Source organism: Ranitomeya variabilis, chromosome 4 (assembly GCF_051348905.1).
Source record: "Ranitomeya variabilis isolate aRanVar5 chromosome 4, aRanVar5.hap1, whole genome shotgun sequence".
NCBI lineage: Eukaryota > Metazoa > Chordata > Amphibia > Anura > Dendrobatidae > Ranitomeya > Ranitomeya variabilis.
The window spans coordinates 54,852,675-54,996,853 of record NC_135235.1 but is presented as its reverse complement, the minus strand read 5'-3'; the positions used below and the strand labels follow the sequence as shown (position 1 = coordinate 54,996,853).

Here is a 144,179-nt window from a genome sequence, read left to right as displayed (position 1 = left end):
TCTGATTACTCCTGATTATCTCGTTTTCTGCCTCTTCAGGATAAGCTAAGTTCTGTTTGAATATTTTTTGCTCATCTGCCTGCAATATGATTTCTGTGTATGATGAGTCTAGTCCAGCTTGCTAACATGTGATTTCTTTTTGCTGGTAAGCTCTGGGGTACGGAGTTGCCTCCCCCGCACCGTTAGTTGGTGCGGGGGCTCGAGCAATCTCTGCGTGGATATTTTGAATAGGGTTTTTTATTGACCGCACAGTTTCCTTCCTATTTTCTGCTATCTAGTATTAGCGGGCCTCATTTGCTGAATCTGATTTCATCTCTGCGTTTGTGCTTTCCCCTTAACTCACCGTTAATATTTGTGGGGGGCTATTTTATATCTTTGGGGTCTTCCACTGAGGCAAGTGAAGCCAGGAATAGTCAGTTTCTCAGGCCGTGACGAGACGTCTAGGATTTTTTAGGTAACGTTCCACGGCTGCCTATAGTTGTTTGCGGATAGGATCAGGTTGCGGTCAATCTAGTTACCACTTCCCCAGAGCTAGTAGTCTGTTCAGTTACTTAGCTAGTCCGACCTGCGATCCTTGCCACTAGGATCATAACACAGGGGCCGTCCGAGGGGTGAGTATATCAATATTTTTTATTTGTATTCTTTATTTTATACATGAATATGGATCCCAGGGCCTGAAGGAGAGTTTCCTCTCCTTCAGACCCTGGGAACCATTCCGACATTTGTGTCCCATTGATATGCATTGGTATCGGGTATCGGTATCGGCGATATCCGATATTTTTTGGGTATCGGCCGATCCAATCCGATACCGATACCTTTGCATATCGGAAGGTATCGCTCAACACTATTCATAGCTTTACTAAGATTGGTGCTGTTTTCATATTTTGAGGATAGTTTTGGTGCTGTATTCATATACTAATCGGGGTGTATTCTTGTACTGATAATGGTTTTGTATTCATGTGTTGATGATGGTTCTGATGATGCATTCATGTATTGATTATAGTTTTGGTGATGCATAAATATACATGTACTAGATGGTGGCCCGATTCTAAAGCATCGGGTATTCTAGAATATGCATAGTAGTATATAGCACAGGCCACGTAGTATATAGCACAGCCCACATAGTTTATAACACAGCCCACGTAGTATATAACACAGCCCACATAGTGTACAGCAGAGCCACGTAGTATATAGCACAGCCACGTAGTATATAACACAGCCATGTAGTATATTGCCCAGCCACGCAGTATATTGCACAGCTACGTAGTATATAGCACAGGCCATGTAGTATATAGCACAGAGACGTAGTATATAACACAGCCACGTAGTATATAACACAGGCCATGCAGTATATAACACAGCCCACGTAGTATATAACACAGCCATGTAGTATATAGCACAGGCCACGTAGTATATAGCACAGGCCATGCAGAATATAACACAGGCCATGCAGAATATAACACAGCCCATGCAGTATATAACACAGCCCACGCAGTATATAGCAATGTGGGCACCATATCCCTGTTAAAAAAATAATTAAAATAAAAAACAGATATATACTCACCTTCCGTCGGCCCCCGGATCCAGGCCAGGCGTTTAGCGATGCTCCTTGCGACGCTCCTGTCCCAAGAATGCATTGCGGCAATAACGTGATGATGTAGCGGTCTCGCGAGACTGCTACGTCATCATCTCACGAGACCGCTACGTCACCTCCGGTCATTGCCGAAATGCATTCTTGGGACCGGAGCATCACGAGGGGCGGGAAAGGCGCTGGAAGGTGGGAATATAACGATTTTTGCTTTTTTAATTATTTTTAACATTAGATCTTTTTACTATTGATGCTGCATAGGCAGCATCAATAGTAAAAAGTTGGTCACACAGGGTTAATAGCAGCATTAACAGACTGCGTTACACCGTGCTATGCCGCAGTGTAACGCAGTCCATTTAACAGACTGCTATACCGCTATGGGGGCACTAACTGGGGAGTAGGGAGGGGGCACTGACTGGAGGGGTGTAGGGAGGGGCCAATTTGTGGCCGGACTGTGCCTGTCGCTGATTGGTCACGGCCCTTAGGCAATTATATATATAGATTCTTGCACCAAGTGTGGTTCTGGCGACGTATTCACATACTGATGGTGGTTCTGGTGCTAATTAGTTCTGCTGATGTGCTCATGTACTGATAGGGTTGCTGGGGATGTACTCATGTACTGATGTTGGTTCTGGTGCTGATTATAGTTCTGCTGATGTACTCATGTACTTATAGGGTTGCAGGTGATGTATTCATGTACTGATTATAGTTCTAGTGATATATTCATGTTCTCATGGTTGTTCTGGTGCTGTATTAATGTACTGATTGTATTCTGGTGATGTATTGATGTACTGATGGGGGTTCTACAGATGTATTCATGTCCTGATGAGGGTGCTGGAGATATTCAAGACCCGGTCCTTCTCGGCCCTTATTCACATCGATGTCAATTTGACACATAGTAAGGTTTCAATAATAGAGGTTAGGACCATCCTGATTTGGGTACACTATGACACTGGTGGGATAACATTTCCACTTTTTTATATGCACTATTGCTTTCACTTATATACTTACAGCAGGGCATATGTTTACTTTATTTCTACCTTAGGTTTTGTCTGTTAATTGGCCAGTTTGAACAAGCTTCCATATTCTGCATGCACGCCAACTTAAGGTACCTTCACATTAAGCGACGCTGCAGCGATAGCGACAACTATGCCGATCGCTGCAGCGTCGCTGTTTGATCGCTGGAGAGCTGTCACACAGACCGCTCTCCAGCGACCAACGATGCCGAGGCCCCCGGGTAACCAGGGTAAACATCGGGTTGCTAAGCGCAGGGCCGCGCTTAGTAACTCGATGTTTACCCTGGTTACCAGCGTAAAATGTAAAAAAAACAAACAGTACATACTTACATTCGCGTCCCCCGGCATCCGCTTCCTGCACTGACTGAGCGCCGGCCCTAACAGCGGAGCGGTGACGTCACCGCTGTGCTGTACTTTCACTTTAACTTTACGGCGCTCAGTCAGTGTGGGAAGCGGATGCCGGGGGACGCGAAGGTGAGTATGTACTGTTTGTTTTTTTTACATTTTACACTGGTAACCAGGGTAAACATCGGGTTACTAAGCGCGGCCCCGCGCTTAGTAACCCGATGTTTACCCTGGTTACCAGTGTAAAACATCGCTGGTATCGTTGCTTTTGGTGTCAAACACGACGATACACGCCGGTCTGATGACCAAATAAAGTTCTGAACTTTGTTCAACGACCAGCGATATCACAGCAGGATCCTGATCGCTGCTGCGTGTCAAACTAAACGATATCGCTAGCCAGGATGCTGCAACGTCACGGATCGCTAGCGATATCGTTTAGTGTGAAGGTACCTTTATTCTCCATATCATTTTTTTCAGTTAAGTTTAAGGTTTCTGTAGTCAGTTCAGGTAAGGGGGTGGGCTCTCCTTCTTTAAGCTGTACATTACGATTATATTGCTTACCATTTCTGGGTATCCATATTCGGGACCCAGTCCTGTTAGGCCATTATTCACATTGAAGTCAGTTTGACACTTGACACATTGTAAGGTTTTAATACTAAAGGTTAGTTAGGACCATCCTGATTTGGGTACACTTTGATGCAGTTTTAGCACTAAAAGTTAGGACCATCCTGATTTGGGTACACCTTGATGCGGTTTTAACACTAAAGGTTAGGACCATCCCGATTTGGGTACACCTTGATGCAGGTGGGATAACTTCTACACTTTTTTTTAAATTAAAAATTGTGTTAACCAAGCACTCTACAGTATGTTATTTATATGCACTATTGCTTTTACGTATTTACATATAGCAGGCTATATGTTTATTCTGTTTCTATCTTGGGTTTTATACATTTCTTTTTTTATTGTTCACTGTTTCTAGTGTAATTGAGGCATCTACATATACAGGAAATAAAAGTCACTAGAGAGACAGATGTCTCAGACAGAGCTAATTTTGGTCAGCTAGGACCCAAGAGCTGTACTATACGATCATAGACCTGATAATTATGTAATCAATGACTCCAAAAGAAGCACTAGCATATCCAATGCTTCTATACAGCTCTCAGCTTCGATTCGACTACAACTGACAAAAGTAAAAACAGAAGTTCTAATAAATCATTTTTGACTCTTCTTTGAGGGTCTCAGGTTCTGACAGTCCCAACCTGTTTCTTTTAAATTGCAAGGAGCTCGAATCCTGAACCATAAGTTTACAGTGCGCTTGGTCATTATAAAAGATGGCCTTAAACTTTCAATAACTGATGGTTGAACAACTATTGAATAAGCAACATTTGGTGAAAGATCCTTGCACAGAAGCAGTCATACATATTTTGGTCCATATTGGATGCTACAGTCATTGAGATTGGCCAAACATGTTCAATAACACTGCCGACTAGAGCAAAATGTGTCTGTGATTTTTCCTTCAATAAAAAATCTTTTGTATGACTATTGGAAAATAGTTTGAATTATTGCCTTAAATAGGCATTCAGGATCCAAATTAATTTATATTTTGGACCACCCCATAAATCTCTATAATGTCAGTGTGGAACCAACTTGTCAATAAGGACAGGACATAATCAGAGATTCCTACTAATGCAGCTAAGAAACCTGTACTTCCTCTCCCATGTTTACCGAGATTAGCACTCAAAAACTAAATTTGAACCAAATTATTTTTGTTTTCTTATGCTTATCGGACATAACTCTATTCAAGTTTTGTAGAAGTTTAAGTTGGCCCTAGAGATTATATACCAGTACAGAGCCCATCCCAGGACTGTGACTTGAATAGAAAAAGCATCCACTTAAAGGAAGAGTTTGGCCATCTTCACACTTTGCGGGTTTTACCGTGGACCCGCAGCGTTTCTGCAGCTGCAGGTCCGCTGCAGTTTCCATTGCGTATACATTTACATGTAAACCCTATGGAAACCGCAAACTGCTGTGCACATGCTGCGGGAAAAACCGCGCAGAAACGCAGAGGTTTACAACCCGCAGCATGTCACTTCTTTGTGCAGAATCGCAGCGATTCTGCACACATAGGAATGCATTGATCCGCTTACTTCCCGCATGGGGCTGTGCCCACGATGCGGGAAGTAAGCAGATAATGTGCAGATGGTACCCGGGGTGGAGGAGAGGAGACTCTCCTCCAGGCCCTGGGAAGCATAAATAGTGTAAAAAAAAAAAGAATTAAAATAAAAAATAATGCTATACTCACCTCTCAGCGCTGCACGCGGTCGTCCGGTCTCAGTTGCTGTGCGAGCAGGGCCTGAGATGACATCGCGGTCACATGACCGTGACGTCACGAAGGTCCTTCTCGCACAGCATCTTTGGAACCGGACCGCCGCGTGCAGCGCCGAGGAGATCGGTACGTCAGAGGGTGAGTATAAACCATTTTTTATTATTTTTAACATTACTATTGATGCTGCATATTGCTGCATATGCAGCATCAATAGTATAGGCGTAAACCCGCAGCGGAAACTGCAAGACAAAACGTGATAAATCTGCAGGGATAACCGCAGCGGTTTTGCCCTGCAAATTTATCAAATCCGCTGCGGGAGAACCCGCAGGGACCCGAACCTACATGTGCACATAGCCTTCTTGTCCCAGGACAGCGACTGCAAACTATATATTTATTTTACTTATAAAGTGCCATTATTTCCATACATGATGTATAGATGTACTGATTATAGTTCTAGTGATGTATTCATGTACTAAAGGTTGTTCTTGTGCTGTATGTACTGATTGTGGTTCTGGTGATGTATTCATGTACTCATGGGGGTAAAATAAAATCAGACACAACTTTTGTTGTGGTTCAAATTGTTCATTTTTGGCACCTTACATTTTGGCAGAAGAGTATATTCACATGATGCATTTTTTTGCAGCGTTTGACATGTATATTTGCAGCATTATTACTTGCCTTTTTTCACCCGTTCATTTTAAAGGCTGAAAAACGCTGGAAGAATTAACATGTTGCGACATTGCAAAAAAAGGCAATAGCGTTGAAAATAAGTGAAGATAAAAAAGAACATAGCATGTGCATCAGATTATAGAAATCTCATTGGCTATGGTGGTCAGGGGCAGATATATCACTGGTGGACCTGGGCAGCTGCACAGGGGCTCAAAAGGTAAGTGAGCTCACTACAACCTCCATAAGCAGGTAAAATTGAGCATTATGATAAGCTTTTGGACTGTTGCAAATGGCCTCTATAGAGATCTTGCACTAGGGCCCTTTTCTCCATGTCCACCAGTGATGCTGTTATGTTAACGCCCGGCGTATGTTACATACAAAATATGCTGTGTAAAATAATGCTGCATGTGAACATAGCCCAAGACTGAGTTTTGGGCACCAAAACTGCTGGTTTTATTATCTAATATGGAACAGATTTCCTAAATTGGATAGACATTATGGCCCATTACAGACATTTCTCCGGAGACTCTTTGAAGTCTGTTCACAGTGATTCCAATCTGTAGACTTTCTACCTAATTGTGTTTGGCTCTCACCTTCTTGTATGTACAAGTAAACTTCTATCTATACACTTTATCGACAGCTTGACTTAAATGACTCAATGAGAGAAAAACAGATTATATGTGTTATATAGTAACAGGACTTTATATTTGCTGACATAATAAATGGCGGTGACAGGTGTTTATTCTGGGACAATCAGTGTCCCCTTGTCACATACAGTGGCTTATGTTAATGCCCCTATAATAGACCTACCTCTCTCTGCAGGAGGCTGGAGCCAGTGTTTTTACCATAGCAAGAATGAGACACTAACAACTTCCTATTCTAAACATTTACATCAAAGACATTAAATTGGAATTGCCAAAGTGTTTAGCACCTATAATCCAAACACCAAATCAAAGGAAAGCAATTCTTGGTGGCCACTGTGCAGAAAACCCAGGAATCTGCTGCTGTGGGGCCTTCATAATGTGGATGTGAAAAATAGGGACCCATCAACACTCATAGAAGTTAATCATGATGACCCTTGTTCTTTACAAGGCGGTGAGTATATATCGGAGACCATAAAACTATTCTGCTTGTCATCCCAAGGGCCCTGCTATTCCGTTAACCTTGATTTAATTGCTGCAAAATGAAAAATTCTTTCTCCAGGACTTTTCTGTATAAGGAATGTGAAATGATTGTAATTTATTCCAATTTTAATTAAAGACTAGTGATGTTATCTGAGCATGCTCGAACATATGTTTTGAGCACGCCGAATACAATTGGTTAGCACACGAGCATACATGGATAATGCCTTATAAGGCATTAATTATTATAATAATTATTAATCAGTGTCCTTCTGATGTTGGACTCATGACCATTAACATATGAGAGTGAGAGCCCTTTAGTTGCTTAGCACCTACCTTAGGTTACTTTATGACCTCATGGACTATCCAAGCTCGTTCGCTCATCACTATTAAAGACTCTTTCCTAGTAGCTACATTTAATATATTTTTCAAGAAAGCAGAAAAAAAGTTCCATCGCTCACTTTGTCAAAAAACTTTGGATTCCCAGTTCATTATTGTATTTGCACATTTTTTTTGTGTCTAGTTAAGGTGTTATTCACCTGTTTTCGATTTGAGGGTTATAATTTTGATTTTTAATTTGCATCTTTTTAAAAATCTAATTAATGCGTTTTCCAGTTTTGTTCTTTTACATTCGCAATTGTGGGCAAATTTTAGAGTTTCCAGATGTTTTCACCTGATTCATCATTTGCGACTTTTTTGAACATGTCAAAAGTTTTGTCTCAAATGTACTCCAGTCTTCCCCTTCTGGAATGATTTTACCTCTGTTATTTTACTTCAGTTATTTTGGCGCAGATTTTGCAGCATTTTGTAATATCTGTAACTTTTCAGCAAACAAGTTGCATAAAAGGTTAAAGTAAAAAATAAGAGGTCAATTTCATTACTTTTCATTATTACATCTGCAGATCAAGAAAAAGAGTCCTCCAGCCATGTTTCAAGATAGTAAGCTTTATTCCAACAAGATTGAAAGAAAGACATCCTCAAGCGTATCCAAAATTTTCTTGGAAAATAAAATATAATTTTGTATATACTTGAGGATATCTTTCTTTTAATCTTGATGGAAAAAAGCTTACGGTTATTATCTGGGACACGGCTGGATCTTCATTGTGCCACATCGGGTAAGAGTGGCTCTCTCCGTGCCGAGTATTGCAGCAAAGTGAGCTGGTTATTGTATTAGTGCATCTCTGCCTGTTTTTTTGTTCAGTTTTCAATGTTTTGTGCTTTTTTTTGTTTGCACCATATTAATTATTCCATGTGAGCTTTTTTAAGTCACTTTTTATGTGTTTGTTGTTTTTTTTTTTTATTTTAGAACACCATTAAGGGCAAAGTTTAGGGTTTCCAGATGTTGTCCGTCCATATAATCCCTTAAAACTTCATTTTTATTTCTATTCAATATAAAACCCAGACCCAATATAACACTAGATATGGATACCACAATTATGGACAAAAGGCTTATGCCTTACATCTATGGAGCATTCGGCATCATGAATATCACTTCCTCCTGATGAACCGTGAGAGCGGGGAAACGCGTCGGGAAGATACCGACACACGCTAAGTGACCCTAATTATCTTTTTCTGGCATGTATTAGGCCTTTGTTTGCTGTCTGGTCATTGTTTTCATCTAATTGATTATGTATCGCTGATATTTTGGGACCATGACGGCTATCATCTGATACCTTGTTGATATACTATAGGGCATTACAAGTACATTTTATGCGGTGTGTTCGGAACGTTGCTACATTTTGTGGAGGTACCTATATAGGTCCAATTGATTATATATCTAGTTATTTGATTGTTTTTTTCACCACTGCTCTTTACTATATTGTTTGCCCACCTGTAGTGTGAGGGATACTGCAGGGGAAAAAGGGCTAGCCGACGTTGAGTGGGGGCGCCAAAAAATCGTTTCTTAGGGTGCCAACCCCCACAGTAAGGCAGGCGGCGTGAGTAGTAGGTTTATTTAGGACCATAATAGGTTTATATATTGGTGACCTTTTGTCCATAATTGTGGTATCCATATCTAGTTTTATATTGGGTCTGGGTTTTATATTGAATAGAAATAAAAATGAAGTTTTAAGGGATTATATGTACGCACAATATAGTTTGATTCCTATACATATTGTTTTTTGAGTATTATTTTCCAGATGTTGTCACCTGATTCATCATGTGCGACTTGCCAAAAAAATCACATTTTGAGCAAATGTACCCCAGTCCCTTTCTGTGCACCTGAAATTATTTTCACAATATTTGCATACTTGTAGAGGACTTTTGGCGCTAAAATGTCACAAAACAGGTTAAAGACAGAAATAAAGATCATTTTGGTTTTTCCATAAAATTCATGAACCAAGTGCGTCATTTTGATTCATTTGATAAAAAAAATAAAAATGCAAATGATTAATTGGGTCAAAAGACCATTTTTGACATTGCGTAAAATTCATGGACAACGTTAGCCATTTTGAAGAATTTTGTACTATTCCAATTGAGGCGATCTTATATTTTGGTGGCGGACAGTGATCAGCAAAGTGGTATCACTCCTAAGAATGGAGCAGATGGCAGATGCACAGTGCATAGACCAAAAATCTAAATATCATAATATAGTTTTCTTTCTAAAATTTCTCCCTTTGAGGTCTATTTTGATGGGTCAGTAACTGGGGAAGCTTGGAATCGTCCAATGAACGAGATAATTATGTGATTATTAATCAAGCTTCAAAATAATCGTTTTTGGCAACACATTGCTTGGAGTAAAGAAGTGATGTGCTGCTGATAACATGATACTTTTCCATATGCAGAGAAGGATGGTGTTATTGATAGTTCTGTGAGTGTCGAATTCTGGTGGGCTTGTCCAAACAAGCAATTAAAGCAACCACTGATCGGCTTTCATATATCTACTCAGATTTTGTTTTGTGCCTTGTAAGCCAAGTTTACGTGGTGGCCAAGATTGTCTCTTGTAGACCAAGCATCAGGGTGTGGTCGACTTTGTGATTGCCTCAAAAAGTAAGACATTGCTGAAATGGAGATCAGACAGCATAAAGTAACTCCATCTGCTTCATTAAAGTCAAAGTCCCCACTGGCGGATACATCTGAATCCCATTTTTCAGCTCTTCAGATGGAGGCAAAAACGTGACGTGAACTCGACCCTAGTTGAAGGGTATCCCAAAAGTATCAAGAATTTGGACCATAGAATTGAACAATAGATATTAAGAAATGCAACTATTTTATTACCAAGGAAGTCATTAATTGTGCAGCTGATAGATTTGGTTTAGGAGCCCAGATGGAGGGCTGTGATTTGATATTACAAAGGAGGAGGAGGTGGGCTTTGCTGTTAAGATGCGGCTTTGACTTGGATCATTTAGTTACAGTTTTTTTACTAATCGCTTGATAATATGCTACATTGAAGGACAAAGGAACTTGCTAATTGGCACTCCATTTTCCAGAAGTCTTCCTTTGAAAGAGAAGCTGTGCTTACAATCCAAGATAATCTGCTGTAGTTAATGAGTTATTTAACATCTCGACAGGATGCTGATGAGATGTGAAACCCAAGTCTCTGATCTCTGTTTAGTATTCAATTAGCGAGGCTTTGAAGAGGCTGCACCTTCAGTGACTGGAAGCCTGATGTTCACCCTGACACTCATCTATCCTTTGTCTTCACCGTACACATGAAAGGAGGCAGAATCTCTACTTTGCAGCCACATATTGACCTTAAGTGATACCGCGAGAGCCGTGATTTCGAAGCTCCTCCAAAAAAGGATATAGATATTTGGAGTTAGATTTATCAAAAGTATTGGTAAAAAAAACTTTTTCCTTGTTGACCATAAAAACCAATCACGGCACTGCTTTTGCTTTACCAGAGCACTTTATGTAATGAAAGCTCAGTTCCGATTCATTGGTAAGGAGTGATAAAGACAGGTTTTGCTAAGAAACACTTGATAAAAGATGCCCATTGTTTGTACCATCAACAATATCGTATACTTGCACTGACCCACATGTATTTACTAAGATTTTAATCAGATTCTTAGCTCTGTTTTTCCTCAGCTTTTAAATGTCCATATCAAAAGACATAGATGGATACTTGTGTTAGAATTTACAAGTAAATAATACAAGTAGGGATGAGCAGACCCATAGATGATTGGGTTCATCAAGTTTGACCGAACTTTAGTCCAAAATTCGGATCGGGTAGCAAAACTCTATCCGAGCTTAAACCAGAACCCGAACCCCATAAAAGTGAATAGGGACCCAAACTTTGATGCTGTAAAATGGTCATAGTGAGGGCTAGGGGGTTGCCAAAGGAAGCAGAGTGTCTCTCTCTTCCCCAAACTGTAAAACAGACTTCCGGGAGAAGTCCGTGTTCAGATTTCAGCATCGGACACTAGGTATGAACCCCAAACTTTATAGTCCAGGTTTTCTCATCTCTAAATACATGCAATCAAGTAATTTCAAGTTTAAGTAAAGAAAAAGTTAAAAAAATATATATATTTAACAAAAAATAAAATAAAAATTAAACATATTTAGTATGACCGAGCCTGTAAAAGTCCGGTCCATCATAATATAAAATTAACTGACTCAATCAATAGATGCCGTAAAGGGAAAAAAAATCAAAACAGAATTGCGGGTTTTCGGTCGTCACACCTTTCTAAAAAAAATACAATAAAAAGAAATCAAAACATTCTATGTACCCCAAAATGGTACCAATGAAAACGCCAGCTTGCATGCATAAAAAGAGTCTTCACACAGCTCCAATGATGGAAAAGTAAAAATGTTAAGGATCTTAGGAAATGTGGAAAATGATTACAGAAACCGTATTTTTTTTTACCAACCTCAGAATTATTTTTCACCACTTAAAGAAAAAAAAGATTTTTATTGCAGTAATTGTACGGACCTGAAGAATCAGGTTTCCAATGAACGTCGTAAAAATAAAACCCAAAAAGACAATCACAGAATTACATATTTTTACCATTTCACCACAGTTGGAATTTTTATCTTATTATTCAGTACATTGTATGATAAAATAAACAGCGTAATTCAAAACTATAACTCATCCTTCATAAAAGAAGCCCTCATATAAATATTGTGAGTGAAAAATAAAAAGTTATAACTTGTAAAAAAAAAAAGGGGAGGAAACAAGGAAAGAGGAAAAAAAAAGAAAAATTGCCCAAGATTAAAGGGTAAAATGGAACCTGTCATTAGATTCCTGCTTCCCAAACACTGCAGAGTTTCAGAGAAAACATATTTTCAAAAGCTGGATGGGGTCCATAGTCAGAGATCTGACTAGTCCAGTCATCGTCTACCTGCCCCAGATGATTGTCAGGTTTCTACCATGTGTGCACATAGTAAAACATACCTGGCTACAATTGTGCAGCCAGACTCTGATTTGCGGTAGGTCACATTTACATGTTCAGAAGTAAGAATATTGGTATAACAGAGGGCAGCGTTTTGCCGCCCACCAGGAGTCGAACTCTGTTGGGTCTCCGGGCCGCTCATACACTGACAGCTGGCTTGGAGAACACAGGGAATACAAGTTCCTGCTGTGTGTATTCTATTCTGTTTGCGTCTTGCGGACGTGAGTATGATTGCAAACATGAGGAGACGAGCCCCCTACTATGACATGCAGCAGCAGAGGCACCAAGACAGTGTGATGGTAAGTGCTCCATAGACAGTGAATACATAAAACTTATTGTAGAGAGGGGAGGGCAAAGTGGTGTTAGTATGAGAGGTAGTATGGAGGACGGCACAAGAGGGGAGATAAATGTTAGAGAAAACAAGGTGAACGGGGCAATGTGTGGGGATAGTATGGAGAAGGGGCAGCTTCTGGGGGACAGTATGAAGAGGGGCAGTGTGTGGGATACAGTATGAAGAGGGGCAGCTTGTAGGAGACATTAGGGAGAGGGGTAGCATGAAAGGGTACTGAAGATGATAGCAGTGGGGAAATAGTACAGTGTAAGCCTAAACAGTGGAAAGGGGACAGTGTGTGAAGTGGGGATGGTGTGGAGGCCATAGTTCATAAGGGACCAATAAGGTTGGAAAATCTGGCAGTTATAGCTGATATAAGTGAACAGTGTGGCGATCATATTTCACAAATGAGGATGATGTGGAGGTAATTCTTTTAGGAGAGGACAGTGATGAGAATATATACCTTAAGGGTCACAATGTGGGAGTTATACTGTGTGCATCGAGCATACTGAGGGGAATTACTTAAACAGAGAAGGCAGCATAGGGCAGATATTTTTATTCACGTACATCATAACAACACTGTTATTATTAGGGGCATCATGTCAGATTCCGCTGCAGAAGACCAGAGAAGAGCTCACTGAGGGGCTTCCGTGCTGTTGACTTGATGTCTGTGCTGTAGCCGATTCCAGACACAAGAGCAGCAGCAGAAACTCCCCAGTGGACCCAAGGATGATGAGTAAAGCACCTTTTTGTGGGGGCGTGGGGAGGCAATAACAAACTGCACACAGGGACTAACATTTTCTGAAAAGGGAAAACACACTTAAGCTTGCTGCTGATGTACTGAAGGTGGTTCTGGTGATCCATTCATGAACTGGTGGTGGTTTGGTTCCAGTGCTGTATTCAATGACTGATGATAATTCTGGAGATTACGTCATGTAATGATGGTGCTTCCAGTGATGTATTCATGTGCTGATGATAGTTCTTGAGTAGAGATGAGAAGAAATGTACTCCAGACCACGGAATAGTCTATGGGTGAGCAATATAATAACAATAACATTTTGAACAAGTTTTTTGAGGGTTATATAACGTTATATAACAAGGAAATGTACCCAAGAACACAATACTGTATGCCTGAGAACAGGGCTGCCACTAGAAATTTCAGAGCCCCATACTGGCAACATTTTTGGGCCCCCTTGAGACTCCGCCCAGGCTCCACCCTTGCTCCGCCTCCACACCTCGAACCTTCCACAGTCCCACCATCCACTCTTGGAAAAACTCATCTTCTGCACCACATCCTCGCCAATCTGATATTAACAGTTCCCATCAAACACCAGATCTCATCAAGCCCCCTTCTTCATTTGCAGCCCCCTTCACCACTTGCAGCCCCCTTCACCACTTGCAGCCTCCTTCACTACTTGTGGCCCCCCTCCATCATGTGCAGCCCCTTCATTTGCAGCCCCCTTCACTATTTTCAGCCCCCCTCCATCATGTGCTGCCCCTTCACCATTTGCAGCCCCCTTCACCATTTGCAGCCCCTCAATCATGTGCAGCCCTCCCTTCATCATGTGCAGTGCCCCCTCATCCCCTCCTCACCCATTTCATTCATTTCATAAAGAAAAAAAAAACATTTTACATACTTACCTCATAAGTGATCCCCAGCAGACGCAGCTCCGCATCTGGTCACAGTGTCCTCGTACATGTCATTGCGTATGTGCTGATACTTGACCAAAAGTCCAGGGAGGGCGGAAGGAGTTGTAGCTGCGCAGCCGTCAAGGTAAGATGGCTATGCACAACTCCAAGAAAACTCCCAGGCCCCGACACCGACTTGTGCACCACAGGCCCTGCAGGCCCCCTGTATGCCGCTGCTCATCGCGCCCCATACAGTAGTAAGGGCAATAATGCCCTGATGGCAGCCCTGCCTGACAAATGTAACCCCGAAAAATTCAAATTCAATGCAGAAAAATGTTTCAATGTTTTTCTTCAGTTTTAGAGATCACGGAAATATTAACAACTACATAACACTGTATGTCTGAGAAATGGAAGCTTACAAAATTTTTAAAAGCTTTTTAGCAGTTTTACAGATCACAGAAATGTTCACAGACCATGTAAAACTGTAGGGCTGAGAAATAGTCTATAAAGTCTATGAAGTCTATAAATGTTTAAAAGCTTTTTATCAGTTTTAGAGATTACAGAACTGTACTCCACACTACAGAATAGTGCATGGCTGAGAAATGTAGCCAAGGAAAACGTTTCAATGATTTTTGGGTGTGTTATATAACACAAAAAAGACATCAAACCATGTAATAATTGATGTATCAAAACATAATCATTTTTTTCCACCCCCACAAAAAAGCTGCAGCTATATATTTGCCAATGGACTGCACAACCCTAATCCTTGTCTACAGACTGGATTCTGTCACTCTTCCTGCTCCTGTGACTCTCTCTCTCACCCTTGGCTAAATGCAGATTGCATGTGATAAAAACGGCAAAGCAAACGATCACCCTATAGAAGGGCTGTTAGTATAATGGCTCAGCTTCAGCATCATCACTACAGGCCTCTGATTCGTAATACTGAGCACACAGGACGAGGCAAGCACTCTCTCCCTCCAGTACGAAGTGTCACAGAGCTGTGCAATCCTTTCATCATCCATGTTGATGTCAGATGGCCAGTCAATCACAGTAATGCCACAACAAAGATGGCTACCACATTACAGTGACTCACAGGCATTCCCCGCATGCTTATTTCCTGCATAACAGGCGCCAAAGATGCAGCTCTGTGATTCGAGTTTTACATTGAACACAGCCCATTGCTTGCCGACTAAGGGTACCGTCACACAGTGAAATTTCCATCGCTACGACGGTACGATTCGTGACGTTCTAGCGATATCGTTACGATATCGCAGTGTCTGACACGCAGCAGCGATCAGGGACCCTGCTGAGAATCGTACGTCGTAGCACATCGTTTGGAACTTTCTTTCGTCGCTTGATCACCCGCTGACATCGCTGGATCGTTGTGTGTGACAGCGATCCAGCGATGTGTTCGCTTGTAACCAGGGTAAACATCGGGTAACTAAGCGCAGGGCCGCGCTTAGTAACCCGATGTTTACCCTGGTTACAAGCGTAAACGTAAAAAAAACAAACAGTACATACTCACATTCCGGTGTCTGTCCCCGGCGTTCTGCTTCTCTGCACTGTGTGAGCGCCTGCCGGCCGGAAAGCGAGCCCAGCGGTGACGCGGTGACGTCACCGCTCTGCTTTCCGGCTATGGCGCTTACACAGTGGAGAGAAGCAGAACGCCGGGGACAGACACCGGAATGTGAGTATGTACTGTTTGTTTTTTTACGTTTACGCTTGTAACCAGGGTAAACATCGGGTTACTAAGCGCGGCCCTGCGCTTAGTAACCCGATGTTTACCCTGGTTACCTGGGGACTTCGGCATCGCTCCAGCGCCGTGATTGCAAAGTGTGACCGCAGTCTACGACGCTGGAGCGATATTCATACGACGCTGCGACGTCACGAATCGTGCCGTCGCAGCGATGGAAATTTCACAGTGTGACGGTACCCTAACGAGCACATCTGAGCACCGTGATACTTGAGTGATAACCGAGTATCACCGAGTACCTTCGCTAATCCATATTTTTGAGACATATTCATGTACTGTTTGTAGTTCTGGTAATCTTTTCATGTACTGATGGTGATTTTGGATATACAGTATATTCATGCACTGATGAAGTGATGTATTCATGTATTGATTGATGGTGGTACCAGTGATGTGAAAATTTGTTATCACAGTAATCACACGGACTTTGAGAATCATGGAATTATGCTCACAGGTCACTTTTACCATACAATAAATATTTTAGGAACAAAACCCAAAAAACAATAATGGCATTGTGTTTATTCACTGTAAGATTATATTGCACTGTGAGGAGGGATGCCATCTTCTCTGAAGCCTGTCAACAATACCTCACCCCGCCAAAAAAAAAATCCCCGATACATACAGTACAGACCAAAAGTTTGGACACACCTTCTCATTTAAAGATTTTTCTGTATTTTCATGACTATAAAAATTTGTACATTCACACTGAAGGCATCAAAACTATGAATTAACACGTGGAATTATATACTTAACAAAAAAGTGTGAAATCACTGAAAAAATGTCTTATATTCTTCGTTCTTTAAAGTAGCCACCTTTTGCTTTGATGACTGCTTTGCACACTCTTGGCATTCTCTTGATGAGTTTCAAGAGGTAGTCAACGGAATGGTGTTCACTTCACAGGTGTGCCCTGTCAGGTTTAAAAAGGGGGATTTCTTGCCTTATAAATGGGGTTGGGACCATCAGTTGTGTTGTGCAGAAGTCTAGTGGATATACAGTCTACTGAATAGACTGTTAGAATTTGTATTATGGCAAGAAAAAAGCAGCTAAGTAAAGAAAAACGAGTGGCCATCATTACTTTAAGAAATGACAGTCAGTCAGTCTGAAAAATTTGGAAAACTTTGAAAGTGTCCCCAAGTGCAGTGGCAAAAACCATCAAGTGCTACAAAGAAACTGGCTCACATGAGGACTGCCCCAGGAAAGGAAGACCAAGAGTCACCCCTGCTTCTGAGGATAAGTTTATCCGACTCACCAGCCTCAGAAATCGCAGGTTAACAGCAGCTCAGATTAGAGACCAGGTCAATGCCACACAGAGTTCTAGCAACAGACACATCTCTACAACAACTGTTAAGAGGAGACTTTGTGCAGCAGGCCTTCATGGTAAAATAGCTGCTAGGAAACCACTGCTAAGGACAGGCAACAAGCAGAAGAGACTTGTTTGGGCTAAAGAACACAAGGAATGGACATTCGACCAGTGGAAATCTGAGCTTTGGTCTGATGAGTCCAAATTTGAGATCTTTAGTTCCAACCACCGTGTCTTTGTGCGGCACAGAAAAGGTGAACGGATGGACTCTACATGCCTAGTTCCCACCGTGAAGCATGGAGGAGGAGGTGTGATGGTGTGGGAGTGACTTGTTGGTGACACTGTTGGGGATTTATTCAAAATTGAAGGCATACTGAACCAGCATGGCTACCACAGCATCTTGCAGCGGCATGCTATTCCATCTGGTTTGCGTTTAGTTGGACCATCATTTATTTTTCAATAGGACAATGACCCCAAACACACCTCCAGGCTGTGTAAGGGCTATTTGACTAAGAAGGAGAGTGATGGGGTGCTACGCCAGATGACCTGGCCTCCACAGTCACCAGACCTGAACCCAATCGAGATGGTTTGTGGTGAGCTGGACCGCAGAGTGAAGGCAAAAGGGCCAACAAGTGCTAAGCTTCTCTGGGAACTCCTTCAAGATTGTTGGAATACCATTCCCGGAGACTACGTCTTGAAGCTCATCAAGAGAATGCCAAGAGTGTGCAAAGCAGTCATCAAAGCAAAAGGTGGCTACTTTGAAGAACCTAGAATATAAGACATAATTTCAGATGTTTCACACTTTTTTGTTAAGTATATACTGTAATTCCACATGTGTTAATTCATAGTTTTGATGCCTTCAGTGTGAATGTACAATTTTCATAGTCATGAAAATACAGAAAAATCTTTAAATTAGAAGGTGTGTCCAAACTTTTGGTCTGTACTGTATGCGTGTAGAGCACATGGATGGCTACTCCATGCACCTTTCAACGTGATTGATAGGTCTCTACCTATCAGTTAGTTCAGACTCATTTTATCTCTCTCTGTCGCGCGGCCAGCTTTATTAATTATATTTTCTCTGACACGTTGCAGAAATCATATATTAACCTCTTCCACAAAAGGACCTTACCATATTTTCAGATCAGTTACCACAATACAACAGTTACATCCTGTGGATGGTGCTGGTTCAGAGGTTGAGCCTGTGTCATGTGCAAGTATCAGTTGTAACATGCAGAAATAGATTCCATACCAGGCTTTGCTGCGTGGGAAGAAATTGGAGGAACCTACCTAAACAAAGGTAGAACATGCAAACTCCTTGCAGATGTTGTCCTTGGAACCCAGGACCTCAGTGATGCCAGGTTACAGTGCTAACTACTGAGCTACCGTGCTGCCCCTATCTGATCCAGAAGTATTGCAGTGTGCTATATGAGGGATCAAAGGATCTTGAAGGCCTTGAGCAGCACAAAAAAAAAATCTATTAAAAAAGTTTTCTAAAGCAGCTCCATACCATTATATCTCCACAGTGTCCTTCCCTATTAATAAATAGTGCTTTGAAATCTATATGCTGAGTGGAACCACTCATGAGACATCAGAGCTGTCAATCAACTCGTGGAAGGCGGAGTTAAGCTAAGAATAAAGCAGAGCCCAAGACACTGGAAGTGCATTGTCCAAAACACTGGAAGTGCATTGTCCAAAACACTATGTCTCAATGGGGGAATATCGTTTTGGAGATATAAAGGTATTGAAGGAGTCGTCCACTACTGTGATATCGATGACCTTTCTGTAGGATAGGTCGTGAATATTAGATTGGTGGGAGTCATGCAACCAGCACCCCCACAATCATCTGTTACCAGGTCCGTCAGTGACCAGCTATAGACAGTGTATGGATCATATCACCACAGCATGGCCCAATGTTTAGTGGCCACTCCTGGGTACTGAAAATCAGCTCCTCATTCATTCATTCTTTCATTCGAGGAGCTGATAATAGCTGATCAAAGGGAGGGTCCGATGTCAGGCATCCACCAATCTGATACCGATGACCTATTCATTGGACAGATCATCAATATTATAGTAGTGGACAAGCTTGACTTGATTTTCAGCGGCTACACACACATATAGAGCGCCTGCAGATTTGTGTCCCAAGCTTGGAAAACTCCTTTAACCCAACGCTTCCACAGCAAATTTTTGCTCTTAAAAGGAATGTGCAGTGATTTTTATTTTTGCATTAATAATTATTGCTTATATAATTAATTATTTTTAATACAAAATGAAATGTTGTGTTTAAACTTTTTTTTTGTTTATTATTCTTTTCTGCAGATTTGGGGAGAGGTCAGCCATTTTTACTTGCTGGTATGTAAGTGTCTGACCATGACATTTATGCATCACAAATATGGTAGCTTCTTTACATAGAAGACTGCAGACGGTGTCCGACTGCATCTCCTACACTGTGGCTGCCTCAGGTGTGAACTGAGCTCGCCCCCTGGGCTGCCCAAGTCACAGCTGTGGGGGGATGCTAGGCACCATTTTGTTGTGGCCCTCATCTACGCTATGAGCTACAATTTCTCAGTCAACGATCACAGTGTTCAGTGCGAGCAGTGATAGGAGCGGAGGTCCAGGATCTGGCATCAGGGCGGTGAGCGGTGATCGTCAGCCTGACACTGTACTACTGTCAGGCTATTGTGCTGTTCTTACTGCTGGGGAAGTCCCCGCCGCGGTGCTGCTCTGAGTGGAGAGATCACTGCTTACAGCTTAGGCTACGTTCACATTTGCGTTGTGCGCCGCAGCGTCGGCGCCGCAGCGCACAACGCAAACAAAAACGCGGCAAAACGCACGCTAAAACGCTGCGTTTTGCGCCGCATGCGTCGTTTTTGGCCGAAAGTTGGACGCAAAAAAAATGCAACTTGATGCGTTTCTTGCGTCCAACGCTTGCGGCCATGCGGCGCAAAACGCAGCACAACGCATGTCCATGCGCCCCCATGTTAAATATAGGGGCGCATGACGCATGCGGCGCCGCTGCGGCGCCCGACGCTGCGGCGCTGACCGCAAATGTGAACGTAGCCTTAGACTTTTTCCCACAGTGATAACAGTAAGTTGGGATTAGTAGCGCAATGTCAGGCTGCTTGATCTGCACTCACCACCGCTGTTATCACAGTGTTCAGAGCACAGCCATGTAATCATCACGCTGCTGTGCTCCGAACACTAACTGAACTCTGCTTTGTCAGAGTAATGCCTCATTTATTGGCCCTGTGTTACAGACATCCGAAGGAGGCATTACACAGCCGTGTATTTAATGCCCATCATGTGTGGTACTGTCTGCAGAGATGCATATTGTGAGGCAGTGACTGGTGTTACATGTGAGGGTCACTGTATGTTCCCCCCAGGATGCACACAGAGGCATATTTAGGGCAGTGAGAATCTGGAATTCCTTGCCTGAGGAGGTTGTGATGGCGAACTCAGTTGAGAGGTTCAAGAGAGGCCTAGATGTCTTCCTGGAGCGTAATAATATTGAATCTTACAGTTACTAGGTTCTTCAGAGGGACGTAGATCTGTGGATATATTCTGACCAAAAAAGAAAAGAATGTCCAGCTTCACCGAATCTGTAAAAAAGAGTTTTCTTTATTCACAAACTTTTAATCATGACATGTCATGTCATGATTAAGGGAGCTTAGTCTCCAGAAACGCGTTGAGATTCTTACCCATATGGTCGTGCTGAAGTCAGTATCCTCTATGCTTAAAAGTTTGTGAATAAAGAAAACTCTTTTTTAACGGATTCGGTGAAGCTGGACATTCTTTTCTTTTTTGGACTCTATACGCCTGGACACAGCGGGTCCGTGCTCCCGAGGACGCAATATAGGCTGAACTGGATGAACAAATGTCTTTTTTCAGCCTTGCTAACTATGTATTGAATCCATGAGAGGGCATTGCAGTTCATAGGTGTTGCTGTGGTTGCAATGCAGACTAAAGTGAGTATAGGTCTTGGACACGCTGGTTGTCCAAGGCAGATTTACGGAAAACCTGCTCTGGGCTTTTGTGTTGAAACAGACAACAGGACGGTAGTGGTGCAGTCCATTTCAGTCCGGGTCGGGTTTTCCATGTGGCTGAAGGCCATAGCTTTAAGTTAAAAACCCTGCAGTATAGAGTTTGGGTGTGTCAGGGTCAGTCAGTGTCAGTCTGGTGTATGCTAGAGTAATAACTGGAGGAAAGACTAAAGGTACCGTCACACTAAACGATATCGCTAGCGATCCGTGACGTTGCAGCGTCCTGGATAGCGATATCGTTGTGTTTGACACGCAGCAGCGATCAGGATCCTGCTGTGATATCGCTGGTCGTTGATTAAAGTTCAGAACTTTATTTGGTCGTCAGATCGCCATGTATCGTTGTGTTTGACAGCAAAAGCAACGATACCAGCGATGTTTTACAATGGTAACCAGGGTAAATATCGGGTTACTAAGCGCAGGGCCGCGCTTAGTAACCCGATGTTTACCCTGGTTACCAGTGTAAAATGTAATAAAACAAACAGTACATACTCACCTTCGCGTCCCCCGCCGTCCGCTTCCTGCACTGACTGAGCGCCGGCCGTAAAGTGAAAGCACAGCACAGTGGTGACGTCACCGCTCTGCTGTTAGGGCCGGCACTCAGTCAGTGCAGGAAGCGGACGCCGGGGGACTCAAAGGTGAGTATGTACTGTTTGTTTTTTTACATTTTACACTGGTAACCAGGGTAAACATCGGGTTACTAAGCGCGGCCCTGCGCTTAGCAACCCGATGTTTACCCTGGTTACCCAGGGACCTCGGCATCGTTGGTCGCTGGAGAGCGGTCTGTGTGACAGCTCTCCAGCGACCAAACAGCGACGCTGCAGCGATCGGCATCGTTGTCTGTATCGCTGCAGCGTCGCTTAGTGTGGCGGTACCTTAAGGGTACTGTCTCACAGTGGCACTTTTGTCGCTACGACGGTACGATCTGTGACGTTCCAGCGATATCCATACGATATCGCTGTGTCTGACACGCAGCAGCGATCAGGGAGAATCGTACGTCGTAGCAGATCGTTTGGAACTTTCTTTCGTCGCTGGATCTCCCGCTGTCATCGTTGGATCGGTGTGTGTGACACCGATCCAACGATGCGTTCGCTTGTAATCAGGGTAAACATCGGGTTACTAAGCGCAGGGGCGCGCTTAGTAACCCGATGTTTACCCTGGTTACCATCGTAAAAGTAAAAAAAAAACAAACAGTACATACATTCCGGTGTCCGTCAGGTCCCTCGCAGTCTGCTTCCCGCACTGACTGACTGCCGGCCGTAAAGTGAAAGCAGATCACAGCGGTGACGTCACCGCTGTCCTGTGCTTTCACTTTACGGCGGCACTCAGTCAGAGCGGGAAGCAGACTGCGAGGGACCTGACGGACACCGGAATGTGAGTATGTACTGTTTTTTTATTTTTTATTTTTACGATGGTAACCAGGGTAAACATCGGGTTACTAAGCGCGGCCTTGCGCTTAGTAACCCGATGTTTACCCTGGTTACCCGGGGCCTTCGGCATCGTTGGTCGCTGGAGAGCTGTCTGTGTGACAGCTCCCCAGCGACCACACAACGACTTTCCAACGATCACGGCCAGGTCGTATCGCTGGTCGTGATCGTTGGAAAGTTGCAGAGTGTGACAGTACCCTAATGCGTATGTAGAAAGTGCACACACTAGGTACAAAAAATATCAAAAACTACTTTATTATCACCAAAGCACAAACATGATTAAAAACGACAATTTGTTGTTATGACCTTATGATAACTTTTTGGAGTTTGTTTACATTATTCATGCATATTGCGCTTCCATTATGAGTGCCTATGTTGCTGTGGTATCATGTCCTAGGGTCACATAGATGTATTATTGTACATGGATGGGGGTGTTATCATTGTTGTCTTTAATCATGTTTGTGTTTTGGAAATAATGAAGTAGTTTTTGATATTTTTTGTACCTTGGGTGTGCACTTTCTACATACGCATTAGTCTTTCCTCCAGTTATTGTTCCCCCTTCCTATGCGTTAGTAGCACCCTGTGATTATTATAATTGCATTTGAAATATATACTGTGGTACACCATGCCCTTTGTGGTGTATGCTAGAGGGCAGAGCAGTCTGCTCTGCAGAGCTCCTGTGGAGGAAACACAGGCAAGCGGAGCCAAGCAGCCAGGGGAGATGAGACGTGCACAGCAGTGCGGTTGCCCACGGTAACAGGTCAGAGGAGAACTGGCATGCTTAGTGACTGTAAACTGGAGGATATGGCGCCTGGCTGCGATCCAGAGGATATCGTGTACTGTGTAATGCTGTGAGTAGAACATTAACACGGTGGTGCAGTCGCCAACGGCAACAGGTCAGAGGTGGACTGGCATGTTTAGTGACTGTAAACTGAAGGATATTGTGTACTGTGTAAAGCTGTGAGTAGCACATTAACACAGTGGTGCAGTCGCCTACGACAAGAGGTGGACTGGCGTGTTTAGTGACTGTAATGCAGAGCATATGTGCCCGGAGGATATTGTGTGCTGTTTATATGAGTTGGACATTAATGCTGTGAAGTGAACGCATTAAAGAGACTTTTGTTTGGAACTTTGCTGGGTCACTACTTCATCACGGCATAAGTGTGCTATCGCTGCACTACAATATCTAATCATTGTATGTGATGCACTCACTGTATCTAATCCCAGCGAGTGACGCAGACACATATCCAATAAATTCTCCATACCCAAACCCAGTACATGATACAATCTGGATATCCATTCCCAGCACGATACTCCCTGCACATCCAATCCCAGCGCATTATAAAGTTCATATATCTAATCCCATCCTGTGTGATAAACTCAGCTGAGCCCTGTATCTAATCCCAGCATGTGAAACCTTCAACATATCTTATCCCAACACGTGAGAGTCCCCATATCTAATCCCATCCTGAGTGATACCCTACACTGAGCCATGTATCTAATCCAAGCGCGTGATACACTTCACGTATCTAATCCCAGCACGTGAAACAGTCAGGGTATCTAAACCAGCATGTGATACAGCGAGCAGCAGCAAGTAACAGAATCGGTGCTGCCTGCCGTCCTCGGTGATAGTCTACTTGTCAATATCACTTTTCTGACAACAAAAAAATAGCTCCTCGCTGTGATCCTAAACATTATTCTTCCTTATCCTTTTGCAAACGCCCAGAATGGGAGGAGCCACATCACACACATGATCAGAGCCCGCCCACATTTACTGCAGTCATAAAGTGAGCTAGTATTACACTAGGTTGTTATGGCAAATTTCAGCAGCTGTTCCTCCTAGTGTTTAAAACCTCATTAAATTATTTTTGATATTTTATACCATAATTTTTTTAGTTAAACATTAATAGTTTACATTTTTCAATTGTTAACTTTTTTTATGGCAAACTCCCCTTTAAGCTTGCTTAAAACACTTCACGACTTCCAAGAACTATTAACTTTTTTATTTTTTCCATTGACCTAGATAATGAGAGCTTGTTTTTTGCAGGACAAGTTGTAGTTTTGAATGACACCATTCATATTGCCATATAATATACTGAAAAATGGGAAACATTCCAAAAAGGATAAAATGCTGAAAAAAATACAATACCTCCATTTTTGGTGGGTTTTCTTTTTGCAACAGTATTCATTCATTAGTTTGTAACATTTTCTCAAGGCAATGATATGGTACATGAGTATGGTTAAGGGGGTGGTTTTTTTGTTTTTTTTGCTTGCGCACCATATAGTCTCTTCCTCCTGCTTTTTGGAAAGTTTGGAGGTATGTTACATATAACACTGACAGATTATATTCATGATACAACCCATGTGATCTATGCTCTGGGATTTCTTTAAAAAAAGAAGTGAATTAAGAAAATAACAGTAATTTTCTCAGGGCATTGTGTCCATAACAGGCATGCAGCAATTACTTCATGCTCTCCAGCTGAATGGCGCCACCTACTGGTGAATCATGTCTGGCACTCACATTGGAATACTTTTCCCATCATGGTTCCTGTCATACACAAATATTCACATTAAGGCACTCTATTAACCCCTTCTGGAGTTTACTGCCATTACTACTAGGCTCTGCTTTGGATAATTGGAGCTACTTGTTCTCACATGTGATGACAATGCCACATTTCTGATCCCAATCGGTCACAATGATCTCTCTGGTGGGTCAAATATGAAAAAAAAATTGAAAATAGATTAAATATTTTCCTGCCTTTTATTATTTTATGTCAAGCCACTTTCTTAAAGGGATTATGTCACCAGGTTTTTGCTATTTAATCTGACAGCAGCATATTGGAGACAAGACCCTGATTCCAGCGATGTGTCAGTGATCAGGCTGCTGAGAAGAGTAATGTACTGCAGGAGGGGGTCTCAGGAGCTATAGTATGAAAGAAGGGGCTAAAGAACAATGAACTGCAGGAGGGGGCTGTAATTAGTGGACTGGGAGGAGCGATGAACTGCAGGAGGGGGTTGAAATTAGTGGACTGTGAGGAGCGATGAACTGCAGGAGGGGGCTAGAAAGCAATGTAGTGCTAGTAGAGGGGTGAAGAGGATATATACTGCAGGAGGTGGCTATGTGCAGCGTGCCAAGATTAGCGATGTACTGCAGGAGGGGCTGAGGAGCCATATGAAGTGGGAGGGACCCCGAGCAGCCAGGTGCTGCGGGAAGGGTCCATGGAGCAATGTACTGCGCGAGGGGGCCGAGGAGTCATGTACTGCGCGAGGGGGCCGAGGAGTCATGTACTGCGGTAGGGGGCCGAGGAGCCATGTACTGCGGGATAGGACCGAGGAGCCATGTATTACGGGAGGGGGTCGAGCAGCCATGTACTGTGGGAGGGGACCGAGGAGCCATGTATTACGGGAGGGGGTCGAGCAGCCATGTACTGTGGGAGGGGGCTGAGGAGCCATGTACTGTGGGAGGGGGCTGAGGAGCCATGTACTGTGGGATAGGACCGAGGAGCCATGTATTACGGGAGGGGGTCGAGCAGCTATGTACTGTGGGAGGGGGCTGAGGAGCCATGTACTGTGGGAGGGGGCTGAGGAGCCATGTACTGTGGGAGGGGGCTGAGGAGCCATGTACTGTGGGAGGGGGCTGAGGAGCCATGTACTGTGGGAGGGGGCCGAGGAGCCATGTACTGTGGGAGGGGGCCGAGGAGCCATGTACTGTGGGAGGGGGCCGAGGAGCCATGTACTGTGGGAGGGGGCCGAGGAGCCATGTACTGTGGGAGGGGGCCGAGGAGCCATGTACTGTGGGAGGGGGCCGAGGAGCCATGTACTGTGGGAGGGGGCCGAGGAGCCATGTACTGCAGGAGAGCTGTACGTAGTGGAATGAGAGGTTTGAGGTATGGCACAATAGAAATAGATATACAGGGGTTGAGAAGAGTCATGTACTGCGGGAGGGGGCCGAGCAGCCATGTAGTGCAGGAGAGAGCTGTATGTAGTGGACTGAGAGGTTTTAGGTACTGCACAATAGAAAGTGATATATAGGGGCTGAGAAGAGTCCTGTACTGCAGAAGGGGGCTGTATATGGAGGGGCTGTGAAGAGCGAAGTACTGCAGGATGAGGCTGTACATATAGGGGCCTGAGAAGAATGATGCTGTAAAAAAACACCAAGAAAAAAGGCAGAGACGCTTAGGCTACTTTCACACTAGTCCGTCGGTACGGGCCGTCGCAAACTGTCTGACAGTGTGTTAATTAATCACAAAGTGGGCAGCTGATGCAGTCTTACGACGCATCCGCTGCCCAAGTGTGATGAGCGGGGAGGAGAACCGACGGACCAAAAAAGGTTACATGTAACGTTTTTTTTTGTGCCGACAGTCCGCCAAAACACAACGCATCCGTGCGGGCAACTTTGCAGGATGCATTTTTTCTACATAACGACGCTAGTGTGAAAGTAGCCTTACCTGCCCAGGCCTACACAGGTGCAGTAATACCAGAGAGACAGTCAGCCTACAATCAGGGGATTGGCCGCTTGGAACACCAGTGCAAACAAATATGGGCTGCCCAGTGCTAACTAGAATGCATCCACAAGCTTGTGGCCTCTGTTCACACAGGATGCATTCTAGTTAGCACTGGGCAGCCCGCCTGATCCAAGAGTGTGGGCGTCATTAATAGGCTGTGAGCCAGATGGTCTGCATTTTCTGTGTGAACATTGCCGCATACAGACTGTAATTTTTTGCACTGGTGTTCCAAATGGCCAATCCTCTGATTGTAGGCTGCAGTAGGTATTACTGCACCTGTGTAGCCACCATCTTTAAATGGGTCCACAGCGCCCTGTTAGTGCATTTGTTTTGAGGCCTGGGCAGGTAAGCGTCTCTGCCTTTTTTTCTTGGTGGTTTTTACAGATTTTTGGAAGATTCTCATGTCCTCTTTTTGTGGTTTTGATATAAGAGTGATGCTGTGCAGGGAACTGCAGCTCATCCTGAATGCAGGCAAGGACACACAGCTTTTTTCCCCTCATTATTGTGCATGTCCCAGAAGTTAGCCTTCCACCAATAATTCTAGTGACATTCCGTTACAAGTTGGGAATAAACATGTATACGGCCCATAAAAGACTCTAGTCTGATCCATGTATGTTTCAAATTACAGATTTCTAATTACTATTAGTGATGAGCGAGTATACTCGTTGCTCAGGTTTTTCAGAGCATGCTCGGGTGGTCTCCAAGTATTTATGACTGCTCGGAGATTTAGTTTTCCTTGCCACAGCTGGATGAATTACGGCTGCTAGCCAGCTTGATTACATGTGGGGGTTGCCTCGTTGGTAGGGAATCCCCACATGTAATCAAACTGTCTAGTAGCCGCAAATCATCCAGCTGCGGCAAGGAAAACTAAATCGCCGAGCAGTCATAAAAACTCGGAGACCACCCGAGCGTGCAAGCAACAAGTATACTCGTTCATCACTAATTACTATACTTTACTATACTTTGAATTAGACTGGAATTGGACTGTAAGGTAATGGAATATCAAACCACTACAATGTTTCGGTTTCTTTTTGTTTTCACACCTATACTACTCTATTTTTCCCTACCTCCTGTAATCCCCTCACCTAGTAAGGAACTAGTAATTTCACCCTACATCCTCCCCAGCCATCTCACATCCTCACAGCTGTTCCTCCACATACAATCCTTTTTCTCCAGACACACACGGCCGCATCATGTCCTATCCTATTCCCACCTTCTAACGCTCTGTCTACTACTCCTCATCACTGGTGATGTATGCCCAAATCCTGGCCCTCCTCAACACATCCCCACACTCATTTCTAAACCCCTGCCACAATCCTCTGCACATTTTCCCAACCATGATAACCTCATACCCATTTATCCAGCCCCTACTCCCCCGGTCACCCGACCTGGAGCACTATGGAACGCAGGCTCTGTCTGCAACAAACTGCCATTTATCCATGACCTCCTCATCACCAACAAACTCTACTGAAACCTGGCTCACCTCCTCTGACTCAGCCTCTCCAGCTGCACTTTCCTATGGTGGATTCCACCTCTCTCTCACACCCCCTCGCCCCAGCACCAAATGTGGTGGAGGAATTGGCTTGCTCCTGTCCGACACCTGCTCAGTTACTCCAATCCCACTACCACCCTCCACTACTCTTCCCTCATTTGAGGTGCACTCCGTCCGCATCTACTCCCCCTCCAACCTCCAGCTGGCTGTCTTCTACCACCCCCCAGAACTAGCCATCTCCATCTTCCTCGACCACTTCACCACCTGGCTACTTCATTTCCTCTCTGCTGACATCCCCACTATCATCATGGGTGACTTCAATATCCCCATTGACACTTCCACCTCAGCTGCCTCTAAACTTTTATCACTGACTGCCTCCTTTGGCCTCACTCAATGGTCTTCTGTGGCCATTCACAAAGATGGTCACACACTAGACCTGTACCCGATTCTGTTCCCTTACTAATCTCACCCCTCCCCGTCTGACCACAACCTACTGATATTCTCTTCCCTCTCCTCTCCTAGTGCGCAACCCCCACTCCACAAACTCACTCACCCTCACAGAAATCTCAAACACCTAATTTTACAATCACTCTCTGAGTCCCTTCTCCCTCTTACAGACCTAGCTTTCCTTCATGACATAGATGCTGCTGCCACTTTTTATAACACCATAATAACAGCAACACTCGATTCGGCTGCCCCCTTCATGCATAGCAAAACTCGTACAATCAACAGACAGCCCTGGCTAACTAGCCGGACCAAAGAACTGAAACAGGCTTCCAGGGTCACTGAGTGGAGATGGAAGAGATACCACTCTGCTGAGCACTTCATCGCATACAAGCAGTCCCTCGCCAGCTTCAAGTCCATGCTCACTGCCGCAAAACAAACTTGTTTCTCATATCCTTCCTGTCTCACAACCCTAAACAGCTTTTCAACACTTTCAATTCTCTACTGTCCCCAGCACCTCCTCCCTCCCCTCTAATTTCTGAAGACTTTGACTCTTTCTTTAAACAGAAGATCGATATGATCAGAGAAAGCTTTGGCCCACAGAGTCCAATGCTCCTCTTAGCTGCTCAACCCTGTTCCTCCAAAACCAGCTTCTCCACCATGACAGATCAGCTCTCCACACTCCTGTCTAGATCACATCTCACCACTTGCATGCTTGATCTGCTCCCGTCCCACCTCATCCCTAACCTCACCAGTCTTCATCCCAACCCTAACACACCACTTCAACCTCTCGCTCACAACTGGTTTCTTCCCCTCATCCTTCAAACATGCCAAGATCACACCCATCCTCAAAAAGCCCTCCCTCGACCAATCCTCTGTGTCTAGCTATCGCCCGATCTCTTCTCCCTTATGCCTCAAAACTACGGGAACAGCATGTCCATCTTGAACTGTCCTCCCACCTCTCCTCCTGCTCCCTCTTTGACCTGTTACAATTTGGCTTCCGATCCCATCACTCAACTGAAACTGCCCCAACTAAAGTCATCAATGACCTACTAACCGCCAAGAGCACGCAACACTACTCTGTCCTTCTTTTGGACCTGTCTTTTGCCTTTGACACTGTGGACCATTCCATCCTGCTACAGATTCTATCATCTGTTGGCCTCAAAGACTTGGCCCTATCCTGGATCTTGTCATATCTAACAGACCAAATTTCAGTGTCTTCCTCTCCCACACAAACTCACCTCGCTCCTTGTCTGTCAGTGTCCCTCAAGGCTCAGTTCTGGGACCCCTACTCTTCTCCATCTACACCTTCGGCCTGGGACAGCTCATAGAATCCCACGGTTTGCAGTATCATCTCTACGCCGTTGACACGCAGATCTACCTATCTGGACCTGACCTCACCTCCTTACTCACCAAAATCCCACACTGTCTGCTATCTCGGCCTTCTTTTCAGCTTGCTTTCTAAAACTGAACATGGACAAAACAGAATTCATCATCTTTCCCCCATCTCACTCTACCCCTCCACCAGACCTATCCATCAAGGTCAATGGCTGCTCACTTTCCCCAGTCCCGCATGCTCGGTGCCTCGGGGTGATCCTCTACTCTGCCCTCTTTTTTTAAGCCACATATCCAAGCCCTTGCCCTCTCCTGCAGTCTCAAACTCAAAAATATTTCCCGGATCCGCGCATTCCTCGACAACGAAACCACTAGTGCACGCCCTTATCATCTCCCGCCTTGTCTACTGCAACGTTCTACTCTCTGGCCTCCCCTCTAGCACCACTCCAATCCATCCTACACTCTGCTGCCTGACTAATCTACATGTCTCCCCGCTATTCCCCAGCCTCTCCCCTATGCCAAGCCCTTCACTGGCTTCCTATCGTCCAGAGACTCCAGTTCAGAACCCTTACTATGACATACAAAGCCATCCACAACCAGTCTCCTCCATACATCTGTGACATGGTCTCCCGGTACTTACCTACACGCAACCTTTGATCCTCACAAGATCTCCTTCTCTACTCCCCTCTTATCTCTTCCTATAACCGCATCCAAGACTTCTCCCGTGCTTCCCCGATGCTCTGGAAGTCTCTACCCCAACACATCAGACTCTCGCCTACCATAGAAACCTTGAAGACTCAACTCTTCTGACAAGCCTACAGCCTGCAGTGATCCCCAGTCTACTGAACCGCCGCACAACCAGCTCTACCCTCTCCTAGTGTATCCTCACCCATCCCCTGCAGACTGTGAGCCCTCGCGGGCAGGGTCCTCCCTCCTTCTGTACCTGTTAGTGCTTTTTTGCTCATGTTTATTGTATTTGTCTACACTTGCCCCCTTTTCACATGTAAAGCGCCATGGAATAAATGGCACTATAAAAATGTATAATAATAATAATAATAATAATAAAAGGTGAATGGCGGACCCCTATTTTCTTGGATCCACTTCACAATAGAGATAGAAGTGTAAAGTATGAAAAAAACAATACAAATTTAGATATGCTTTTGTAGATTATCTGTTGTTCCTGTTTACAGTACCAGGCAGATATGTGGGTGAGAAGTTGGGCAGTCCGCTATCAGTCACAATGTTTTATCTTCCAGCACTCATTAAACTCAAGGTTGGAGACATTGCAATGAGATAATCAAGACAGAAGCCTGAAAATGGACTGGCCGGGAGTAACACGAAGTTAACTCTTCAAAGACACATCAGTATTCTGAATAATGTCCCGCAGATCTCCAATATCTGGGGATGTATATATTTGATTTCCCAGAAATAACAATTCTGGATAATAATTCTAGAGCTCCATGTTGTGATGTTCCTTTGCTATTCTTTTTGGAAATTCAAGAAGGATTTGATAACTGGGATTATCATCCTTTATGTCAACGGGACCAGTTGCTACATTGATATTTACAAATCTTTAATAAGACAAACATAAATCCTGATGGAAGATGGTGCAAAAATAAAATAAATAAAATTACAATACTCGCATTCTCTATACTCTGTAATGTTCCCCCCACTGGTCTCCTGAGTTCTTACGGCTCAGAAAAAATTAGTTTCAGGGGGCGTCAGATGCCCCCTTCATAATCTCAAACACTGCAGTCAATCACTTAGACACAGGGAACAGCGAGCGAGACTGCGCTGGATATTTGGAAGCACTAAAAGGGTTATTACTACTCTGCTTGCTTCCATTTCGGGAGGTGAGAGGGGTCGGTGACATTATTTCTACTGATACAATCCCGGATGCAGGAGCGATCGCAGGGGTTCTGCACCTTTTCGATTCCAATATCTACAGGCACCTGCCCATTGCACGCGTGTCCCCGAAGGGAACAGAAGCAGCATCACAGACACGGAAGTGAGCAGACCAGGAATAAGGACTATTTCTCCACTTTAGGAGCACGCTCAGGTAAGAATTGTGCATTCCTGTTGTTCGCGCTCCTCACCTCTCGGTAAAGGGGTGGCTTGAGCGATCAGTGGGGGTCTCAGGACCCAGACCTCCATCAAGTGTAAAAAGGATTAGTTACTCTAAAAATAAACTTAAAAAAAATCCTGAAACTTTGCAGTTTTCACTCAATTGAGCCTCACAATTGACTGACACTTCCTGTTCTGTAGAGATCACTTCTCAGTAGAGCTGAGCAAAAAGATTTGCAGGACTCTGGTCCGGTGGGCCTGTCGGGAGGCCATGAGATAACTGTGAGTCTAGTACCTGCAGCATCTTTGGGGGCCTTGTCTGATTTATTTTCCTTTATTGCAGGTGCCTAGTAATCAGATGAAGGATCAGGCATGCCACATTTAGTAGGAGGTTCGAGGAGCTCTGGTCTGGCAGCCAGACTACTGACATGGCCACCGGACTAGGGTCCTGTGAATGCTTCTGCTTGTCTACTTTTCAATAGTTATTTTATTATCATCACAGACAGGATTTACAATGAACGTTAAAGGAAACCTGTCACATTGTACCTGCAGGATATAAAGCGAGAGGAGCTGAACAGATATATATGCGCGTGGTAACCGACCAACATGGCCAATCAGGCCCCCATATTAAAGTTGTGACTGCGTCCATGTGCTCATCTGCATCGCAACGCGTGTAGTTTTTCAGCTTAGCACATCCACTTCTATGAAGAGATGAAGAGGAATGATGCTCTTCCTCCGAGGAAGCCATAATTATAGTGGGTCCAAGGGTTGCAGTTGGACCTTTGTTCTGGAGCCTACAGAGGCCCAAAAGGTCCAATGGCTCATGCAAAGGGATGAGCGAACGTGCTTGAATTAGGAGTTATCCGAGCATGCTCGTGCGCTAACAGAGTGTCTTCGGTAGGAACCTTTGTTGGTTGAGGTCCCTTTTGGAGGTTTTGCATTTGGACCCATGAGTTTCAAACTATGTCACTGGGGGGAAGGAGAAGCTATGGTTTTGGAATTCTGTAAAGACCCTTTGTGTTTGGGTAGGTGGGTAACCCTAGGTGTGTTAGACCAAAAACACAAAGCAGCAAGAGAGGCATGAAATGCAAACACCGACACCTAACATTACACAAGCGAGGCGCATTTATTGTACAAATACACAGATCAGACACAACAAAGTCAGCGTTACACCAGGGGGAACCAAACGATAACCAAATCCATTGGATGGGAGATTTATTTTCAGTTTTTTTTTTTTTTTGAAACAAAATACTGAGCCAGAGGGATCATACATACAAGAGAAGTACAGACGAGGGGTTAAAAGGGACGGCAACACAAAGACTATAATAAAGCATTCTACACATTACATCTCCTGAATGGGGACATGGAATAACAAAATCATACAAAAATAATAATATAACAATATTATTCATAATTATGGAAGGTACCTGACCCCGGCCAATTACACCGGCCTCACCGCCAGGAGCCATGACACTTTGCATACAAGGCCAATCTCTCGGAGCCATCCTATCACACACAGAAGACTCATCAATATCTTTACACACCTTGGTTCCAGTAAGACAAAAATAGTTCTGAAAGTTACGCATCACCTCATGCTGATATCAGGCAAAAAAAAAAATATTTATTTGACTTTAGTACCAAAATATTAAGAAACATGCTCGTCATCGGCCATCGGTTGGCAAATGTGATTTCACATCCAGATATACTACTCTGGGCCAGTTGTGAATTGTACAAAAAAATAGTTTTATTTGTTATTTTAATTTTTGTTTCAAGTCTTATGTCTTATTACTTTTTTGTTGTTGTCAGGACAAGTATGGCTTTTTCTTCATGGCATATTTTATGTGCAGTATCCAGGAAAAGGGATAATTGGAACGAAACATGCCAATAAGATTCTGCCTTTTACTGTTCTGAAGTCTTAGCACTAGCACTTTGCACTAGCATTTATTTTGTTGTTGCAGAAGTATCGTCGTGTATATTCTTGTCCATATAGTTTAGACATTGAGAAAAAAATCAAGAGTTCTTCTAGACTACATGTTAAAGGGTATAGGAGTAGATACCATAAAGGCTAACCATGCGGCTGCTATGGGGTGTTTAGAGAGAGGAAGCAGAGTCCGGATTATATTATGGTGGCCTTATATTGCTGTTGAGATTGTTGGGCTCACTGGTTGTCCTCCTGACTTTTCAGCAAGTATGTGTTCCCAATAGAAAAGCCACTTACAAAACACCTGTAGTGGCAGCTTCTTTCCCTTGACCAGGCATGTTAAAATCCAAAATGCCCAATCACTCTGCCATCAATATTGGGGGGGGGGTGTAGGTAAACGCATATACACCTAAGATGGTCAGCCGTTTATCTCATATGGCCACCTTTAGCAAATAAAGGGGTGGAAAATTGGTTGCGAAAAGAGTGAGGAACTTGGAAACAAATCCCAAACCCTGTTGTGGATGGCAAAACCAAGTACCGTAGTAGGGAGTAGAGTTGGTGTGAATCGATTTGCACCAGAGCAGTACTTGGTGGCCTCATCCTTCCCAACATTCACAGGATTTGCTGGCCTGGCATGACGTCAGTGTCACGCTGTAACAATGACATTGAGGCTAATCAAGGGAAGTGCCATGGATGCTGAGAGGTAAAAAGTGATTCTTAGGAAGTCCGATGAGCACAGATTACTAACCTGGCCTCTCAACCAGGTTCCGCAAATTAATTTGCACCAACTCTTTTGAAGAGCATTTTGGCCCCCTCTCAAAAATGTATGCCATTGGCCAATGTTCTTTGTAAGATACAGGATATTTTATAAGAATCCCTGAAACATTCACTCATATAACCAGAAGCCAAGTACTGTTGTAAGAAAAGTGACATGAAAACCTTTGACCCAGAGGCTCTCACTACTTAGCAATCCTACACATAATACTATTTAGCTCCTCCCATGAGGAGTCCAGAAGATATAAATTCGTCCTAGAGAATGGGTCATTCTTCTGGTGCTGCCCTGCTTTGTACAGAAGTAGGTTACACTGATTGGTTCCTGTCTCTCTACACCAGAAAAGCTGAAGAGTCTTTATCGTTCAAATTATTATCACGGTGTAAACATGGGAGACAATTGCTTGTAAATGGTTGATGTGAACGCAATATCCTATAGGTTGAAGAACCTGTGCATGGACTAAAAATGTCATCAGTGCAAAAACTGCTGGCGCAACGATGGTCGTCACACATGGATCATCATGAGCAGTAGTGCATAAAATACATCTATGTGGTCAGAATTAGTAATTTACGTCAACGGAAACTGGAAAATTGGACCTACTTGGTGCCCACCGGCTCGGAGGAGATCATGATGCATTAACAATAGTGATGAGCGAACGTGCTCGGATAAGGTGTTAGCCATGCTCGGGTGCTAAACGAGTGACTTCGGCGTGCTCGAAAAAAATGTTCCGTGTCGCCGTTGCTGCATGTCTCGCGGCTGTTTGACAGCTGCAACACATGCCGGGATTGCCCATTTGTTAAGCAAAAATGACAACCGCTAAAACCCCAATTCATGCGCCAAAAATTGGGCAGATGAATGCTTGTACCTGACCGGTGCACGGCCATATTTTGAGCTGTCGCGTGATTACATGCGGCCGTGTAACACACAACAACAATGGTCATAAAAAAATTAGGGAGGGGGTCTGCTTAATATACACAAAATGTTCTCTCCAGTCGTGTGTGATAATAATGGGGGGGCCATAAACATACTCAATGGTGTAAAAATCACAGGAGTCATAAGAAGCAGCTTTATCAAGACTTTTGTGTCTGAGGAGTCCCCTCTGCCACATAGGAGACATCCGTAAATGCTTAAGATGGCCAGGTTTGTGTAAGTGGTTCTTTTTTGTAATGAAAAACTCCTGTTTGAACCGGAAATTACGGTATTGGGCACGGGCCCTGCTCTGCCTATTGGAAAAAGTCTCAAAGGGGGGACCAGCACCACCCATCAGACCCATGTAGCAAGTCTTGTATAAATAGCAAAAAGGACTTAGATGGGACTACCTCTAAGTAAACTTTCCAATCATTTGTTGTAGGTCCTATAATTATGTGCAGATCTGTGGGGTCCGGGTCCTATAGATCATCCAAAAGACCTCAGAAGTGTGCAGCTCAGAGGGCAAGAGCTCAGAAGAAAATCTTTGGACTCCATTGTTCCTTTGTGGCTTTTTTTAATTTATTTATTAGTTATATTGTCTTGCGGTATTAGTTGACGTTTTCTATGCCCCGTTTTTGAAAATATAATTAAGAAAAAAGAAAAGAAAAAGGAATAAGGGGAATATACACATTAAAAGAATAAGGCACAAAAGAAAATAAACAGGCAAAAAAACACAAAAAAGGTGCAAATGCAACAAAGTATAGAGCCACGCGGCTTTCTTTCTGGTAAGTCTATGACTTTCCATTGAGTCTGGACTCTGACTTATCCACTTCTGCGCTTTTCTAAGATCTTTCGAGCGACTGACCCAAACCCCCAGCAATCTGTTAGAAATTAGAGCCCCACGTAACTCAAAAATGTCTTGAAAAAGTTTAATTACTCTTCAAACAACTGAAGATCAGGAGCGAAAAATCGTACCCCCCCATCATTAGTGACCTTTTCAGCTTCTATATTCGGGTCTGTATATTTTTTATTCTGGTTTTCTAGATTTTTTCCCCCATTATTATGAAATATTTTAGTAAATAGCTGTGCAGTAATTACTCCATCATAACTACTTCTGCAGTGAGATTTAGGACAGATCAGAGAACACGGTCAAAAATTACATGTAAAAAGTGTTTGCCGAACTTTGGTGCCCCTTGAGTGCCGCTCAGCCCTCCACCTACTGTAAAATGTAGCGGTTATTGGGAATTAGTCATTCACCTTTCCATAATTCCACCTGGCCACACACAATACTTACACCACACCTAGAGAACAGTCTTAGGTTTGCATAGGATTCCTGTGCCGTCATGAGGATGAACAGTAACAGTGACCACCAACTATATCAAAAAGTCATCATCCAAAAAGTGCAAATTAAGTACCATGGCTACCAATTCAATTCATTTTCCAAACGACCCTCAATGTACCGTTAGATCTTCATAGGAGGTACCATACCACTCCCTTTAAAGCTCCGCCATTTGTGATGCAGACCTTTTTTTTCCTACTTATCACAGTCTGACGTGCATCATTGTCAGGAGTATATGCCAACTGGAGACAGACACTCAGACATATCAGACTGTCTGAGTGTCCAGACACGAGACCCAACGCGACCACTGAACGTGGGCAAGAACGCAATGTGAAAGCACCCCAACATCAGGGAGAAAGTAAAGCACTGCAGTAATTCAAGTATCTGCCTTCTCTGTATCTTAAAGGGAATCTGTCCACCCCCGGGACGTATATGACCTATTAATATGGGCATACAGGCGATAGAAATGTTACACTGGTCCTACCTGTATGCCTCATATTAATGGTCTTGTTGTGGAGAAATATTATATTCTTTATGTTAATGATATCTTCAGAGCCTGGAAGAAATCATTAACATAAAGACATAATATAACATTTCTCAGCAACAAGACCATTAACATGAGGCATACAGGTGGGACCAGTGTAACATTTCTATTACCTGTATGCCCATATTAATAGATCATATACGTCCCGGGGGTGGGGGTGGGTGACAGATTCCCTTTAATTGAACAAATGGAGTGGGCACATGCATAGTGTAAGAGTTTTACATGGATTAAGCTTAAAAATATGAAAGTAAGTGCTTGTCAAGGTCAATCTTTTTATCGTAAGCTAGGTCGACCCAATATACATTTGCCTTAATCTATTACTATGAATCATTATTATCGGAATGAGTCATGTTACAGATAAAGCAGAGATGCAGCCTGGTCTGTACCAACTTGCTCGCTCACGTCACATCCTCTGATACAACACTATGTGCTTGCAGAGGCTGCTGTAATCCCAGGACTTTATTATAACCAGGTTCTATCCATAAGTGCACACCATATCCCTACCTGTCAAGAAATTCAAGTATATAATCTAACTAACAGCAGGGAGGAAGTAAAGCACTGCAGTTATTTCATGTCTCCAAGCATCTTACTGAAACGAATGGAGTGGGCACGGGCAGATTCTGAGAAGTTTCTAAATGGGTCACCGGAGTCACAATTAAAAAACTATAGCAGGCAACCAAGTGCTTGTCATGGTATATATATATATATACACACATGTATATGTGTATGTATGTATGTATGTATGTATGTATGTGTGTATGTATGTATGTATGTATGTATGTATGTATGTATGTATGTATGTATGTATGTGTAATATATATATATATATATATATATATATATATATATATATATACATATATATACACATACATACATACGTACACACAGTACACACACATATATATATATATATTTATACTGTGAGAAAAAAAATAAAATATATAGATATATATATATATTTCTTTTCTAAAGGCAGGTTGACCTATAATTAATTTACCTTATTTCATTAATAAGTTTAGTTAGCCTTGTAGCCAATAACCTTCTAATTCTTGGTTGTGTGCGCAAAATCAAAATCCAACTATTGTTACTTAAAGCCAAGAAACATGGGTAACCCTAAGTGCTACATTTCATCAAACACCAGTCCTTATTTTTTATGCAAAAGTCAAAAATAGGACTGATTGTGATCTGAAAAATGCATACAAAAGAGAAGGAAATAAAAAAAGAAGCTTTCCATGGTTGGTGGATATAGCGACATGGTCACCAGTACAGAGATAGGAACGCATTCGGACCGATTACAGTACGTAACAGAGATCCAATATGAGCAATACATGAGCCCTTTGTGAATACTTGTGTCCCCCCCCAATTTTACTGCTGCCAATCTAAGCTACGAAGACCCCAACAGCCACCGTTTTGCCCTTCCATCAGCTTGGGCAATTCTTCATTTACTCTTTGGTTCTGTTGAAGGGATACAAATGTGCAGGAACGGTTATGTCTATGGCTTTCACTGAAATGTCGCCTTCATCCTTCGCAGTGTGTCCTGTATCTTACGAGAATGTTTCTCGGAGTTCACGTGATGGAAGTTGGCGTTGTTGTCAGCTGCCAGGACGGAGATATCTGCATCGCTGAAATGGGAAATGCGCTGGCGGAGGTAAAACTGCAGGTCTGGATCCGGACTGAAGGAGTACGGGATTTCTTGAAATGCATGAACCTGGCTGACAACTTTTGCAATATTCCTGTGGAGGAAAAAAAAGACGCGAAGAACTGTATTGAAGACATTCACGAGACTCTGGCAGAAAGCCGTGAGAAAGAAGCTTCACAATATAATTTTTCAGATATCAAATGTTGCCAAATATTTTTTCAAGAAACTTTTGCTGTAATCACGAACGCAATTTATGCAACAAAAATTACATTGTATAAGAATCTGCAGAATGTTCGTGACCACAGAGAAAGGCCCTCATACATATCACACTAGTGTGTATGGGGGACCCGGAAAGATAAATCATCTAGAGATACTGATTGGACATGTCCGATTTCAAACTTCTGATCTTTTGGTTCTCCTGGCGATAAGCTGCCGACAGTTCCTTTAAGTGTTTTAGGAATAACTAAACTTATTTTTGCATTTTATTATTCTCCAGGAATTGTAAAGTTATTTTTTTAATACACTTCATTACTCTATTTTGCTTCCTTCTCTCCCAAACGCTATGCTGCATCAATGCTCAATTTATGCTCCTTTAGAAGCTGCTTACAACTGCTGCTTGCACTAGTTTGAAACAGTCTGGGTATGGTACCTTCACTGTCTTAGCCTCTCTGATCCCCCGCTAAGTACTCAGACAGGGAACGTCCTATACTCTGATTATTTGAACGTAATGTTAAGATTTTGCTAAGCAGCAACTAAAAGCAGCTTCTAAAAGAAGCATGAACTGGGCATTGAAACCGCACTACAGCATAGTGTTTGAGAGACAAAAGGTGGTAATGAAATATATTACAAAAATTCATAATTTTGCCATGACTAGAGGATAATTATATGTATAGATGTTTAATTATCCTACAGGCATGGCATTATTATGAATTTTTGTAATATATATTTAATTAACTTCTTTTGCTTCTTTCTTTCTCAAACACTATGTTGCAATGCTGTTTCAATGCCCAGTTCATGTTCCTTTAGAAGCTGCTTTTAACAGCTGCATATACTGTATATGTATGTATATATTTTATGTTACTCTTTAAATGACTGCTGGTTGTATATTTATGGCAGGAAACCTAATAAGTTATCTCCCCTTTACATACATTTGATAAATTAATGATCGCAGAGACTCCCATAGATTGCAAAAAAAGGGTCTCTGGGACCGCTGGAGATAGCGCTACGTTCTACAAAGTCTGGAGTGGATGTGCACGTGTTCCACCACGGCCCCCATTCAGCTCTGCAAACCCAATATCTCAGGATTGTCTAGTGTAGTGTTCCCCAACTCCGGTCCTCAAGAGCCACCAACAGGTCATGTTTTGAGGATTTCCTTAGTATTGCACAGGTGATTGAATGCTTGCCTGTCCAGGTGATGCAATTATCACCTGTGCAATACTAAGGAAATCCTGAAAACATGACCTGTTGGTGGCTCTTGAGGACCGGAGTTGGGGAACACTTGTCTAGTGTAAGGTTCCCACAATAAAAAATAAAATAAAAATTACCAACTTCTGTCCGATAAACTGCCCCCCGTCCCTTAACAATGTACTTTAAGCTGAACACGTGAAATAGTGACATAAAACTACAAAAATGACAAGTAAGAACCAAAAACCATAATAAACAAAAAAAGCATAATATATAAAAAAAAGCATAATAAATAAAAAAAAGCATAATAAATAAAAAAAAGCATAATAAACAAAAAAGTTTAAATCAAGGAAACCTAAAAAAAAAATCGTACTGAGCAAAGCAAGTTAAAGCTTGTGGTCGTGCTGAATTCTGTGCACTTTTGGATGTCATCAATGGGAGTGATCTATCTACAGGTAAACCAGAAGATTACATCCACTATACAAAAAAGACACGTCTGCAGGTTTTTCTCTGACACGAAATCAGAATAAACATTTCCCGTTTTAGGTCAATTAGGATTACCATAATTATTAATATTAGCCAAATGCCGGAATAATGAGAGAGAGAGAGAGAGAGAGAGAGAGAGAGAGAGAGAGAATGCTTTAAGGCATTTTCATTACTTACAGCAAAGTCAAAAGTTTACATACACTCAGATTACTATGCCTTTAACCCCTTAATCCCGTATGACGTACTATCCCGTCAAGGTGACCTGGGACTTAATTCCCGGTGACGGGATAGTACGTCATACGCGATCGACCGCGCTCACGGGGGAGCGCGGCCGATCGCGGCCGGGTGTCAGCTGCCTATCGCAGCTGACATCCGGCACTATGTGCCAGGAGCGGTCACGGACCGCCCCCGGCACATTAACCCCCGGCACACCGCGATCAAACATGATCGCAGTGTACCGGCGGTATAGGGAAGCATCGCGCAGGGAGAGGGCTCCCTGCGGGCTTCCCTGAGACCCCCGAAGCAACGCGATGTGATCGCGTTGCTCCGAGGGTCTCCTACCTCCTTCCTCCCTGCAGGTCCCAGATCCAAGATGGCCGCGGCATCCGGGTCCTGCAGGGAGAAAGGTGGCTTACCGAGAGCCTGCTCAGAGCAGACGCTGGTAAGCCTGCACCGATGTAAGTGAGATCGCTGATCTGACAGAGTGTTGTGCACACTATCAGATGATCGATCTGTGATGTCCCCCCTGGGACAAAGTAAAAAAAAAATTTTTCCACATGTGTAAAAAAAAAATAAAAAAAAAATTCCTAAATAAATAATAATAAAAAAAATATATATTATTCCCATAAATACATTTCTTTATCTAAATAAAAAAACCAAAACAATAAAAGTACACATATTTAGTATCGCCGCGTCCGTAACGACCCAACCTATAAAACTGCCCCACTAGTTAACCCCTTCAGTAAACACCGTAAGAGAAAAAAAAAAAAAACGAGGCAAAAAACAACGCTTTATTACCATACCGCCGAACAAAAAGTGGAATAACACGCGATCAAAAAGACAGATATAAATAACCATGGTACCGCTGAAAACGTCATCTTGTCCCGCAAAAAACAAGCCGCCATACAGCATCATCAGCAAAAAAATAAAAAAGTTATAGTCCTGAGAATAAAGCGATACCAAAATAATTATTTTTTCTATAAAATAGTTTTAATCGTATAAAAGCGCCAAAACATAAAAAAAATGATATAAATGAGATATCGCTGTAATCGTACTGACCCGAAGAATAAAACTGCTTTATCAATTTTACCAAACGCGGAACGGTATAAACGCCTCTCCCAAAAGAAATTCATGAATAGCAGGTTTTTGGTCATTCTGCCTCACAAAAATCGGAATAAAAAGTGATCAAAAACGGTCACGTGTCCGAAAATGTTACCAATAAAAACGTCAACTCGTCCCGCAAAAAACAAGACCTCACATGACTCTGTGGAGCAAAATGTGAAAAATTATAGCACTCAAAATGTGGAGACGCAAAAACTTTTTTGCTATAAAAAGCGTCGCTGGTTTCACACGCGTTTTTTGCACAAAAAAAGCATGCGTTTTTTCCCTATATTTAACATTGAAAATGCATGCGTTTTTTGTACGCGTATGGTCGCGTTTTCAAACGCATGCGTTTTTTTTCTGCATGCGTTCATTTTCAGAAATACAACCTGCAGTATTTTCTTGCGCTTTTAAGCACATGCGTTTGCGTTAAAAACGCATGCGTTTTTATCGAAAAAAAACAGAACACACACTGAAAAGCCACCCACCACCATCAAGGTGATAAAGGGATCCAAACCCTAACCCTAACTCTACCCCTAACCTCACCCCTAACCGTTTAATGAACATTTTCTGACAGTCATAGTGCCACGTATTTCAGTGCCACGTATTTCAGTGCCACGTATTTCAGTGCCACGTATTTCAGTGCCACGTATTTAAGTGCCACGTATTTAAGTGCCACGTATCACGTATTTCAGTGCCACATATTTTAGTGCCACGTATTTCAGTCACGTTTAGGGTTAGGGTTAGGGGTAGGGTTAGGGCTAGGGTTGGAGGTAAAGTTAGGGTTAGGGTTGGGGCTAAAGTTAGGGTTGGGGCTAAAGTTAGGGTTTGGATTACATTTACGGTTTGGATTAGGGTTGGGATTAGAATTATGGGTGTGTCAGGGCTAGGGGTGTGGTTAGGGTTACCGTTGGGATTAGGGTTAGGGGTGTGTTTGGATTAGGGTTTCAGGTAGAATTGGGAAGTTTCCACTGTCCAGGCACATCAGGGGCTCTCCAAACGCGACATGGCGTCCAATCTCAATTCCAGCCAATTCTGCGTTGAAAAAGTAAAACAGTGCTCCTTCCCTTCCGAGCTCTCCCGTGCGCCCAAAAAGGGGTTTACCCCAACATATGGGTTATCAGCGTACTCGGGACAAATTGAACAACAACTTCTGGGGTCCAAGTTCTCTTGTTATCCTTAGGAAAATAAAAATTTGGGGGGCTAAAAATCATTTTTGTGGGAAAAAAAAGATGTTTTATTTTCACGGCTCTGCGTTATAAACTGTAGTGAAACACTTGGGGGTTCAAAGTTCTCACAACACATCTAGATAAGTTCCTTGGGAGGTCTAGTTTCCAATATGGGGTCACTTGTGGGGGGTTTGTACTGTTTGGGTACATCAGGGGCTCTGCAAATGCAACGTGACGCCTGCTGACCAATCCATTTAAGTCTGCATTCCAAATGGCGCTCCTTCCCTTCCGAGCTCTGTCATGCGCCCAAACAGTGGTTCCCCCCCACATATGGGGTATCAGCGTACTCAGGACAAATTGGAAAACAAATTTTGGGGTCCAATTTATTCTGTTACCCTTGTAAAAATACAAGGCTGGGGGCTAAAAAATCATTTTTGAGGAAAAAAAAAAAAATTATTTTCACGGTTCTGCGTTATAATCTGTAGTGAAACACTTGGGGGTTCAAAGCTCTCAAAACACATCTAGATAAGTTCCTTAGGGGGTCTACTTTCCAAATTGGTGTCACTTGTGGGGGGTTTCAATGTTTAGGCACATCAGGGGCTCTCCAAACGCAACATGGCGTCCCATCTCAATTCCAGTCAATTTTGCATTGAAAAGTCAAATGGCGCTCCTTCCCTTCCAAGCTCTGCCATGCGCCCAAACAATGGTTTACACCCACATATGGGGTATCAGCGTACTCAGGACAAATTGCACAACATTTTTTGGGGTCCAATTTCTTCTCTTACCCTTGGGAAAATAAAAAATTGGGGGCGAAAAGATCATTTTTGTGAAAAAATATGATTTTTTATTTTTACGGCTCTGCATTATAAACTTCTGTGAAGCACTTGGTGGGTCAAAGTGCTCACCACACATCTAGATAAGTTCCTTAGGGGGTCTACTTTCCAAAATGGTGTCACTTGTAGGGAGTTTCAGTGTTTAGGCACATCAGGGGCTCTCCAAACGCAACATGGCGTCCCATCTCAATTCCAGTCAATTTTGCATTGAAAAGTCAAATGGAGCTCCTTCCCTTCCAAGCTCTGCCATGCGCCCAAACAATGGTTTACACCCACATATGGGGTATCAGCGTACTCAGGACAAATTGCACAACATTTTTTGGGGTCCAATTTCTTCTCTTACCCTTGGGAAAATAAAAAATTGGGGGCGAAAAGATCATTTTTGTGAAAAAATATGATTTTTTATTTTTACGGCTCTGCATTATAAACTTCTGTGAAGCACTTGGTGGGTCAAAGTGCTCACCACACATCTAGATAAGTTCCTTAGGGGGTCTACTTTCCAAAATGGTGTCACTTGTAGGGAGTTTCAGTGTTTAGGCACATCAGGGGCTCTCCAAACGCAACATGGCGTCCCATCTCAATTCCAGTCAATTTTGCATTGAAAAGTCAAATGGAGCTCCTTCCCTTCCAAGCTCTGCCATGCGCCCAAACAATGGTTTACACCCACATATGGGGTATCAGCGTACTCAGGACAAATTGCACAACATTTTTTGGGGTCCAATTTCTTCTCTTACCCTTGGGAAAATAAAAAATTGGGGGCGAAAAGATCATTTTTGTGAAAAAATATGATTTTTTTATTTTTACGACTCTGCATAATAAACTTCTGTGAAGCACTTGGTGGGTCAAAGTGCTCACCACACATCTAGATAAGTTCCTTAGGGGGTCTACTTTCCAAAATGGTGTCACTTGTAGGGGGTTTCAATGTTTAGGCACATCAGGGGCTCTCCAAACGCAACATAGCGTCCCATCTCAATTCCAGTCAATTTTGCATTGAAAAGTCAAATGGCGCTCCTTTCCTTCCGAGCTCTGCCATGCGCCCAAACAGTGGTTTACCCCCACATATGGGGTATTAGCGTACTCAGGACAAATTGTACAACAACTTTGGGGGTCCATTTTCTCCTGTTACCCTTGGTAAAATAAAACAAATTGGAGCTGAAATAAATTTTGTGTGAAAAAAAGTTAAATGTTCATTTTTATTTAAACATTCCAAAAATTCCTGTGAAACACCTGAAGGGTTAATAAACTTCTTGAATGTGGTTTTGAGCACCTTGAGGGGTGCAGTTTTTAGAATGGTGTCACACTTGGGTATTTTCTATCATATAGACCCCTCAAAATGACTTCAAATGAGATGTGGTCCCTAAAAAAAAATGGTGTTGTAAAAATGAGAAATTGCTGGTCAACTTTTAACCCTTATAACTCCGTCACAAAAAAAAATTTTGGTTCCAAAATTGTACTGATGTAAAGTAGACATGTGGGAAATGTTACTTATTAAGTATTTTGCGTGACATATGTCTGTGATTTAAGGGCATAAAAATTCAAAGTTGGAAAATTGCGAAATTTTCAAAATTTTCGCCAAATTTCAATTTTTTTCACAAATACACGCAAGTTATATCGAATAAATTTTACCACTAACATGAAGTACAATATGTCACGAGAAAACAATGTCAGAATCGCCAAGATCCGTCAAAGCGTTCCAGAGTTATAGCCTCATAAAGGGACAGTGGTCAGAATTGTAAAAATTGGCCCGGTCATTAACGTGCAAACCACCCTCGGGGCTTAAGGGGTTAAACAATTCTGAACGGAGTCTTTTTATACAGTGTATGTAAACTTCTGGTTTCAATTCTATCTGTGTTGATAAATCATCTGTTTCGCACTCACCTCAGCTTATTCCACTTAAATGCTCGATTTGCCATAGTAAAGCCCCCAGTCTCAAGCTGCTGAATGTGCATCGCTAAGAGGTAGGCAGATGGGATGGTGGGTAACGTTCGGAATCTGTCTCCTTTCATCAGACACAAGCTGTCACTTTTTAGGAACACCTGGTGAGAAAGAGGCTTGGTGAAATGTGTCACCGAAGACGGAACATGGACAAAAAATTCAATGTAAATAGACATTGTCCTTTTTTTCCTTTGTCTGTTTAATGGCCAATGTGAACATGCTTCTATTTTGCATCTATACCAACTGATACTCCAGTTACATTTGTTTCGATTTAAATACTAATCTATCTAATAATAAATGATAAAATTACCTCCACGGCTTTGAGTTCCTCCAGGATTTCCGCCACCTTAGTAGGTAAATGTTTCCAAGCCTGAGAGTAATAAAATGCATTGTGTTTTCATACAATGTCAAAACACACACACACATATATATTATAGAATATAAACACACAGTGGGGAAAATAAGTATTGGACACACTGCCAATTTTGCAAGTTTTCCCACCTACAAAGAATGGAGAGGTCTGTAATTTTTATCGTAGGTACACTTCACCTGGGAGAGACAGAATCTAAAAATAAAAAACAGAAAATCACATTATATGATTCTTAAATAATTAATTTGCTTTTTATTGCATAAAATAAGTATTAGATCACCTACCAACCATCAAAAATTCTGGCTCTCACAGACCTCTTAGTTTTTCTATACGAAGCCTCCTACTCTGCACTCATTACATTTATTTATTGCACCTGTTTGAACTCGTTGCCTGTATAAAAGTCGCCTGTCCACTCAACCAATCACACTCCAACCTCTGCACCATGGCCAAGACCAAAGAGAAGTGTAAGGACACCAGGGACAAAATTGTAGACCTGCACAAGGCTGGGATGGGCTACAGGACAATAGGCAGGCAGCTTGGTGAGATGGAAACAGCTGTTGGCACAATTATTAAAAAATGGAAGAAACACAAATGAGTGTCAATCTTCTTCGGTCTGGGGATGCATGCAAGATCTCGCCTCATGGGGTAAGGATGATTCTGAGAAAGGTCAGGAATCAGCCCAGAACTGCATGGGAAGAACTGATCAATGACCTGAAGAAAGCTAGAACCACAGTCTCAAACATTACCGTTAGTAACACACTACGCCATCATGGATTAAAATCCTGCAGGGCACGGAAGGTCCTCCTGCTCACACCAGCAAATGTCCAGACTCGATTAAAGTTCGGCTATGACCATCTGGATGATTCAGAGGAGGCATGGGAGAAGGTCATGTGGTCAAATGAGACTAAAATTTAACTTTTTGGTATAAACTTGGCTCACAATGCTTGGAGAAAGAGGATGAGTACAACCCCAAGAACACTGTCCCACCCATGAAGCATGGAGGGGGAAAAGTCACACTTTGGGGGTGCTTTTCTACAAAGGGTATAGGATGAATGCACAGTATTGAAGGGAGGATGGATGGGGACATGTATCGTGAGATTTTGCCCAACAATCTCCTTCGCTCAGTAAGAGCATTGAAGATGGGTCATGGCTGGGTCTTCCAGCACGACAATGACCTGAAACACACAGCCAGGGCAAATAAGAAGTAGCTCCGTAAGTAGCATTTCCAAGTCCTGGAGTGACCTAGCCAGTCTCCAGACCTGAACCCATTAGAAAATCATTGGAGGGAGCTGAAACTCAATATTGCCCTGTTACAGCCCCGAAACTTGAAAGATCTGGAGAAGATCTGCATGGAGGAGTGGGCCAAAATCCCTGTTGCAGTGTGTGCAAACTTGGTCAAGATCTACAGGAAACGTCCGACCTGTATAATTGCAAACAAAGATTTCTCTACTAAATATTAAATATTAATAAAAAAAAGTTCTGTTTTTCTATTTTAACAAATACTTATTTCAAGCAAAAAAAATCCTACAATGCGATTTTCTGTTTTTATTTTTAGATTCTGTCTCTCACTGGTGAATTGTACCTACGATAAAAATTACAGACCTCTCCATTCTTTGTTGGTGGGAAAACCTGCAAAATAGTTGATCAAATACTTATTTTCCTCTCTTCCTTTGGTGTCAAAGACCTCGCCCTATCTTTGATCTCCTCATACCTTACCAACCGCACATTTAGCGTTTCCTACTCCCATACTACCTCTTCATCTCGCCCCCTCTCTGTTGGAGTCCCCCAAGGCTCTGTCTTAGGACCTCTTCTCTTCTCAATCTATACACTCGGCCTGGGACAACTCATAAAATCCTATGGCTTCCAGTACCACCTCTATGCTGATGACACTCAGATCTACCTCTCTGGCCCAGACGTCACCTCTCTGCTCTCCAGAATCTCAGAGTGTCTATCAGCCATATCCTCCTTCTTCTCCTCTCGCTTCCTCAAACTCAATGTGGACAAATCTGATCTAATTATCTTTCCTCCATCTCACATATCTTCCCTACCTGATTTATCTATCAAAATAAATCAAAACACTTTCCCCTGTCCCGGAAATCCGCTGCCTCAGAGTAACCCTGGACTCTGCCCTGTCCTTCAAACCGCACATCCAAGCTCTCGCCACCTCCTGTCGCCTCCAGCTCAAAAATATTTCCAGAATCCGTCCTTTCCTCAACCCTAACTCTACCAAAATGCTTGTGCATGCCCTCATCATCTCCCACTTCGACTATTGCAACATCCTCCTCTGTGGCCTACCCTATAACACTCTCGCACCCCTCCATCCGTCCTTAACTCTGCTGCCCGACTAATTAATCTCTCTCCTCGCTGAACTCCTGCTTCTCCTCTTTGCAAATCCCTTCACTGGCTCCCAATTTCCCAGTGTATCCAGTTTAAACTACTAACACTGACCTACAAAGCCATCCATAACCTTTCTCCTCCGTATATTTCCAAACTAATCTCTCAATATCTTCCCTCATGTAATCTCCAGTCCTCCCAAGACCTCCTTCTCTCCTCCACGCTTATTCGCCCCTCACAATCGCCTCCAAGACTTATCCCGAATATCCCCCATCCTCTGGAATTCTCTGCCCCAACATGTCAGATTATCCACCACCTTCGGATCCTTCAAAAGAAACCTGAAAAGCCACTTCTTCAAAGAAGCTTATAGCCTGTAATGACCACACGGCCACCTCAACACCATTGGAGCTACTGCAACCCTCAACGTACTGTCTCCTTCCCCACCATCCAGTAGAATGTAAGCCCGCAAGGGCAGGGTCCTCGCCCCTCTGTATCAGTCTGTCATTGTTAGCTTGCTTACTGTAAGTGATATCTGTAACTTGTATGTAACAGCATGGAATCAATGGTGCTATATAAATAAATAATAATAAGAATAATAATAATAATATATACATACACACATAAAAAAGTCTTTACTAGGAACAAGAACAATTAAGATGAATCTCACCGGCAGCTGCCGCACTATCAGGTTTTCGAGTCCCCCGAGTATTTGGACGGCGGTTGCAAAGTCTCGTTGTTCGTAGCATAATTTAGAGACGAGAAGAAATTTTGTCAGGATGCTCGTCTGTAACTAAAGAGTGGAAATACTAAATAAATGGATGACGCACACAGGTCTATCACAGAAATATTACCGCCACCTGGAAGGAGAAGTTTCACTAAAGACTGAATGGTTTTCCTAGACATAATAGTTTATGTGTGCAGTTTTTTCCATACACAGATCACTACAGGCTCATACAGTTAGGTCCATATATATTTGGACAGAGACAACATTTTTCTAATTTTGGTTATAGACATTACCACAATGAATTTTATACAAAACAATTCCGATGCAGTTGAAGTTCAGACTTTCAGCTTTCATTTGAGGGTATCCACATTAAAATTGGATGAAGGGTTTAGGAGTTTCAGCTCCTTAACATGTGCCACCCTTCTTTTAAAGGGACCAAAAGTAATTGGACAGATTCAATAATTTTAAATATAATGTTCATTTTCAGTACTTGGTTGAAAACCCTCTGTTGGCAATGACTGCCTGAAGTCTTGAACTCATGGACATCACCAGTCGCTGTGTTTCCTCCTTTTTGATGCTCTGCCAGGCCTTCACTGCGGTGGTTTTCAGTTGCTGTTTGTTTGTGGGCCTTTCTGTCTGAAGTTTAGTCTTTAACAAGTGAAATGCTGCTCAATTGGGTTGAGATCAGGTGACTGACTTGGCCATTCAAGAATATTCCACTTCTTTGCTTTAATACACTCCTGGGTTGCTTTGGCTTTATGTTTTGGGTCATTGTCCATCTGTAGTATGAAACGACGACCAACCAGTTTGGCGGCATTTGGCTGGATCTGAGCACACAGTATGGCGGCTCTGAAGAACTCAGAATTCATTCGGCTGCTTCTGTCCTGTGTCACATCATCCATAAACACTAGTGACCCAGTGCCACTGGCAGCCATGCATGCCCAAGCCATCACACTGCCTCCGCCGTGTTTTACAGATGATGTGGTATGCTTTGGATCATGAGCTGTACCACGCCTTCGCCATACTTTTCTCTTTCCATCATTCTGGTAGAGGTTGATCTTGGTTTCATCTGTCCATAGAATGTTCTTCCAGAACTGTGCTGGCTTTTTTAGATGTTTTTTAGCACAGTCCAGTCTAGCCTTTTTATTCTTGACACTTATGAGTGGCTGCACCGTGCAGTGAACCCTCTGTATTTACTTTCATGCAGTCTTCTCTTTATGGTAGATTTGGATATTGATGCGCCGACCTCCGGGAGAGTGTTGGTCACTTGGTTGGCTGTTGTGAAGGGGTTTCTCTTCACTATGGAGATTATTCTGCGATCATCCACCACTGTTGTCTTTTGCATTGATGAGTTCACCAGTGCTTTCTTTCTTTCTCAGGATGTACCAAACTGTAGATTTTGCCACTCCTAATATTGTAGCAATTTCTCGGATGGGTTTTATTCTGTTTTCGCAGCTTAAGGATGGCTTGTTTCACCTGCATGGAGAGCTCCTTTGACCGCATGTTTACTTCACAGCAAAACCTTCCAAATGCAAACACCACACCTCAAATCAACTCCAGGCCTTTTATCTGCTTAATTGAGAACGACATAACGAAGGGATTGCCCACACCTGTCCATGAAATAGCCTTGGAGTCAATTGTCCAATTACTTTTGGTCCCTTTAAAAACAGGGTGGCACAGGTTAAGGAGCTGAAACTCCTAAACCCTTCATCCAATTTTAATGTGGATACCCTCAAATGAAAGCTGAAAGTCTGAACTTCAACTGCATCTGAATTGTTTTGTTTAAAATTAAATGTGGTAATGTCTATAACCAAAATTAGAAAAATGTTGTGTCTGTCCAAATATATATGGACCTAACTGTATATATGTGCTACATGCTAAGTCCGTGAAGAATAACGAGCAGCTCTGTAAGTGACACCGCTGGAATCAGGGTCTCTGCTCTCACATCGTGCTAATCTCAGGTGGGGAATAAACAACCTGGTGGCACAGAGGAAGAGGGAGAAAGCGTAAAAAGCATGAGGGGCCGCAGGAGGGGAGAAAGCGACTGGCGAGAGTGGCCGCAGGAGGGGAAAGACAGCGATGAGAGAGAAGAGGAGCAGGAGGGGATAGAGCGACAAGCGAGAAGGGTCGCAGGAGGGGAGAGAGCGACAAGCGAGAAGGGTCTCAGGAGGGGAGAGAGCGACAAGCGAGAAGGGTCGCAGGAGGGGAGAGCGACAAGCGAGAAGGGTCTCAGGAGGGGAGAGAGCGACAAGCGAGAAGGGTCGCAGGAGGGGAGAGAGCGACAAGCGAGAAGGGTCGCAGGTGGGGAGAGAGTGACAAGAGAGGGGCCGCAGGAGGGGAGAGAGCGACAAGCGAGAAGGGCCGAAGGAGGGGAGAGAGCGACAAGCAAGAAGGGTCATAGGAGGGGAGAAAGCGACAAGCGAGAAGGGTCGCAAGAGGGGAGAGAGTACGAGAGAGGGGCGGCAGGAGGAGAGAGAGCGACAAGCGAGAAGGGTCGCAGGAGGGGAGAGACAAGGGGGAGCAGCCGTAAGAGGGGAAAGAACGACAAGTGAGAGGGGCCGCAGTAGGGGAGAGAATGACAAGGGTCGCAGGAGGGGAGAGAGCGACAGGCGAGAGGGGCCACAAAAGGGGAGAGAGCAACAAGCGTAAAGGGCCGAAGGAGGGGAGAGTGCCACAAACGAGAGGGGCCGCAGGAGGGGAGAGAGCAACAAGCGAGAGGGGCCGCAATAGGGGAGAAATCGACAGGCGAGAGGGGCCGCAGAAGGTACAAGAACGGCAAGCGAGAGGGGTGAGCAGTAGAGGGAGAGACAGCAACTAGCAAGAGGCTGCACAGGAGGGAAGAGAAACAGGCTAAGAGGGAGAGACAGCACGACAAAGTGGGTGCAATATGGGGAGAGAGAAAGCAAGAGAGTGAACAAGTAGGAGCTAGAGAGCGTGAGCCATCTCTACCGTTACACGTAGACTTAGATACAGACAGCACCGCGAGGGCGGACGCTCAGACAACATGGGGGGAGCAGACCGACACTGGGAGAGATGCAATCTAACCTTGGCTGTGTGACAGGTCACAATCTCCGCGGCCACCCACATACTGACATTGTCCGCGAATCGTAACATCTGGAGCAGATACTTGTCCTGTGTGCACTTAGGGGAGAAGAGACTGCAAACCTCGGCCGGGAGAGTCTCCACCGAGAACGTTCTATCAAGTCCGAAAAAGAAGAGAAGATGAAGATCACTGAGACTATGACGGCTAAAATGCAAAGTTTATTACAAAGTTACCGAACTTTTCCAAATACAATTATCAGATTTATTTCAATTTACTTGATGCCAAGTTGTGCTTTTTTAGCTTCACTTTTGTCTGATATTACGGATACCCTGGACTTTGGCCAGTATGTCCCTCACCAACCAGTTGTTCGGCAGTTAGTACAATGTATTAAATCTGTTTGCCACCTAATCTGAGAGCAGTATAATATAGAGACAGAGACCCTGATTCCAGCGATGTGTCACTTACAAGGCCGCTTGCTGTAGTTTTATAAAATCAGTGTTTTACTAGTCCTCTAGTGATAATCTCCTGCTAATAAACCTGCTGCCATGTAGTCCTCCACACTCATGAGCCCTGTATAACCATGCCCCACCACTTAATGGCAGCTTTCTGCCTATGCACAGTGTATGCAGAAAGCTGCCAATCAGTGGTGTGGGTGGGGTTATACAGGGAACTGCTAGAGCTGCAGCAGATAAAACAGTAGTTTTATGAAAACTGCAGCAAGCAGCCAAGTGACACATTTCTGGAATCAGGGTCTCCGCCCCTACATCATAAGGGGGAGCAAAAACCTGGTGAGAGATTCCCTTCAAATTCAAGGAATGACTACTACCATAATGAGGAACACTGATGCCCTACAGGACTACGGTTTTGTGCAGAGAACTTCCAATCCAGGTTCAGAACAACGGAGACACATTTATTTGCATAGGAGCTGCATACACAAGGCAGTATAATAAACCCATGCAACATAAATATCAGTTACGAAAGGCAGACATTGCATCTAAAGCGGCTCTGTGCACAGACGTATGGAAAGATGAAGGTCTGTACTACAAGCAGAAAACATGGTTATTTGCCAACAAGATTGATAGAATAGAGCTTCATTCCAGAGACGGGAAGAAGTAGGGGGAGCGATCCCACCATACAGCTGGATCCTTTCATCGCTCCTATTAGTCACATTGATCAACATGCTTGTCTTGTCAGAGTCTGCGCCCCCCACGCTCCCTACAAGGGGGTCAGAGCGTTCCCCTGAGCACTGTGCCCCTTCATCTCACACCTCGAGGTCATTATACCAGGACACCTGCAGCAGCCGGGAAGATCGCACTTGGCCCAGACTTTATTTTCCTCTCCCCCAGCACAAAGGCGCACAAAGGGGCCGAGACTCCACCTGACCTTGGCTCACTATCTCCAGACTTACTTAGGAACATTGCTGGATTTGTCTTTAACTCCTAGCGCCCGAGAGTTCAAGAAGTTGACAGGATGGCACTTCTGAAACATTTCCTAAAAATCACAAATGGAATAAAAAATCACTAGACATTTAGTAATAATGAGGATTAATCTGAAGGTGCAGAAAATAAAATCAGATGTAATAATAGAAGAATAATTAATAGAGTCAGAGACAAGACGTCTCGTGTCATCCGTCTCTCCTTATTCATCACTCGTACAACGCCACTGACATGATTATACGTAATAACCGCAAATGGAAGCGACAGAGGTCGCCATTTACATAATCAATTAGTACATCGGCGGTCTGCAGTCTAGTACAGATGCTGCTGCTGCTGCCGCCGGTCAGGCCGCAGTCTATTACAGACGCCGCCGGACAGCCTGCAAGTCTACTACAGACGCTACTACCGCCGGCGGACGGCCCCACAAGTCTACTACAGACGCTGCTACCGCCAACGGACGGCCCGCAAGTCTACTACAGACGCTACTGCTGCCGCTGGTCGTCCCGCAAGTCTACTACAGACGCTACTATCGCCGCCGGACAGCCCGCAAGTCTACTACACACGCTGCTACCGACGCCGGACAGCCCGCAAGTTTACTACAGACGCTGCTATCGCCGGCGGACGGCCCGCAAGTCTACTACAGATGCTGCTACCGCTGCCGAACGGTCCGCAAGTCTACTCAGACGCTGCTACCGCCGCTGGACAGCCCGCAAGTCTACTACAGATGCTGCTACCGCCGCCGGACGGCCCGCAAGTCTACTACAGACGCTGCTACCGACGCCGGACAACCCGCAAGTCTACTACAGATGCTGCTACCGCCGCCGGACGGCCCGCAAGTCTACTACAGACGCTGCTACCGACGCCGGACAACCCGCAAGTCTACTACAGACGCTGCTACCGACGCCGGACAACCCGCAAGTCTACTACAGACGCTGCTACCGCCGCCGGACAGCCCGCAAGTCTACTACAGACGCTGCTACCGACGCCGGACGGCCCGCAAGTCTACTACAGACGCTGCTACCGCCGCCGGACAGCCCGCAAGTCTACTACAGACGCTGCTACCGCCAACGGACGGCCCGCAAGTCTACTACACACGCTACTGCTGCCGCCGGATGGCCCGCAAGTCTACTACAGACGCTACTGCTGCCGCTGGTCGTCCCGCAAGTCTACTACAGACGCTGCTACCGACGCTGGACAACCCGCAAGTCTACTACAGACGCTGCTACCGCCGCCGGACGGCCCGCAAGTCTACTACAGATGCTGCTACCGCCGCTGGATGGCCCGCAAGTCTATTGCAGATGCTGCAACCGCTGCCGGATGGCCCGCAAGTCTACTACGGACGCTGCTACTGCCACCGGACGGCCCGCAAGTCTACTCAGATGCTGCTACCGCCGCCGGACAGCCTGCTAGTCTACTACAGACGCTACTGCTGCCGCCGGACGGCCCGCAAGTCTACTACAGACGCTGCTACCGCCGCCAGATGGTCTGCAAGTCTACTACAAACACCAGTCAGGCTGCAGTCTACTTCAGACACCAACAGTCTACTTCATACACAGCCAGTCAGGCCGCAGCCTTATATGCCACCAGCTAGGCCGCAGCCTACTACAGACGCCGCCAGCTGGGCCGCAGCCTATTACAGATGCTGCCAGCCGGGCCGCAGCCTATAACAGACACTGCCAGCCGGGCCGCAGCCTATTACAGACACTGCCAGCCGGGCCGCAGGCTACTACAGAAGCTGCCAGTCAGTGCCCCGTACGGCGCACATACAGCTGTCAGTGCCCTGTATGGCGTAATCAAAGCGGTCAGTCCTCTGTATAGCGTAGACGCTGCCGTCAGTCCCCTGTATAGTGTATGTGCTGCGGTCAGTCCCCTGTATAGCATGAGCTGCCTCTGGACAGTCCTAGGTGTCAGTAGTTATAATCACAATTAATGTAGAAACAATAGGAGCAGAGGCGCCTGGCCAACCTCATTGCCCCATCAGCTCGTTAACCTCATCGTGATCCTGCCCCCTTTATTTGGTGATCAGGGGGTCTCCAGAACCAGAACCTCTATCAATCAAAGCTATGATGTGTAAAAAGCTCTCTCTAAACTGCCAGAGACCCGGAGCAGTCACCGCAGAAGCCGGCTGGTAGAAGATCTGCCACCTGCAGCAGCATGGGGAGAGCTTTAGCGCCCTCTAGAGCCGATCGGTTGTCATGTGCCGGTCAGTAAAATAGTACACTAAATACGGTAAGTGCAATTATATAGTAAAATAAAACAGTATTACACTTTAATAATGAAGCAATCTGAGAACAATTAAATGAAGTTCATAAAAAAATAGATAAGATAAAATAAAAAACAAACAAAACTAAATCTAATAAAATTTGCTATTAACAAATACACATATAATGGAAAAAGGACTTTTGGTACTCACCGTAAAATTTCTTGGAGCCTTCATTGGGGACACAGGTAACCATGGGTGTATGATGCTGCTGCCACTAGGCAGAAAAGTTAGCTGCTCCTCAGCAGTATACACTCACCACCGGGCACGAAGCTAATCAGTTCATGAGAAAGCAGTAGGAGAAGCAACAAAGAACTATGCTCTGGCCCAACCGAGGCAGTCAGGCACAAAATGGGCACAAAACAGGGAGGGTGCGGTGTCCTCCAATGAAGGCTCTGAGAAAGGTTTTATGGGGAGCACAAAAACTCCCTCTTTTTTTACCGCTTCATTGGGGACAAAGGTAACCGTGGGACGTCATAAAGCAGTCCCTGGGGAGAGAACAGACTATCGAGCTCAAATCAGGTCAGATGATGGATGACCGCCGCTTGCAGCAACTTTCTACATAGGCCGGATTCAGCTGAGGCGTAGGCATGTACCCTGTAAAATCTCGCGAATGTAGGAAGGGATGACCAGGTAGCGGCCTTGTAAATCTGGGTTGCAGAAGCCTGATGGAGAACGGCCCAGGAGGCCCCCACTGCACGGGTGGAGGGAGCCATCATATAAACCTCCAGTACAGTCGAGCACATACAGCATGTAATAGTAGACTTGGAGGCAGGGAGTCACGATGATCCTCAGGAATGACAAAACGCATCCGAACGTCTGAAGGATGCGGTCCTTGAGACGTAGAAGCATAAGGTTCTGACTAAGTCCAGTTTAGGGAGAGACCATTCCAAGGGTTGGACAGGGGATGGGCAGAAGGAAGGAAGGAACGAAGGAACTGGTAGTAGAACCGCCTTGTCCTGATGGAGGATGAGAAAAGGAGAGAGATGCTAATTCTGAGACCTGTCTGATAGAAGTGATCGCAACCAAAAAGGCCATCTTCCAGGAGAAGTTATTCCACATCTCCTACGTCATGGCCGCATCCACAGGACTCCACATAGATGGCTGCTGTGGAGTGCATAGGCACTGTGTCCTTATGCCTAGCGGCCTCAGCCAGCCGTCATGGGTTGACGCGCACGTGCTTATGACGCCATTGGGTTGTCTATCCTGAACGTGCGCATCGCCATGATGGTGGCGGGAGAGTATATGTAAAGAGAAAGCAGTATGTGAAATGCTCATTGGGCAGTTGTGGTGGGCCCCGCTAATCCTCCCTCACCTATGGGTAAGCAAGACTTCGGATATCAAATAGCACATGTCTTTTCCCTTTGTGTGTATATATGTATATATACAGGTCCTTCTCAAAAAATTAGCATATAGTGTTAAATTTCATTATTTACCATAATGTAATGATTACAATTAAACTTTCATATATTATAGATTCATTATCCACCAACTGAAATTTGTCAGGTCTTTTATTGTTTTAATACTGATGATTTTGGCCTACAACTCCTGATAACCCAAAAAACCTGTCTCAATAAATTAGCATATCAAGAAAAGGTTCTCTAAACGACCTATTCCCCTAATCTTCTGAATCAACTAATTAACTCTAAACACATGCAAAAGATACCTGAGGCTTTTAAAAACTCCCTGCCTGGTTCATTACTCAAAACCCCCATCATGGGTAAGACTAGCGACCTGACAGATGTCAAGAAGGCCATCATTGACACCCTCAAGCAAGAGGGTAAGACCCAGAAAGAAATTTCTCAACAATTAGGCTGTTCCCAGAGTGCTGTATCAAGGCACCTCAATGGTAAGTCTGTTGGAAGGAAACAATGTGGCAGAAAACGCTGTACAACGAGAAGAGGTGACCGGACCCTGAGGAAGATTGTGGAGAAGGACCAATTCCAGACCTTGGGGAACCTGAGGAAGCAGTGGACTGAGTCTGGTGTGGAAACATCCAGAGCCACCGTGCACAGGCGTGTGCAGGAAATGGGCTACAGGTGCCGCATTCCCCAGGTAAAGCCACTTTTGAACCATAAACAGCGGCAGAAGCGCCTGACCTGGGCTACAGAGAAGCAGCACTGGACTGTTGCTAAGTGGTCCCAAGTACTTTTTTCTGATGAAAGCAAATTTTGCATGTCATTCGGAAATCAAGGTGCCAGAGTCTGGAGGAAGACTGGGGAGAAGGAAATGCCAAAATGCCTGAAGTCCAGTGTCAAGTACCCACAGTCAGTGATGGTGTGGGGTGCCATGTCAGCTGCTGGTGTTGGTCCACTGTGTTTCATCAAGGGCAGGGTCAATGCAGCTAGCTATCAGGAGATTTTGGAGCACTTCATGCTTCCATCGGCTGAAATGCTTTATGGAGATGAAGATTTCATTTTTCAGCACGACCTGGCACCTGCTCACAGTGCCAAAACCACTGGTAAATGGTTTACTGACCATGGTATTACTGTGCTCAATTGGCCTGCCAACTCTCCTGACCTGAACCCCATAGAGAATCTGTGGGATATTGTGAAGAGAAAGTTGAGAGACGCAAGACCCAACACTCTGGATGAGCTTAAAGGAAAGGTGCTGCAATTTTGTTTTTGTATTAAAAATGATTGTTTATATAAACAATTATCTTTAATACAAAATTATTTTTTTTAACCTTAATATCTTTTTTATTATTAATAATTTTTGCAGCCACTGGGCGCCGCCATTTTGCTTTGCAGGAGTGTAAGAGTCCCAGCACGACATTTCCACTCTGCATTTACGGCAGCCCTGTGCATAGGACTCAGCAGTCGGGAGCCGACCGCGTTATCTCCTGCTCTGATCTGGCCACGCCCCCTGGGCTGTCTCCACATCACAGCAGAGGCAGGAGGTCGGCGCCATGTTTCTTCAGCCCACAGTGTGTGAGCTCCACTGTGACTGAGAGCTGTGCTGTTGGAGGGGCAGCTCCAGCTGCCTCTTCTTCACACTGTCAGCAGTCGGCCGTTCCCTGTCCTCTGCTGCCTGGTGCCCTGGCTCAATCTCTAGAATCGCTAGAGAGGGTGAAGTGCTGGGGTCTGATGTCCTCTATCAGGAGCTGCAGAGAGGTAACGGGGGGGGGAGGGGGAGAATCTCTGTGCTGCTCCGACCCGACCCTGCCTCTCACTGCAGCCACTGATCAAGGACATCAGACCGTGTATCTATCACTACACTGTGCTGAGCCATGTATCTAATCCTCTCCTGTATGATAGTCTGCTGTGCCATGTACCTAATCCTCTCCTGTATGATACTGTCTGCTGTGCCCTGTACCTAATCCTCTCCTGTGTGATACTATGCTGAGCCGTGTATCTAATCCTATACTGTGTGATACTGTCTGCTGAGCCATGCATCTAATCCTATACTGTGATACTATGCTGAGCCATGTATCTAATCCTATACTGTGTGATACTGTCTGCTGAGCCATGCATCTAATCCTATACTGTGATACTATGCTGAGCCATGTATCTAATCCTATACTGTGTGATACTGTCTGCTGAGCCATGCATCTAATTTTATACTGTGATACTATGCTGAGCCATGCATCTAATTCTATCCTGTGTGATACTGACTGCTGAGCCGTGTATCTAATCCTCTCCTGTGTGATACTGTCTTCTGAGCTGTGTATCTAATCTTATCCTGTGTGATACTGACTACTGAGCCGTGTATCTAATCCTCTCCTGTGTGATACTGACTGCTGAGCCGTGTATCTAATCCTCTCCTGTGTGATACTGACTGCTGAGCCGTGTATCTAATCCTCTCCTGTGTGATACTGACTGCTGAGCCGTGTATCTAATCCTCTCCTGTGTGATACTGACTGCTGAGCCATGTATCTAATCCTATCCTGTGTGATACTGTCTGGTGAACCGTGTATCTAATCCTCTCAGGCACTCCTCTCCCCCCTGCATATCTTTCCCCATTACACACACAACTCAATGCATGCGATAACAGGAGCTGCAGGGGTCATGCTGTATTATGGCATTATGTGAGATCTATATGACGGTATTATGTGATCTGTATGGTGGTGATTATGCTTGATCAGTATTGTGAGAATTATACGGTGGTATTGTGTGTGATCTATATGGTGGTATTATGTGAGAACACTGGCAGTATTATGTGTGATCTATATGGCGGTATGTGAGAACACTGGCGGTATTATGTGTGATCTATATGGTGGTATTATGTGAGAACACTGGCAGTATTGTGTGATCTATATGGCGGTATGTGAGAACACTGGCGGTATTATGTGTGATCTATATGGTGGTATTATGTGAGAACACTGGCAGTATTATGTGTGATCTATATGGTGGTATGTGAGAACTGTATGATGGTATTGTGTGTGATCCATATGGCTGTATTATGTGTGCTCTATATGGTGGTATGTGAGAACTGTATGACAGTATTGTGTGTGATCTATTTGATGGTATTGTGTGTGATCTATATGGCGGTATTATGTGTGAGCTATATGGCAGTATTATGTGAGAACACTATGGCAGTATTATCTTCAGAAAGCGGACCCATTCTATGGTGGTTGTGGCTGAGCACCTTCACGTGGGTCTGGGGTAATAGAGGGGGCAGCATGACCTCCAGTTAGGTGCAGTCAGGGCTGGTCAGGCTGCTGAAGAGAGGGGTCTCATTTTTATTGTTACTATATGGCTAAATTTCCTTCCCAGCGTCACCCCGTACTTCGCCTGTCGTCTCACTTTCACACATCACCAGGACAGGATGGAGAAGACAGGATCTGAGGAGGGGAATGGGGTCTTAGCATGCAAAGTCTGGATCAGAACAGGCCATCAATCCGCAGAAATGTTTCCTGGATTTCTGTGGAGCAGACGGTCCATCCATGTGTATAAAAGACAGTGCTCTATGTACAATCCCTGGCTGCTCCGCGCACCAAACAGGGGGCCCCCATAGACCAGCACACTGCTCTCCTGAAATACTCTGCGCTGCGGTCACCCTGCTCCCTCCACCACATATCTCCCAGAATCCTTGCTGGCTGCCATCCTCGGTGACTGTCTACTTGTCAGTGTAAGGCTGCTTTCACACTAGCGTCAGTACGGGCCCGTCGCAGTGCGTCGGGCCGACGTACCGACGCATGCTGTGAAAGAAATGCCCGACGTGGTAGCGGATGTAGTCTTACGATGCTTCCGCTGCCCCATTGTAAGGTCCGGGGAGGAGGGGGCGGAGTTTCGGCTGCGCATGCACGGTCGAAAATGGCGGACTCGACGCACAAAAAAACCGTTACATGTAATTTTTTTTGTGGCGGTGGTCCGCCAAAACACGACTCAACCGTCGCACGGTGGTTGCGACGTGTGGCAATACGTCGCAATGCGTCGGTAATGTTAGTCTATGGGGAAAAAACACATCCTGCAGACAACTTTGCAGGATGTGTTTTATCTCCTGAACGACGCATTGCGACGTACAGCCAACAACGCTAGTGTGCAAGTAGCCTAAGGCTGCCGTCACACATTCAGTATTTGGTCAGTATTTTACCTCAGTATTTGTAAGCCAAGACCAGGAGTGGCTGATAAATGCAGAAGTGGTGCAGATGTGTCTGTTATACTTCTCCTCTAATTGTTCCACTCCTGGTTTTGGCTACAAATACTGAGGTAAAATACTGACCAAATACTGATAGTGTGACGGCAGCCTTACTCTGCAGTCACCAACAAAATGGCTGCTCACTGGGTTCCTGAATATCATCCTCTTATCCCTTAGCAGACACCCAGAAGGGAAGGAGAGGAGTGACATCACACACGTCAGCAGACTCCGCCCATAATTACTGCAGTGCTGTAATGTGAGCTTGTTGTACACGAGGTTTTTCTGAAATTTCAGCAGCTGCTCCCCCTAGTGTTTAAAAGTGGAAATTCCAAAACTTTTCAAATTATTTTTCATATTTTACTAAATTATAAACAAATGATAATAATTTTTAAGAAAATGTAAACATTAATTCTTTACATTTTTACAATTTCTGTAAAAAAATTTTTTTTGATGGCACCTTCCCTTTAAGGCCGCTATTGAAGCATCCTGGGCCTCCATAACATCTCAGCAGTGTCACAGGCTGATTGCCTCCATGCCACGCCGCATTGAAGCAGTCTTTTCTGCCAAAGGATTCCCGACCAAGTATTGAGTGCATAACTGAACATTATTATTTGATGGTTTTTTTGTTTGTTATTAAAAAACACTTTTATTTGATTGGACGGGTGAAATATGCTAATTTATTGAGACAGGTTTTTGGGGTTTTCAGGAGTTGTAGGCCAAAATCATCAGTATTAAAACAATAAAAGACCTGACAAATTTCAGTTGGTGGATAATGAATCTATAATATATGAAAGTTTAATTGTAATCATTACATTATGGTAAATAATGAAATTTAACACTATATGCTAATTTTTTGAGAAGGACCTGTATATATATGTATGTATGTATGTATGTATGTATGTATGTATGTATGTATGTATGTATGTATGTATGTATGTATATATATATATATATATATATATATATATATATATATATATATTTTTTTTTTTTTTTTTTCTGTTTTTAAAAAACCATTTAAAATAAAAACCTGATTCAAACAGTAAATCATTTATTTTCTTATGACACATTCCCTTTAATCAAAGTGGAAGCACCCCAAACCGGTACTGGATGTCACTCCTCTCCCCTCCACCTCGAAATCCCCTGGTGCCCATTAGGTTAACATGGCTTCTAGAGACAGATTCTTCTCACCTCTTGCAGTAAGGTCAGCTGCGCTGCGATCTGCTGAACGCTGCATTCCTGTATGGAGCTCATTCCGCTCTCCTCTCCCTTCACGTAGTAGGAGGACAGGTCTTCTACCAGTCCGGGGTAACATGGCCGGGGCAGAACTGCAGAGATGGTGTACGTCTTCTCCCTGTGGTGAGGTATGTGGAGGCCATTGCCTTTAGAGAGTCTCCAGTTGAAGCTCTGGAAAACATGGCGGAGCTACAATCACATCTGGGCACTCGCACAATGGACAGAATGGTACCGTATACAAAGCAGCGCATGGCTTCATGGCTGGATGTTCCCATAATCGCAATTATTACATCTGGCCCGCCATTTTCAACCTCAGGTTTGATAGTAAATAATATATATTTATTATATTCACGGCATTTGTTTGTTTGTTAATGCAAAATTAACCATTGTGGCAAATTTGACACACTGGAAGGGGGAGTACGGACCCTAGGCCGCCGGGGAAGGAGGGAACATGGTACACCGGGGGGAGGAGGGATCCTGGTGCGCTGGGGAGGAGGAGGGATCCTGGTGCGCCGGGGGGAGGAGGGATTCCTGGTACGTCGGGGGAAGGAGGGATCCTGGAACGCCGGGGGAGGAGGGATCCTGGTACGCCGGGGGGAGGAGGATTCCTGGTACGCCAGGTGGAGGGGGATTCCTGGTACGCCAGGTGGAGGGGGATTCCTGGTATGCCGGGGGGAGGAGGGATCCTGGAACGCCGGGGGAGGAGGGATCCTGGTACGCCGGGGGGAGGAGGATTCCTGGTACGCCAGGTGGAGGGGGATTCCTGGTACGCCAGGTGGAGGGGGATTCCTGGTATGCCAGGGGGAGGACGGATCCTGGTACGTCGGGAGAAGGAGGGATCCTGGTACACCAGGTGGAGGGAGATTCCTGGTATGCCGGGGGAGGAGGGATCATGGTACGCCGGGGGGGAGGAGGGATACTGGTACGCCGGGGGGGGGAGGAGGGATACTGGTACGCCGGGGGGGGAGGAGGGATACTGGTACGCCGGGGGGGAGGAGGGATACTGGTACGCCGGGGGGGAGGAGGGATCCTGGTACGCCGGGGGGGAGGAGGGATCCTGGTACGCCGGGGGGAGGAGGGATCCTGGTACGCCGGGGGGAGGAGGGATCCTGGTACGCCAGGTGGAGGGGGATTCCTGGTATGCCAGGGGGAGGACGGATCCTGGTACACCGGGGGGGGAGGAGGGATCCTGGTATGAACGTGGGGGAGGACGGATCCTGGAACGCCGGGGAGGACGGATCCTGGTACGCTGGGGGGAGGGGAATTCCTGGTACGCTAGGGGGAGGGGGATTCCTGGTACACCGGGGGAGGGGGATGAAAGGAGGGTGCCTGGCCCACCGGGGGGGGGGCAGAATAACGGCGATCACATGACAGGGGTTCGTAAAAACAGGCCCTGATCATGTTCTCCAGCGTCTCAGCTAGGACCCCAGAGATTTTCCGATACTGGGGGGCGCTATACACTTATTTCTCAGAGCGCTGAGGAATAAGTCCCCTTAACTGCTGCCAGTAAAAGGCGTATCTGCGGTCGTTAAGGGGTTAACACAGATGATTAGTTTTGCATCTATGGTTCCTTTAATGTCAGGCCCAACATAAAAAAATTGGTAACTAGTAAAATATTACAAAGTTCTCCTGAAGGAGCTCAAGGGTCTTCACGTGTAGGGACGGTGGGGTCCTGGAGAGGCGCTATACTGAGGAGACAAACAAGTAACAGATACTGGGGCCGGCATGGAGCAGGAGAGCAGGGAACACACCAACCTTCCTAGAAACATTATCCTCGGAGAACTTGGTGCACAGGGAGTGCAGAGATTTGGTGTCGTCCCTTTTCTCAGACCCCAAAGTAGGAGAAGAGATTGTGCACTTCTTACAGGAGAGCTCCTGCAGCAGTGACAGCAGGTAGTCACCGCGCTCGTCCCTCGGAAGAACCTGGGAGAAAGGAAACATGAAGGTCCAATATTATACGGTTACATGGACTGAGCTCATAGACACAGGGATTGGAATTAAAGGGGTTGTTTGGTTTTAGAAAACCTCTTTCCCCGGCTGCAATCTGTCCTTTACTCCCCCTCACCGGGTCCAGAGTGGAGTCTCCACTATTGTTCCCAATATCTGTTACTATCTGCGCATCCTGGGCTGTGGAGTCGGAGTCATGGTCCATTTTGGTGGAGTCGGAGTCATGGAAATTGAGGAGTCGGAGGTTTGGCTTACCGACTCCACAGCCCCGTGCTCATCAACCAATTAGTGATCGCAGCAGCTCAAGGTGTTAACTCGCCACATCCACATTAGTTTGTGACTGCAGCCTTAAAGGGGTTGTCAACGACTAGGGCGATGCCTCCTCATTCTGAATGTTTTCCCCCCATCAAAATAATAACACTTAAAACTTGCTTCCCGTTCCGGCGCTGTTCCAGCGGAGCCGGCGCTCACGTAAGGAGCTTAAATCACGTGATCCCTGCGCCCAATCACCACTGCTTCTATCTCTACTCCTTTGAACGGTTAAGTAATTGTCAGGAAGTGAGCGGCAGCCCCAGATCTGACTTCCTGGAAATTAATCGTCCGAAGGAGAGAGAGAAGCCGGCAGTGACTGGGCGCAGGGCTCACCTTATGTGAGCGAGTACCAACTATGCTGGAACAGCAGCGGAACGGGGGGGGGAGGGGGGGAGTGTAAGGCTATGTTCACACGTTGCGTTTTTTTATGCAAATTTTCAGCTGCGTTTTACAGTATCAGCAAAGCGTATGAGATTTCAGGACTATCATGCACACAGGTTGTGTTTTTTTTGTCCTCAGTATTTTGTACAATACCATGGGTTTTGCAGAATGGAGAATGTCCCTTATTTCAGGGTTTTTCACCCATTGAAAGCAATGGGTGGTGAAAAAAACGCTGCAGTTTTATTCCGTTTTTGATGCCAAAACTTTATGACGTAGAATCAGATTGTTTTATATAAACTATTCTTCATCAGCATGCACAAAAAACCAATGTACCTCGACAAAAACACAGGAAAAAGACGCAACAAAAACTAAGCAAAACCTTTTTATTTCTAGGTAAGTTTCTTAGGGTTCATGCCCATGATCTGGAATAGCAGCGTTGTGGACACCGCTCACCTGCGCTGCGACCAAACCGCTCTGCTCTAAGTTACAAGCACAGCGGATGGGATTTATAGACATCCCACGCCCACCGTGCTTTCTATTTGACACTGCACAAACTCACCAGCAGTGCGGTTTTACGAAAATGAGAAGGGGTTGTCCTAGTAGTAGACAACCCCTTTAAAGGGAATGTGTCGTGATAAAAATACCTACCGTTTTATTCTGATCATTTTTTTAAATTCCTTTTCATATTATTGTGCAAATGTGTGTATAATATACCGTTGTACTGCTGGGCACATCAACATTAGCAGCAATAACCTGACTTAGACCCTACTGAATTGTATAGAAGTATTATCTGCTCATGCTCTGATTAGGACAAACGTTATTGTGAGGGGAATGGGATAAGGTGAGCTGTGACATGTATTGTGAATGGTGGATTCTGTGTTACTCACTGTATATAAAGGTTTTACCTGTTATTTTACAGAAGGAGGAGGAGGTGAGCTGTGACATCACCTATTGTGACTGGTGGATCCTGTGTTATCTACTGTATACAGAGGTGTTATCAGTCATTGTACAGGAGGAGGTGAGCTGTGACATCACCTGTTGTGAATGGTGGATCCTGTGTTATCTACTGTATACAGAGGTGTTATCAGTCATTGTACAGGAGGAGGAGGTGAGCTTTGACATCACCTATTGTGAATGGTGGATCCTGTGTTATCAATGCTATATAGAGGTGTTATCCGTCATTGTACAGGAGGAGGAGGTGAGCTGTAACATCACCTATTGTGAATGGTGGATCCTGTGTTATCTACTGTATATAGAGGTGTTATCAGTCATTGTTCAGGAGGAGGAGAGCTGTGATATCACCTATTGTGAATGGTGGATCCTGTGTTATCAATGCTATATAGAGGTGTTATCCTTCATTGTACAGGAGGAGGAGGTGAGCTGTGACATCTCCTATTGTGAATGGTGGATCCTGTTTCATCCACTATATATAGAGGTGCTATCAGTCATTGTACAGGAGGAGGAGGAGGTGAGCTGTGACATCATCTATTGCGAATGGTGGATAGTGTGTTATCTACTGTATATAGAGGTGTTATCAGTCATTGTACAGGAGGAGGTGAGCTATGACATCACCTATTGTGAATGGTAGATCCTGTTATCTACTGTATATAGAGGTGTTATCAGTCATTGTACAGGAGAAGGGGGTGATCTGTGACACCACCTACTGTGAATGGTGGATCCTGTTATCTACTGTATATAGAGGTGTTAGCAGTCATTGTACAGGAGGAGGTGAGCTGTGACATCACCTATTGTGAATGGTGGTTTCTGTGTTACCTACTGTATATAGAGGTGTTATCAGTCATTGTACAGGAGGAGGAGGTGAGCTGTGACATCACCTATTGTGAATGGTAGATCCTGTTATCTACTGTATATAGAGGTGTTATCAGCCATTGTACAGGAGGAGGAGGTGAGCTGTGATATCAAGTATTGTGAATGGAGGTTCCTGTGTTAGGTATTGTGAATGGTAGATCCTGTGTTATCTACTGTATATAGAGGTGTTATCAGTCATTGTACAGGAGGAGGAGGTGAGCTGTGATATCACCTATTGTGAATGGTGGATCCTGTGTTATCTACTGTATATAGAGGTGTTATCAGTCACTGTACAGGAGGAGGAGGTGAGCTGTGACATCCCATTGTAAATAGTGGATCCTGTATTACCTACGGTATATTGTACAGGAGGAGGAGGTGAGCTGTGATGTCACCTATTGTGAATGCTCGATCCTGCGTTATCTACTGTATATAGAGCTGTTATCAGTCATTGTACAGGAGGAGGAGGTGAGCTGTGATATCACCTATTGTGAATGGTGGATCCTGTGTTATCTACTGTATATAGAGGTGTTAGCAGTCATTGTACAGGAGGAGGTGAGCTGTGACATCACCTATTGTGAATGGTGGTTTCTGTGTTACCTACTGTATATAGAGGTGTTATCAGTCATTGTACAGGAGGAGGAGGTGAGCTGTGACATCACCTATTGTGAATGGTGGCTCCTGTGTTATCTACTGTATATAGAGGTGTTATTAGTCACTGTACAGGAGGAGGAGGGGAGCTGTGACATCACCTATTGTGAATGGTAGATCCTGTTATCTACTGTATATAGAGGTGTTATCAGCCATTGTACAGGAGGAGGAGGTGAGCTGTGATATCAAGTATTGTGAATGGAGGTTCCTGTGTTAGGTATTGTGAATGGTAGATCCTGTGTTATCTACTGTATATAGAGGTGTTATCAGTCATTGTACAGGAGGAGGAGGTGAGCTGTGATATCACCTATTGTGAATGGTGGATCCTGTGTTATCTACTGTATATAGAGGTGTTATCAGTCACTGTACAGGAGGAGGAGGTGAGCTGTGACATCCCATTGTAAATAGTGGATCCTGTATTACCTACGGTATATTGTACAGGAGGAGGAGGTGAGCTGTGATGTCACCTATTGTGAATGCTCGATCCTGCGTTATCTACTGTATATAGAGCTGTTATCAGTCATTGTACAGGAGGGGGAGGTGAGCTGTGATATCACCTATTGTGAATGGTGGATCCTGTGTTATCTACTGTATGTAGCAGTGTTATCAGTTTTTGTAATCCTGTGCCGATAATGAGATAAGTGCTGAAAAGTCAGTACAGGAATCATAGTAGTCGAGAATTATATGAGTCTAGAATTAGGCCTAGTGGCCAATGTGAAAATTGAAATATTAAAATAGTGATATGACTAACTTAAGAAAGACAAAACACAAAATTAAAACTCTATTTAACATAAATCCTGCGTTAACCACCAGGTCATTCTCAGTTCCCTTTAAAGCGACGTTTGATCAATTCCAATGTATTTTCGCGCTAAGTCACCTGGGAATTACTTAAGTCTTCGATCTTGTCTAGAAGGTCTGGATTCATGGAGAAGTCGATGTGCCAGCATTCTTCTATCCAGGCTTGCAGGAGCACAAGCGACCGGTGATAGATTTTGGCGTCCATACAAGAGGGGTCCGTATCTTCTCTACAATCACACACAACAATATTGGAAAGTAATGACCGCCACATACCGTACATTATATATATATCTATATCAAGTACTGGGAAGAGAACTAGCAGAAATGAGTCAGCGGTCCGCACCCTCCTGGTAAGACGGAGAGGCCGCATTTCCCATGTGGGGAGCCTGTAATGTAGTAACATGGCCTGTTTGGCCGGACACCAGCAATGTGGTATTCATTAAGTGCACTGCACACAGATTACAAGCCGACATTTTAAAATAAGAGTCCTCTATTATTTCCAAAAATAATAAAAGTCCAAAATTCAGCTGTGATGTATCCCAACCCCCCTCCGTACAGCGGCTGGGGGTCCGATATCAGCGCTGTGCAAGCAGTTCTATAAGCAGTGAGCGCCCTCTAGTGGTGGCTGCAGGCTGTACATGAGATCGGGAGCTCTGCAGCACTAAAAGATCAAGGGAAAAATCCACATGGGCTGGAAATGATGCAGACTTTACTAGTGCAATTCAGCAGGTAAAATAACATGTTGGATTAACCTCTTTCTGGCCAGTAATTTTTTTATTCTCTTTGCAATTTTTGGCTATTTTTCAAGAGTCATAACTGTTTTGGTTTTTTTTTTCTCCTCGGTCAACAATAGCCAGATCAGGGTTTTTTTTTTTTCAAATTATACCATTCATATAACCGTATAATGTAAAATGGGGAAAAATAAAAATAATAAATAGTTTGTTCTATTGACAGTACAAGCGTTTTAATACGGTTTCTCTCCAATTCGTCACATTAAAAAGCGGGAAGAAACCGCTTCCAAACACGTGAACCCCCAATCCCCAGCGGGTCTTCTGCCTACTTGCTCCACTGCAGCGCATCATGATCCATGCTTACTTTTATTGAATTTCTACGAGTGCTCGATCAACTACTTTCCCCAAAGTAGAAACGTTAGTACGGATATGGATATTTGTACTAGTTCTCCAAGGACGGACTTACACCGCAGGAATGTTCTAAATGATCATTGAGGAGGGTAAACAGGCGGCCAATCACCATACAAATGAGCAAAACGATTGTCGGGTGAAACGAGATTTAAGCTTGCTGAGAAAATGATCGTTCTTGGTAGCGCACCGTCTTGTGTAAACAGGCGTAGAGCTGCCGAGAACGATGGTAGCCAACGAGCACGGAACGATCGGCCTGGCTACTACTAAGCTAAAAAAAAATAAGGAAAAATAAAATCCTAAAAACATTAATGGTGGGATGAAGGGCGAGAGGTCGGCGTTTCAGGGCCTCCTGGAGGAGCTTAATGGACACAGGTAGTCCAATGTACATACACCGTTACTCTATCATCTCGCTCCCTAATCAATATATCCACTCCATGCAGCGGAACGGAAGAAGATGGCGATCATCGAGGTCACAGAAGGCTCATGAATACGGCCAGTCGACCTATATCAGTTCATCCATTACAACAAATCGTACATTAATATATAGAAATATAAAAACCTCGGCAATGTCTTGTTTATCCTGTCCACAAGGAACTGCAGGAGATCCTCCTGAGAACAGAAGTACCGGAAGGTGTAGAAGAACTGCTGCACATAGCCGTCCACAACAGCGTTTCTGGGGGGAGAAAAAAAAAAGGACAAAGAAAACAAGTCACAAAAAGCAACAAGGAAGGCACAAACTAGTATATGAGACTCTACATTACTACTAAATTATTGTATTGACCGTAAAGTAACAGTTCTGAAACATCTTTACTAGTGGTGAGCGAACGTGCTCGGGTAAGGTGTTATCTGAGCATGCTCGGGTGCTAACAGAGTGACTTCGGCGTGCTCGCGTAATATGTTCGAGGCCCAGCAGCTGCATTTCTCGAGGATGTTCGACAGGCGCGTCACATGCAGGGATTGTCTAACAAACAGCCGCGAGACATGCAGCCGCAGGGACTCGAACATATTATTCGAGCGTGCCGAAGACACTGTCAGCACCAGAGCATGCTCAGATAACACCTTATCCAAACACGCTCGCTTATCACTAACCTTTACTTAAAATTCTTCATTGTGTCGTTCCTCTGTAATACAATACCTTGACATCAGAGCACAACTACCACCCTTGGGATGTGTTCCTACAAAGTCTAAAAAAGTAAAAAGAACTAAAGGACCCCACAATGTAAGGTTTTTTTCTATTATCCCCATACAAAGAAGAACTCCTAATGGGTTATGTGACCATCAGCCACGATGCAACAAAACAGACCATTCCCGCCACCATATTTTACACGTGAAACGCCGCCTCCGGCTCCTATGGCTAAATCTCTACGCCCCGGCTGTACAGAGCACTCAGGGCACCGATTCATTAGTTCATCAGCCGGGGAAAAAAATACTTGAAGTTTTAAAAACTTTTTAAAGCAACACAAAGTTGCTCAGTCATTGTGGTCTGTAAAGAAGGCAGGACGGGGTCCGGGCAGGACGGGGTCCGGGCGAACGCGCCCCCCAAAATTCATCAGAATTTACACCACAAGAGATGAGTAAATAATTAGGACAGAAATCCAGCAGCCCCCGACCAGAGAAGTGTTCCTGGAGGGGCCACATTTCACCTTATACCGATGCTGCTGCGTTCCTTAGGACTGGTGCGTAATGCACAGTTTTTAATGAATTGAGACCTTAGTTGCAGAAATCATGATTTTTTTGTTTGCTTTGACGCTTATGGGTAATCTTTACTTTCCTAAGCTCCAAACATCAGGGTAAGGCTATGTTCACATGTTGCGCTTTTGCTGCTTTTTTAATGCAAAATTTTCAATTCCCTTTTAAAGTACCAGTAAAAGCTCTGAGGTTTTTAGAAATCTCACGCACACACATTGTTTTTTTTTCAGACTGAATTGTAAAACTGCAGCATCTTTCAGAGTTCACCCATAGAAAGCAATGAGTAAGTGCAAAAACCCAGCACAAAATGCAGGCATCGGGTTTCGCTGCGTTTGCAGTGTAAAAACCTAATGAAGTGGCATCATGTTATTTTTTTAGGGGGGCAGTAAACTTCATCAGCATGCATAAGAGACAATAAAAACGCAGAAAAAAAAGCAAAAAAAAAAAAAAAAACCCCCCCAGCAAAACCTGCTTTATGTAAGCAGCTTCTTAACTGCCAAGAGAGCAGGTTTTGCCTGCCTGAAAAACTGCAGCAAAAACAGAACGTGTGAACATAGCCCTAGAAGAAGGATCTAAAGACTTGTTCCTCTGATGGGGAGTTATGATATATAGGCATTTAAAAAAAAAATGGTATGATACTTTAATATATTAAGAAAAAAAAATGCCATGAAATTTGGAGGATTCAGCCTCTTTCTTTCGGCTCTTGGGCTAAACTGAATTTTAGCTCCATATAGAGGTGAAAACAATGGTGGAGCCCATCTAATATATTAGTACGGGTGTCACTGATGGGCTGTAATAAGGCATGGTGGACTACACGGAATAGCAGACACATCATCTAATGCTAAGCAGCCAGCCCCCTCCTAGGTGAGCGAGTGGCTGAGCATCAATGGCCGTCGGGAATATGAGTGTGATCGCTCTCATATCAGTACGCTTGGATTTCTGGGAATTTTATACACTTCAGAAAGATTGGAAATTACATCACAATCATTTTTCATACCCCCCCAAAAAAATAAGATTCATGGAAAACCGATAAAAGTGGCAAATAAGTGTGCCGTCCTCCATATCCATCATCTGTGACTGGTCTCCATGACTCCTACAACAACCTTCTCTCCATCCATATTATTATCCCGCAGCGCGCGTCGGGGTGTACCTGGAGTAGAGGTGCACCAGCAGCCCCAGGGGGGTCCCGGCCTGGAGGTTCTTTGATGTGTGGTCTCGCTTGTGAGATTTTTCATTATACATGAGAAGAAAGGCATCGATTTCAGAAGAGCTCAGAGACGGAAGACTTGCCAGGTTGGCCACCGTGGGGAGGTCCCGAGACTCCAGCCCCCATTGTTCAGAATAAGAGACCTCCAAGTGGAGAGAATATAATAATTAATGAAGGAATAAGAAGATCAATATAACAGAGAAAATTCCCACAATTAAAAATGTCCACGAAATACTCAATCTTTGCACAATTCTAGGCGTAGTAAAAGGCTTTATTGCTTTTTTTTTGTGTTTTTTTTTTACTGTGTCTTTCATAGATGTGTTTGATATTTCTGTGGAGAACACCGGGTTGTAAAAGCCCTCGGCTTCACACGATACTTTTTTTTTTTATGGAGTATGCGGAAAAGAAAAATCCAAAAATGGCAGAAAAAAGAAAAAATCCTTTAATTAAACCTAACTATTATTATATCAATTAAAAAACAGATTCCTGGTAGGACCCTCAAAGCGTTTTACCTGGAAAGAGCACGATAAATATATAATTCAGGCCCCGCCATCTACATTGAGGCAGTCTGACACCAGGTGAGGCTTTAATACTAGATATAGGATAGGACCATCCCGAGCAGGGTCACCTTGACGCTGGTGGAATGGCTGTTACACTTTTTTGATCAGCCAAGATAAATCGCCTTTTTAGCAGATAACTGCTATGACAATCGCCGTACCTGGAGTAATTTTTTGGCCAGTTCAAGAAATTGCACCTTTGATTTCATTTCTTCCAAATGACCTTTAAGCTTGGGCAACAAGTCCTTCACATCAGATCCTACAGAAAACACAATATTTAGAAGTGCAATTTGCATTTCAGTAAGCAGCACAGTCGTTTGCATTTCTAAGGTCTGTCCGACAAGAGCCATTTATGAAGATGGGAATGACCCTTGCGGTGATGACCACGAGTCGCTCACATAGCACTGGCTTCATGGTCACAGAAAAGGAGGAGACATCAATGTCAGGTAACGGCTATTAAAGGGTTATTCCAATCTTTGCCCTTAGGTCTGAGCCACCTCCAGCAGTCCTGTAGATAAGGACTGGAGCAATGGCATGTGTGTGTATCAGTGGGAGTCTCAGTGGCCGGATTCCTCCAGCGATCAGCAAGTTATCGCCTATTCTGTGGATAGGTATGATGGGAATATGCACGGGCAGCAGGAATCCGAGTCCGGCTGCACAACTGCACCCACGTTTCCACAGTTTAAGGGACCATAGGAATAGAGGAGACTAGTCCGGCGCCAACCCTGGACACCTTCCAACCCATGGGACAGACCTGTCAATCACCTAGAGCGAGCCAGTAATGGGCGGCACCGGACTAGTCTCATTTATTTCTATGGTCCCTGACCGGACCTTTAAACTATCCATACTCCAATTCCTACGGCTCGTGGTCTGGGCATTGTGTCTCAATCGACAGGTTCCCTTTTAGTTCTGATCATAGGAGTAGCCCATGGTATATGGGGGTCATCAAACCACAAAGTAGAAGGGACGCGGGCGCTAAAACCCTGAACATCCAGGACATGGCCACTATCTGAAAGCAAAGCATAGCGGCACACTGAGAAGAGGGTGGCACCTGGAAGGTGGTTTATCTTAGGTGCCATATAGGCTGTAAGATTCCTACTAGAGAAGATCATACACCGCGATCACGTGCGGTGTAGTGGACGTCATCGCTCAGTCCAGTGACCGGCAAAAAACTGGAGCGCTAGGGGTATTTAACCAGGGCGGTGGAGTCAGAGTCGGAGTTGTGGAGTCGGAGCCCATTTTGGTGGAGTTGGAGTCATGGAAATTAAGGAGTCTGGGTCGGAGGTTTGGCTTACCGACTCCACAGCCCTGGATTTAATGGGCAACTACATGGTCTCTTATTTTATCCCACGTTCCCCCTTGGCCAAAATTTAACCTGATCCTGAAATATTTTTAAATCTTACACTTTTTCTTCCCCAATCTCAGCACTGCCCACCTCTTGTTCCCCGCCCCATCGCCCGACAGGACGCTGTCATTTACCTTTACTCCGCTTCCCCTTCAGCATCAGATTCTGGTAAAGTTTCACAGTTTTCCTGTAGTTTTTGGTCTCGATCATCAGCTGCTGCTCCAGCTCCTGCAAAGCAGAGAAATAAAATCTCATTTTCAGTTTCGCACATTTATTTATACGTCGTCATCATCTTTTTTATTTGACCCCAAATGTTAATCCCCGGGGGCAGAATATTATAGTGCACAATGAGATCATCATGGAAACTTCCCACAAGATCTGAACCTGAAGGCAATTAAAATTTTACAATCAACAAGTGGCTCCTGCTACTGAAGTGCTAGATTAGGGAAATGTGATAAATGTTAAAAAAGTGTATTTTTAGTGGGCTGTAAATGGCGGCTGACAAGTCATCTGGACCTGAGAAAAACGCCATTATAACACGATAATTACAATCTGAGCCCTGCACTTACCGGCCGAAGATAACGCCTTCTATCATATCATACAGCAGCCATATTGTCCCCGACTGCTCCTTCCATGGAATGCAAGAACTTTGCATCTTTTAGATTCTATGGTGCATGTTCATGCCTTAAAGGGGATGTCGAAGATACTGGTACCGAGGTGCTATTAATGTCTCATTAGACAAGACACATCGATGTACACCACTGCTAAATCGTAAAGTATACGAAGGGGGTGAGGAAAGGGGAAAGGATGTGTAATAAAATGTAACTTTTATTTAATATTAAATAAAATTAATTTTAAGACGTACCATGCATCCATATAGGACGTATATTGGGAACAAACTAGAATATCATCAAAAAGTTAATTTATTTCACTTCTTCAATACAAAAAGTGGAACTCTTATATTATATAGAGCTATTACAAACAGAGTGATCTATTTCATGTGTTTATTTCTGTTAATGTTGATGATTATGGCTTACAGCCAATGAAAACCCAAAAGTCATTATCTCAGTAAATTAGAATACTTAATAACACCAGCTTGCAAATGATTTTAACATCTGAAATGTTGGACTACTGAAATGTATGTTCAGTAAATGCACTCAGTACTTGGTCGAGGCTCCTTTTGCATCAATTACTGCATCAATGCGGCGTGGCCTGGAGGCGATCAGCCTGTGGCACTGCTGAGGGGTTATGGAAGCCCAGGTTGCTTTGATAGCAGCCTCCAGCTCATCTGCATTGTTGGGTCTGGTGTCTCTCATCTTCCTCTTGACAATACTCCATAGATTCTCTATGAGGTTAAGGTCAGGTGAGTTTGTTGGCCAATCAAGCACAGTGATACTGTGGTTTTTAGACCAGATATTGGTACTTTTCACAGTGTGGACAGGTGCCAAGTCCTACTGGATAATGAAATTTCCATCTCTAAAAAGCAGAGGGAAGCATGAAGTGCTCTAAAATTTCCTGGTAGACGGCTGCGCTGACTTTGCGGCAAATACGCAGGTTTTGCTGTGTTTTTTAAATTCGATTCAATGGATGAAAAACGCGAAAAAAAACGCTGAAACAAGTGACATGCGCCACGTCCAAAAAATGCAGCAATATTGTATAGGAACTTTTGGTTCATGTTCACATGATGCAGCAGAAGAAGTTGCCCGCAGCCAAACACAGATTCTCGAAATCTCACATATCTCCCTGCCAAATTCTTACCACTCATTACATTACCGCAGCAGGAAAATTCTGTGTAACAAATTTCAACATAAATACTTGACAAACAAAGAGAAGAAAAAAAATAATATTTTGCCCATTTCACTTACAGAGTAACTGTAGGTTTCATTTCCCACCCCCATAAATCAATAGAACACGTGATAATAAGAAACATTGTAATACATCTTATCAAAGAAATCCGCTGCTTTCTCCTCCTGGACTGATCATTCTCAAAAGTCTCAATTCCGGAGTGAAATCTGCCTACCGTGAATCTAGATTTCCCCATTACTGAGATCGATGCCAGTTGGTGCTTATAAAATTCTATGGAATGAAAGGAGGAGCTAGAGGAACACTGACAATCCTGCAAGTCCTCCTGAAATGACGCTTTCACACTAGACACTTTTGCTGCGTTTTTTAATGCTAATTTTTCAGCGGTGTTTTACAGCACCAGCAAAGCCTACGCATTTCAGAACTCTCGTGCACACACATTGGTTTTTTTTTGTCATCAGTATTTTGTGCTTTGCATGGTTTTTTAGATATAGAGCAGGTTTTGTTTGCGGTTTTGGTGCCAAAATCTGATTCCATGGAATAGAACTTTTTTTTTTCTTCCAACACTAAACTTCATCAGCATGCACAAGAGAAATCTAAAATGCCAAAATCGCCGCAAAAAAAAAAAAGCATTAAAAAATGCAAAAAAAAACAAGGAAAACATGCTGAAAAAAAGCCTAGTGTGAACTTACCCTTACAGTTCTCCATAGAACTTTATAAGCACCAACTGTCAACTGGTTTCAAGAGAACTTGCAACAGAATATCTGTGTTCCTCTGGCTCCTCTCCATAGAGTGTTAAAAGCACCAACTGCCATCTCCTAGCTCAGTAATGGGGAAATCTATATTCACACTAGGAAGATTTTACCCATGAAGAGAGAGTGAATGATCAGTCCAGGAGGAGAAAGAAGCAGAGTTCACAGATAAGATAAATTACAGAGTTGCTTATTTTCATGTGTACTATTGATGTAAATACAAATTCAAATGACGGACACTCTTTATGTACATAGGAATGATGTAAAAGCTCCTCAAAGACAACTAAACAGGAGTCAAGTATAGGGCTACATTATATATATATATATACATATACATACACGTACGTACACACATATATATATATATATATATATATATATATATATATATATATATATATATATATATACATATATATACATATATATATACACATATATATATACACACACGCACTATAAATATATATATTATTTTTCCCAATGAAGGCCGGCTAGGATAACTGATCTTATCAGAATGGGAGCCTGAAATCCATCTCTGGTCTCATCATCGGCAGCTGCCTTTCCCCCCTGCTTTACACTACAGCTCTGCTTTTCACAATAGTACCATAGATTCTCTGTCTCTAGTGAATGGTGGAGGAGGGGGCTATGTAGGTTCGCAGACCGCTGTAAATTGAGACGAGACCACCTGTGCTGGCCCCCATTACATTCTTAGAGAATAAACAGATGTCAGCCTCACAAGCAGCAGACCCCTACCAGCCTCTTGGCCTCCATATTCTTCGAGCACTTCTCCTTTTGCCGGCCGAGGATAGTGACATAGTGCTGGACATCGGGGTCAAACATCTCGGCTCCGCAGAAGGCGCTGGACCAGCCGGGGCTGCACCTGTACACCTCAGACGGGCAGACGGACATGCTTTCTCGCTGCCTTACTTCTTCATTGTCTTCGGAGAGATCCGGACTGGCGCACAGGCGGTTACAGTCGGGGAACGCTCTGTAGGCAAGGCTCTCCTCACTTCCCGCCGGCTGATCCTTATCGGTGGCCCGCGCTGGAGAATCAGCCGTGAGGCTCTCCGTGCTCGTCATCGCCAAACGCGTCTCACAACCTTTAACGGGAAGAAGTAAAAAAAAAGAAAAGGTCAGAAATTCTCCTAAAAGGAGCAAATGCCATAAAATAACAGAGAGGAGTCACAAGGGGAGATCGTCAGACAGCGGAATATTTCGGCTGAGGTGTCTTCACATTACAATGTGGACTGTAGATGAGCCGCTTTAAGGGGAATCCGTCAGCAGGATGTCACCCCCCAAAACTATGTAGACGCGCATGTAGCTTTTCCAAAGACAAGTCCAGCCCGTTACGCCGCTGCTGAGAAATCAGTGTTTTAATTGATATGTAAATGAGGCTAAAAGGCTATGGTAGATCTGAAGCCTCGACCACTCCAGCTCTATTCTTCACCCAGCGCTGCCTGCTCTTGTTTGACGGACAACTCCTTTGCCTGAAGTTTCACAGAATAAAAGCTGTCAGTGAAGCAGGAGGCGGCAGCGCAGGGAGGGGAATAGAGCTGGAGTGACGTAGGCTTCAGATCTACAGTAGCTCAAGGGAGGAATTCTGCTGACATACTCCCTTTAGTGATGAGTGAACGTGCTAGCACCTGCAGTGTACGGAGTGGGCCAAGTGCCGGAGCCAGTTCCATTGACCTGCATGGACTCCACATTTTGGGAGGGGAATAAATGAGGACACCGTGCAATACCAGACGCCAACACAAACAAAAGTGGTGCAATTTCAAGAAAAAAAGAAACTGTTTTACAATCACAAATAATAACAAGTACATATTAAGGCCAAGCTGCGCTGCACAGAGCATATTCCCACCGGCCTAAAGGTTATTATATGCGGCGCTGCAGTCCTGCCCCATTTATATCAACAGAGCAGAGCGGCAGCACAACCCATGCACAGCAGCCGTGCACTTTCTGGGGGGGCGGCAGCATGAATTGTAAAAACCACAAATCCCAGTAAGAAACACAACTGGGCAGAGAATAAGTCCCCATGTGGGATAACGTGTATCCGCCACGTACCTGGCGGCTTTGTATCCACGGTTGGGTCCACGTCCTCCGGGGACAGTGAATAGTGGCGCTCAGCTGGTGATGTCTGCTCTGCAGCACCACGGGAGGCGCCATCCGCGGCTTCTTCTCCATCCGACACGCTCGTCTGCTCGCCGATTGCTGCTCTGCCTTGTTTCCTATTTTTTCTCGTTTTCCTCTGAATCTTCTTCAGGAGTTGAGCAGGATTATTGTTCAGAGCGGAATCTGTCGCTATTTTCCTGCAGAAAACAAGAAGTAGCCGATCTCCAAATCACTCTATTTCCATCTGATAGTCACTAACTCCCAAAAAATCATAGCAAAGAGGCGCCCCGTGGGTGTCTGCCGTCTGAGCAACCTGCTCCCCACAGCCTGATGCAAAGACTAACCATGGGACTCTACAGGAAGTGGGGGGCGGCAGGCGGGACTCTACAGGAAGTGGGGGGCGGCAGGCGGGACTCTACAGGAAGTGGAGGCGCGGAACTCTACAGGAAGTGGCGGCGCGGAACTCTACAGGAAGTGGCGGCGCGGAACTCTACAGGAAGTGGCGGCGCGGAACGCTACAGGAAGTGGAGGCGCGGAACGCTACAGGAAGTGGAGGCGCGGAACGCTACAGGAAGTGGAGGCGCGGAACTCTACAGGAAGTGGGGGGCGGCAGGTGGGACTCTACAGGAAGTGGGGGATGAGGCGCGGAACTCTACAGGAAGTGGGGGGCACGGGACCTCTACAGGAAGTGGGGGGCACGGGACTCTACAGGAAGTGGGGGGCACGGGACTCTACAGGAAGTGGGGGGCACGGGACTCTACAGGAAGTGGGGGGCACGGGACTCTACAGGAAGTGGGGGGCACGGGACTCTACAGGAAGTGGGGGGCACGGGACTCTACAGGAAGTGGGGGGCACGGGACTCTACAGGAAGTGGGGGGCACGGGACTCTACAGGAAGTGGGGGGCACGGGACTCTACAGGAAGTGGGGGGCACGGGACTCTACAGGAAGTGGGGGGCACGGGACTCTACAGGAAGTGGGGGGCACGGGACTCTACAGGAAGTGGGGGGCACGGGACTCTACAGGAAGTGGGGGGCACGGGACTCTACAGGAAGTGGGGGGCACGGGACTCTACAGGAAGTGGGGGGCACGGGACTCTACAGGAAGTGGGGGGCACGGGACTCTACAGGAAGTGGGGGATGAGATGCAGGACTCTACAGGAAGTGGGGGGTGCGGGACTCTACAGTGGGGATGACTTTCTCTCTCTGCTCCTGCTCTCCTGTCTAACTGTGAACAAGCATAACAGAGGTGGCACAGGCAAGCTAGACACAATGCATGCTGGGAAGTGAGAATAAAGTCCCTGCACCTATAGTGATGGCAGAATACTATGGGGAGGAATAGTCAACTGAAAACGAATGGATGGCAAGTTACAAAGAATGAGAATCGGGACATCTCCTGGACATTTTAAGCTGTATAACTTGTAGGAGGAGGGCAGCAGTACCGCACCTTCCTGCAGATTAGTAATCCATGACAACCCATCAATGAATCGGGTTACACGAGTGACACCTACGACGTTCCCCATCTCACCCATAGTGCAGGACACCCCGGCGGCTCTGTCCCTCTTCATAGTGGTCAATAAGAGCAATCTACAGTAGCTGAATGTCCTGACATTGCTCCTATTCCCTGCGAGTGGGGACAGAAGTGGCTGAATGAGAACGTTATGCCATCTCCCGTGCTCCCGATGCTCCTCTTTCCTAGTGCCACTCTTGTTCATGGGTGGTGCCCGGTATTGCAGCTTAGCCTTATTCACTTAAATAAGACATGGACCAAAATGGCGCTTTTTCTGGAAACCTATTTCTAATCCCAGACTATCCCTTTAAAGCGTTCTTCATCTCGATATCTAGCCCAGCTCTCCCAGCTCAAAACCACGATGCTTTCCGTCTGTCCCCCTATGTCACCCATAAATCGATTTGAGCCAATATATGTATTTGTTGCAGCCGTCACGTTCTGGTCCAATATTTGTAGGATGACAGAGGGGAATATTATTGTCATACAGAAAATAAAGATTATTCTGATAGAAAAAAATCTAATACAGGATCTGCTGGAAAAACACGTTCCATGTGCGGCACCTGATGGGTGGAGGAGATCTGCCATTGATTATCTTGTAAAGGTTTTCCAGCAGGAGGTCGTCCCAGTAGAGGTCACAGAACTTCTCACAGATGGCGCTGTTGAAGGTCGTATGCTGAAGACCTTTCAGGGCAAGAATATATTCACCTACACAAAAATAAAAGAAAGAAAAGAAAAAAAATAAAGAAAAAAAAGCTAAAAAAGTCATGCAGACAAGGTGAACTTAAAGGGGTTGTCCAGGCTTGGGGTACAAGTGTAAAGTTACTCTATGTGAGTGCAGGGTGTGCAAGGATTCTCCAGTGCTGGGGCTGCGGGGTCATCTTCCGACAAGTATACGATTTTCATACTTCCGGCCACATTACGACTAGACGTGTCCGGCCTCTTTCAATTCCCTTGTATTGAGCGAGGCCGCGGACGTCTAGTTTGCAGGTGACTGCATGTATCAAATCGCATACTTGCAGTCACGCGCCCGCCAGCTCCCAGCGGCGGAGAATCCTGACAGCAGGCACACCGACTACCTAAAGGGAACCTGCCTAAAGGTCAAAATCAGACAGTTTTTGCTCTGATTCACTTCGTATTAAAATTTTAATCCATTCTATTAACACTTTTTTTTTGTTTGTTTACAGCTCGTTGCCTTGGAGACTGACCACTTTTTGATAACCGAACACGTGCAGTGCCTACAGGCTCCATTCTTTTGACCTTGTAAGCACGGTGTTGAACCTGGCAGAGATCGCTAGAGCACACTGTTGCCTCCTAATCTTGCCTAGCTTCAGCACAGCGCTTACAAACAGGACAGTGGCGGTGGTCAGTCTCCTAGACAACGAGCTGTAAACAAAAAAAAAGAAAAACACTAATATCTCAAGAACGGCGGTAGATTTTAATAAGCAGTAAATGGCAAAAGTGCTTGTTTTTAATAGTCCTATCCATCTAGGAAGATGAGAGTAGGCCTTTAAAGAAGTTTAAGACTTAACCCTCTCCCCTCCATTCTGATCTATAATATCCAAGACTCCTTTAATGGTGTCATAGACTTATTTGTAGAGCCAGGAAACACGTGCAATCATCCTCATGCAATGGGGGGGTGCAGGGGGCATGCAAGTCCTTTTTTTCTGCAGATCAGTAGCGGTTCCATGCCGATGTAACATGTCTCACCTAACCACTTGATGGGTGGTAACCCATTTAGGCCGGATTGCCCCATTACGTACTACACCTTTCTGGATTTGACTACTTACCCATTGCAATATCTTCAACTCCATTTTCCAAGTAGCCATCAAATGCAAACTCCTCATGTAGGAGGGTCACCACTTTCTGCAGCGGAGAACCTGTGCATTTTCTAGGTGGAGATCCTCCATTAACCAAAGTGTCAGGTGGGGCGTTACTGGAGGGGGAATCTTGCTTCCCCAGCCAATTATTGACAAGGGTGCCGTTCACAGAAGGTAACCCATCGTTGGGAGAACTTGGTGGTGCTTTACTTTGGTCGGATGAGGCTGCTGGAGGAGATCTGGAGGACCCATGGTCATTACTAACCGTATCATTATTTACCATAGTTCCAGAAGGGGGCATGGAGGGGGTCTTAATGGTCTTGGAAGCGGGCTCGGCTGCCAGGGATACACTTGGGATATGCTCTGGAATACTGAGCTGGACTCGGACAAGCGTGAGATTTCCAGTTTTCGGATCCTGCTTCAATAGATAATTATTGACAATGGGGCTACTGGTCAGCGTGGAGGAGTTGGAAGACACCGAAGAGGCCGCCGAAGGGCTTTTGTCTTTCCGATCGCAGGAACAGTCCGTAATACTGGAGTTTGGGTTAAAAGAAACTTTGGCTCGGAAGGAATCACCGCCAGATTTTAATACTTGGCTCGATTTATCTGCGGCCACGTGGTTCTCTATGTCAGTCACGGATATGTCCTCTTCTACGTGATCTTCGGGACTCACATACGGTTTTGGGTTCGGTATTTGATTGCTGGAAGAAATATACATGTATTTAGAATAAAAAGGTTTATCCAGGGGCTCAGAACGCAAAAGGGTTAATCTATCGGGCTGTGAGATGATTGACAGTTCAAACCGGTATAGTGGTACTGCTGGTCCGAACAGTGTGCCCCCTTACCCCCAAATGTCGCGAGTAGAGGTAGCTTTGCGTCATCTGAGGAGCGGAGGCACCGAACCTGATCCCACCCATAGTAAAGAGCTTGTAAGCGCTGCCATCCTTGCCTAGGTGACCGGTAGCCTAACAGCTAATTGTCACTATATCAGTGGTCGTAACCATGGATACCTAAGCTACTGCAATGCCCTGCACACGGGGTAAGCAACATAGTGAATCAGAAGAACTATTCTCCATTTCTAATTGGAGGCATTTGCTGATATTATACCCATTACATATTGGGATAGGATCTTGGAGATGAAAATACCCCATTAACTCGGTTCTCGTTCTTTTTGTGCTGGTACAGCAGCAGTCACACAATACAATTCAAGCTCCGCACCTGCGGATGTCTGGGTTCTGCATAATAACGATAGGCTTGAAATACGTGGCTGGAGAGGTGAATGCCACAGGTAGATTGGTGGGGAGGTCCTTCAGCGGGACCGGTCCTCTCACCGCCATCAGCTTTGTTTGCGTTGCGACCGGAACAAAACCTGCGAATAGAAACGTTGATTTCATAAGTTTCCCGGCACAATGGCCGACTCCAGGCCGCTCTACATGGCCGATATCGGGAAGAACAAGGCTGGAGTCCTGGGTTCAATCCCCACCAAGGACAACATCTGCAAAGAGTTTGTATGTTCTCCCCGTGTTTGCCTGGGTTTCCTCCGGGTTCTCCGGTTTCCTCCCACATTCCAAAGACATACTGATAGGGAATTTAGATTGCGAGCCCCATCGGGGACAGCGATGATAATGTGTGCAAACTGTAAAGCGCTGCGGAATATGTTAGCGCTATATAAAAATAAAGGTTATTAATATTATTATTATTATTATTATTAAGAACAAGTCTTTGTAGGAACACGAGATCATCGATGTACATTAAGTGGTTGATCAGATCACTTATACGACCTAAAGAGCAGAACTGTCGGCAGTACATCTCCTCGCGAGAGCAGGGGACGTGCTGCCGATGACCCCACGGGTGGCATCGGTCCGTGTGAAGGGGCTTTAAACGAGCGCTGATCCATCAGGTTATATCTAAGGTCATTAGCAGTTCAAGAAAGACCATCAATTGTCCCCCATGAAACGTTTGGGCGCAGATTATGGACATGAATGTTAGCTTCTGCTTACCTGCTGAAGACCCCGATATATGACGGCCCTCCTCGTCATTGTATAGGCAGCTCGGCACACTCTAAGGGTAGGGAAAACAAAGGGATTATCTTTTTACAATGATGATCAATGGCAGACTGTATGGGCATCCATTGGCTGCAAAGGTCAAGGGCAAATGTCAAAACAAGTGTTTATACCGAACAAAGTGTGAACGGCACCAGATTTGCGCTATAAGCGGCACTAAAAACACACATCCCTTGACAGTTGCCCGCTCCCACCCAATACACACGCTGATGGTGGTGCATGCATCTGGTTTTGATGAGGGGGGGAGTTGAGTAAACTGTGGTCGGACACCTCTGGAGGTGGCGTATCTAAGGGCAATACATTTTGGTGTGCCTATCCTTTCTTACCACCTAGACAAGGTTTTGAAAGCCCCTTTTACGTGCAAAGAAGTCAGAGGTTTGGACGAATCTCCTCAAATGTGTATGGGCACCTTAAGGTTGGCTGAAGCCCTAAGCAAAAATGTCAGGGTGAGATGTCCATGTCACCTCAGGGACCTGAACCCAACTTATCTCCCGTCACAATAGAAGAGATTACCATGAACACGTGTGGCCCCGTACGCCGGTATCTCTGCATCTCCGTAGTCACCTTACATTTCACACGGGAGCCCCACACATACATGGTCACCAGAGATGAAGCATAGTGGATGGTGGGAAACGACTGTTGCCTATTGTATCTCGCTTGGTTTTAACCTGATGACCTTTTAACAATCTTTTTTGGAAGACGTAATAAAAGTTGAACTTTGTCCGCCTTTATTACTCTTTTGGCCTCCACTGCACCTCATCTCTGCTGGATGGGATTACCGGAGGAAGAGGAAGAAGACGAAGAAGAGGAGGAAGAGGAAAAGGAGGAAGAGGAAAAGGAGGAAGAGGAAAAGGAGGAAGAGGAAGGAGGAGGAGGAAGGAGGAGGAGGAAGAGGACAAGGAGGAGGAAGAGTGGAAGAAGAGGAAGAGTAAGGAGAGGAAGAGGAGGAGGAGAAAGAGTAGGAAGAGAAAAAGGAGGAAGAGGAAGAGTGGGTGGTGGAGGCCTGAGGACAGACATGATGGCTTACAAGGTGTGTACGATGCTCTGGACTATGTCGGCTTTATATAAGCTTAGAATGACCCCTCATCTACTTATCTGCCCACCTGATCGGTGAGGCCGATTAATCCTGCCCATATCGCTTTACTGTCTAGTTTCTTTTGCTCCAGATGTTTCCTGCAGACCTGAAATAAGAAGGATTACGCCATCAATAAAACAGGCCACAAACAAGTAAAAAGTTATGTGTGTGTAATATATACAAACTGCTTGGTGGGTTCCCGATCTGAGCCCGCCCGCTCCACACAGTGCAGATGCCGGCTGTGTAATACGGTCAGCCTCTAACAGTGGTCAGTGGTGGTTTAACCACTTAAATGCCACTGTTGACAACTTACAGAAACATTTAAGTTCCACCATTCTGGTGGCACAGCAGTTTGAGCCCATTATTCCCTGCAACGTGATTGGGGGGCTGGTATGGCAGATGGGGGGCTGCTGCCATCTTAGAAGTCCTGGGCTTCATAGGAGAGAATGATGATTTTACTATATTCTGTAATTCTGAGGTATTGCGGAATATGGTGCAAGCAATCAAACTATGAAAAAACTGCAGGTTCAAGTCCCCTAGCGGGACTAAAAATAAAGTGCACTGTAAAAAACTAAATAAATAAATAAATAAATAGAGAAAATGTAAAAATAAATTAATATATCGGGCACCACCACAATCTGATCTTGGAAAATATTTTTTAATTATTGAATCCATATAGTGAAGATTAAAATTGCTGTTCCACCCCACCACCTCTCCTCCCACCCAAAAAAATGCAATTAATGTCATATATAGCCCAAAATGGCCCCAATACAGAACAGTATGGAACAAAAAAAGAAACCCTGCCACAGTTACATCCACAAAATAATAAAAAAGGTTTTGGGTCTTGGAAAAATCGCAACAAAAAACAATTTTTTAAAATTTATTTTGAACAAAGTTCAGTTTTTTTTTTTTAAAACCATTAGAATAAAAAACAAAAAAAATAAAAAATAAAAAAAATAAATTACTACACAAGTTTGGTATCGCTGTAATCGGACCGACCTACAGAATCCGGCTGTTAAAGCGAATAATAAAAAAAACAAGTGCGGATTTCCATTTGTTTTACTATTTACCCCACTTTTTGTTTCACAATTCTGCGTGTACTCCACTTGGAAAGTTTCCTGTTTTTCAGTATAAGGTTTGAACGGCGTCATTCAAAACGACAACTCGTCTCACAAAAAAATAAGTCCGCATACGGTCATATTGACAAGGAAAGAGGACAAATGTAAAATATGACACCCTTAATGGGTGAAATACCGCACTGCGGCACCTTGGAGTTTTACGTTCCGCAGCCGATCTCTTTACATGGCACAGAGCAGAAAACCCACTAGAATAATGACATTTTTGGAATTCACACAGGTACAGCATTTATTTATCCCGGCTGCATCTGCCGTCATCATGTAACCCGATGAGCCTCCGGATGTGGAGCGGGGGAATGTCGCCGCGTTTTCTCCGCCAGGCTCGCATGCATCTGTGTGCGGTTACCTGCGAGGCTTCACCTAAACTTGGCCTCTCCTCCGAGTCCCTCTTCGCCATTTGCAGCAGGAACCGCTTAAGCTTTTTGGGCAGCGCCAGCTTGTGATGAGCCGGGAAATTGAATTTGGCTGCGGACCATAAAATAGCTGCGATGCCATAAACACAGGCCTGGAAATAAGAAAAAACAAGGAAAATGTGCAAAACGTTACAAACCACAGAGATGGACACCGGGATACAAGACAGAGCACGTAAAAGGTAGGGCCGGGATCACACCAGGAAACAAACGGCTGCAGACTGGTAACATCCGCTGATCGGCCTTGGTTTCATAGCAGACTGTCCTGCAGATGTGCACAGAACGATCAGCAATAGACAGTTCTGTGCGTATAGGCAGCCATTGATCTCGGCAGCACATGCGCTGCCGAGAACAACGATCTTGTCACAAAGCCAAAATTAATGTTAATCAGCAGACTATTTACATGGGAAATCACTGCTACCAGGAAAGCTTATATTGTGATTGTACAGTGTCAGTGCACCTTCCGCTAATCATTGTCTTTAGTGAAGACAATGGGACCTGACCACCCTCCTGACGCATCTCCGAAGTATACACTTGTATTCCTTACCAGATTACAAAGATGGAGCAGCTTTCTTAAAAATTCTGTATTTGCCATTCCTCCTGGACATGTATGCTAGGTGCTAAAAAAAACCCTCATCAAAGAGCGCGTCAAGGAGACCAAACAATGTAGACAGTGGTTTTGACGAACCCCTATTCTTTCCAGACCCCCATACACAGGCAGCATTTTAAATGACTGATCTCTCACCCTCATTCCCCAACAATTCAGGGACCCCCGGGACGTATTAAGAAGGTGATCACGGGATCGCACCATGGTATCTAATGTGCATGGGCTCCACTCACACTATAAGCTGGTATATGTGCAAAGTGTAAGAGAACGCTCACACGGTGACCATTTCACAGGCAAAAGCAAAGAAAAAAATCAAAATGAGGAAATACGGTGCTCTACAGCAAGTAAATAGTAATAGTACATGTAAATAACATTGGGTACTTGGGTAATGCTATTTTGATTTAAAAAAAAAAAGCATAAAAGTCATACAACCACGACAAGGTGACCCATCAGGACTGTCCAAACCTGTAACCTCACCATGTGTAAGTTAAACGACGATGGGTACATCTTGTCTAAGTACCCCATGTCATTTACATGGACAATTAGTATTTACTTACTGTAGGGAATTCCCTAGTGATGAGCGAACATGCTTGAAAAAGGCATTAGGTGCCAACTGAGTGACTTCAGCGTGCTCAAAAAAGTTGCTCAACTCGCTGACGCTGCATGTCTCACGGCTGCAACACATGCAGGGGTTACCTGCTTATTAGGCCAGTGTATTAGGCAATCCCTGCATGTGTTGTGGCTGTTGAACAGCCGTGTGACATGTAGCCGCGGCGACTCGAGCATTTTTTCGAGCACATGGAACATACTCAATTAGGACACGAGCATGCTCAGATAACACCTTATCCAAGCACGTTCGTTCATCGCTAGATTTGCTCATTTTTTTTTACAGTTATTTATTTTTTTTAAAGTAAAGTCATATCATCAATTTATTTTTACATTTCCCGGAAGAGTAACAGAGGGATGACAACAAAGAGATGCTCCAGAATTGTTCTTTTCAGGCCGGGTTCTGGATACAGACTGGCCTAATGCAAATTTAGGCATTTACTAAAAATCAGACGTCAGGGTCCTCTTTAAAGGGTGCACTCTTCAGCATTCTTTGCACTGGGCTACACAGAGGATGGCGCCACTTTTAGTTGTCCAGGGGGGCTCTAATCACTGCTGGGCCCCCAGACATCAGACATTCGTCATCATAAATGTCCTTCAGGGATGCGACCTATATACTATATAGCTGATCTGGTAATTTGTAAGGAACAACTACATCTGCAAACCTTGTGCACTTCTTCGCACCTGCAGGTGGCCGGAGCGGTGCTGCCGCAGACGGTAGCGCAGCGCGTGGACGCAGCCAGACATCTGAAGCCGTCCTGTATTATCTACTAATTAGCCACAAATATGGGATAAATCCCAGCACTCGCTGACAAGACTGAGAAACATCTTGTCATACACTTCAGCTTTGGACACAAAGGAGAGGTCAGGCACATGTCTCCCATCTGGTTTCTGGCACAGCTGTCCCTATGGGAATGTAGTGTGATGGTGCCCGCGCCCTAGGAGGGGCTTGCAGTGATTTTAACCCCGATCATGGCTGCAGCACTGGAAACCTCAGCTCCTACATCTCTATGAACACTATATTTAGCCGCCAGAAAAACAGATCCATGTGTGCGCCAGATGTGCGCTCCCTACAACAGAGCGAACTGAATGCAACACTTTTTTTTTTTTCCATTTTGCACGGAGTAGCGAGATGTTTTTGACACAGCGATAAAACTTTCAGATCACATTGGAAAGGGAATGTTGCATTGTACCTTTTCGGTCCCAGATCCATCTCCGTCAGGGTCGTACTCAGGAGGAACACAAAACGCGTCAAAAGGCTCTGAAAAAATAAAAGAAGAAAAAAAGAAATGAAATACACAAAGCGGAAAAATAAAAAAGTATGGAGGAAAAAACCTATAGCCATCCACCCCCCTTATGGAAGTGTGCAACATGCGAACGATGTGAAGTCTTAATATCTGAACCCTCTAAGGACACAGCTGCTTCAGTTTTTTATTCTCACCTTGAAATAACGACATTTTTTTCCCCTAACACATATGGTAGCATTTAGTGTAAGAAGAAAACAATAAAGGCAAAAAGAGTTTTCTTTGAGGAGTGTGGGAGGAAAAAGGAAAAAAAATCTGTTTTTATAGCATAACTTTACGGTGCAGTTCAGCAGGACTATGTTCACATGCAGCAGATTTTTTTTTTTTTAAAGCCGAGTTTTACAGTACCACAAAAGCCATGAGATATCAGAAATCACTTGGTTTTTAACCTGTCTTAATTTGATAAGCGCTGCGTTTTTTTAGAATCTGCAGCATGTCCATTCCATCAGAGATTTTTCACCCGTAGGAAGCAACAAAAAAGTGGAAAAAAAAAAAGCTGCAAAAAACACACCCAAAGTATTTTGCAGGTTTTTATTCATGGCAGCTTTGAAGCATTTTTGGGGGGATAAAATTACATTTATTAAACATGTACTGTAGCCAAAGCATGCATGTAAGTTGGATCCAACAACACTGAACAAACAAACAAAAAAAAAAGCATTTTCAAAGCAGCATTTCTACTGCCAAGAGAGCAGCTTTGGTTGCAGAAAAAAAACACTGCTGCATGTGATCATAGTCTTCTAATTTTCTTCCACTTTACTTGAGTGGAAAAAATGGGTTTTTTAACATTACTACTGCACAGTGTGAGATCTCAGCAGCAGGGAGAAGGGACACTGAGGAACCGTCAGGCTAGATGTGCAGAGATTCAGCATCAGCAGGGAAGAGGGTCACTGAGGATCAGGCTAGATGTGCAGGGATTCAGCAGCAGCAGGGAAGAGGGTCACTGAGGAACTATCAGGCTAGGTGTGCAGAGATTCAGCAGCAGGGAAGAGTGTCACTGAGGATCAGGCTAGATGTCCAGAGATTCAACAGCAGCAGGGAAGAGGGTCACTGAGGATCAGGCTAGATGTGGAGAGATTCAGCATCAGCAGGGAAGAGGGTCACTGAGGATCAGGCTAGATGTCCAGAGATTCAGCATCAGCAGGAAAGAGGGTCACTGAGGATCAGGCTAGATGTCCAGAGATTCAGCAGCAGCAGGGAAGAGGGTCACTGAGGATCAGGCTAGATGTCCAGAGATTCAGCAGCAGCAGGGAAGAGGGTCACTGAGGAAATATCAGGCTAGATGTGCAGAGATTCAGCAGCACCAGGGAAGAGTGTCACTGAGGATCAGGCTAGATGTGCAGAGATTCAGCATCAGCAGGGAAGAGGGTCACAGAGGATCAGGCTAGATGTGCAGAGATTCAGCAGCAGCAGCAGGGAAGAGGGTCACTGAGGAACAATCAGGCTAGATGTGCAGAGATTCAGCATCAGCAGGGAAGAGGGTCACTGAGGATCAGGCTAGATGTGCAGAGATTCAGCAGCAGCAGGGAAGAGGGTCACTGAGGAACTATCAGGCTAGATGTGCAGAGATTCAGCAGCAGCAGGGAAGAGTGTCACTGAGGATCAGGCTAGATGTGCAGAAATTCAGCATCAGCAGGGAAGAGGGTCACAGAGGATCAGGCTAGATGTGCAGAGATTCAGCAGCAGCAGCAGGGAAGAGGGTCACTGAGGATCAGGCTAGATGTGCAGAAATTCAGCATCAGCAGGTGAAGAGGGTCACTGAGGAACTATCAGGCTAGATGTGCAGAGATTCAGCAGCAGCAGGGAAGAGGGTCATTGAGGATCAGGCCAGATGTGCAGAGATTCAGCATCAGCAGGGAAGAGGGTCACTGAGGAACTATCAGGCTAGATGTGCAGAGATTCAGCAGCAGCAGGGAAGAGGGTCACTGAGGAACTATCAGGCTAGATGTGCAGAGATTCAGCATCAGCAGGGAAGAGGGTCACAGAGGATCAGGCTAGATGTGCAGAGATTCAGCAGCAGCAGGGAAGAGGGTCACTGAGGAACTATCAGGCTAGATGTGCAGAGATTCAGCAGCAGCAGGGAAGAGTGTCACTGAAGATCAGGCTAGATGTGCAGAGATTCAGCATCAGCAGGGAAGAAGGTCACAGAGGATCAGGCTAGATGTGCAGAGATTCAGCAGCAGCAGCAGGGAAGAGGGTCACTGAGGAACTTTCAGGCTAGATGTGCAGAGATTCAGCATCAGCAGGGAAGAGGGTCACTGAGGATCAGGCTAGATGTGCAGAGATTCAGCAACAGCAGCAGCAGGGAAGAGGGTCACTGAGGAACTATCAGGCTAGATGTGCAGAGATTCAGCATCAGCAGGGAAGAGTGTCACTGAGGATCAGGCTAGATGTGCAGAGATTCAGCATCAGCAGGGAAGAGGGTCACTGAGGAACTATCAGGCTAGATGTGCAGAGATTCAGCATTAGCAGGAAAGAGGGTCACTGAGGAACTATCAGGCTAGATGTGCAGAGATTCAGCAGCAGCATGGAAGAGGGTCACAGAGGATCAGGCTACATGTGCAGAGATTCAGCATCAGCAGGGAAGAGGGTCACTGAGGAACTATCAGGCTAGATGTGCAGAGATTCAGCATTAGCAGGAAAGAGGGACACTGAGGAACTATCAGGCTAGATGTGCAGAGATTCAGCAGCAGCAGGGAAGAGTGTCGCTGAGGATCAGGCTAGATGTGCAGAGATTCAGCATCAGCAGGGAAGAGTGTTACTGAGGATCAGGCTAGATGAGCAGAGATTCAGCAGCAGGGAAGACGGTCACTGAGGATCAGACTAGATGTGCACAGATTCAGCATCAGCAGGGAAGAGGGATACATCGCTGTCAGGATCACACTCAGGAGATAATATATCATTAAGCTGTAAAAAAGGAAAGCCATCATCCGGGCTAGGTGGGTTGAGATACAGCAGCAGGGAGAAGGACACTGACGGACTGTCAAAAAGGCTAGCTGTGCAGAGATTCAACAGCAGCAGAGAGAAGCGACATGGAGAATCTGTGAATCAGGTTTGGCGCACAGAGATTCAGCAGCAGCATGGAGGAGGGATGCTGAGGAAACGTCAGTCAGGCTACATGCACAGAAATTCAGCAGCAGGGAGAAATAACAGCAAGGTGCCATCTACCAGACTAGGTGTGCTGAGAACAGCATCATGGACTGACACTGAAGAACTGTTAAACAGGCTGGGTGTGCAGATTCAGCAGCAGCAGGGAGGTGTGTCACTGAGGAACTGTCAGGTTGGGTGTGCAGAGATTCAGCAGCAGCAGGGAGGAGGGTCACGGATAGACTATCAATCAGGTCAAATGGACGGGGATGGAGAAAGACTATGCAGCCATTCCGACAATGATTTGCAGAGTAAGTATGCCAGTCTCATCAGGTTGAGGAGACCTCAAATAATGCATGCAGTTTACGAAGTGAAATCTGGCAATAGATTCAGGCTAGGTCTGTGGCACATTCCTGCAAAAAAAGTGGTGTGGAACAAAAAGGAAAAATTGCACACTACAGAAGGATGCACAACTGTAAAGCTGCCCTGGGACACGGCCGGTCTCTACTCCGCTCGGCATCCTCCTGGCATTTCTACACAGGGTCTGACGAGCCGCCTCCTCTAAGGAATAGTCATTATAATTCTGGATTATCACAAACACTTCTACATATAGCTACAAAAAAAAGGAAAAGAAAAAAAAACAGGGCGGGCGAGTCAGCCATAATGAGGCTATTTAGCCAGACTTTCATGTGACAATCATCGCTCGCTTTCATCAGCCACTTCACCTTCCTTCTGATGAGTAACAAAGAGAACTTCTCCGCTGTGGTCGATGAAGACAGACTCCAGGCACAAAATGGCTGCAAAACAGGAGAACAAGACGTCAGCGCTCCCGAAACATCAAGGGTCCGATTAACCATTGCATGCCTGATCAATCAGAAGGGACCACACACATATAGAAACACAATGGCGGTATTATTCCTCACCTGCAGAACCGGAGGACACAGATTACCAAAATTATTCATACAATTACAGCTTTTTTTCTGCTAAATTTACGGAATCCTGAGTCACTCGGCCCATCCGCGGCTCCCGCTTCGATCCGTTATATTGCCAACACCTTACCATTACCCTCTGCTCCTACATTATAGAAGGGGGCAATTATGGAGACCGATTCCAGCTGCTGTACGGGGTCACTGCATATTTTTAGATAAACCCCAGCCATAATCTTGCTGACGTATGGATTTCTGCCACTTGTTCTAGAAACACATCACTCCCAGTGTAAGTCTTCTGAGCGAACCCACTCCAATAATAACCAGTTTGCAGATAATAAAAGAATATTTCAGTTTCAGAAATACCCTTTACTCCAGCTATAGATTAAAAAACAAACAAACAAACAAAAAAAAAACACTGTGCTTTACTCACCCTCCCCAGGTCCATAGATGAATCTCCGCCACTGATCCACATGTCTCTTATTGCTGAAGTCATATAGCCAATCAGTGAGTTCAGCGGCTCAGTGCTCAGAAAATGACAGATACCCCAGAAGCAGCAGTGGAGACTCAGCGCTGGACCTGGAAAGGGAGAGTCTCGCACAGTTTGGCCTAATTTATTTTTTTATATTTATTTTTTATTTATTTGTTTAAACAGAAAACGGTCTCAGGGGGCAGAAGAGTTTTTAGAAACCGGAAAACCCGTTAAAACCCCCCATAATTCATGGTGTACTCTTTTGCCATGGAGCGGAGCCCTCGCTACCATTGGCAGGTGCTGCCTGTGTTATACAGCCGGCATCTGCCCCTATCCGCCCGCTCCAATCGATGCAGTGTGACCGCTTAAATGCATCGGTCAATCACCGACAGTCGCCCCAAGTAGTGCATTTGGTCGGCGTCCATCAGCCCAGCGTGACAATCACGGGTGCCCATAGTTTATCACAGCTGCCAGAGGTCGACAGGAGACCCTCATTGTCGCCATGTTGGCATTCTCAAGGGAGACCGTGATTTTTGCAGTGTACTACAATAGTGTTGAATAGCAGTATATAGCACGAGTGTTCATATGAGCCCATGTTTAAGGGGACTAAAAAAAATAAATAAAAAGTTTTAAAAATAAAATAAAAAAAATAAAATCTGAATTGCCCCCTTTCACAGTGAAAATAATAATAAAAAATAAATATAAATATAAATATATATATATATATATATATATATATATATATATATATATATATATATATATATACAGGTTCAGTATTGCTGTGGGTTAAAAATTATGTGCCCAAGTGGTTTAACATTGGGAGACAATTTTTTTTTCCAAAAATAGAGACTAAAAATGCAATAAACATCATACACACCCCAAAATGGTGCCATTAAAAACTATAACTTGCTACAGCTTTAAAACGAGTATTCCCATCTCCAGGATCCTATCCCAATATGTGGTAGGTGTAATAATATTAGCAAATACCCCCAGTTAATAATGTAGTATAGTTCTTCTGATTCGCTATGTCTCTTACCCCATGTGCAGGGCATGGCAGTAGCTTATGTATCCATGGTTACAACCACTCATATCGTGACAGTTAGTTGCTAGTGGTCGTAACCATGGATACCTAAGCTATTGCAATGTCCTGCACATGAGGTAAGCGATATAGCTAATCAGAAGAATTAAAGGATTCAAAATTGATTAAGATCAAAGGGTGGATTAGCAACTGGTGAACATAAATCCCTTTAAAAACATGTATTTATTTAGAAAATGAATAAAATGCACTATGAATATATACGTCTGGAATAAATCTGCACGGGTTAGTAGCAGTACTTATCTTTTAGACATAAAGGAAAAATTCTGATCCCAACAGCTTATGATCACATTGATTTTTTACAAATATGGATGTAACAGATTTTTCATACAATGATTAATATCTTCTGACACGTATGGAGATACGAATAATTTCTGTGTTGTGTCGGATCAGTAATTCCATCCCAGGTAACGTCACACAACGGGGCCTATTTATCCCTAACATGTCCACTGAGCTCTTCTTACCTAGTAGTGGAGGTTGGCACCCTAATGATACGGGATTTGGCGCTCCCGCTCCACGGTGGCTCGCCCTCACTTCTCCTGCCTGTCCCTAGATATTATGAGAATATGAAAAAACATCCTAGTCTAGACAAAATGCCAGCGAAAGCACAGCACAGAGAGATAATTAAAAACGTATCCGTTTCGCAGTTCTATAATGATGTCAATCTCTGTAGCTCGTGCCTCGACGCGTTTCGCCATAACTGGGTCATCAGGAGGCCCAATTTAGAACTTATGAGAGTTAGAGATGGCCATTAAGGATGCAGGATAATGATATGCCCACTGTGATGTACCATATACCAAATATGTGTACCTAGCAAATCAGAAGAACTATACTATATTTCTAATTAGAGGTATTTGCAAATATTGTGACACTACCTTCATAATTGGGATTGGATATTAGGAGATGGGAATACTCCTTTAAACCAATAAAATATTGAAAACATAAGCTAGAGAAACAAATTTGATATCAACATAATCGTAAGAATCGATTTACAAGGTCAATTTTGCCGGAATACGAATGCTGTAAAAACAAAACCCAAAAAGACAAATGGAATTTTTTAGTATCTTATATGGTAAAATGAATGAAATGGCGGAGGGTCCTATTTTTTTATTTTTCTTACTTTGGCGCGTATCCAAGTGTTAGGACATTTATTAAATTCTGGACAATTTATATAAAATCTAATAATCTGGGAGCATCTAGTGTGTGGAATACGTCATATATACATTGAGACAGAACATGTCCATCTGCAGCCGCTGCGGGCGCTGGATGCCGGCCCTTCTGATCCGGCGGGGACAGATAAGACAATGCCGTATAGTGGTTCTGCCAACCCGGCCACAATGGCTCCCACACAGCTCAGATCCAGACTCGTGTTGTGATGGCTGCAATTACATCAAAATGACTTTATCATCTGCCAGCGAGAAGAGGCTATTGTGCGAGCGGCACAAACGGCCTCTGTCAGCCATTTACTGCAGGACTCCAGTAATGAGGGGCTTGTTCTGTGCCGGGGTCGTGTTCCTGGGGGTGACGACATTGGACAGAAAGAAGAATGACTGTGACAGAGAGGACATGACTCCTCTGCACGACTACACAGAAAATCACAACATCCTCTTGCCTAGGGACATATGTATGAAGAGGGTAGTCCCAAAATCGAAAATCATAGGCGTCTAATCGTAAAAAGGAGGCCGCGGTGGGGGTCACAGATACGTGATGAGAAATGGGGAGCAACAAGATAAACCAGGCATGAGCATTTCCATCCCCAGGGACACCATCATTCTCAGGGTTAATAAATGAAGATGGGACACCAACTTATCTCCGGAAAGACCTAGGACCTAGGAGTGCCCTTGACACAAGACCGTCCATTTATCTAGTATGTTTAGAGGTGTCTCGAATGTTCCACTGATGAAGAAAGAAAAAAAAAAAAAAAGGATCAGGCATATTGAATTTCAACATACCCAATCCTTTTGGGAGAGAAAATATAGCCATAGGGGTCTGGCAGAAATTACCCCACTCTACCCATTAGGAGAACACGTATGAGGGGGTTGGGAATGATTGCGTTCCACTAGAGGTAAGGCGTATGGTTATCATAAAAACATTTGATACAAGTCTAATTCACCAGTTTGCTTAAGCTACTTTCACACTAGCGTTAACTGCAAACCGTCTCAAAACGTCTTTTTTCAGAAAAAACGCATCCTGCAAAAGTGTTTGCAGGATGCGTTTTTTCCCCATAGACTTGTATTGGTGACATATTGCGACGGATTGGCATACGTCGTACGACGGATGTGTCGAAATTTGGCGACACGTCGTCGGCAAAAAACGTTGATTGTAACGTTTTTTGTCTCCGCCTAAAAAACGTGTCGCGACGCATCCTGCGGCATGCGTCGTTGGCTACAATGGAAGCCTATGAGCAACGGATGCGTCGGGACACGTCGTACGACGCAATGCAGCGCTGCAATACGTTTTTTTACACTGAGCATGCTCAGAAGCTGGATTTTGTTGCCAATTGGCCAAACACCCCCAAATCTATATAAACCTGGCCTGGGCTATGATATCCTATGCTATAGGATCCTATCCTATCCTAGGATCCTATCCGATCCTATCCTATCATATCCTATCCTATCACTATGATATCCAGGCGATTCGTCTCAAATATTACGTCATACCAAACTCGCAATCCTCACAAGAACACCTTCCATTGCTGCCACAAAACTAAAACCCACAAAGATGGGCTGTAAAAACAGTAACTATATAGTTTTCCATATTTTCCAGTAGCCAATCAAATTTGGGAGCCTCCCATTTTAAAAATGGATCCGTCGTAAAAACGGATGCAACGGATGCTAAAAACGTATGCAACGTATGCAACGCATCCAGTATTTCGACGGAAACGTTTAGACGGATTTGCGACGGATCCGTCAAAATGCTGTATGCATTGCACACGTTTTTCACTTTTTTGACGCATCCGTTTTTTCAGCAAAAAAGACGTTTTGAAACGGTTTGCAGTTAACGCTAGTGTGAAAGTAGCCTAAGTTTAGCCAGAAAATTAAATTTGCATCAATTTTAAAGTGTCAAAAGAACAAACATTATTATGTTGAAAAGTCCCAGACTCCAGAGCGTAATAATCATATGTGGGAAAAAAAAAAAAATGTATACCCACCTCACCATCACAGGTCCCAGTAAGCAGCCCAGCTCTGGTCATCAGTTTGGTCCTCATTGGGCCATCTTCTACAACTACGGGTCCCTGCCATCTTTGGCCTCCCTGTAACATTGCAGCCTAGTCAACACTAAATATGTTGGGCACCAGAAGATGTCAAAAATGACCGATGCTGGAAAAACACCAAAGAAGAAGATGGCCCAATGACGACCACACTGGTAACCAGATCAAAGAAGATAGCGGGACCGAAGCCCTATTCTTGTAAAATCTCAAATAATCTTTGCTAGAAGTGTCCCAAAATTATTACAATTGTCTGCTTAAGGAGATTCTGTGTAAAATAAAAATTATGCAAGGAAAGAATATACAATAACATTAATGCATTAGTACCTGGATAATCCACATACGTCTGTAGGGTATACAAACACTCATAGCACAGCGCCCACAGATCATCTTCCTGTAAGGGCTTTCCATAGTTAAGTAAGACTTCTTTCAAGGAAACCCACTATTAAAAATATAAAACATTATCAAGTTAGGTTAATGCATGTAATGAACCGTTGCCTAGATGTCTGAAGAAGATCTCTGGCATAAAGAAATGCACTACTATCCTATTTTATTATTACAAAAGCAATTATTAATTTTCTTAGCTAACATGTTCTAAAGATCCTACGTGGGGGCAGCTCTCATCTAAAGTCAGGGGGCAGCAAGAAAAGTTTTACTTTCTGATTCTGTGGTCGAGTGACAACAGAAGAGAGATCACAGGAGCTTACTGTCATCTCTCCTCTTGTACAGCTCTCAGTGTGGTGGGGAGGGGGAGATACAGAAACTTTTCGTCAAGTTATCACCCACAGGAACTTTTCATCAAGTTATCACCCACAAGATCTTTTTGCTAGGTTATAATCCCCCCCCACAGGAATTTTTCTTTGTGATCACCGTCCCGCACAGAAACATTTCTTCATGTTATAATTGCCTCCACCACTCAATCTTAGATAACACACCTCGCAAAACAAAAAATGTAAGGGGATGTTTCTTTTTAATTTTTAGTAAAGGAGTGAGAAGATTAGCAGTTGCACCTAATTAAGTCATTTATCAAAATGATGCCTGGGATGTTTACCGCCATTTGGATCTTTGGTCTATTCCGATGATCTTGTGAAGATACAGTACAGACCAAAAGTTTGGACACACCTTCTCATTTAAAGATTTTTCTGTATTTTCACAACTATGAAAATTGTACATTCACACTGAAGGCATCAAAACTATGAATTAACACATGTGGAATTATATACTTAACAAAAAGTGTGAAACAACTGAAATTATGTCTTATATTCTAGGTTCTTCAAAGTAGCCACCTTTTGCTTTGATGACTGCTTTGCACACTCTTGGCATTCTCTTTATGAGCTTCAAGAGGTAGTCACTGGGAATGGTTTTCACTTCACAGGTGTGCCCTGTCAGGTTTAATAAGTGGGATTTCTTGCCATATAAATGGGGTTGGGACCATCAGTTGTGTTGTACAGAAGTCTGGTGGATCCACAGCTGATAGTCCTACTGAATAGACTGTTAGAATTTGTATTATGGCAAGAAAAAAGCAGCTAAGTAAAGAAAAACGAGTGGCCATCATTACTTTAAGAAACTAAGGTCAGTCAGTCCAAAAAATTGGGAAAACTTTGAAAGTGTCCCCAAGTGCAGTGGCAAAAACCATCAAGCGCTACAAAGAAACTGGCTCACATGAGGAATGCGCCAGGAAAGGAAGACTAAGAGTCACCTCTGCTTCTGAGGATAAGTTTATCCGAGTCACCAGCCTCAGAAATCGCAGGTTAACAGCAGCTCAGATTAGAGACCAGGTCAATGCGACACAGATTTCTAGCAGCAGACACATCTCTACAACAACTGTTAAGAGGAGACTTTGTGCAGCAGGCCTTCATGGTAAAATAGCTGCTAGGAAACCACTGCTAAGGACAGGCAACAAGCAGAAGAGACTTGTTTGGGCTAAAGAACACAAGGAATGGACATTAGACCAGTGGAAATCTGTGCTTTGGTCTGATGAGTCCAAATTTGAGATCTTTGGTTCCAACCACCGTGTCTTTGTGCGACACAGAAAAGGTGAATGGATGGACTCTACATGCCTGGTTCCCACCGTGAAGCATGGAGGAGGAGGTGTGATGGTGTGGGGGTGCTTTACTGTTGGGGATTTATTTAAAATTGAAGGCATACTGAACCAGCATGGCTACCACAGCATCTTGCAGCGACATGCTCTTCCATCCGGTTTGCGTTTAGTTGGACCATCATTTATTTTTCAACAGGACAATGACCCCAAACACACCTCCAGGCTGTGTAAGGGCTATTTGACCAAGAAGGAGAGTGATGGGTGCTACGCCAGATGACCGGCCTCCACAGTCACCAGACCTGAACCCAATCTAGATGTTTGGGGTGAGCTGGACCGCAGAGTGAAGGCAAAAGGGCCAACAAGTGCTAAGCATCTCTGGGAACTCTTTCAAGATTGTTGGAAGACCATTTCCGGTGACTACCTCTTGAAGCTCATCAAGAGAATGCCAAGAGTGTGCAAAGCAGTCATCAAAGCAAAAGGTGGCTACTTTGAAGAACCTAGAATATAAGACATATTTTCAGTTGTTTCACACTTTTTTGTTAAGTATATAATTCCACATGTGTTAATTCACAGTTTTGATGCCTTCAGTGTGAATGTACAATTTTCATAGTCATGAAAATACAGAAAAATCTTTAAATGAGAAGGTGAGTCCAAACTTTTGGTCTGTACTGTATGTATATATAGAGTAAATATAAAATTGACCCCAGAAGTAGACAGGCCCCTTGAGTGCCATGAATCAGGGCTATAGCTTATACAATGCCCTGCACAGCACCAGGGACTGTTCTGTAAGGAGCACATTGTTCTGGCTGTGTAAGGTCATCTATCATAATCCGGTAGTTCTGCAGATAATGTACAGTCCCCGCTATTGTGAGACATGAATTGGGGGTGGTTATCAGGGAGACATCACTGGATCTACCTACACTTTTGTCCTTGCTGTTACACTTACTCATATTTTAACCTTAAATACGCCAAAAATATGGGATTTTGAGCCTTAAAATACCGAGAGATCATCAATATCTAAACCCTGAAAAAGCCTTTTAACTATCATCAATTAAAGGATTGTATCAAGTTTGAAAGTTATTCCCTACACACGGAATAGGGGAAAACATTCCGATTGCTGGGGGTCTGACAAGCACAGCTGAATGGAGCGGAGGTTGACTAAGCGCACTGGCGCTCCATTTATACTTAATGGAGTGACGACAATATCTGACCCCCGCACTCGCCTGGTAAGCAATTACCATCACTCCCATAATGGAGCGGCAGCAGTGTGTGTGATTGGTCACCGCTCCATTCAGCTCTTGGGATCGCAGGGGGTCACATCAGCCAAAGGTTCAGCGATCAGAAAGTTATCCCCTATCCCCGGGATATCCATTAAATATAGAAATGCTCCTGTGTGTAGATTTTGGGGGTTAGACACTTGTTACGCTGCCCCTCGGTACTTTTTAATTCTTAGCATGTCAACATAACATGTCCAGTGCTGGTGGTCACACAGACCCAGCAGCTCAGTCCTACAGCTGACCTTTGTAGTTAAGGTCGTTCTCCCTTCTCAAAAAATGAGGGGGTCCCAACAATCACATTTAAGAGTTTTAAGGGATCTGGAATTTCAATGTGACCTTAAAACTTTGTAGTCCAATTTTAGGCACTGGACCATTTACAACTGATTTGAGGGCCGGGTAACCCTTTAAAGTTATCGGAAAAGTATGGAAAGAGATGCACAATCAACTGTCAACTGAACAGTTTAAAGGTGTATTCCTAGAAATGAACAGTATCTTCTCCTATCCCTCAGATCGTTGGGTGTCCAACCTCTGGACCTCCAGTGATGCAGAGACCAACACTCTGAAGAGCTCCCTCTTTAATGCAGCATAGATGCACATGCTCAACATCGGATCCATTCTGCAATCCCACAGACCACGAATGGAGCAGAGGATCTCTGTACCCAGAGCCCAATTCTCAAATCATTGGGGATTCCGGTGGTCAGACCACCAGCAATCAGTAAGCTATTCTCTACTCTATGGGCAGGTGTGTCCCTTTAACATTTTACCAAAATTTGTGTTTGTCTGCCTGGGAAAAAAAAGATATAAAACTTTTACCCGCTGGTCCTCCTTTACGGCAAACGAATCATATCCATCACTGAAGTCAGGATCTAGTTCAGGGCTATTAACGAGTCTCGACGTCGATGAAACATCCTCTTGATAAACTGATGCAAACGTCTCCTGGGCTTTATTGTGCTGTTTTATATTTGACCGGATGGCGTCTAGAACAGGATCTTCAGCCGTCGTATATTTTATGGGCACTACGTTTCTGTCTGGACAAAGAGAATGCTGGTTTTCTTGTTCCAGAAGAGTAACTAGATTTTCATAAGAAACTTGAGAATGGCACTTAGACTGTCCAAGAGGGGATACACAGTTTGTGGGGTTTGGCACGGGGAGACTTGGCTGGGTTATATGTCCATCTCCTGAATCTTGGTCCTCACTGCCTTCATTTGGCGATAGACAGCTAGGTAGCGATGGCCAACTTTTCAAGGTGACCATTCCTCCACCTGGTGGAGATTGGGAAAGGGATCCTTTTTCGACATTACTGACCGTGGAAGAGTGCTTATTTCTCCGATGTCTTTTTAAAGAGAGTTTTGCCATTTCATCTTCCACCTTCACCCTTTCGGAGACATCAAACCTTTCGGGGGAAGAAGGTTTGTTCCTCTCTCGTTTGTTTTTTTTTAGATGATGTCCAAAAGAGTTTGGAGAAGAACATGACTTCTCCAGTTTGAACTCCGCTTCTCGCCATCCGTTCTGATGCTCTTCTTCTCGCACGGAGTCAGCACTGGGGCAGTAACTGGTAAGACTGACTGAGCAGTTCTCCGGGATAGTCGAGATGCGGTTAGTAGGAGCTTTCTCCACTATAGGAACTTTCATACAATTGTCCTTCTTGTTGATGCCCTTCCAGAGACTCTCCCAGCCATCTACACCAAAACACACAAGTATATTATTGTACTTTCAGTTGGTTGCCGTACTCTCTTGGACAAAGAAGATAATTAATTTTTTTTATGGTGCCTTTACATCATTACATTGATTTTATTTCAGGAAGCATTGATTAGCATGCAGCAGTATATAAGATTTACCTTGGAAAGCACTGACGGATTCTATGGACAGTACTCTTCTCCCGATGGATGAAAGGCTTCGACAAACTGAAGATGAGGAGCAATTAATCTTCTCTTCACAAAGAGATATAATGCTCTGTATGCAGATAAGATTTATTTCTTATGAGAAATAAGACGAGGGCAAAAGATCAATACATTTATCCTAAAGAACAAAATCTCCAGCTAATATATTGTCAGAAAATGATCTATTTAAACCAAATTTTAAACGTTAAACATATTAAAAAAATTTTTTTTTCATGCCCTTATCTATATTTTAAAATAACCTTGAGAAGTTGCAGTTTTCACACTGATCCTCACAATCGGCTGACACTTCCTGCTCTATAGAGATCACTATATACATCTCATCATTGTCACAGGCAGGATTGCAATGAAGAATGACACTTATGTACAGTGAGAGCCAGAATTCTTGCTCCGTGGTAGATGTTCAAATACAGTACTTATGTAAAAAAAAAAGCTATTTAATTAGGTAAAAATCAAAAAAAAAAAAAAAAAAAAACATAACAACATTTTTTTAAAGATTCATTCTGTCTGACAGTTGAATTGTACCTACAATAAAAGTCCCAGACGTCTCAATTCTTTGTAGGTGGGAAAACTTGCAAACTCCTTATTTTCCCCACCACAGTTAAGACAGGATCCATCATTCACATAAGGTGATGGACACAGCTCACCTCCTCTGCATCCCTGCACAGGACACAGAGCATGCTCAGAAAATTTAGATGCCACGGATGTCAATTTGTCTTCTCCAGTTACCAATTCCCTAAGGTATATATGATGGCTGGATATTTTAAACTGAGCAGAAAAAAGCAGCTCAAGTAAGTTGGCTGGCCCTGTAGAAATGCAAAAAAAACCCCAAAAAACCCTTGGATATCAGCACGTGCGGCCAGGAATTGGAGATGCGACAAGGACCAGAAGTGTTTGAGAGATGAGCTGTACGGCGAGTATAAAGGATTTTTTAATATATATTTTTTTACATCTTACATTTGTGGTTTTAATGTCTGTAGAGACCCCAAACCATAATAAGGGACATTAAATATAAAGAAAAACGTGTTATAATAGGACTATCTTTTGTATTGAAGCATCTAATGAGCGTGTGCAGAGGTCATTGTGAAGGGTGGGAAACAGGGGGGGAGCTGTGACATCACCTTTTGTTAATGGTGGATCCTGTGCCATCAGCTGTGTGCTCAGACACACAACCTGTCAGTTTAATACTGCCTCTGATGATAAAGAGTCTTCTGAAAACGCTTCCAGAAAGGAAATGAAATATGTGTCTGAAAAAACCTTATTGCTCAGTGTGAAAATTGAAAGGTCACCAATTTTTTTTTATAAGGATCATGATATATTAAACATACAATGTAGCACAAAAACCGAACTTGAAAAAAAAAAAAAAAAAAAAAAAGGTAATTTCCTTATGACCATTTTCCTTAAACAGCTTGAGTGGTTTGACAACAGAACATGGGCAGCCAGGGGTAGTTTAGAAATTCCTTGTGACTTTTATCCACAGCCCTGACGGTTTTAGGACAGTGTATAATATCTGGACTATAATCTCCGCCAAAGAGTACCGTATATACATGTTTGTAACTATTTTTTTCTTTGTTGCTTCAATACATTAAAAAAAAAAAAAAAAAAAAAAACACCTTTGCAAAGAGTCCTGGCTAAAAATATCCGTATTGTGTCCACAGCAAATTGTTAGACCTCTGGTATCTCCTAATTACAGTCTGTGCAGTCCGATTCTGTGGTCAAACGCTTTCCTCCCTTATTTCTACAGAAAGCTATGTTCAGAGTCATTCCATTTTTTGTTTTCATCCATTTCGGGATGATAAAAATGGAGATAATATAATGCAGCACAGGATCTATTCATTTAAATGAGGATGGAAATCGCTTAAAAAGTCTTACAACTGACTGCAATCCAGCCGCAATACTTTTTTTATTATTTTTTTTTTTTTGCGCTAGACCAAAAAGTGTAGTCTGCACAACTTTCTAATCGGGCCCAAAAAAAAACCCCACCACAAAACAGGTAGCACGTAGATAGATTATTTTGTTTGTTTATCTTTAAGGTTTTAGGTCTATGGAAAATCTACGGTGATCTGCTAGGTCATCCATTAAGGAATCAGTTTATATGAACTGCACATTATTATTATTATACATTTTTATAGCGCCATTTATTCCATGGCGCTTTACATGTGAAAAGGGGGCAAATATAGACAAGCACAAAAAACATGAGCAAAAACAAGGCACTAACAGGTACAGAAGGAGAGAGGACCCTGCCCGCGAGGGCTCACAGTCTGCACATGTGAACAGAGCCTTACCTAACCTACCATATATCCATATATCAGTTATGAAGGAGTAGCAGGCTGAGAGAATGAAGTATGAAAGTAAAATCACACTTTACTTGTAATCTGAAACCATGGAGACACATAGGTCTGCAAAGGAGCTGAAGAAAAACTGCAGTAGAGACGATTCATTCTTTTAAAGGTTTTTAAATCACATTGAAAGTGTACAACTCTGGGCCCATTAAAGGGAATCTAAGCAGTTAATAGGATAAACCCAACTAGGTCGTCTACATGGTCATGTAGGTCTAAGAAATACTGATAATTACTTACCGGTAATTTGATTTTCTGGAGCCCAAGAAAGAACCATACAAGAGAGAGAGGATCCGCTCCCAAGGACAGGAAACCTACAGATTTAAAAGGCGGAGCCTTTTTTCCCGCTTCAGTGGTTTACAGAGCATGAGAGGACCTCCATTTAACTAGATAGGTACATTATATATACATACTGTGTATATATATATATATATATATATATATATATATATATATATATATATATATATATATATACACATACACATACACACACATTTGTGGCCAAAGGTATTGACACCCCTGCAATTCTGTCAGATAATACTCAGTTTCTTCCTGAAAATTATTGCAAACACAAATTCTTTGCTATTATTATCTTCATTTAATTTGTCTTAAATGAAAAAACACAAAAAGAATTGTCCTAAAGCCAAATTGGATATAATTCCACGCCAAACATAAAAAAGGGGGTGGACAAAAGTATTGGCACTGTCGAAAAATAATGTGATGCTTCTCTAATTAGTGTAATTAACAGCACCTGTAACTTACGTGTGGCACCTAACAGGTGTTGGCAATAACTAAATCACACTTGCAGCCAGTTGACATGGACTAAAGTTGACTCAACCTCTGTCCTGTGTCCTTGTGTGTACCACATTGAGCATGGAGAAAAGAAAGACCAAAGAGCTGTCTGAGGACTTGAGAAACCAAATTGTGAGGAAGCATGAGCAATCTCAAGGCTACAAGTCCATCTCCAAAGACCTGAATGTTCCTGTGTCTACCCTGCGCAGTGTCATCAAGAAGTTTAAAGCCCATGGCACTGTGGCTAACCTCCCTAGATGTGGATGGAAAAGAAAAATTGACAAGAGATTTCAACGCAAGATTGTGCGGATGTTGGATAAAGAACCTCGACTTAACATCCAAACAAGTTCAAGCTGCCCTGCAGTCCGAGGGTACCATAGTGTCAACCCTTACGATCCGTCGGAGTCTGAATGAAAAGGGACTGTATGGTAGGAGACTCAGGAAGACCCCACTTCTTACCCCGAGCCATAAAAAAGCCAGGCTGGAGTTTGCCAAAACTTACCTGAAAAAGCCTAAAACGTTTTGGAAGAATGTTCTCTGGTCAGATGAGACAAAAGTAGAGCTTTTTGGGCAAAAGGCATCAACATAGAGTTTATAGGAGAAAAAAAGAGGCATCAAAGAAAAGAACATGGTCCCTACCGCCAAACATGGCGGAGGTTCCCTGATATTTTGGGGTTGCTTTGCTGCCTCTGGCACTGGACTGCTTGACCATGTGCATGGCTTATTAAGTCTGAAGACTACCAACAAATTTTGCAGCATAATGTAGGGCCCAGTGTGAGAAAGCTGGGTCTCCCTCAGAGGTCATGGGTCTTCCAGCAGGACAATGACCCAAAACACTTCAAAAAGCACTAGAAAATGGCTTGAGAGAAAGCACTGGAGACTTCTAAGGTGACCAGCAATGAGTCCAGACCTGAATCCCATAGAACACCTGTGGAGAGATCTAAAAATGGCAGTTTGGAGAAGGCACCCTTCAAATATCAGGGACCTGGAGCAGTTTGCCAAAGAAGAATGGTCTAAAATTCCAGCAGAGCATTGTAAGAAACTCATTGATGGTTACCGGAAGCGGTTGGTCGCAGTTATTTTGGCTAAAGGTTGTGCAACCAAGTATTAAGCTCAGGGTGCCAATACTTTTGTCTGGCCCATTTTTGGAGTTTTGTGTGAAATGATCAATGTTTTGCTTTTTGCTTCATTCTCTTTTGTGTTTTTTCATTTAATACAAATTAAATGAAGATAATACCAAAGAATTTGTGTTTGCAATCATTTTCAGGAGGAAACTGAGTATTATCTGACAGAATTGCAGGGGTGTCAATACTTTTGGCCACAACTGTACATAAATATATACATACATAAATACAGGTCCTTCTCAAAAAATTAGCATATAGTGTTAAATTTCATTATTTACCATAATGTAATGATTACAATTAAACATTCATATATTATAGATTCATTATCCACCAACTGAAATTTGTCAGGTCTTTTATTGTTTTAATACTGATGATTTTGGCCTACAACTCCTGATAACCCAAAAAACCTGTCTCAATAAATTAGCATATCAAGAAAAGGTTCTCTAAACGACCTATTACCCTAATCTTCTGAATCAACTAATTAACTCTAAACACATGCAAAAGATACCTGAGGCTTTTAAAAACTCCCTGCCTGGTTCATTACTCAAAACCCCCATCATGGGTAAGACTAGCGACCTGACAGATGTCAAGAAGGCCATCATTGACACCCTCAAGCAAGAGGGTAAGACCCAGAAAGAAATTTCTCAACAAATAGGCTGTTCCCAGAGTGCTGTATCAAGGCACCTCAATGGTAAGTCTGTTGGAAGGAAACAATGTGGCAGAAAACGCTGTACAACGAGAAGAGGTGACCGGACCCTGAGGAAGATTGTGGAGAAGGACCGATTCCAGACCTTGGGGAACCTGAGGAAGCAGTGGACTGAGTCTGGTGTGGAAACATCCAGAGCCACCGTGCACAGGCGTGTGCAGGAAATGGGCTACAGGTGCCGCATTCCCCAGGTAAAGCCACTTTTGAACCATAAACAGCGGCAGAAGCGCCTGACCTGGGCTACAGAGAAGCAGCACTGGACTGTTGCTAAGTGGTCCCAAGTACTTTTTTCTGATGAAAGCAAATTTTGCATGTCATTCGGAAATCAAGGTGCCAGAGTCTGGAGGAAGACTGGGGAGAAGGAAATGCCAAAATGCCTGAAGTCCAGTGTCAAGTACCCAGTCAGTGATGGTGTGGGGTGCCATGTCAGCTGCTGGTGTTGGTCCACTGTGTTTCATCAAGGGCAGGGTCAATGCAGCTAGCTATCAGGAGATTTTGGAGCACTTCATGCTTCCTGGCACCTGCTCACAGTGCCAAAACCACTGGTAAATGGTTTACTGACCATGGTATTACTGTGCTCAATTGGCCTGCCAACTCTCCTGACCTGAACCCCATAGAGAATCTGTGGGATATTGTGAAGAGAAAGTTGAGAGACGCAAGACCCAACACTCTGGATGAGCTTAAGGCCGCTATTGAAGCATCCTGGGCCTCCATAACATCTCAGCAGTGTCACAGGCTGATTGCCTCCATGCCACGCCGCATTGAAGCAGTCATTTCTGCCAAAGGATTCCCGACCAAGTATTGAGTGCATAAATGAACATTATTATTTGATGGTTTTTTTGTTTGTTATTAAAAAACACTTTTATTTGATTGGACGGTTGAAATATGCTAATTTATTGAGACAGGTTTTTTGGGTTATCAGGAGCTGTAGGCCAAAATCATCAGTATTAAAACAATAAAAGACCTGACAAATTTCAGTTGGTGGATAATGAATCTATAATATATGAAAGTTTAATTGTAATCATTACATTATGGTAAATAATGAAATTTAACACTATATGCTAATTTTTTGAGAAGGACCTGTACATTCACACACACATTCGATAGGAAAATCCTTCCTTCCTTATTTCCCTGCCAACTTTAATTTTTTTTCTTGCATCACACAGTGAGAGAGAGCAAAGCGTAAGAAGAGAACCCCAAAAACCCATAGAAGGGAGGGAATAAAGAAGGATGCTGTCGTGGGTTCATGAAAATCAAGTTACCGGTAAGTAATTATTTTTTCCCATCCCGACCACAGCACCATACAAGAGATGTAAAAGAAAGCCTTAGGGAGGGACCACCGCTTGAAGAACCTTTCTCCCAAAGGAAAGATTGGAGGAACCCAAATCCAACCGGTAGTTTTTAAAAAAAGGTGGGTGGGGAAAACCAAGTTGCTGCTCTACAAATCTGTTCAAGAAAGGCATTGGCCCTTTCTGCTCACGAGGTAGATACCACTCTTGTAGAGTGGGCTTTCAAAATTCTCAGGAGTGGTGTGTCCGCCTGAAGAATAGGCTAGAGAAAATGCCGATCTAAACCATCTAGCAAGGGTCCCTTTCGATGCTGACTGGCCTTTGTTTGGACCCTGAAAAAGAATAAAGATAGGTAGGTTTTCCGCAACCCAGATGTGTTTTCTAAGTATTGTACTAAACACCTTCTGATGTCAAGGGAATGAAATCTAGCTTCCTTCTTATTTCTAGTCATTACAAAAAGAAGGTAAAATAATCTCTTGAGACTTATGAAAGGATGAGGACACCTTAAGGAGAAAGGCTGGGTCCGGTCTAATGACCACTCTATCAGAGAATATTGGTAACTGGTTGGTTAAATGATTGAGCTTGTAATTCCCCTATCCTTCTAGCTGAGGTGAGGGCAACCAGTAGGATAGTTTTATACGTCAGAATTTTAGGCTGTACATCCGCTAAAGGCTCAAATGGGGATCCAGTTAGAGCGTCTAAAACTAGATTAAAGGTCCCTTAGTGGAACCTGAGATAGAGCCACAGGCCTAGACCTGCTCACCAACCGTATGAACCTCACTATCCATGGGTACCTTTCTGTAAGAATTCTAAGATCTTAGAACACGGTACTGGGTTACTCGTATAGGGATCTATCGAAGGTAAAAATTAAAAATGCTCCCAGACGCTTGCAAAAATCTTAGTTGTTAAATCCTTTCTACACCCCAGAAGGGTAAAAACTAGATTTTTTGAAAACCCTTTAACTCCAGGAGCTGCCACTCAAACGCCAAAAGCAAATTGCTTCCCCTTGGATAAACCACTTGACCCTTGGACAGGAGGTCCACAATATCCAGGAGAACCCATGGATCTGCCACTGTCTTTAGTCTTAACCAAGTGAACCATGTACTTTTGGGCCAAAAGGGTGTTATAAGGATCTCCTCGGCTCGGTCTGACAATCTTCCTTAGAACTAACGGAATCAGGGAGATTGGTGGAATGGCATATGCCAAGTCCTGAGACCACTTGTGAAGCAAATGATTGTTGATCAGGCGGGAAACCATCACTACTATCTGGTCTATTTTCTTCTCCGAGAGAAAAGACCTCTAATTGCATAAATCTAGCAGAGTCCCCAGAAATACTTGTCTTTGCTCCGGAATCACTTTTGATTTCCTTTCATTTAACAGCCATCCCAGGAAGTTAGGACGCTGGTCACGAGATTTACCACCTGACTGCAGAGTAATTTTATTTTCCCCACTATCAGGAAGACGTCTAAACGTGGGCTGAACAACAAGTCTTTCTCAGATATGGGCCGACATCTCAGCTATCATTTTTGTGAACACCCTTGGGACCATGGACAACCCAAAGGGAAAAGCTTGAAACAGAAAAAGCAGCCAGTTTCCCTGGATGTTTACTGCCACCCTCATGAATCTCTGATGTTCCTGAAGTAGAGGAACATGGTAATTCGCATCCAGGAGATCTAATAGTGCCATGATGTATTCTTAAATGAGAAGTTTCACCACTGTTCTTAAGGAGCAGTCTGTTTTTTCCTGTAAAAAAGCCGACTGTAGAATCTTCACCCTTTTTCTGGCTCCGGCACCTGAGTAAGTACCCTCTTCTGTGCTAAGGAGGGGACTCTTCTGCTCTAAGTTCTGTTATTCTACTTTCGAGGACTAGAGCCTTGCGAGCAGAACTGGATAAAGTGCACGAGTGGGTCACGAGTCTCACTAACTGAAAACTTCAAATACAGTTTAAACAACAACCACAAGACTGATTTAATCAACCAATGTGTCATTTTTGTGTGAGTATAGCAGCACCAACCTGACACTGTCTGTAGGTTACTGAGCAAAATCCTGCTGACAGGTTCTCTTTAAAGGGAACCTGTCAGCAGGATTGTGCTGAGTAACCTAAAGACAGTGTCAGGTTGATGCTGCTATACTCATAAAAATGATACATTGGTTGATGAAATCAGTCTTGTGGTTGTTGTTTCATTTTCAGTTTTGAGTTAATGATATGCTCGTGCTTTGGGGAGGCCTGTGAGGGTCTTCATGTGGTGTTCTGATTAGGTATTCACCAGTATGACTTCTGACAGGTCACTGATCCCTCAATGACCTGTCCTCTAGTTTACATAATGAATATTATAAATATTTTTAAAAAATAAACAAATAATCACCTTCTGCAGGCATGCGCCGGCGGCACTCCAGCATGATCACATCTATAATGTGTATTTAATTACTGTTTTTGATGGCATACATAATTTAAGAAAGAAAAAAAATCAGTCTTGCTAGAGAAAAACTAAAAATTGCCGCCTCCAAGATGGCGCCACCAACGCCTCCGCAGTAGCATCTATCAGATCGTCGATAGCTGCTACTGCACAGGCGGCGCCATCTTACTGGAGACAATTTTTTTTTCTCTAGCAAGATGGCGCTGCCTGCGCAGTAGCAGCTATCGGCGATTCGATAGATTCTACTGCGCAGGTGGCACCATCTTGAAGGAGGAAATTTTCTTTTTTCTCTAGCAAAATGGCGCAGCCGACGCCTGCACAGTAGCAGCTATCGGATCACCGATAACTGCTACTGCGCAGGCGCGGCTGGCACCATTTTCAGACTGATTTTTTTTTTTTAAATATATATAATATTCATTATGTAACCTAAGGGGCAGGTCAGAGAGGGATCTGACCTGTCAGAAGGTGACCTGGTGAATACCTAATCAGAGCGCAACATGAAGACCCCCACAGGCTGCCCCAGAGCACGGGCATATCATTAGCTAAAAACTGAAAATAGAGATTAAACAACAACCACAAGACGGATTTCATCACCAGGTATCATTTTAATCAGTATAACGGCGCCGACCTGACACTGTGTGCAGGTTACTTTAAGCAAACTCCTAACCTCTGTTTTTACAACAAGTTATTCAAAAGGGATGTGGATTCTTCTGCCACTGTCTTCTCTATGAAAGGTTGGCACAACGTTTTGTTATACGATGGCAACAATTTGGCTCTACAAAGTGCACATTCCTTATTCTTTGATTAACTCAGTGCTTTTCTAGGCCTGTCCTATAATAAAATAAATTCAAGGGACACAGTATTAAAATAAAGTTAAAAAGGGGTATTAAACTCACCCACCCCAGCAGCAGGAAACCACCGTGCACGGAGGAGCAGCTTCTTCCACAACATCTCTGGTCTGGCTCCCTTCCTCCATTCTCTTGCTCCACTGGTGCAGCCAAGAATGGTAGGGGAAGAGCACCTTTCAGAATATGAGGAGCCATTTTCAAAATTCCCACCTCTGGGGCAGCCGTGACCCCCTAGGCCACGAACCCAGACATAAAGTCAGACGCTGGCCACCTTCCCCTGCATATATATGAGCACGACATAGTGTGGCTCTCAGGATGGAAGGAAGGGGATGTACCCACCTTCTAAGCCGCTCTGCTTGAGCTGCGGTCGGCGCTCCCTCAACCTCAGGGAATTCGCGGCTATTTTGGCCTCCCGGACAGAACAGGGGAGAGGGAAACTTAAAGGGCGCCTCAACACCGCAGTACCGGGGGATTAACTGATCCATCCCCCGACCGGGCGGAGAAGTGAGTGTCCAAAATCCCTGATATCCCCAGGGACTGTAGGTCTCCCTCCTAGGACAGGAAACCACTGAAATGGGAAGAGAGGCTCCACCTTGCAGTATAGGGAGTTACCTGATCCATCACCCGACCAGGGGGAAAAGTGAGGTCCGAAGTTCCTGGTATCCCCAGGGACTGTAGGTCTCCCTCCTAAGACAGGAAACCACTGAAAAGGGAAAAGAGGCTCCTCCTTTTAAATCTGTAGGTTTCCTGTCCTTTCTCGTATGTTGCAGTCGTGGGGGAAAAAAAATGATATATATATCTCGATGTCTGAGATCCGAAATCTTATTCCTGAGAAATCCTCGTTTTTCTTAATATGTAAATGAGCTGTTAATATCTATGGGCCGGACATAGATCTCCCAGAGATTCTGCAGCCAGGGCTTGTTTCAGATAAAGAGGGCGTTATCAGTGTGAGACATGTAATGGCTGACAGTCTGCTCTCCTGATCCACAAGTCTCTCACTGGTAATGCCTCCTTTCATATACAATAACTTCTGAAGGCATATTCTCAGGGAGATCTATGTCCGGCCCATAGATCATAACTAGTGATGAGCGAGTATACTCATTGTTCGGGTTTTCCAGAGCACGCTTGGGTGGTCTCTGAGTATTTTGGGCATTCTCGGAAATTTCGATTTTGTCCATGCAGCTGCATGATTTACGGCTGCTAGCCAGCATGATTACATGTGGGAATTCTCTAGCAACCAGGCACCCCCCACATGTACTCAGCCTGGCTAGCAGCAGTAAATCATGCAGCTACGTGGACAAAATCGAAATCTCCAAGCACTCACAAATACTCGGAGACCACCCGAGCGTGCTCGAGAAAACCCAAGCAAAGAGTGTACTCGCTCATCACTAATCATAACAGGTCATTTACATATTAAGAAAAACGTGGATTTTTCTGGAGTAAGACATTGGATCGCAGATATCAAGGTACCATTTTATTCATCTTTCTATGATCTAAATGGTCATACAGACGGCTTAGGAGGGTTGATCCTACTGACAGATTCCCTTTAATAGAGTTGTCTGGCTAAATAATATTGAAGAGCTAACGGTGTAATAGGTCAGCAGTATAAGATCAAGGAGGGTCCAACACCCGGCACCCCTCACAATCAGCTGTGAACACTGAAGAGCACGGCCCTGAAGACTGTCTAGGGCCTGATGAGGAGAAATGAAGATCATCTCCCATTCTCATCTGTAGTACCCGGAAGCACATCCCACCAGGATAGGTCGTCAGTATTATTTGCCTGGACAAACCCCTTGAAGAAAGGAGTAGTCGATTATTATGCAATATTTTGTTCAGTAACAGTATAAGATCTTCCAATGGTCGAGGATCAGGTCCCACCTCAATGTCTGGTCGGTCTGCAGGATTTTCCTGTTGCATGGAGTCCAGGATGGAACTTAAATCTTGGCAAAATTCGGTCTCGGTATCTGCGTCGACCACAAACTCTATTGCTGCTTTAAGTGTTGCCCCCAAAGAATAAATATGTCCCTGTAGAAGGAAGATTATATGAGCACAGGGAGGTACAGGTCCAAATAAATGGATATTAATTCACCTAAATAACTGAAAAATGCTAAACTGGTGGATCAGATACGGCATCAGGAAGCTAAGAGATAATGAAGTTGTCCAGGCTAGGAACTCTAAACCCGAGGTGGAGCTTTTACAAAGTGTATCTCGTTCTGGAAGACTTGTCCTGTCCTGCAATACATAGACAACCCACTGATTTGCACGTTCATTGTGTAATACTTCACTTCACCTGCGGGAGTGCTGCAGAAGAAATTAACACTTGTTGTTGGGTGGCTCACGGACCAGGAGGTCTCAGCAGGGGAAACTCAGTAATCAATTTACTGTAACCTTAATTTGGCAGATACCAGAGTTCTTACACATCCACCCCACACGTACCTCTATGGTGTTACCAGTCAGATCAAACTCCGGAGGTACAAAGGCCCCTTCAGGATCATCTAGAAGAGAAAATGTAACCCAGATTCATAATTACTTTACCGAATTCTTTGTAGTGGATATCGCTCCTTACGTTTTTCATAAATCAGATCAAACAGAAATTGTGACAGCTAAAATATGCAAAAAACACAACACAATGAATATTTCATATAAGACTACACACAAAAAAAAGGGTTATTCCCAAATTCTAAAGTTATCTTCTGTTTTTGAGATAGGTGATAACTAGTGATGATCGAGTGCTCATTACTCGAGTTTCTCCGAGCATGCTCGGGTGGTCTCCGAGTATTTTGGGCGTGCTCGGAGATTTAGTTTATGACATGATTTGCAGCTGCTAGACAGCCTGAATACATGTGGGGATTCCCTAACAAACAGGCAACCCCCACATGTATTCAGGCTGGCTAGTAGCCGCAAATCATGCAGCTGCGGGAACACAAACTAAATCTCCGAGCACGCCCAAAATACTCAGAGGACCGCCGAGCATGCTCGGAAATCTCAAGTAACGAGTATACCTGCTCATCACTAGTGATAACTTATTGATCAATTGGGATCCTGATTGCTGGGACCCCCAACGATCAGGAGAACGGGGCTCTGGTTCCCAGGAGCCCCCGCTCCATACATCCGAACCAAAAGTCACTCTTCAGGAATAAGTTATGGATGATTTCATTGTGCCATTTGGTCACGCCCCGACATGGGCGGGGTATATGTACACACCGCCCCTTTTCTACTCAGAACAAGGCATTTCTCAATTTATGAATAAATTAACAGATGGATGTCACCAGTTAGGGTTAATCCTTGCACACTGTCCAATAAGCTCCTGGGTAGCAACCAGTTTTGTGGAGGTAGGGGGGACAGAAATCTTTACTTAACCACTTCAGGACCATCCACAGACTTCTTAAACGTTCAGGCGGTCCGGCTGCTACTCTGCAGTGACGTTATAAAATGTCACTGCACAGTAATGCATGTACGCTATTTACACAGTAACTGGAACTTGCTATACGCAGTGGTCTTGTGATCGCTGTGTATAGAGGGGGTATGGGGAGGAGACCCCATCAGCTTTGCTATACTACCAGGAGGCCACATTTCCCCTGCAACCGAGGCTAATGTACAAACCCCAGTTAGAGGGGAAACAACATGAAAATAATAATATTTAAATATTGAAATGCCCTTGTTTTTTTACGATCTTATAGGGGAACACAATGTGTAAAGTAAGTGAAAAATAAAATTAAGAAACAAATAAAATGCCATAGTCAATCCAAATTGCTGTCACTACCACTAACCGCGTAAAAAAAAAAAAAAACGTGTTCACTATATAAAAAAGTGTTACAGAACCGGGAATTAAATTTAAAATGTAATTTAGCGGTCCTTTGTGGCCATGTCCCACGTATTATGAAAAAAAATTCAACAATTACTTGAAAATCCATACGAGAAATACATTTTACTGCATACACAAAAAAAACATGAAAATGTGCCTGGTCAGGTATGGGGGTAAAAGGGTCGGTCTTAAATTTGCTACTAGAAAAAGAAAAAAAAAAAAGTTGGAGAGGAGACAATACAGCACCCCACTATGGCAGGCCCATACAGCGCCCCACTATGGCAGGCCCATACAGCGCCCCACTATGGCAGGCCCATACAGCACCCCACTATGGCAGGCCCATACAGCACCCCACTGTGGCAGGCCCATACAGCGCCCAACTATGGCAGGTCCATACAGCGCCCCACTATGGCAGGCCCATACAGCGCCCCACTATGGCAGGCCCATACAGCGCCCCACTATGGCAGGCCCATACAGCACCCCACTATGGCAGGCCCATACAGCACCCCACTGTGGCAGGCCCATACAGCGCCCAACTATGGCAGGTCCATACAGCGCCCCACTATGGCAGCCCCATACTGCACCCCACTGTGGCAGGCCCATACAGCGCCCCACTATGGCAGGCCCATACAGCGCCCCACTATGGCAGGCCCATACAGCACCCCACTATGGCAGGTCCATACAGCGCCCCACTATGACAGGCCCATACAGCGCCCCACTATGGCAGGTCCATACAGCGCCCCACTATGGCAGGTCCATACTGCACCCCACTGTGGCAGGCCCATACAGCGCCCCACTATGGCAGGCCCATACAGCGCCCCACTATGGCAGGCCCATACAGCGCCCCACTATGGCAGGCCCATACAGCGCCCCACTATGGCAGGCTCATACAGCGCCCCACTATGGCAGGCCCATACAGCGCCCCACTATGGCAGGCCCATACAGCGCCCCCCATGGCAGGCCCATACAGCACCCCACTATGGCAGGCCCATACAGCGCCCCCCATGGCAGGCCCATACAGCGCCCCACTATGGCAGGCCCATACAGCGCCCCACTATGGCAGGCCCATACAGCGCCCCACTATGGCAGGCCCATACAGCGCCCCCCATGGCAGGCCCATACAGCGCCCCACTATGGCAGGTCCATAAGCAATAAATCAAGCACTCACACCTCCCCTGCATTTAGATGGGACACTACAGAGCCTGTTTGTCAGGATTTTGGGCGTCCATCTGCTGGTATAGTGAATAACTTTCAATTTTGGGAATACCCCCTTAATTACTTATTTTAAAAAATCCCCAAAAATGGCGTTAAAGGTGCACTTTTTTTTTACAATTGCAGTCCATCGAATTCACCCTATGCAATATTGTGTTGAAAAAGGCAAACAGTCAATTAATTAAAAAAAATAATCACTTTTCATTCCTAGAACTTGCTGCGTTTTGTATGAGAACCTGATAGAATCGCTGTCCCGTTGTCATTGAGAGTTTCGCTCGGGGACCGGGCACTGGCGGGTGAAGACTTACCGCTACCTGGCACTGGCGGGTGAAGACTTACCGCTACCTGGCACTGGCGGGTGAAGACTTACCGCTACCTGGCACTGGCGGGTGAAGACTTACCGCTACCTGGCACTGGCGGGTGAAGACTTACCGCTGAGCTGCTCCATGAAGCAGACGTTGCCGCTGGTGTTAAATGCCAGGGTGTCTGGAGTAATGCACAGCGTCTGGAAGATGGCGGCGTGAGAGATGTCCTTCATGGAGTAGCAGCACTCCAGGCAGATTGCCCAAATCTCCTGCTCAGCCAGACAGTTATCTCGGAGTGACAGGATATCAGCCAAGGACACGTTTTCCTGCCAAGACATTTCACAGCACTTCAGTAATGGCGCGCACTCAGCGTTATTCACCGGGTATTAAAAAAAATAAACGACTGCGACCGGAGAAATGGAGCCGCAGTACAGCACAGTCCACACGACCCAGATGGTGTAATAAACTAAATCTGTCAGCAGGTGTTTGCCATGTAGGGGCTGAGACCCTGATTCCGGCGATGTGTCACTTTCTGGTCTGCATGCTGCCATTTTCATACAATCTCTGATTTCTCTGCTGCAGATCTAGCAGTGCTCTAAATGCTGAGCTCTGTATAACCCCGCCCACACTCCTGATTGGCAGCATTCTGTGTACACTGTGCATAGGCGGAAAGCTGCCAATCAGTGGTGAGGTTACTCAGAACAGGAGGACTAGGGGCATGAGACACCTAGACCTGTAGTGATAACCTCCTGCTGATAAAACATTTATTGAAAAAGCAACACACAGCCTAATAAAATGATATCTCGCTGGAATCAGGGTCTCAGCCCCTACATTATTTTGATTTCAGATTACATACTGCTGACAAATTTCCTTTAAATGGAGTTGGGTGCTCATTTCCATGAAGATGACCGCTCTAGCTCATGTGGTCATCAACACTGTGTATACATGTGGCGGAACGGCAGCATGCAGGTAGGCACTGGGTATGGCTCAAACACTTTATTTCGCTTTTAAATCCAAAATTCAAGCCACATTGTGAACTACATTTAGTTAAATGCAGCAACGTTTCGGGTAGTAAACCCTTCGTCTGGTGTAAAGTAGTCAAAGAAAGTAGAAGAGGATGGCCGCGTCAAGAGGATGGCCGCGTCAAGAGGATGGCCGCGTCAAGAGGATGGCCGCGTCAAGAGGATGGCCGCGTCAAGAGGATGGCCGCGTCAAGAGGATGGCCGCGTCAAGAGGATGGCCGCGTCAAGAGGATGGCCGCGTCAAGAGGATGGCCGCGTCAAGAGGATGGCCGCGTCAAGAGGATGGCCGCGTCAAGAGGATGGCCGCGTCAAGAGGATGGCCGCGTCAAGAGGATGGCCGCGTCAAGAGGATGGCCGCGTCAAGAGGATGGCCGCGTCAAGAGGATGGCCGCGTCAAGAGGATGGCCGCGTCAAGAGGATGGCCGCGTCAAGAGGATGGCCGCGTCAAGAGGATGGCCGCGTCAAGAGGATGGCCGCGTCAAGAGGATGGCCGCGTCAAGAGGATGGCCGCGTCAAGAGGATGGCCGCGTCAAGAGGATGGCCGCGTCAAGAGTCCAATGTTCACTGTTGTTTTCAATAAAGGTAGGCCACCAGTGCAGAGGACCCACTGTTTGTACATTGGGTCCCCTGCGCAGGAGGTCTACCTTTATTGAAAACAACAGTGAAGATTGGAGTTGTGACCGCCATTGTTTGTACATCTGGTCCATTGTGGCAGACAGTTTGACTTTAGGAAAATAAATCGAATACCTCGGAATCCTGATCCAGCTAACATCTTCTACTCTCAATAATGACTTTTAAGCCTGATGAAGGGTATATTACCCAAAACGTTGGTGCACTTCCCTAGCTGATTTTGGCGGGGTAGATTCTGCTGGCCAAGACTACATTACGCAGTAAAACATTTGCAAGGAGTTTGTTTGTTTTCTCTGGGATCTACGGTTGCCTCCCACACTCCAAAGACATACTGATAAGGAATTTAGACTGTGAGCCCCATCATGGACAGCGATGATAATGTCTCTAATGCACTGTGGAATAAGATGGTGCTATATAAATAAGAATAAATCAATGACATATTATATTGCAGCTATTCATGTAATACACTGACAGTACAAGCCTCCATGGAGAAGTGCCCATTGCAGCAGCCCATATTGCCTTATAGAAGGGGTATTAGACGTCCATCGAAGAACTGGATTCTGTGAAAATTACATATAGAAAAAATACACCTCGGTCATAATGTTTGTCTGTTTTTTGTTCTTATTTTAATACATTTCTTCCTGTGAGATCACAAAGCACATCACCAAATTTTTATCTGCATATACAAGTCCCCTTTTTGGCAAACCACCTCCCATTTGCACCCTGTTCTCGGCTCAAGAATAAGGGCAGTGTCTGAGGGTGCTGCAAACTAACGTCAAGGCAGGGCATAGGGGGTCGCAGCCTTGATGAAAGTCAGTGTGGCACCTGTAGACATGCGTACATTTTGGGAGTCCAGGAGGATTTCACGCTTTCTAATTAACGGCTGGGAGGCAGCCTTACTTAACCCTGCCGCTCCTGCTGTCTCTCTGCAGGGAGGGGTCACAATATAAAGTAACTTTTCAGAATAAGATGTCCTGTGTGTGTAAATGAGGAATAACACTAATTCCAGCCGCTATATGACTTGTATCCGGCATTTTCACGAGTTTTCTCCTCTGCAGCCTCCACCTCTCTGCATTTTACTCTGAGCTGGTGGGTGGTGACTAACTGCTATCATTTCCCCCATACACTGAACACTAAAACATGATGATCCCTGCTCTTTATCCATTTATCACAGAGAAAAGCAGCAGCAGCATGGAGGAAATGACACAGCAGTATTGAGCTGTGTAAGTGTGAACTCGGTTCTGGTTGTGAGGTAAAAGACTTGTTAGAAAGCTCAGCACAATCTTTCTGCATCTCCCGTTGCTTTTTTTCTCACTCTGTTCTCCATTCCTTTCCCCTCCACTCTCCATAGAGTAGAATAGCTTGTGCAATCTGACACCTCACTGGGTTAGCAGTTCTTTTTACAAGACTCAAGTAGGCTGTTTTTTTCCCCTAGAGTAGATGACAAATTCAGGAAGCAAAAGAGAAAAAGAAATGGCTCATAAGTGGAGAAACAAGATTTCTTTGATACGGTAGCTTTTTAATCTAAGTAAATTCATACGTACTATTGATTTACGCAAATTTTTGTAGAAAATAGAATTAGACTTCGGTTTCTAGGAACCTTCCAAGACAGCAGTATCAGAGAAGTCTCCCCGCCCTAATAGGGGACAGGAAACAAAGAGGTTAAATACCCCTCCCCTTCCTGCAACCACCAGTGTTTTTTCTGGACACAGTAGCATGAATAGTTACCACTTAAGTGCAGGAATCATCCAATAAGAATATCAGATAGGGAGGGAAATTAGTGCTGTCGTGGAAGGTTCCTAGAAACCGAATTACCGGTAAGTCTAATTCTATTTTCTCCAGTCACCTTCCACGATAGTAGTGTCGGAGTAATGCCAACAGCTAATTTCTAGGGAGGGACAACTGCCTGCAGAACGCGTCTGCCAAACAATAGGTCCCTATTAAAATTTATTCTGTAGTGCCTGGTGAATGTATGGACTGATGACCAGGTGGCGGCTCTGCATATCTGATCAGACGATGTGCTCCCTCTCTCTGCCCAGGAAGTCGAAACTGAACGGGAGGAGTGGGCTTTCAGCGATGCCGGGGGTGCAAGCTTCTGGGATGAATATGCAAGACAAATGGCCTGTTTGATCCAGTTAGCGATCGTACTTTTAGCTGCTTTTTTGCCTTTATTCCGTCCTGACAACTGGACGAATAGGTTTTGGTCTATCCTCCAACTTTCCGTTTGTTGGAGGTAAAAAAGGACCACCCTGCGGACATCCAGGGTGTGAAAGGCTTCTTCCTTCGGATTGGAGGAATTTGGACAGAATGAGGGTAGAACGATATCTTGACTTCTGTGGAAATCCGAGACCACCTTAGGCATAAAGGAAGGATCTAGCCTAGAGATTATGCTATCCATGGTTATGGTTAGGTATGGCTCCTGTACTGACAAGGCCTGCAGCTCTCCTATACACCTCGCGGTAGTGATTGCTACCAGGAAGACAGTCTTAGGGGTCAGGTTTTTTAAGCTCATGGTTGCTAAGGGTTCAAAGAGGTCCCCGGTCAGACTATGTAGGACAAGGTTCAAATCCCAAGGAGGGGGTCCGGACATGGAGTCTGGGGCGAATCCTAGTTGCAGATGTCATGAAATGTCTAACCCAACGGTGGCTTGCTAAATCTTGGTCAAAGAAGGAATTAAGTGCCAACACCTGAACCTTTAGGGTACTAGGTGAGAGTCCTAGATCCAGTCCCTTCTGAAGAAATTCTAAGATTTGTGCAATATTGGGATGGAACGGATCGGGTTTGTTTGGGAAACACTAGGATGAAAATTTTTTCCAAACCTTGCCATAGATGGCGTTGGTTATTGGTTTTCTACTTTTTTGCAGGGTCTGAATTACGTCATTTGAGAGACCTCTGGCTCTCAGAATCTCGGCCTCAGTAACCAGGCTGCCAGTTTCAACCTGTGTAAGTCTGGGTGTAGCAGGGGTCCCTGCTGAAGAAGGCCGACTACCTGGGGCAGAAGTATCGGGCCTTCTAGAGACATGTCCATCAATGCGCCATACCAGCTTCTTCCTGGCCACATCGGTGCTACCAGAATCGTTGTGACTCGGTCTGCCCGTATCTTTTGTAGTGTTCTTGGTAACATAAGAATTGGCGGGAAGGCGTTTGCCAGAGCAAACTTCCAAGGATGGGAGAAGGCATCCAGTCCTCGCGCTTCGCTTGAAGGGTTGAGGGAGAAGAAAGTGCTTGACTTCGTGTTCTGATTGTTGGCAGACAGATCCACATTGGGACTTCCCCACCTCCGGACCAGGGATTGGAATAATTCTTGGTTTAGGGACCATTCTCCAGGATGGAAATCTCTCCTGCTGAGGAAGTCCACCTGGGCATTGTCTGATCCCTTTATGTGCACTACCGTGATGGATAGGAGGTGTTTTTCTGCCCAGGAAAAAAAAATCCTTTGCAGCGGTTAATTTCAGGCTGGTGTATTTCGTGCCTCCCTGGTGTCGGAGATAGGCCACTGTAGTCGTGTTGTCGGACATTATACGTACATGGTGACCTTGGATGAGGATAGATGCGGCTTTTAGCGCCTCCTCCACCGATTTTAGTTCCATCAGATTTGAGGAGCTGGACCTGATGTTTGGGGGCCACAACCCTTGGAAGTGGGAACCTTCTACGATGGCGCCCCAGCCTCTCTGGCTTGCATCCGTTGTGAGCACCTTCAGAGGAAGTTGATCCCAGCTGACTCCTTGTTGAAGGTTTTGGGAGTTCAGCCACCATGAAAGGGAGGATTTTACGTGAGTGGGAAGAGGAATCCTCCTTGTTAATGCATTCTGGCATCCTTTCGAATGCATCAGGATGTGGGACTGAAGGACTCTTGTGTGAGCCTGGGCCCAGGAGATTGCTTGGATGCATGACGTCAATGAGCCCAGGATTGACATCGAGTCTCTTAAGGTCGGGGTCCTCTGATTCCTGAATCTGGAAATCCTGTGGACGAGATCGAGTTGACGGTCCCTGGGTAAGAAGGACATTCTTTCCCCTGAGTCCAGAAGAATTCCTAAGAATTTTTCCTCGAAGATCTCCAAGTTCGGAATCCACCCCAGGGATCTCAGGATATCCAGGACCTTCGTCACATCCAGATTCAGACGAGGAATGGATGGAGCGACAATAAGAAAATCGTCCAGATACGGGATGATACAGATCCCCTGTTGTCGGATGAAGATCACTGCTTCTGACATGATCTTGGTAAAGACCCGTGGAGCTGACGAGACTCCAAATGAAAGGACATTGAATTGATAATGGCTGACTCGATGGTCTTGGGCCACTGTAAATCTGAGGAACTTCCTGTGGTCGGGATGTATCGACACATGATAATATGCGTCCCTCAGATCTATCGTAGCCATTACCCAGTCCTGACCAATAAGCGGGATTGCTGATTTGATTGATTCCATTTTGAATCTTCGATACTTGATCACCTGATCTAGGGGTTTCAGGTTTATGATGATCCGGTGTTTCCCAGAGGGCTTTTTTTTACCAGAAATAGGTGAGAATAGTGACCCTCTCCCATTTGCTGATATGGTACCCGGGAGATTACTCCTGCCTGAAGCAGACCGTGAAGATCTGAAATCAGGGATTCTCGAAGGTGTGGAGACTGTAGGGAGGTAATTGTTAAACGGTGAGGAGGAGGACTCTCGAATTCTAACCTCAGGCCTTCCTGAATGGTACGCAGGACCCACTGATTTGAGGTGTTGGCCTGCCATTGGGAGAGAAAGCCCAAGAGTCGGCCCCCGACCGGAGAGCAGCCATTGCTTCTCAGGGGTTTGCTGATGTTGGGGGACAAGGATGTTCCTGGTTTTACCCCCTTTGGGGTAGCTCCACCGACCTGTTTTACCTTTACCCCTGTAATCTCTCTGGGGAGCTTGCTCACGGGAGGGACGAAAAAAGCGTTTCCTAGAGTTTCTCTGCTCCGGAAAAGCTTTCTTTTTATCTGTAGCCTTGTACCTGTACAGACTCAGCGGAAGCATCCGCAAGGAACCCTGTTGCCTTCTGAAGAAGTGGTAGAGAGTTTAGTATCTCTTCCCTTGATGTCCACTGAGAAAGGTGATTCTCTAAAGTACGTAGCCAGAGAAATAGGGATCTGGCAACACATGTTGAGGCCACATTTGTTTTCAGTAGATTAGTGGATGTGTCCCAGGATTTCCTTAACAAGCTCTCGATTTTCCAATCCATAGGATCTTTGAGCTGAGAGGAATCCTCAAACGGAAGAGCCGTCTTTTTGGTTACCCTAGACACCTGTACATCTACTTTAGGCGTTTCCCATAAAGAACAGTCCCCATCAAGAGGGAAACGATTCTTTAATTCTGACGGGACACTCAACCCTTTCTCAGGTAGGCCCCACTCATGAAGGACAAGATTTTCAATGTTTTCATGTAAAGGGAACCCCTTTGGGGTCCTGGGCTTTAACCCCCCAAACATATCATCCTGAACGGAGTGGCTCGCTACCTCCTCCTCCACCCCCATGGTGCCCCTCACCATGGAAATTAGCTCTTCCATATCTTCGGAAGAAAAAATATATTTTTTATTATCTGATCTGGGGGTGGAAGTAGAATCCTCATTCTCCCAAATGTCCTCCGAACCCGAGGTACGGATCTCGCCTGAGTCAGAATCAGAGTCCACAGGAGCCAACTTCCTTTTCTTAGGAGGAGGGGGCTGTGGTGTTGGGGCCTGGGAAAGGGCCGCCATAGAGGACTGGACTTCCTGTCTGATGACGGTTCTGATGCTGTCCAGAAAAGAGGGCTGTTCATTACGCAGCACTTCATCCGTGCATGGTTGGCAGAGCTTTTTCTTATAAGTGGCGGGAAGCTTGGACGCACATGCACCACACTTGCAGCTGGGCATCTTATCCTTTTTAGGGGCAGGGACCTTGTCTCCCTAAAACAAGAGAGAAAGGTGAACTAAGTCACTTTATAATTAATTGGCCAGCAAGGGACCTCATCCACTACTTACAGTAGGAGGGTGAACGCTGGGCTCTGCAGAAGCAGAGTGCAGGGGTTTGTCGCCGTCCATAAGGTCAGTCAGTCACCAGTCACAGAGGGGACATGGACGAATGAGCCTTACCTGGAGGCTTTTCCCCGACCAGGAATAAATAGTATAGAGGTCGCCAGCGAGTTTAGTGCTCCTCCTCCTCCCTAGGGTCCGTAGGGTGTGATGCATGTAACGCCCGTCATGGCTGCCGCAGGATTAGGATGCCGGCCGGCGTGCGCTCCAGCATAGGGAAAAAAAACGGAAGTTCGGGCACGTCACTTCCGCCTCCGGCAGCAGCGAGGAGGGAGGAGAAAGCTGGGGAGCTACAGGAGGACCCCGGTGAACTTCACCACCCCGCTTTACCCCCAGAGGAGGCACAGGAAGGGCGGGATAGGGGTCTCAAGTCACGCGGAGATGGGAGCAGTCACAGGAGGAGGAGAGCGGAGCCCCCGACCTCGACTGCCCGGCACATGCAGGTAACAGCGCTCCCGATCGCCGGCCACGGCAGCAATATCAGAAACCTCTTCATGCCCCACAGGGGACAGGAAAAACACTGGTGGTTGCAGGAAGGGGAGGAGGGGTATTTAACCTCTTTGTTTCCTGTCCCCTATTAGGGTGGGGAGACATCCTCCAATACTGCTGTCGTGGAAGGTGACTGGAGAAATTACAAATTCTTTTTAATTCAGATGCCTGCAGTTGGCTTGTGCCTAAAAACACAACTTTTGCTCCTTGGTTCAGCAGAAAACAAACCACTATCAAATTCAATAAATTGTACGAAGACACTGAGTATTATAGTGATTGTCCACTACTCAAACAATTCCTTCTCAATCCGTTTTCCCTTTATAAAATGACAACACATACTCATCTCCGATTCCGGTGCTGTTCCAGCGGTCTCGACCCTGTCTCTCCTGGGGATCACGTAATAGGATGCTGTCACATGATCCACGTGGCCAACCAGCAACTGTTGCACGCTCAGCGCCTTCGGACAAATTGCTTACTTCCGGAGTAAGTGAGCGCTGCTACTCTCTCTTCCTCCGCATGCAACATGTCCGAAGGCGAGGATAGTCCAACACCCGCTGATACGCCGCAGGGTTCATGTGACGGTACACTATTACGTGATTGAGAGACAGTGCCGGCACCGGAGTGGAGTGTAAGTGTTGTTAATTTAGAAGGGGGAAACGAACGGATTGAGATGGGGTTGTCCATGTAGTCTACAACCCCTTTAAATGGATACTTCCATTTCAACAAACTTTGTGTGAATCAATATTACTGAATATAGAAAACTTTGTTGTATACTTTAATCAGCGAAATATACATCTCTTTCCATTTATGAGCTCTTCCAAACCCCTTCGGAATTAATCATTCACTCTGAAAAACTATTAAAAATCCATCCAGACTGACTGCCAGCTCACTGAGGGATCACGTTACGGTTGCTTAATAAAGTGAATTGGAGAAGTAGAATGAGAGAGGCAGAGAGAGATTCTTCTGCTGCTTTCTAGTAAAGATTTACTCACACCAAGTGCTGGATTCACAGCTACACTGCACAGTTCTGCTTTATGTCCCCTCTTGTTCCTGCTTTTAGATATGTGCTACATAAAAGTCAGAAGAGCAGGAATCCCTCACATTTGTGTGTGCAGTACATGCAATACATCATGGTAGGTAGTCTCTACCCACTAGATAAGGCCTGCAGAGGGTGCTGGATTTACAGCTACACTGCACAGTTCTGCTTTATGCCCCCCCATGTTCCTGCTTTTAAATATGTGCTACATACAGTCAGAAGAGCAGGAATCCCTCATATCTGTGTGCGCAGTACATACGATACATCAGAGTAGGTGGTCTCTACCCACTACATGAAGCCAGCAAGGGGTGCTGGATTCACAGCTACACTGCACAGTTCTGCTTTATGTCCCCTCATGTTCCTGCTTTCAGATATGTGCTACATAAAGTCAGAAGAGCAGGAGTCCCTCATGTCTGTGTGTGTAGTATATGTGATACATCATGGCAGGTAGTCTCTACCCACTAGATGAAGCCAACAGAGGGGAAACCTAGTGAAAAATGTACAATATAAGTCAAATAATGTCCAGAAGTAGTGTTATTATTCATATACTTAAATGGTAGCTTATTCTATGCAAAAGCTACAGGTATCTGCTTAACAAATTGTCTAAACTATTGGCAGGAGAACACAGACTGGTCGCGGAGGCTCAGAAACGAGCGTCTGTTTTTCTAGTGTGTTCATGTATCAGGCACAGAGAGCGCAGACACTGAGCCTTGTATCGGTACAATTGGATTAGCCTCATTAATTGGAGGACAACCTTACACATCCCACACGCTGCTGACCTACATAACGCGCTGGTAAAAGCCGATCCACTATATTGTGTCTCGTGCTGCGACAGCTTTAAATACAGAAAAAAAATATGATAATTTCTAAGGAAAAGGAAGAGGAGCGAGCGCCGAGCATCTTTGATCTATAATTGAGTGATCAATGCATAACGTATGAAAAGAAACTTCTACATTTCTACTCTCGATACCAGGACTCCACTCAGGGGCGATTTCCTATGAAGAGGTTTCCTGGGTCTACCGATAACCGGTAGAGGCGAGACTGTGCGTCTTGAGACATTGCCCTAATTAATACTAATGAGCAATGTGCCACCTACGCACCAAAAACACAAGTACAAAAATACATTTTATAGTAAAAATAAGGGATACTTGACACTAAAACACCGGATTACGTACCGGTAATGCTCTTTTATAGAGCCACAACAGCACCCACTTGAGAGAGGGGATCCGCCCCTAGGAACAGGAAACCCTATGGAGAGATAAAAGGGGCGGCCCCCCTCGCTCCCACAGTTGGGTTACAGAGATTGCGAGGAACCGCCCACCAGATTTAGTAGGCAATATGATTTCATCAATTATCATTAGTTAATTTAGTATGGCTAACTATAAGAACCAAAAACACCCTTAATCGTGCTTTTATAAAAATAACTTAATAGGGTGGGAAGTGAAGGGGTGCTGTTGTGGCTCTATAAAAGAGCATTACCGGTACGTAATCCGGTGTTTTCTCTTCGCCACGACAGCACCCACTTGAGAGACTTACAGAGATAGTCATTTGGGAGGGATCACAGTGTTAAGAACTGATCTACCAAAAGACAGGTCAGATGAAGAAGATAAATCCAATCTATAGTGATTATAGAATGTAGTAGGAGAAGCCCAGGTTGCGGCCTTACATATCAGTTCTATTGGAACTTCCGCTCGCTCGGCCCAGGATGATGCTATCGCCCGAGTGGAATGTGCTTTTACAGTCTCAGGCGGGTTCTCCCCTTTGGATGAATAGGCCAGACATATTGCATCCCGAATCCACCGAGATAAAGTACCCTTCGTGATTCCATCTCCTTTCCTATGGCCCTGGAAGGAAATAAAGAGAGCCCTGCTCTTCCTCCAGGCGCTAGTTCTGTCTAAATAGGCTAATATGGCTCTCCTCACATCTAATGTGTGGTATTTTTGTTCTTCCTGATTCGTAGGGTTATCATAGAAGGAGGGAAGAAAAATTTCCTGTGACCTATGAAATTTAGTACATACTTTGGGCAAGTAGGAAGGGTCTGTTTTCAGGACAATTCTATCTGGATATACAGACATAAATGGTGGATCTATCGATAATGCCTGTATGTCACTTACTCTTCTAGCTGACACAAAAGCAACAAGGAGAGCTGTCTTGATGGAGACATGTTTTATGTGAGCTGAATTGACTGCTACATCCGGGTTGCGGCCATTCTGTATGCGCCTGCGCAGCCACCAGCATCAGCGCAGGCGCCGTCTCTCCTGAGTCACCCCGGAAGTTTGCGGTACTGCTTCCGGGGGATAATACACCGGACCCACGCTGCCTGCGCACCATCCGAGATGGCGCCGCAGGATCACCTTACCCCAGCGTTTCGGTCCCTGCAGGTCGGCTGGGTGAATTTTCGTGAGCCAGGCGACTCCCCGGACCTGGCCTCACGGTACCTGCCAGCAGAGGGGGGAAGCTACCATAGGACCCCCGACGCTGCTTCCAGCTTCTGGAGCCCTTGCCGTCCCATAAAGGTAAACCGCGCAAGCGGCATCCAGGCTGGGTATCCTCTTCTCTCCACGCGTCTCCCGTAGGAACAGGAAACCAACTGTGGGAGCGAGGGGGGCCGCCCCTTTTATCTCTCCATAGGGTTTCCTGTTCCTAGGGGCGGATCCCCTCTCTCAAGTGGGTGCTGTCGTGGCGAAGAGAAAATACTAAAATGGATGTGTGCCACATGGTGGGACTGGACGTGTAGCTTGAACATGAGCAATCACGTGCCAAATAGTTGTATAATACCATTTTACTACCTAGTTCAAGGCGATTACATTGATTTCAGAATGGGCTGTCATTTGTGGGCATATAAGGAATAACACTATTTATGGCCATAGGACGACTTACAGTTAGGTCCACATAATTATCATGGGCTTAAAGTTCAGACTCCCAGTTTTAATTTGAGAATATTCACATTCTAATTGGAAGCAGGGTTTAGGAGTTGCAACTCTTTAATGTTGTAGCCTCTTTTTAACGGGACCAAAAGTGATTAGACAATTATCTCAAAAGCTTTTTAATGGGTTGCATGGGCTATTGCCTTGTTAAGCCAGGTAAGGTATAGAGCTGATTCCAGGTGTGGTATTTGCATCTGGAAGCTGTTGCTGTGAACCCACAACATACGGTCAAAGGATATCTCAATGGGAGAGAAACAGACCATCATTAGGCAGAAAAACAAAATAGATCCATCACAGCAATCTAGAAGAAATGTTCGGAATGGTCTAATATACAATTTGGTACATACCGCAAAAAAAAAAAAAAAAAAAGCGCACTGGTGAGCTTGGAAATGTAAAACACCTGAACTTCACAGAAGACAGCAGTGGTGGAATATCTTTTCCCATGATGAAGAGAAACCCATTCACAACATTCACTTAAGTGAAGAACACTCTCTAGGAAGTTTCAGTATCCAAGTCTATAATAAAGAGAAGACTTCACAAGATCAAGTACAGAGGGCTCACTATAAGGTGCAAACCATTAATCAACCTTAAGGATAGAAATGAGAAATTAGACTTGGCCAAAAAAACATCTACGGAAGCCAGCCGTGTTCTGGAAAAGCAGTCTTTGGAAAGAAGACACTAAGATCAACCTGCACCAGAATGATGGGAAGGAGAAAGTATGGAGAAGGCTTGGAACGACTCATGATCCAAATAACACCACATCCTCTGAAAAATATGGTGGACGGGCGTAACGACAGCGGTCAAAGCGGATCAAACCCGGTAGGTCAGGGGCCCAAATTAATGTCAAATGGGGGACCGTCTCACAGTCCGAATTCAGCTTTCCTGGGGAAAGGGGGGGGGGGGGTAACGGCGCTGGTGGAGCGTGGTCACAGGGGGTGTTCGGTGGTCAGGTGATATAACTTCCATCCTAGGCTTGTGCAGCAGGTGCGGTGGCCTCTGGGAAATCCCATTCCAGGCTGGTGCAGCAGATTCGGTGGTGGTACTTTGTGGTGCGGGGGCTCTGCCAGCATTTTGCGAAAGCCCGGAGGCCCCCGCACATCCATTGCTGTGATGCGGGGGCGGTGCATGCTCAGATTGAGATCTCGGCAATGAGATCTCAATCTGCTGCAATGCGGTGGCCTCCAGGAAAATGGCGCTGGGACGAGATCTTGTTGCCGAGATCTCAATCTGAGCATGCTCCGCCCCCGGCGGCCATTTTCCCGGAGGCCACCACATCGCAGCAATGGATGTGCGGGGGCTTCCGGGCTTTCACAAAATGCCGGAGGAGCTCCCACACCACGGAGCATCACCGCCGAAACTGCCACACCAGCTTGGGAAGGGAGTCTGATCATCGCCCTGCAGCATCGGACCGGGAAAGCAGCAGAATCGCTTGACTCCTGCTGCTGCCACAGTATTTGTAAGTATATCCCGACTATAAGATGCCCCCCCATTTTCCCAAAAAATTTTGGGGAAAAAAGTGTGTCTTAAAGTCTGAAAAATACGGTATTTATTTTTTTAAAACACCAGCGGCCATACTAGTACATGGATGACTATGGGGATGCATTATACTATATGGAGGACTATGGGGATGCATTATACTATATGGAGGACTATGGGGGGCGCATTATACTATATGGAGGACTATGGGGGGCGCATTATACTATATGAAGGACTATGGGGGCGCATTATACTATATGGAGGACTATGGGGATGCATTATACTATATGGAGGACTATGGGGATGCATTATACTATATGAAGGACTATGGGGGCGCATTATACTATATGGAGGACTATGGGGATGCATTATACTATATGGAGGACTATGGGGGGTGCATTAAACTTCTGCCATGGGGCATGATTTGTGTATACGCCCCTGGTGAGTATAATGGTTTATTTTCTTCTATACATTAAAGAACAGCGTTACAGACTGGTGTGCATGCATCGTGGAAGCGCACGTTCACACTGGCTACTGAACAGAAAAAAAAACATTATGAAATACTCTGCAGTAAATAAATAACAGTGCATGAAAATAATCTAGGGCACTTCGTTACCATTATTTTTTAGCATTGCTGTGCAGAAACAAATCTGGAGTCTATACTGATCCCTAAAACAGATGGAGAAGTTTTACAAAAATGAACAAACTGTAAAATTTCACTCAATCTGTCCTAAATTAAAGGAAAACCACAGAATCATCAAAACAACAGTAGTTCCTGCGATTTTAGTGATCAGACAGTATTAAAGGGATACCACAAAAATAATAAAAAAAAGACACGACCAACTTGCAAACAAAACGATAAAATGAAGAGACAGGAAGGAAATGAGAAAGTAAAATAATTATTTGAAACAAAACTAGATTAAATATTGATAGAACAGAAGGGTAGTATTGCAAAAAAATAATATATATATATATATATATATATATATATATATATATATATATATATATATATATATATATATATATATATATATATATATATATATATATATATATATATTACCGACAGAGTAGAGCTGCAATAAGTTGATATCTTTTGGGTCATGTGATATTAATATACATATTCACGATTTTATATCCTTTTGCCATATTTTTCATTGACTAGAGACCCCCCATATTTGTTCTTCGGGCCATATAGCAGTCCCTTGGCCCCAGGGTGGAATTTCTCCCCTTCTTCCTCTTTTATCCATATCAAATACATTTTCTTAACTTTTGTAGCAACATGATTCCCTTGTTGTGTACGTTCTATGTGACTGCTGAAAATCGCATCACTAAAATACAGTTATCAGCAATTAGCTTAAGGAAGTTGGCTGCCCAGATAATTATGAATAAAAAAAAAAAAATCAGAACATAAAAAATTGAAACAAATTTTTGAGCACTCCAAAGTCACTCGGTTAGCGCTCGAGCATGCTCAGATAACACCTTACCCGACAACATTTGCTCATCATCACTAGTACCCAAGGAACAAATCAGCTGTTTGCCAGCACATGATTTTGAAGGGCTTTTAAAGCAAATCTGTCAATAGGTTTCATAATATAAACTGCAAACATCTATTAAATAGATCTTAGACCAGACAGTGCTGGTGTACTTACTTTAATATTCCATATATCTGAATGGCTGCATAACAGTTAAAAAAAAAATCCCTAATATTAAAATAAGAATGTTATGAATCCAGCTGTAGCTCTTTTATGCTCATTGTTACTTTAGAGTTATATAAGCATACCATGGATTTTCAAAGTAAGTACACCTGCATCATAACGCCAATGGAATCGATGTAATGTTGTTGTATGAAGTCTGTATTGTGGCACTGTGAAATCTGGTGACAGATTGGACCTAATGTACCGAGGCTTCTATCATGCAGTCTAAGGCTGCCGTCACACTATCAGGATTTGGTCAGTATTTTACATCACTATTTGTAATCCAAACCCAGGAGTGGGTGATAAATCCAGAAGTGGTGCATATGTTTCTATTCTACTTTTCCTCTATTTGTTCCACTCCTGGTTTTGGCTTACAAATACTGATGTAAAATACTGACCAAATACTGACCGTGTGAACGTGGCTTAACGGTAAAAAAATAAATAAAATTTTACTGTCGATGCAGACTTTGCTATAGATTTCACACTATGAATTGCAAAGGGCAAAATCCGCAATGAAAGAATTGACATTACAAAACCCAACAGATATAAATGAATTTACGGGCGGAAAATTTTCCACTATGTGCCGATGAGACTTTTAGGCTGATCTCCCCGAATTCAGCCAAAAAATATCAGCAACTGAAAATTGGTTCAGATCATCAGCAGCGGATTTTTTTCCCCCCATATGAATGGGGCACTTGCTGAACTTTCTGCAACAACATCCGCAGCAATGTGTGAACATGTCCTAACGCAGCAGATGTTCTGCCCAAAAATCAAAACAGCATGTTTCCCAGAATCTGTATCACCACCGCAACATCTGCGCCCAACATATTAGAACTAAAATACCGCCCTAGGAGTCTGCGATTATCATAAGAGGCAGTGCTGCGGAGCCTATCATTACTATGTAACACATGATGGTAAAAAACAGCAGAGCGGAAAATGGAGCAAAAACATGAATAAGAAACGCTTCCAGACAATTTACACAAAGTTCCATATAAGTAATGATGTGATGAGTCCAGAAAGGAAACCGTTTACTCTACGTGATCTCATAGTTTCCAAGTTCTCAAATAGGACTAGGACACAACACTCTGCTTCTGGGACACTTTTCTTTTTTTTGTTTTTGTCAATCAGTAGAAAGGATTGCTATGTCCACTGACATCTGTGTCAATCAATCTACTGAACAGCCGTCTCAGCCCAGCAACTATTGTGATTAGCCTCTCTGGATGGTTTGCAGAGCTGTCCACAAATAACATAAGTTAAAGGGAAAGGGTCATTAGAAAATTTATCAAATTTTGAAATGCTGACTTTTTTTTCATATCACGATCTGCAATCTTGCAGTTTTCACACTCACACTTTAGGAAGAGTTTTCAGCAGACTCCTTATCAACAGAGGCAGGACTACAATGACATGTAACACCACTATACACAGACTAATGTTAGCTGACCCCACCAACAGCGACAGGTTTGGCCAACCGTCCAATGGTTGGGAGAGATGTCGATGCCAATGGCATTGTTCACTCTGTGATAAGTCGTCGGCCAACATGTCAGTCAACACCTTTCTCCTGCGTATGGGAAAGTCGGCTGAGACGGCCGTCGGCCAACTGATCAGCTGAAGAATCGTTAGGCCGACAGCCATCTAAGGGTACGTGTCCACTTTCAGGATGGCCGGCGGTTTGGATGGAGCGGCAAACTCGCTCCACCCAAAGCTCCGCCCCCTTCTGTGACGCGATGATGCCGGATGTGTTCATTGCACACATCCGACATCATCGCACCCCACACATAGGGCCCTTACGTCGCCGCAAGGTAAACGGACATGCTGCGATCTAAAAAGACGCGCATGTCCGTTATCGCAGGGCCGCCGGGTGCGTGTTACCACACATAGTGGAGACGGGATTTCATAAATTCCCCTCCACTATGCTGTAACATCTGGACGCTGCGTGTTTGACGCTGCGACTCTTCGCAGCGTCAAACACGCAGCGTTTCCTGAAAGTGGACACGTACCCTAAAAGGTCTACAAGGATGTGACATTTCTGCTGCATACGCAGCTTATCCGACCGAAAGGGGGGGCGGGGACTCGCCGCCCAGAGAAACACGGGGGGGACTCAGCCGTCCAGAGAAACACGGGGGGGACTCAGCCGTCCAGAGAAACACGGGGGGGACTCAGCCGTCCAGAGAAACACGGGGGGGACTCAGCCGTCCAGAGAAACACGGGGGGGACTCAGCCGTCCAGAGAAACACGGGGGGGACTCAGCCGTCCAGAGAAACACGGGGGGGACTCAGCCGTCCAGAGAAACACGGGGGGGACTCAGCCGTCCAGAGAAACACGGGGGGGACTCAGCCGTCCAGAGAAACACGGGGGGGACTCAGCCGTCCAGAGAAACACGGGGGGGACTCAGCCGTCCAGAGAAACACGGGGGGGACTCAGCCGTCCAGAGAAACACGGGGGGGACTCAGCCGTCCAGAGAAACACGGGGGGGACTCAGCCGTCCAGAGAAACACGGGGGGGACTCAGCCGTCCAGAGAAACACGGGGGGGACTCAGCCGTCCAGAGAAACACGGGGGGGACTCAGCCGTCCAGAGAAACACGGGGGGGACTCAGCCGTCCAGAGAAACACGGGGGGGACTCAGCCGTCCAGAGAAACACGGGGGGGACTCAGCCGTCCAGAGAAACACGGGGGGGACTCAGCCGTCCAGAGAAACACGGGGGGGACTCAGCCGTCCAGAGAAACACGGGGGGGACTCAGCCGTCCAGAGAAACACGGGGGGGACTCAGCCGTCCAGAGAAACACGGGGGGGACTCAGCCGTCCAGAGAAACACGGGGGGGACTCAGCCGTCCAGAGAAACACGGGGGGGACTCAGCCGTCCAGAGAAACACGGGGGGGACTCAGCCGTCCAGAGAAACACGGGGGGGACTCAGCCGTCCAGAGAAACACGGGGGGGACTCAGCCGTCCAGAGAAACACGGGGGGGACTCAGCCGTCCAGAGAAACACGGGGGGGACTCAGCCGTCCAGAGAAACACGGGGGGGACTCAGCCGTCCAGAGAAACACGGGGGGGACTCAGCCGTCCAGAGAAACACGGGGGGGACTCAGCCGTCCAGAGAAACACGGGGGGGACTCAGCCGTCCAGAGAAACACGGGGGGGACTCAGCCGTCCAGTGAAACACGGGGGGGACTCAGCCGTCCAGTGAAACACGGGGGGGACTCAGCCGTCCAGTGAAACACGGGGGGGACTCAGCCGTCCAGTGGGGTTGGCAGTTGTTGCAGGTCTGGGCATTCCAGGAGTAGTATGGACCCTAAAATGTAACTGAATACTGTAAATGTAAAGTCATCACAAATCACTCACTTTCAATCTGTCCCAAAAGATTTATTAGGACTTCCAAATGGATTTTGGAACCAAAACTACACTGGCATGTAAAAGTTTGGGCACCCCTGGTCAAAATTACTGTTATTGTGAACAGTTAAGCAAGTTGAAGATGAAATGATTTCTAAAAGGCTTAAAGTTAAAGATGACACATTTCCTTTGTATTTTACGCAAAAAAAAATATTACCAAAAGGAAAATGGGTTAATGCAAAAGTTTGAGCACTCTGCATGGTTAGTACCTAGTAGCACCCCCTTTTCAAAGTATCACAGCTTGTAAGAGCTTTTTGTAGCCAGACAAGAGTCTTTCAATTCTTGTTTAAGGGATTTTCATCCATTCTTCCTTGGAAAATTCTTCCATTTCTGTGAGATTCCTGAGTCGTCTTGCATGCACTGCTATTTTGAGGTCTAGCCACAGATGTTCAATGATGTTCTGATCAGGGGACTATGAGGGCCATTGTAAAACCATCAGCTTACACCTTTTGAGATCGTCTATTGTGGATTTTTATTTGTGTTCAGGATCAGTATCAATTTGTAGAAGCCATCCTCTTTTCAACTGTAGCTTTTTCACAGATGTGTTATGTTTGCATCAAGAATTTGTTGAAATTTCATTGAATCCATTCTTCCCTCTACCCGTAAAATGTTTCCTGTGCCACAGGTTGCAACACAACCCCAGCACATGATTGATCCACCCCCATGCTTAATGGTTGGAGAGATGTTCTTTTCCTGAAATTCTGGGACCTTTTCTCTCCACACATACCTTTGATCATTGTGGCCAAAGAGTTCTATTTTAGCCTCATCGGTCCACGGGACTTGTTTCGACGCTCTTTTGCATACTTCTGATACTGAATTCTATGGTGAGTATGCAAGAGAGGTTTTCTTCTAATGTCTCTGAACAGTAGAGCAATGTACCACAACTCCAGAGTCTGCTATATCTTTATGAAGGTCTTTTGGAGTCAAGCTGGTACTCCGATTTGCCTCTCTAGCAACCCTGCAAACAGCTCTCACTGAAATTTTGCTTGGTCTTGCAGACCTTATCTTGACCTCCACTGTTACTGTAAACTGCCATTTCTTAATTACATTTCAAACTAAGGAAAGGGCAACTTGAAAACATTTTGCTATCTTCTTATATCCTTCACCTGCTTTGTGGGCCTGCACCATTTTTATTTTCAGAGTGATAGGCAGCTGCTTAGAAGAACTCATGGCTGCTGTTTTTTGGCACAAGGTTAAAGGAGGCTGGGTTTTTAATAAAGTTGGAAAATTTGCATCACCTGGCCTTTCCTAACGATGATAGAGAACAAGCTATAACCCTAACGGGCTAATTAAGGTCTATACCTTAGTCAAAGTTATCTGACCATACAAATCTCCAAGGGTGCCCAAACTTTTGCATCGGTCCATGTTCCTTTTTGTAATTTAAAAAAAATGAAAAATATTACAATACTTACTTTTTTACCTAAAACACAAAGGGAATGTGTCATATTTAGGCCTTTTAGAGATCCTTTCATCTTCAACTTGCTTAACTGTTCACAATAACAGTAATTTTGACCAATATTGGAGATAAATTTGGATTTTGACGCAGTCCAATAATAGATTGGAAGCAGAAGGGTGAGCAGCGCTTTTCACTTTAGTATTACACCTGCTATAGAATGGGTCGAGTTGTCGGCTATCTGCGGTGCTTGTACCTGCTATCTACACGGCAGTGTTATGTGCATTACCAAGGTGTCAGCTTCCATTCTTTACAGGTCAATCAGCAGTTGTACGGCGCACTCGATTTCCTTACATGACTAAGTAAATGGAGCAGGGAATTTCTTTTTACAGAAGGTGCAAACCAAACAATGAGACATATTTCTGAGGAGTCTTTCTTAAAGAAGACAAACAGTCATTAAGTCAAGTAGACAACAGTCCACCCTTACACAGGCGAACATTTAGACCTTGAGGGAGCTTTCACTATTTCATCCAGTTTTTGAACCTAATGTCATGAGTGGATCACAAAAAGTTTCAAAAACATAATATAACCCTTCACACTCCTGTCTGCAAGTTTTTTTCCCCACATTTTTCGCGCTGCACCAGTTTTCTGTGATGCTTTACCTCGAACAACCAGATTAATTCCCAAAATGCCATTTGCTTTAAAACATCTGTATAGCCTGGCCTGGATTGACTCTACAAAGTGAACAAAGAGCTCACACATCCAGTTGTAGAGGAAGGAGTAAAGAGAAGAAGATCGACTGAGCTTCAGATTGTCCATTTTATTATAACATCTGTAATTTCTGGGTGCGGAATCGCCAGTGAATTCTTATAAGATGCAACTTCAACCTGTCTTCCTGCCTCCTGCTTGTAAGATCTGACAAGACAAAATCTATCACAAGCAGAAGGCAGCAAGAAAGGCTGAAACCACATCACATAAGATGCATTGAGACGCCGTATTGTTACATAGAGGTCTTTTATAACCTCAATACACCAGTTCTATGCCAAAAAGTATAACTGTTGCCACTGGCTAGTACTCAAAGCAGGGCAAGTGTAATGTGATAAGACCCAGTCTTTCTGCATAGCCATCAAATTATCAACTTTATTCCCACCAGAAAATCATTGCAAGTCATTTAATACCCCCCATAGGGTAAATATTACTCTGAAATCCGGTGTCCGAAGGAGATTGCCACAATTCTCTTGCATGCAAAGAAAGGCACAGCAAGTACAGTAGGCCCCATAGCCGAAATGGTCGTATGACGTCTCCAGAGCTTTCAAAGACACAAACATACCAGAAGGGGGTCCTTATGACATGTATTTAACAGGTTAACATCTGGATAATGTTTTTGACAGCATTAAAAAGTAAATATGTAAAAATATAAAAAAGTAAAAGTATCCGTACTGTAACACAAAATTTTTGATTAGGATTTAAAGGGGATTTCCACTAGAGTACATGTTGTCATATAACTAGGTAGTCAGTACCATAGAGACTCTTTGCCAAGTGGACAGGCGGCTCCTGCAGACTAGGAGTGGTGGGCAAACATGCAGAGTGTATAGTCACTTTCCTATAGAGATGGTCAGCACTGCTCTGAGGCCGCGCGGGTCATGGGAGCATGAATTAGATCCTATTCCCCAGCCACCTCTGTTCAGCCTCACTGCCCTCCTGGTGCTGCTGCTGGCCTGAACTGTCTCAAGCAGGAGCACGCACCCTGCAACCAGAGAGTCGTGTGGCCGGGGAAAAGCCAAAAAGACTAGATGCAAACCCTTTAAGCCATGTTCAGTATTTTACCTCAGTATTTGTAGCCAAAACCAGGAGTGGGTGATAAATCCAGAAGTGGTGACGTGTTTCTATTCTACTTTTCCTCTGATTGTTCCACTCCTGGTTTGGGCTTACAAATACCGAGGTAAAATACTGACCAAATACCGAACATGTGAACGTGGCCTTAGTCATCCTTTTTGTTTCTGTGCAGAATTAGCAAAAAAAGAAAGCAGAATTTTTTTTTTTCACCATGAAGAAACTCTGCGTAGCTTGTGATCAGGACTGGGAACCATATTCACAATCATGGGGTGAAGATTCGACACATGTGAACTAGACGGACCGCTGCTCAGTTCTGTGCCGACACTGTCTGACAGGGGCCCCAGGCCAATCACATGGTGACCATTTAGGCCTTCACTTATTATAGAGGGAAACCCCCAGATGTCGTTCTACAACGTGAAATAAGGAGACTCCATTAGAGAACGAAGAGGATTTTTCAGGAGTAAATTACAAAAGTTACTCAGTTTTACAAAAACTTTGCAATTATATCCATTATTGAAGAGGAGACGTCCTCACTTATAAGGTTACCCAAGAAAGAAGAAAAAATGAACCGATGGCAGAAAATGCTATAAATCAAGTAAATCCTCGGGGACCTGCAGAAATAAGGTTCCAACTATGAGCATGTGACCACAACAGCCAATCAGTGGCCGCAGGGGTGTGGTGAGGGACATGCAGGCAACCCCGCTGAGGTCAGTGATCGGCTGCAGTGGTCGTGTCTGCGATACCAGGTGGGATCCCCCTAAATGAAGTGGTCATTTCCAGGTCAGTGATTAATAATAATTATTTTTATTTTATATTCCTGCCATTAGCTTCATGTTTAAGACCACGTTCAGTATTTGGTCAGTATTTTACCTCAGTATTTGTAAGGCAAAACCAGGAGAGGAAAAGTATAATAGAAACATACTATTATTATTATACATTTATAAGATGCACCACGTCTGGATTTATCACCCACTCCTGAGACAGGAGCCCACCAGCGTGGTATCAATACTCGATGTCATAACCAGGCGCCCCCCAACACGCAGGTGAATTAGCCCCGAACCACGGCCAGGCTCAGGAGAGGGACACAGGGGACATGGAGGGATTGTCTGCAGCCCCACATCTGATCTCTACAGAGAGGTCCCCATCGGGGCTCATCACAGAACCTCCCCGGCACACTGCACCGCTCCTCAGGTCTGAGGGGGCATTGTGGGGAGGGATACACCACCAATATAGTATGACAGGCACTACTACTCCCAGCATCATCACCCCCACTGTGGTATATAATACAAGCAGATGGAAAGTCTACAGGATAAAGGAGACGGCTTCCAGAAATGCTGAGCAATGGCGGTGGTACTAGAAGTCTCAGCCAGATACCCCATTACAATGAATCTTTGCTTTCAGACACTTCGCTGTCTAGGTGTCAGGTACTACAACTGCCATGATTAATTCAGCCTAATCTTATCAGTAGTACTACAGATCCCAGCACACCACCATTGCCTGACAGCAAGTTCATGTAAACTATAGTTGTTTCTAGCCCCCGGGGTACTACAAGTCCCAGAAAACCATAATTGCCTGAACCTATAGCTATCTTTCTGTGGGGTACTACAAATCCCAGCATGACACCATTGCCTGAGCATGTAACCTACAGCTCATCCAGTCTCGGGGTACTACAAGTCCCAGCAGACCACCATTCCCGGACAGCCAGGGCCTGCTGCATGTCTCCCACACTAGCCCTGTGGCTGATCAGCAGGGTAGTACTACAGATCCCAGCATTCCAACATGGCAGGCTGAGGAGCCACAGGTGTCCGCTGACACATCCCACACAGGAGCAGCCGGCAGATCCCTCACCTCATCCTCCAGCAGGGTCGGCAGAGGCTGGAATTCATAAAACTCTTTGCCTCCTCCATGTTCCTCCTCTGCCCCCTCGTCCTCGTCGTCCTCCCGGTAGTATTCCGGCACGTCTACCTCCTCGGCCTCCTCCATGCCGGCCCCAGCAGCGCTGCCAGCTCCGCGATTATTACACGGCCAGATCTTGCTGCCGCGGCTTTGCAAAAAAAAAAAAAAAAAAAAAATGTTGAAAGTGATCCTAGTACGCATGCGCCGCACCCGATCGCTTCCGCATGTCGACTAATCTCAGCGTCTCTCCCGTCACCTGGTAACGTGACGTCATGGCGGCCCCGCCTCCTGTACGATCACATTAGATCTTCGGAGCCCTCTGGAGGCCGTGCACTGGATTGCACCCTTTGGCGGTTGCTGTGTTGTGCGGCTGTTTCCTGACATTCCGTGATATGGTTGCTAGGCAACGGCTCCTCCAGAGAGTTACATGCGGATTTTTTAAGTTAGGATTTTAATATTCTTTTCAGTATTATAGCAATTACAGGTGAAATAAAATCTTCGGGAACACTGGTGA

At 44.6% G+C, this 144,179-nt stretch overlaps 1 protein-coding gene across 2 annotated transcripts; it reads right to left on the bottom strand.

The window, feature by feature from the left end:
* Window positions 1-39,133: 39,133 nt before the first annotated feature.
* On the bottom strand, window positions 39,134-143,971 carry KNDC1 (kinase non-catalytic C-lobe domain containing 1). Of its 2 annotated transcripts, XM_077258538.1 has the most exons (31): window positions 143,922-143,939; window positions 143,618-143,813; window positions 119,966-120,164; window positions 116,953-117,011; window positions 116,395-116,541; window positions 104,939-105,053; window positions 103,914-104,779; window positions 100,110-100,224; window positions 94,803-94,874; window positions 90,883-90,950; window positions 88,413-88,571; window positions 86,959-87,036; window positions 85,793-85,853; window positions 85,011-85,161; window positions 83,763-84,493; window positions 82,536-82,680; window positions 80,421-80,665; window positions 79,110-79,456; window positions 75,933-76,026; window positions 74,615-74,712; window positions 73,840-74,039; window positions 71,560-71,673; window positions 69,938-70,085; window positions 65,719-65,886; window positions 63,919-64,134; window positions 54,860-54,942; window positions 53,454-53,604; window positions 50,352-50,474; window positions 47,291-47,350; window positions 46,924-47,081; window positions 39,134-39,927 (listed from the first exon to the last, which is right to left on the bottom strand). In XM_077258538.1, exons 2-31 carry the CDS (start codon window positions 143,750-143,752, stop codon window positions 39,696-39,698), a joined length of 5,538 nt encoding a protein of 1,845 aa, XP_077114653.1. In that variant the 5' UTR covers window positions 143,753-143,813; window positions 143,922-143,939; the 3' UTR covers window positions 39,134-39,695. The 2 variants fall into 2 exon arrangements, with proteins under 2 accessions (XP_077114653.1, XP_077114652.1); XM_077258537.1 differs by having other exon boundaries at window positions 143,618-143,971.
* Window positions 143,972-144,179: the final 208 nt, after the last annotated feature.

What these genes read in the sequence shown, in the direction of transcription:
- KNDC1 (XM_077258537.1), bottom strand. Translation starts at nt 143,866, where the DNA reads ATGCGTACTAGGATCACTTTCAACATTTTTTTTTTTTTTTTTTTTTTG. An exon ending in CGTGGATACAAAGCCGCCAG is followed by an intron (nt 79,457 to 80,420) that starts GTACGTGGCGGA and finishes TTCCCGTTAAAG; the next exon opens with GTTGTGAGACGCGTTTGGCG. An exon ending in ATATGGAGGCCAAGAGGCTG is followed by an intron (nt 76,027 to 79,109) that starts GTAGGGGTCTGC and finishes TCTGCTTTGCAG; the next exon opens with GAGCTGGAGCAGCAGCTGAT.